The sequence below is a fragment of the Marmota monax genome, unplaced genomic scaffold, assembly GCF_021218885.2.
Source record: "Marmota monax isolate L192 unplaced genomic scaffold, Marmota_monax_Labrador192_F-V1.1 WCK01_AAM20220418_F8-fsc00046, whole genome shotgun sequence".
Taxonomy (NCBI): domain Eukaryota; kingdom Metazoa; phylum Chordata; class Mammalia; order Rodentia; family Sciuridae; genus Marmota; species Marmota monax.
The window spans coordinates 8,279,410-8,423,588 of record NW_026692486.1 but is presented as its reverse complement, the minus strand read 5'-3'; positions in this window follow the sequence as shown (position 1 = coordinate 8,423,588).

Here is a 144,179-nt window from a genome sequence, read left to right as displayed (position 1 = left end):
CTAATGTGAACACTCTCCCATCTCCACCGATTCCAAAACACCAACATTAAAGTGACAAATGAACAAATAATGTAAGCAAGCCCTCCTCTACGCCTCTTTTGCATTTCTTTACTCCCAATTCACAGCCCGACTCACAGTCTCACTTCTTCCCTCCTTTCCTGTTGCCTCCATTCTGCTTTCTCCAGGATCTCCCTCCTGGTGCCTCCTCATTACTGAGTCCAGTGGACTTGTCCCTCTCCTGCTGGCCCTTGACTTCCGGGTGCCCTTTGGTCCTCCACCTGCTCCTTGAGGTACTCCCTTTGTCTTGACTTCCATAACTGTGCTCTGGTTTCCCCACAGATGTTCCTTTCTACCTTGGGGTACTTTTTCCTTTACCCAGTTTGATGCCTGGATGTGGCTGGGTTTCTGGCCCAGAGCTTCTCTTCTCATTGCGTGTGACTCCTCTGGGAGTCTCACCTTGGGATGGAGTTTATTCAGCTACATCTTTTTCTTTCCCCTTTTGCTATTATACATTTATGTTTAGGGAGCCTAACTTTCCTAAGCATCATGTGAATTATTTCTGGATGCCTTCTTTGCAGTAGTTAGAATTAATATTCTTTGTTGATTATGAGAACAAAGGTAACGTTTACTTAGATGAGTTCTGGTTTGGAAGACTCTGTTCGGTTCTCACAACTGCTTTGATTTGTCCTTATTTCAGCTTCACTGTTCACATCTTCTGTTCCCTTAAGGCAGGGGTTAGCTCACTGATTTAGCGCTTGGCTCCTTAGTGTAACCCCTTGTAGATGACAATGACAGGTGGGTTTCCAGCCACTTGCTGCTATGCAACATGGTAAGCAACGTGCCTTGGGGGGATCTTCAGGAGCATTAGTTGAGGTTCTCTTAGGAGGTTGTACTAAGACATTTGACATAATGGCCACTGAGTTACAATATGGTCAGAGGAAATGGGATGAAGTAGGTGTATAGTTGAACTGTAGTTTGAAATGAGTTGTAACTTAACCTATACTTAAGAAAAAGGCATATATACACAAAGTGGGTCCAAATTATGAAAAACAAGTGAATTTCTTAATGAGAGTTTTTGTACTGATAGCAGCTTTGTAATACTAATACTTATTTAATAACTTTAATTGTGGCTCTCAGTATAGCCACCTATCATGAGCCACCTCAGAAGGTTCCAGTAAGTTTAGAATCACTAATTATATAGTTTCCCTTTTGAAAAACCTTGCCACAAGGGGCATATCAACAGAAAGCTACTGAAATAGAAATAAATGACCTTTTGTGCACATCGTAAACACATGGGTCAGGTCTTCCACACGGGCTTACATCTCTTACACATTGCCATATGCTCTTCGTACATTGAACACCTCTTATTCAGAATCTTGGCCACCACCCAAACCCTCTCACACCTGCCTTAAAGTACATGCATGCATGCTTTACATTGTTAGGTACAATGTATATATTTAGGTAAGCCAATATCCCCTTCCCCCCTTACAAAAAGATTTATTCACTTAGGGAGTCTACCTTCCATTCATTGTGCATACCCAACTCAAATTAGCACTAAGGTGGGTTATATTTTCACATCTTGGGAAGAATAAACCTTTTAAATGCTTTACGAGGCTTTTTATTTTGGCACTGGGTCAGGACCACCTTGTGTTCTCTGAGTCGCTATAATATGAAATCATGGATTCATTTTGGTTTCTGAAGGTGTTTTTTTTTTTTTTTTCCAACCGCCAAGAGAGGTAATCTTAGCATTGTGATGTACTACATGCACAGTATATTCAAGGTAATGAGCATGTTTGAAATGGAGGACACTGATAACAAGATGATGTTTAAATTGGGGGAAAAATGTCTAGTTCAGAACCAAAAGCTCTTGCCTTGTTAGGAGCCAACACCATCTATTGTTTCGGAAAAAAAATGTTCAAAATGGTAATATGTGAGCGAAGTCGCTGAGTTTTGTAAAAAAAATGAAGTTTAAAGTGTCTCTCTTGTGCAGCGAGTGAACCTTAGATGAAAAGGCCCACTGGGGTGGAGAGAAAGGTAAGTTTTCCACATGGCTGTACATATTTTTAATAAATAAACTGAGATCATTTATTCTTTCTGTGTCCCAGTAGCCACCTGTCTGCCACCTTGCAGTTCAATTTACAGTGACTCTGTGACATGTTATTTTTATCTTCGTAGTACAAACACATAGTAGCACAAGGCAGCAACACAAATGCAGAATCACAGCTCCTCTAATCCAGGTACTTACAGCTCAAATTCCCCAGGCCTTGCTTTTGTCTGTGTGGCACTATGCTTTTTGGCCAGCAGCAGGAGGCATTACTACACCAAAGTCAGACTGAGGTCTTCTTCTGACTTTGTAGCAGTCCCTTCCCATCTGACCAAGCAATCCCTTCTCTCTGGAGCCACCTTTCCCATCTGCACTGCCTCTCTCTGCACCAAGGGAGTGTGAGTTTCACATTAGAAGACAAATTAACTCCCCCCTTCTTTTACGTCTGCACTGAGAATAAACAGGCTCCAGATCCTTCTTTATTTTGGAAGCTGTGTTAACTGAGTGTACTAAACATCATGATAGCCTGTACCCTTGGTCAAATGGATCAAGTACGAGGATTAAAAAGAAAACAGATTCTGATTGAAGTTAACATGAAAATCCACTATTTTCAATAACCAGAACAGTCATATCTCAGGATCCGGTAATCCTATGTCAACAGATACACTGAGACTTCAACTTTGAACCGGAATCTGCCACCTCTGGAGAAAGGGCTCATGTAACATTCATACAAAGTGTAGCTTCATTACATGCAGGGACAACCCTATTTGGGTTGCCTCATTCATATCCATCTTGCACAGATAGGCAAATAGGATTTTTCACTGCATAAATATCATTATAACCCTAATCAAATTAACCCTGCAAATGTAACTGTCTCTGGATATGAAGCCTGCTTCTTATAGACTGTAGGAGATGCCCAGGGAAAATAAAGAGGAATCAGTTTTTTTTCACTTACTACAAAGATGAGAACATACTCTTTTTTTGTTGTTGTTGTTGTTAAAATTACATAAGCATTTGTGCCATGAGTCTTGATTATGCGAACATTAAATTCCTTCATAATTATGCTTTTTATGTAGTTATGCCAGGGCATAGCTCAAAATATTTGGATCCACACATGATGTATGAAGGGAGTGTTCCACACAAAGAAATACTCTAATTATATACAGTGCCTGTCTCAGATAGGTGGCATGAAAGGAGGTGGAGAGGAGCTATTGCTTGCTTTTTCAGGATTTATTGTACCCATTGGTCTATTTCATCATGAAACTTCTCTGTGCCCAGGCCATCAGGGTAAAGAAAAAATACATATTTCAATGTGTGTATGCCAGCTGGTGAAAGGGCATCCTTTACCAAATAAATCTTAGATCAGAACCTGCACCCTCTTGTTGATGCTGGGCTCACTGAACCAAGCTTTTTTTTTTTTTAATTTATTTTAGTTGTACATGGACACAATACCTTTGCTTTATTTATTTATTTTTATGTGGTGCTGAGTATCAAACCCAGGACCTTGCATGTGCTAGGCGAGTGCTCTACCACTGAGCCACAACCCCAGCCCCTGAACCAAGCTCTTCTGAAGGGCAGAGGGAGCCTGTTCCTCTAAAATGGCCCCTGACCCAAGTGTCTCTACCTGTGAAGTTAGAGTCAGACTTCCACATTCCCATGTAGCACTTGGATTACCCTTTTTTCTACCCTCCTATTGACTTTGTCCTCAGACTCAGTGAGATACTTTAGGTTCAGACTTGCCCCTGCAGAGATTTGTTGTCCTATTTTTTTCTACTCTTAAATCTTCCCTTGGCCACACCCCTAAATCCTCATTGGTTAAAGGAATTGAGTCTTGCCTATTCCATTCCCATCTCTGGCTCTTGATTTCATATTTCAGTCACATAACAAATATTTACTGAGCATATGTTATATTCAGGCATCAACTATAGAGAGTACAATGATGATCAAAATGCAGTCTCCTATTGTGTTGGTTAGTTTTTCATCACTGTGACAGATATCAGTGAAAAGTATCTTAGAAGAGAAAAGGTTTAATTTGGCTCACAGTTTCAGAGGTCCATGGTTGGCTGGCTCCATTGCTCTGGGTTTGAGGTGAGACAGAACATTATGTTGGAAGGGCATGATGGCAGAAAGCTGCTCAGATCATGGAAGCCAGGAAGGACGGCGGGGAGAGAGAGGGAGAGAGGGAGAGAAGGAGAGAGGAGGAGAGAGAGAGGAAAAGAGGTCAGGGACAAGGAAACCCTTCCAGAACACTCCCTTTGTGACCTGTTTCCTATAACTACAGTTTTCATCACCTCCCAGTAGTCCATTTAAATTATTAATCCATCAAATAGATTAATCCACAGATGAGATTAGAGACCTATGATCCAATCATTTCCCAAAAGCCTCACCTCTGGGCATTGCTACAGTAAGGTCCAAACCTTCAACACAAGAACCTTGGGAAACAAACCATAACCCCACCTTAATGGAAGTCATTGTCCTGTGAGGCACACAGACAACTAAACAGGGCGTTGTAAAACAGTGCCATAAGTACTGTGGGAGGGGACGATTTGGGTTTTATTACCAGCAGAGAAGGAAGATGACAAGTCAGGATTGGCAGGGAGAGAGTTGATTGGTGGGTAATGTAAGCAAACGAGTCTTCCTCGAGGAAGTTGCTCACTTTCCTGTCCTGGCAATAGGGCAGAGCAGGATCAGTCTAGAGCTGTCCTACAGTCCTGCAGAATGACCCTTGATGGCTTTGTGCATCCAACTTCTTGCCATTCTAGTTTCATTCTCGAAAACAATTCTCAACCCATGGACACAAAGAAGAATGTAACCATGAGGCTGGCTCCCAGTAGGGGCCAGGCAGGGATGTGGGGGAAGCACCACCAATGGTCTCCTACCATGCAGCTATGTCCTTCTCTCATATTTTCATGACATTATTGTACAATATTATAGTCATAATATTGTCTTCTCCATCTCTTTTTTGGCTTAAACTCTGACCCCAAAATTTTGTCAAGTTTGTTGTTTTCAAATAACCAGTTATGGTTTTGCTAGTTTTCTCTATATTTCTTTGTTTTTTATTTCATTTTATTAATTTTGCTCCAAACTTTATTATATCATTCATTCTATGTTTTTTTTTTAATTCTCAAAGTTAGAGCTTTAATCATTAATTTTCACTCATTTGTGATACAAATTAATGCTATAAATTTCCACAGAAGATTGCTTTCACTGTTTCACAGAAGATTTAAAGTGAAATATTTTCTGTATCCCTCAGTTCAATGTATTTTTAAATCTATTTTGATTTCTTCTTTGACCCACGTATGCCTTAGAAGTGTGTTTAAAAACATCTAAATTTATTTTGACTAATTTCTTTTATTAACTTAATGTATTGCTTCAGCAGAAAAGACTGTAATAAAAGCAGTTATTTAAATTATTTCAGAACTGTTGTATAGCTTCGTTCTTGGTCAATTTTGATAAATATTCTCTGCAAAACAAAATACGTACATTTAAAAAATTGTTGGTTGAGTGTTTTCTATATATCTATTAAGTCAGTTTTGTCCTTTTTGTATATCTTTAAAAATTTTTAAGCTTAGAGGCCTAATATTTGAGGAAGATTTATTGAAATTTTCTTCTGGGAATGTGGATTTATATATTTCTTCCTGTATGTCTATCGATTTTCACCTTTACATATTTTGTGGCTAATTTATCAAGTGAACACAGTTTATAACTCTAATGCGTTTTTAGCGATTTAAAGCCTTTATCTTATCAGTCATCTTCTGTGTCATTAATATATTCTTGTCTTCTGATTTGTCTGACATAATTATAGCTACTCCAGCTTTCTTTTGATTAGTACACATCTATATCTTTGTCTATCTAAAGATAGAACTTTGCCTTTTTGTGTCCCATGTATAACTTTTGTTAACAGTTTACATATGAATTGTTCTGTTTTTAACAATAGAAATTGATGATTTTTTCTTTTTTTTCTTATTCTTTTTTTTATTTGTTTGTTTGTTTGTTCTGATGTTTGAACTCAGGGACACTCTACCACTGAGCTACATCCCCAGTATTTTGTTCTTTATATTTTAATTTTGATATAGGTTCTCGGTCTTGATAAGTTGCTGATGCTGGTCTTCCACTTGCAATCCTCCTGCCTCCACTTTCCGAGATGCTGGGATTAAAAATGCAGTGTCTGGCATGATCTCTGTTATTAAAACTGATATTTATTTTTTATTATTTATTATCATTTTAGTTTACACATTTTTTTGTCTGCCATTTTCTGTATTCTTTTTTTTATTCTTGCCTTTTCTTTATAGATTAATTTTTGTTGGTTTTTATTGTTTTCCTTTTCTATATACTTTGAAGTTATGAGCTGTATTTCTATTATTTTGAAGCTAGATTTTGAAAAACCTCCGTGCAAATCTTTATGTGGTCTGAAGGTAATAGCTTAATATAAATGTGAACAACATGGATTTGTAACACTTCAATTTCAATCCACTGTCCCTGAATTCATATGCTAAAACTTTCTGGGACTATAAATCTTTTCCTGATACTACAAACTAGCCAATGCAGTTATAATGATTATGTAAAAACAGTGTTTTTAAAGATTTCTTACATGTTGAACAGAGTTTTTGCTCATCCCTTTCATTTTTATGTTTCTCTTAAATCATTTTTCTTCCACATGAAGCACTCTAAAATCTTTAAAGGGTCTCTTAATCAAGTTCTATTTTTTATAAACTATTAAGTTTTGTTTATAAAAAAATCTTCATTTTAATTTTGGCTCTTGTAAGATAATATTGTTGTGCACGATTCTAATTGAAAGTAATTTCTCAGCACCTTGAAAAGTTGCTACACTGGCTTTTGCTTTCCATTGTGGTTTTTAAGATACCAATTTTCTACCACCACTTCGTCTTTTATTTTCTTGTGTGTAGATCTGTCTTGTCTTTTCTTGAAGCTTTTTAAGATCTTCTCTTGTTCTTTGGTTGCATTTTGATTGAAATCTGTTGAGGAATCAGTGTTAATTTTTATTTTTCTGTTATCAGTTGAATACAGTATAGATATGGTCTAGTGGGCTTTCTCTCAATTGCCCTGGGTCAGTAGGTAAGTTTCAGGATCGTTCCCCATTTTGTGGTAGTTGGCATTTGTGCCCAGAGTAACCCTGCTTTGTCATTACTAATCGCAGTGGGTTTAAAGCTCTCTGTTTTTGGAATTTAAAAAAAAATTTTAAAAAGGCTTTTCATCCATTACATTTTTGGTTTGTTTTTTGGGTGTTTGTTTTTGGCATAGGAGATTTAGTCTAATAATGCTTTACCACTCAGCTACATCCCCAGACATTTTTACTTTTTATTTTGAGACAAGGTCTTGCTAAGTTGCTTAGGGCCTCACTAAATTGCTGAGCCTGACCACAGATTTGCAATCTTTTTGCCTCAGTCTCCCAAGCCACTGGGATTACAGGAGTATGCCACTTCACATGAGGGGTGGGGGCTAATTCATTAATTTTGTTTTGGAAATTTCCCTTTGTCAGAATTCCAGCAATGTGTTAAGATGCAAGTTTTTTTTTTCATAAATCCATGATCTGATTTCTTATATCTGAAGAGATTTGAAATAGAAGTCCTTATCTATAGCTATACCACCCTGAATGAGCCCAATCTTGTTTGAAATCGAAGTCCTTATTAATTTGCATTACATATTCTTCTTTTATAGTATCTTTCTCTTATCATTCAACCCGTTCTCTGGATCCACATACTGGTTATAGGAGAACCATAATTCCCCACTCTGTTGCTTCAATGTATTCCCTTTTCATGTTTCATAGTTCCAGCTTACAAAATAAATAAAGAATGTACTTATGTGTGTGTGTGTGTGTGTGTGCGTATTTGTGCATGTGAGAGAGAAAATTGTCACAAAAGTCTGAGCCAGTTATACCTGTATGTTTACCATTAACCAAATTTGATAAAAAATAAGATAATTTCATATTACACACCCTGAATATTATGGGTTATTACAGTTCTACTTTCTCATCCCCTAAAAAAAAACCTCAGATTTTTTTTTAATAGATACATAAGGAGCAGAGGAAGAAATTTAAAAGTCACCATAAGGAAGCATCAGCCTAAATGGGGAAAGTGGGATGTTCTGTGGAAGGAATTGATTTCTTCAACAAAACAATGGCAGTAGGAAAAAAAGGAACTGGGGTGCAGGATGGTTCTGGATCAAAAGAGATTTTTAAGAAAATCTAGAAACACAACAAATACAATGCATGAACATTGTTTGAATTGATTTAAACAAACCAACAACAAAAAGACATTTTTAGGTATCTGGGGAAATTTGAATATGAATTGGGTATTAAATGATATTAAAAGATTATTATGAATTTAGTTAAGAGCTATAATGGCATTGTGGTTATAAAAGAAATCATCCTTTGTTTAAAAAGCAATTTTACTGAAGTGTGTCAGGGCAAAATGATATCAAGCTTGAGATTTTTTAAAAAAAATACTCCAGTATAAAGGAAGTACATGGTAGTCCACATATCTTTGTGAGTGCTTGGAAGATTTTATCCAAAATTAATGAAATCTTTAAAAGTTCACTAAATGAAGTAAAAAAAAAAAGTCCACTAAAATATGTTTTTCAAATATTTTGTGAAAATTGGTAGGTTTGAATACTCTTCTAAAAATAACATGTTTAAATAGCCTACTTTGAGTCGTGTTAGGAGTTCTGAAGTCAAAATGAGTTTCCTGCATGGCAGGTTTTGAGAGTCCATGCCTTGGACTGATTACCTTCTAGGTTCCCTGCAGTTACTGTTGCCACGGGAGGAAAAGAAGTAAGGGTCTACTTGACTGGCACAACTTTGAATCCAGTCAAAGGCTTTTGCTTGCTGTACTTACTGACTTTACTTTACTTTTCTTCTGGTTTCCTTGTCTAGCATTTTATTTCTTGGACTTCCATGCTTGAGCAATTCCTTTGTATTATTTTGCCCCCATTGAATCAGTCTTTCATCAGAGGTGGACCCATTGTCAGGAGCTCAGGTTTCGGTCCTGCCTATGCCTAGCATTATGATCTTAGATTTAAATAGGATTGTATTAATTTTCTATTACAGTTATAAACATTTCCACAAAGTTAGCAGCTTTAAACAGTACACATTTGTTTTATGATTCTATAAGTCAGAAATCTGGCTTGAGTCTCATCAGGCTAAAATCAAAGAAGCAGCATGGCTGACTTCCTTTTAGAAGGTTCCAGGGGAGGATCTACCTCCATGCTCTTTTGAGTTGTGGTAGAATTCAGTTCCTCGTGATTGTAGGAATGGAATCTCGTCTTGTTGCTGGCTGTTAGCTGAAGGCCATTCCTAGCTTCTAGAAGTCATTTGGATTCTTCCTTCGACTTGTGGTACCCTTCTTCCATCTTCAATGTCAGCAACTGTGGATCTTGTCCCTCCTGTACTTCACATTTATCCTTTCTTCTTCTTCATCTCTCTAACCTTTCTTAGCTCAAACAGGCTCTGCACTTTGAAGGACTCATGTAATTACATGGGGTCCATTTTGAAAATCTAGAATACTTTACCCATCTCAAAGTCCCTAGTCTTGATCACATCTGCAGAATCCTTGTTGTCAGGTAAGATGAGATTCTAGTGTCTGGGGACTTACAGTCTGATTATCATGGGGAGCTGCATTATTGTTTCTACAATAATACCGTCTCCCCTCTGTATACCTCAGTTTCTGTACAATGGGACTAATAGCTTCTCAGTCATATTTTGTGAAGATCCACTCCCTGTCTTTCAGTGTTGATCAACTGATGAGGCATGGGTACTTTGCATACTTTGAAATAATAGGAAAATATGAGATATGAATAAATTCATCAATAAATAATATGTTTATGATATTTTCTTATTTGAATTTGGGTTTCCAACAGCTATTAAAAGACCCAATGCTCAATAAATGTGTCCTGAGTGACAGCATGAATAACTGCTATTGTCTTTTATTAGGGGCAGATCTCATTTTTGTGGGGCTCTAAGGATATATAGTTTATAGCACCCTCTTTAAGAAGTGGAATGTAAGGTTGTAAATGTAACATTAGGTACTGGCCTTGGAAGACACCAATGAAAATGCAAGGTCCTGAGAGTAAGTTCTACTACCTTCCTCCAAATCTGCCTCTATCTCTTTACTGTTTTTTGTTTGTTTATTTATTTATTTTTTATTGTTGTTTCTTCCTTTTTATTTTCTTGCCCTCACTCCCCCTTCACTTCCTCTTGTACCTCATTCCTTGCTCTGTTTGTGTGTGTGTGTGTGTGTTCTTAATACTAGAAATAAAACCCTATTTCATTGATTTCCTACAATCTCTGGCCCTGTGTGACAGTAACCATGTAAGAAATGAACACATAGTTAAAATTAAGGAATTTATTGAGTACTTACTGACTGCCCATGAGCTGCTCACTTCCTGGGCTCAGAGTGTGGACATTATGATGAGGTCATCCACTGCGTTTTACATGTCTCCTTATTCTGATTGAGTGAAGGAGAATTCCTCAGGTAGAGGGTCCTAGGTAGGAAATTAACCTGAAGTAACTTGAGGAAAACTAGCTGGAACAGAATTAGAAGTTATGCTATAAAAAGGTATGTCTCAAAACCCAACACAGAAGAAGAAAGAAATATGGGAAAGAGAAATATAACTAAATACCTAGAGAGCTGGAAGCAAGACAGGGCTTGTGCATGCAAGGCCTACATACAGAACTCAAGTGCTGAAGCCCCAGGACACAGGGTGAATCTAGGGCACGTGGAGAGCTGGGTAACACCTAAAAGGAACTTCACAGGGCAATGTGCCAGGTCTTAAATTGCTCTTTATAATTCACCTTGAAATCTTAATTTGCCATCAAAAAAATCCTTTCCAGAGATTTTTTTTCATCAATCTTTTCTTTTCTTATGTCAAGACAAACTTAGGTGATTAATCTCTCATAGACACTGTGATGTTTGACATGTATTGTATTACTAGGATAAATGGAATTATTAATAGAAATTCCAAGGAACCTGAAGGCTCCTGGGAAACATATTTAACATGAAGGAGACAGGATTATTTTATTTTCTGGAACACCGTTAATAAAGGCCCAGAAAGCACAAGCTGCATAACCTTGGCCGTATAAATCCTGCGCTTTGTGTGTTTAGTGTAAGCTAGCAAACAATCAACACTTGCTTGTTGAGGAATTGTTCGGAGGGTTACTTGTGCAAAGAATTTTCCCATGTTTACATCACTCTTTTATTTGGGAAAAGTGGTATTATTACTTATTTTGCTTGCCATTCACTTTTACTACCAGTTTCTTTTCTAAACTTCTGAAAATATCCATTTTGATTCAGAAGCTATGCAATATGCTGGGGAGGCTTAAATTAAGTAGATCATAATCTCTGCCTTTTAGAAGCTCCAAGTCCAGTGAGGGAAAAGAAAGACCATTTAAATAGAGAAATGTCACATGTATGGTGAATAAGACCAGAGAGCAGGAAGTGCCCACCACCTGAAAAGGTGAAGTAAGATTTCCCAAAGGCTGGCATTTGGTAATATGTCCTGAAAGGAGAGTGGGGATTTGTAAGACAGCTAGAATTAGTGGGAGAAAGTAATGAATTAATCAAAAGGTTCGTGGGGTTGGGGTGTGAGAAAATATAGCTAAGGATTTTCAAGTAGATTAAGTGCTTAGAAGGACAGCAGGTGGTTGTTTGTCACTAAGTTTCCAAAGCCTAAGGACATCAGATCTCCTGACACTGAACTGTGCTTCCTAACTGGTTTGCTTGGCCTTGTGCTCTGGAGCCTCAGTGTCTGGCATGTCACAGGCACTGAGAGGCTACTGTGCCAGGGGGAATAAATGAGTGGACAAAACTACATGAGTCTTATCTGAAGCTGACCAAAATTACGTTAGGGAAGGACTCTATTCATTTTTTAAAATTTTTGTGGAGTCATAAGCAGATTCATTTCTTTTCTGTTTTATTCTTTCATTATGCTGCCTCTTTCCTGCTCTCTTTATACACATCCATGCATACCAGCTATCATAGCTAAATCACTTGACCAAATTCTTCCTTCAGAAGTTTTTACCTATTGTGAGAACTTTGACTTAGAGAGTCTTACGTTTTAAAACCCTCTAATTTTCTCTAAGGATCTTGTGCTTTTCAATTAATTAATTTTGATTAGATTTGGGGCACCTAGGTTGTGTCCCCAGTTACCCAATGGTGCCCTTTCTGACTGACAAATTGCTTATATTTGTCAGATTTGAGTGCACTCAGGAACTTCAGGTCTGGGTAGTTCACACTCTCATAATGAGCTCTCAATATGTGGGCTGGAACATTTTTGAACAGAAAATCCTAAATTATAACTTCTAACAAGTTCATATCACCCGTGGAATATTTGCCTACCTTTTAACAATCATGCCTCCTTTGATTCCTCTTAAAGGAAGTCCAAGGAAGAGAACATAATCTCTCTCTTTGGTTTCCTCTTCTTAGAGCTATTTTTCTACTTGGCCAAAACAAAAATAGAAACATCTATAAATGATATGTAATAGTAGTCCATTCAATTGCATTGACTTTGTTTAAAAGCAAGAAATTTTCTACTATAATAAAGAACATAAGATTCAACACCCTCTTTCTTTGTCCTTCATCTGACTGTGACTCATTTAACTACCATGGAGTTTGGGCAAGTTGTTCTAATCACCAACAGAACTGACTAATATTTATAATATAGCTATCCTTTGTATAGAAAAGAAGCATTCTCAGTAGCACGCTAGTAAATGTTCTGAATGTAGGTTTGGACAAGTTGATGGCCATTTTCTACCTTCACAGGACTTCTTAATCTGAATTCTCTGAATAGTGCACTTTCCTTTAGATTTTTCTTCAGTCTTCCTGTAATCATGCTTCACTGTCCTGTGACCCTTTCCCTCATAGTTTTACTCCCAGTGGAGTGATAGGATTCAGTCTGAAAATCAAAGCCTGCTTGAGTGGTAGCTTGTGAACATGGGAGCCATCCATCTGGGAACCCACTCATGTCCATTACAGTGGGGATTCTCTGTGCTACTTGGGTAGAGGAGGCACACTTACTATCTGCAGAGAAAAAAACACTTGTCTACAACTAATATATACATGAGAAAAAGAGAGACTGACTGTTGCTTCAATTTTAGGGACAGATGGAGATGTGTAGGACACTTTCAGGTTGTGGAATTTGGGATTACACATTCTCTTTCTTCATCGCTAATGAGTACAAATGTATCCTCCTTTCTCACAAAGATATATTAGAACTCACAAAATCTCTGTGACCCTGGGGCATTGACATCTCTCTTATATTTTAGCTTTACAGAGCCCATCTGAAAAGATTCCTTTATGATGATCTGCTCAGCTGCTTCAGCTACACACACACACACACACACACACACACACAAACACACACACAGATGAATCACATCCCTAACAAGGGTATTTTCTTAACAGCATGTATTGAATAGGAGGGGAAGAGAAAGATGGCAATGAAAAAAGAAACTTGATTGCTTCTGTTTGAAATAACTATCTGATTAAAACAACAGCAACAATAACAACACCAGCAAAGAGGAAAATATCCTCAACCACGAAAAAAGCACAACAATTTTCACTTTGGATGGACCATTTCCTTTGAAATGAAAAGAAAAAATGAAGCAGTTACACCATGGGTGTCCCTCGAACAAGATGTATCCAACCTATAACTTCTGATTACTCAGAAATTCACAGAAAGTAAATCCAGATAGGATTAAGAAAGCCCCCAGGGACTAACAAGTGGGAGAATATTTATCTGTTTGTACCAAATAGTTGACTGAATAATGAATAACTATTAAATTAAATTGCAATAAACACAGTTATTTAACTGAAATCTAACAGTTTGCATTTTTCTTTCTTTCGTTTTATTATCCAACCAGACTCTGAACAGCATCTTCAGAGTATCTCACAAGGAGGATGACTATGTTTTCTCTCACTGAATAGCAGCATTATTTTTCAGCAATTTCCTGATCCTTTCTTTTCCTCTCTAAGATGACACTTGTTAGAATACAGGCGAAGACTCACATAGAAATATTCCCCTGCTTTGGACAAGAGTGAAGGGGTTCTGTATCTAGAAATAAATCATTTTCCATAAAGCACAGTCTCGCCTTGGTATATGCAGGGAATTCGTCCTAGGACCTCCCACAGACCACCATCTGCAGATGCTTAAGTCCCTTACATAAAATCATATTGAATTTGCATATAACCGATGTGTCCTCTATATATGTCGGATCATTTCTATATTACTTAGAGTAACTAGTACAATGTAAGTGTTATGTAAATGGTTGTTACACTAAATTATTGAAGGAACTATGCCAAGAAAAAACTGAATATATTCGATATAAATATCTACACAATTTTTTTTCGAATATTTCTAATCCATGGTCGACTGAAGCCATGAATATGGAATCTGTGGATACTGGGGGCCAACTGTAATGTAATTAGAAACAGAAGACTAGTTTCTAACTCAGAATTATTTTTTGCAATCACCAGTTATAGCCACCCTCCCCTTAGCCATATCCTTTGACAGTGAAAGCTTAACACAAGGAAGTTTTATTGGAAGTACAAGAGAATCATTAATTCTTCCTCAGGAATTAAATCTGAGTGACATTTGACCTTAGGGTGAAAGTTTGATTAGAATTCCATAGGCAACAACAATAGCAAAGAGGCAAACCCTATACAAGTAGCAGTGTGATAAGAGGTTTAAGTGATGCTGTGTACCTTATGCACTGAATGAGTCCTGCATTAATGCCCAACCATATTTCCTTGACATTCACCATTCCAGTTACATGCCTTCTATTAGAAGCACCTGTAATCCTCCCACCTACAACATTTTATCCATGCATGCAATGGGCAGGTTAGAAAGGATAGGTGGTGAATGTTCCCAGAGCAGTTCTTGGCCAGTGATAAATGGATTAAAGAATAAACACCTCACCTTCCTTGCCATGGGAAGCAGGTAGAATTGGGGATTGAATTATTGGGAAAAGCGTTTCTTATTGCCTTTCAGGATTCCCCAGGGAAATTGAACTCAGTTGCCCTACTTCTATAACCTGCTTGATAATGCACACCTTATTGACTTTCTTTCCTTCCCTTCTCCTTCCCCAGACATTTATTGCTACTTCTTGGGATGATTTCCTTAATAATAAAGCATCTGTACTCAAATCTTTGTCTCAGTTCTGCTTCTGGGGAACTAAAAACATACATTTGGTTGGAGCATAGGGCATAAGAAAAATCTAGCAAAAGCTCAGGGAGACACTGATATTTTGAGGCAGACTGTGAAGCCTCATAGTACATGCTGAGCATTTACATAATATAGAAAAGAAGGAACCATTAAAAATCTAGCAGAGGTAGACTGGGGAGAAAGAAAAGAGATATTTGGTATCCACTCTTTGGAGAGCAAACACTGCCAGATTTCTAGTGGAATGCACTGAAGAAGGTATTATATTGGAACATTGAACGGGTCTAAATTTAAACTGGGGTAACAATGAAACTCAAACTTATGTTTTAGAGAAAATTGGCAAAGAATCTGTAGGACTTGGTAATTAATTTAGTATGAATTTCAAAGGAGGAAAATATCCAGTCACTGATAAAGCCAGTATTTTTGCCTTTGACTAATGAGTGGGGCATGAAGCAATCAAAAAAGATAGGTAACAACAGGACAATGAAGTGTTGAGTCTGATGTTTGTTGAAGATTCAGAGAACAATATTTAATCTTTCAATTTAATATTTTTTGAGCTTATTTTGAACCAAGCAAAGACTAGGTGACTAGGATGGCTTAGGGTGTGACACCACAGCCTCCTCCCTTACACAACTGTATAGTGAAAGGATTATAAACATGATACAGATTGAGAAGACTATCTACATATAGGCACAAGATAATACCGCAGAAGTGTATTTCTTCATCTAGTAGAAAGTATCCAATTTCTCCAAGATACTGTCTCTAACATGGTGAAATTTCTTTCATTTTCTTGTGTAAGTTGATGTAGAACAATAAAACTCATGAAGCATTGATTGGAGACTAATTATGTATTAATGGATTTTCCCCTACTGTCTTAGGGTGTTTTCTGTTGCTATAACAAAATACTAAGATTAGGCAATTTATTAAGAAAAGGTAATTATTCGTTACAGTTCAGGAGACTGAAGATTCTAAGAACATGGCAGGTACTGGCATTTGATGAGGGCCCTCTGGCTGCATTCTAACATGGCTTAGGGCTTGACAGGATGAGACAGAGCAAGCATACAATTTGAGTCTTTCCTTTAGGCTATTTTTGGATCACTTAATCATTTTCCTGAATTCCTGGGCTTTTAATATTCCAGTTCAAGAGATGTAGGGTATCTGCCAAGTTAATTACATAATCTCATGACTTTTTTCGTTAATTTAAAAATTATTGGGGAAATAATTTATCTTAAATTATTAATTTTTTTACAAGAAATTTGACATTGTATTTAGATAAAAACAAATAGCAATTGTGTACCAAAATAATGGATTTTTTTACATTCTTCTCAGTACAGATAAGACATTCAAAATTGATCATCTCATTCAAAAGAATCTATCAAAAGTGATCATAATAAAAACTCATGTATGGTCTTTTGTTTCTTATGATAAAATGCAGTTTTTATTAACTAATTATGAAATATTTTATTCCATTTCTGTTTTGAATTTTATTTTTATTTTTTAAGTGTATATAAAATACAAGAAAAAGACTTGCCTGATAATTGAAATAATTCAGAACCGTGGCTCGCATTCTTATTCCCACTATCAATTAACTTCTTAACCTTGGTCATGCCACCTTTCTTTTTTATTATTATTAGTTGTTCAAAACATTACAAAGCTCTTGACATATCATATTTCATACATTTGATTCAAGCAGATTATGAACTCCCATTTTTACCCCATATACATATTGCAGATTCACATCAGTTACACATCTACTTTTTTACATACTGCCATACTAGTGTCTGTTGTATCCTGCTGCCTTTCCTATCCTCTACTATCCCCCCTCCCCTTCCCTCCCCTCCCCTCCCATCTTCTTTCTCTACCCCATCTACTGTAATTCATTTCTCTCTCATTTTATTTTCCCCTTTCCCCTCACTTCCTCTTATATGTAATTTTGTATAACAATGAGGGTCTCCTTCCTTTACCATGCAATCTCCCTTCTCTCTCTCTTTCCCTCCCCCCTCTCGTCCCTGTTTAATGGTGATCTTCTTCTCATGCTCTTCCCCCCTATTCTGTTCTTAGTTGCTCTCCTTATATCAAAGATGACATTTGGCATTTGTTTTTTAGGGATTGGTTAGCTTCACTTAGCATAATCTGCTCTAGTGCCATCCATTTCCCTGCAAATTCCATGATTTTGTCATTTTTTAGTGCAGAGTAATACTCCATTGTGTACAAATGCCACATTTTTTTTTATCCATTCATCTATTGAAGGGCATCTAGGTTGGTTCCACAGTCTAGCTATTGTGAATTGTGCTGCTATGAACATTGTTGTAGCAGTATCCCTATAGTATGCTCTTTTAAGGTCTTTAGGGAATAGTCCAAGAAGGGGAATAGCTGGGTCAAATGGTGGTTCCATTCCCAGCTTTCCAAGGAATCTCCATACTGCTTTCCAAATTGGCCTCACCAATTTGCAGTCCCACCAGCAATGTACAAGTGTACCCTTTTCCCCACATCCTCGCCAGCACTTGTTGTTGTTTGACTTCATAAAATAGGGAGCCTACATCCTGGGAACAAATTTTGACTCCTCACACTTCAGATAGAGCCCTAATATCCAGAGTATACAAAGAACTCAAAAAATTAAACAATAAGATAACAAACAACCCAATCAACAAATGGGCCAAGGACCTGAACAGACACTTCTTAGAGGAGGACATACAGTCAATCAACAAGTACATGAAAAAAATGCTCACCATCTCTAGCTGTCAGAGAAATGCAAATCAAAACCACCCTAAGATACCATCTCACTCTAAATTATTCATTTTTAATGTTGCATATATTCACTTATAAAATCATTTGCAGCCAAATTTTCTCTTTCAGGATATTTATCAGTTAAGACAATTAAATATGCATTTTGTTTCCGTGGTTTTTATTTTTTGTGCTTTTTTTTTTCCTTATTTGTTTACATACTCACTTAATCAATAAATATTTATAGAGCTCCTAAAGCTCTGCCTGCCAGGGGAATCCTCACAGGGTAACAAAACTTCACCTACATTTTCAATAAATCCTTCACCAGATTGCTGGGTACCTGCCTTTGGTGAGCTACAATAAAGCTTCAGAATGGTTTAGACTGGCAAAAAAGCATTTTTTTCCAAGAACTCAATGAGGCCTCACCTTGGTGACTGCCAGAATTTGTAGGAGTGAGACCCTGGAAGATTTGTCCTTCCTCTGTGGTGGCTGTTTCTTCTGTGAGGATAACATCTAAACCTTACTACATTAAAGAGCTTTGTATCTTTGGTGTCTGGTGGCGCCTGTCTCAGAATCACACCCTTATCCACCATGTGACAACAGCATGTGACCCACATTTTGGCAAAACTTTACATAAACACTGGAAGCATAATGGAAGGCTAAGCGTGGTGGAACTCACAAATCAGGGGCATGATTCTTCATCTTTGCTTCATCAACTTTGTACAGTCTTTAAAAAATCACTGAAGACCCTAAAAAGCTTCAATGGATAGAGGTGATAGCTATGGGTATATACCATGTTAAAAATAAAATTAAGAACTTTTTTTTCAAATTTTATTCATAAATTTATTTAAAATAATAGGCAAAAATCCTATTACAAATCAAGTCTTTGCAGATGAGGCATTAAAGGGAGACTGTGTTCATTTTAATTCATTTATTTTAACAAGTATTGTGTATTCTACTCTGTGTTCTGCATTGAATACACAGAAGCAATATTATGCTATTGTATGCACTGGGCATACAACAAAACTAAATGTGTGCATTAGATGTAAAACAACAGAACACTGAGAAAGGGGTACATAACAATATTACACTGTGGTATGCAGTGAGCACACAGCAGTAATACTATCCTGTTCAATACACTAAGTCTACTGCAATCATGAGACAGATGCCCTTCTGAAGTATTTACATTTGCTCCTGATAAATGGACTACTGGAGAAGTTCAGGATATGATTTCAAGAGTGAAAATACAAGGGAATCTAATTTGATCCACCCAGACCTGAAATAAAGATACTAATTTTCATAAAGTCTATGTGGTTTGAGATGGAAAAGCATCTGGTAAAGATTTGAAGAGGAGAAAAAAATATTATAAAAATTTTTGACCTTTGATTTGGGATTTGGTAGGTTGTTAGTGAATTCAAAAAATTAAATAAATAAAAGGAAAATATTTTTGTCTAATTCATCAGCTACATGAGAGTTACACAATATCTTCTTTAGAGAACTTATGTACAGTAACAGTAACTGATAATTTGAAGATTTAATTTTGTTAAAGTAGAATAAACACAGATGCTTGCAGAGACAACCTTGGCATTGAATTATTCCAGATTGTTATTATTTTTCCAAATCTCTTACAATTGCCTTTTCCACAGCAATTCAATAGCTTTTTTTTTTTTTCTTTTTTTTTGGCGGGGGAGTTGAAAGGAAGAACTTGCTTTTATTTTTACTCTTTGCAAGTCCTGTTCTATTAAACTTTTGTAGAAAACACAACTTTTTGTTTGATTTTTTTACTAGCTAAAATTTAATGTGTTTATTTATGAATATAGCAACAAACCACAGCACCTGTGTCTTTGTTCATGATGGGAATCACAGATAAATTTATATCACATTATAGTTATTGTGGATATCTTGAAATATCATTTACACTTCTGACTGCTTTAAAATTATGGTTGTAATTAGACCCTCTGCTAGATGTTGTCATTTTATGGATAACAAGGTATATGCATTACTATAAACTACAAGGAGATTTGTTTTATTAATTTAATAAGATGTAATATAATTGATCTGACTTGTATCTTATATATTTTGTTTTGTTCATTTAAAAATATTTTCTGAGAAGGGGTTTGCAGGCCTCAGCAGATTGCCAGTAGGATCCATGGCACAAAAAAAGTTATGAACCATTAATTTCTAGCTTTTTCAGAGAGCTTTGATATTACTGGGATGTCAGAGACCCATTTCTCTAGTGACCAGAAAGAATGAGTTAAATATGATTCTCACATTCATTTATCCAATAATTTGATAAATACTTAGTTCCCAATATAAGTCAGATACTGACCTAGATCGTTAGGATACACCAGTCAACCAAAGACCTCCACCTTGTGGAACTTGCATACTAACAAGGGGAGGCAAATGACCAACAGTAGACATAGTAAATGCATAGATAATGCAGTATGTTCAAAAGAACAAAGAAGGGCTGGGGTTGTGGCTGAGCAGTAGAGCACTTGCCTAGCATGTGCAAGGCCCTGGGTTTGATCCTCAGCACCACATAAAAATAAATAAATAAACTAAAGGTATTGTGTCCAACTACAACAACAAAAAAAAATTATTTAAAATTTTTAAAAAGTACAAGAAAATGGGGTTTGGAATGCCAGGAAGGGTCTTGTGGGCATTCTAAACAGAATGATCAGAGGTAGGCCTATTCTATAGCCCTCACCAAAATAATTACACACAGAAGTTTTCAGGCAAAGGAAACAACTAAAATACAATCCCAAAGGAGGAAGCATGTTTTCTATGTTCAAGAAACTGCAAGAAAGGTGACGTGGCAGTAGCAGAGTAACATCGGAAGAGAAGAAAAAGAGGAGGTCAGAGAGCTAATGCAAGGAACTTGCAGGCCATTGTAAGGACTTGGACTTTCCACCCTGCAGGAAGGTGAGGAAGAACTTACATGATTTCTGGGAAAGAAATGCCATGACGTGACCTATGTTTGAACTGGATTTCTCAGTCTTCTTTGTTGAAAATAGAACACAAGGGGGCAAGAATGGAAATAGGAAACAGTTATGGAACTATTGCTCAAATAGAGTGAGCCTGGACCACAGCAAGAGCAATGGATATGAGGAGTGACTGGATTCTGGATTTATTTTTGAATAAGCCCAAGAAGACATCCCACTGAATTGAATGTATAGGGCAAGTGACAAGGAGAGCAGTGAAAAGTGTTCCAAAGTTTGTTTCCTAAGTACTGGGGAGGGTGGAATTTTTATTCACTGAGGCAGAAAGTCAGGAGATGATCAAGAGTCACTTTTGAAAAATTTAAGTGATGTAAATGAAAACATTGAATATGGAGTTGGAGTCTCAGGTACAGGAGAAGCCAGGACTTAGAGATGTAATTTTGGCTATCATACCCATATAGACGGAGACTAGACGAGGTTCCCAAAGGAATGGGAGTAGATAGAAGAGGCCGCTATAGATTGGGGCAAGTCAGTTCACGGCTAAGGAGTATTACAGAAGATAAGCACCATGAACACCTGAGACTGAATTACCAGTGAATTAAAAGGAAAACCACCCTGTGTGGTTCCTTAGAAGCCAAAAACGTATCTAGAAGGAGTGTTGTATCTGTCAAGTGGGGTAAAATATGAGAGGATCAAATGTGGATCATGAGGTTTAGCAACATGGAGTTTATCTGTGACCTTAGTAAGAGCAGTTTTGGTGGAATGGTAGGAGTTAAGGCCTTATTGCAAAAGGTCTACAAGAGGAGGAGCGAACAACTAGAGTGGCTAAATATAGATCACCCTTTCCAGGTATTTTGCTGCAAAAGCAACAAGAAATGGAGTGACCATTGGTGGGAGGAAAGAATCCAGTAAAAGGTTTTTATTTTTGTGGTTTTGTTTTGGTTTAGCTTAAGCTTTTTAAAATGAGGGAATTGATAGCTTGGGTACTGATGAGGAAACGGTTGACAGTGTGAATGAAACAGAAGGGAATGAATACTGAGAGTGATGCCCCTAAGAGGGCAGCAAGGCTCCGGTGTAGTGTATGTTTGCAATGCTTGGCTCTGAGAAGACCTCCAGTAGCTCATCTTCAAAACAACCATGAAGGCAAAGTGAGTGCAGATGCTCCTGGGTGGGAGAGGGGGTGCACTGCTAGAAGTCTGGGGATGTTCTCTTCTAAGTGCTTCAGCTCTCTCAGTGAAAGAGAAAAGATCACGAGCTGACAGTGACATTGAGGGATCATACATTGGAGATGTAAATGAAATAAAGCACGAAAGAACCACCTCAGAGAGAAGACTGGGAATGAATTGAAACAATGGTTCACAGAAAGTGGTCCAAAGACCAGCGGTATTGGAATCACCTGGGAACTTGCTAGTAATGCAGATTCTTAGGTCTTACTTCAGAACTACTTGATCTTACCTCTGGGGAGGTCATGCAGTCTCTGTGTTTCAGCAAGCCTCCCAGAGAATTTTGATGCAATCTGAAGTTGGAGAGTACATGGGATGGATAATTAGTCTATGATTGGTGGGTGATCCTGACTACCTTGAGTGTCAAGAACATGCAATGTGAGAACAATTGTTACATTGTATGCCTTTCTCCAGCCACAATTAGGTATTTTTATGAGATAAGCAGAGAGTTGGATTTACAGGCTTTAGGACCTACAACTTATCATTGTTTTATAAAAGATAAAATGATGGGTCTGTAAAACTTGTAACAAAAAAATGTTATGAATGGAGTTGTCCCCTCTCACATGTTATGGGACTCATGTTGAAGTAATAACCCCAGCTCTTCAGAATGTGATTACATTCGGATTTGGGGCCATTGTAGAGATAAATGAGATTAAATGAGCTGATTAAGGTGTTCCCTAATCCCTGCATATTAGAAGATGAGAGAAGTGATGGGAGGGGAAGGGAGGGAAAGGGGGGAAGAGAAGGACAGCAGAATAAAATAGACATTATTATTGCTGTGTGTGTGTGTGTGTGTGTGTGTGTATATATATATATATATATATATATAATATATATATATATATATATATATAACTGTATGACCAATATGATTCTGCAACCTGTACACTCAGAAAAATGAGAAATTATACCCCATCTGATTCAAATGTATGATATGTCAAGATTATTGTACTGTCATGTGTAATTAATTAAAACAAATAAAAAAATTTAAAAAAAGAATGTTTTCCTCTGCAAAGAAAAAAAAGAAGAAGAAGATGAGATTAAGACATAGGCAGGTATGGAGGGAAGACCACATCAAGAGAGAGAAAAGATAAGCCAAGGAGAGACCTCAGATAATAGCACCTTGATCATGGATTCTACCTCCAGTACTGTGAGAAAATAAATGTCTATTGTTTAAACCACCGGTCTGTGTACTTGGTCAAGGCAGCCTGAGCACACTGACACAAGACTATCAGGAAAAGGTTTTATTTCCCAAACACTAGGCCAGGACCATAGACAACTGACTTACCATCTCTCTTTATCCCCTTCTATACTGATAATAGCATTTGCTTGAGTGAGCTATTGTGGAGATTAAATGAGATAGTGTATGTAAAATCTTAGCTCATGACTGACCCATGATAGGTTCTCAAAAAATATCAACAGGAAAAGAAAAATGGCCATCACCTCAAAAGTACTGGTCCCCATGGTTTTCCCTTCCGGAATGCACAGTTAGAGCCCAAACTGCAAGGTCCCAGGGGGAATCAAGCTATGCAGCTGGTGACTTAAGGCATGTGTTCTGAGCCTCATGGCAGTGCCCTTTTCTTCTTCTCTAGGATTGATTTCTGAAGCAGCCCTAAAGGCCACAAAGCAGGGTTGGGACTCCTGGATTGATTTTCTCTGTTGACACAGCAGGCCGAGTCCTGTCTGGTTTATAAACTGATGCTATATTATTTCCAGGTCTCTCATGAAACTGAGCCAGGAAAATCATCCTTACAGGATTGTTAGGTTTTCTCTTGTGCAGTTTGTTCTGGGGGATGGTGGAGGCGGGAGAGGGGAGGAGAGGAGACTGAGAACAATTCCTTTTCTACTCCCAATTTTGTATTTAGCCATTTCATAGTGTCATCATACTGAGAAAATGCTGGTTAATTGGCGATATGATAGTTTCTCACGTAAGACCCAATCTAGGCACGGTTGATGTTTACTGTGATTATCACTTCCAAGTATGAGCTTTGTTGTATTTTTCCTGCACAAGCAGTTATTTGTTGGTAATGGATTTCTGTAAGCCAAATTATATCCTCCCTTAAAGGATCATTTTGACTGTATATCTACAACACCCTTTCAGAAAGGGCTAATTGTTATCGACAGGGATGATAGACAGATTCTCCCTGTTCTAGGCAACTGAGTGACCTCTTGTCCCAGTTTACTTCGTGCAGATCTGCCATTAAAACAGCATCCTTAATTTGTGTTTAAACTTCAATAAAATAAATATGGGAAGTCTCAGTTTATAAAAACACTAGTACTCCCATGATCTCAAAGCATTTTCAAAATTCTATGAGTGTGTTATTTGTGGATTTCACAGAATTTATCTGTGGGTTCACTTAGTATAAAGTCACCATCTGTATTTTGTCTCATTTAGCTGAAGAATTAATCCTACATTTAAAACAATGAGCTAGGTATTGTTCCTGAAGTACATGTATGAAGACACGAATGGTGTGAAAATACTTTGTGTACAATCAGTGACTTGAAAAATTGTGCTCTATACATATAATATGAAATGAATTGCATTCTGTCATCATGTATAACAAATTAAGACTTTGGCCCATTTACTAGAGCTGTGTTTTTTCTTTGGTTGCATGAGATCTTTGTTAAATAAGGTTTTCAACCCAATGGCTTTCATATTTTGTTCAAAGTGTTTTTGAAAGAAAGCATTGGAGGATCTGGGTGCTGTGGTGCATGCCTGTAATTCCAGCAACTCAGGAGATTAAGGCAGGATTGCAAGTTCAAGGCCAGCCTCAACAACTTAGTGACACCCTATTTCAAAATAAGAACTGAAGATGTAGTTTAGTGGTAGAGTACTGGGTTTAATCCTCAGTACCAAAAACTAAATAAAATAAAGCATAGTATTGGACTTAAAATTTTCTTTGTAAAGTTTTATATGGTTTTCCCTTTTGGATGCATAATTAGAGCCCCAAATAAATGTATAATGTTTCTAACTAGAATAATGTTTCTATCTCCCCAAATCCATTTATATTTTCCTTTTTGATGTGAGATTTACATCATTTTACCCCTTTCCTCCAAAAGCATAAGAATTATTCCCACACTCTTCTATTCTTTCCTGATTCAAAATGCCTCTCTTTTTATATAATATATGCTTACATATGTTAAGTAACCTACGTGACATATTGGTCTAGTATGATTTGTAGGTCTATTTTTTATCAATATCTTTCTAATTCAATAGTCAGAATCTTAAGAGTATACTTTTATATATTGCAGGGATGGTCAGCACCTATTACTCTTCATCAAACCAGAGAAGTTTGTCATCCAATATAATTTCAAAAATTGTAATTACATATAATATTATTAACATTTAAAAAGCTGATACAATAAAAGCAATACTTAGAATAAATTTCACAATCCTCAAAACAATTAAGAACAGCATAGTTTAAAGTATTATACTCAAAATATATGAAAATAATAAGCAATATGCAAGCAAAATAGAATAATTTGTAAATAAAAAAATAGTGAACTTTTTCAATATTAATCAATTTAAAAATATTTGGTAGTTTGAAAAGATCCATTGCAATCTACTTTGCAAATTAGCTTAGAAGAAAAGAGAATATAGTTAAAATTAAGAAGAAAAATTTAATGAAAAAAAGTATATGCATATATAAATTAATACATACACTTAAAAATCTAGAATCCAGGTTAAATGCAAATTTTTTAGAAAAAAATTAAATACTAAAATTGACTCAAGTAGAGTATATAATCTTATTAGACCAATTACAAGAAAAGAAATAAAGTATAGCAAAAAAAAATTACCTTGAAAGAACGTGAAGAAACTTTTACTTTTAATATGACTGATTATAATCACATTTCTCACTATTCACTCAAATATTATGAAAATATAACCAGAAAAATAAGAAACAAAGATGCAAATTATTTTTGTTGAAAGAAAAACATCCCTTAGATATTTACAAAATAGGAAGGAGGACTGCTCAAACCAATACAGATGAAATAAGAAGGGAGAAGGACACAGGAAATCAGTGCCCATAACTCTAGAGCTCTGAAAATGTTGATGAAGTAAACTTACTTCTCTTGCAAAAGTAAAGCTTTTTTCTTTACAAAAACAGGAACAGTATCTAGGGACTATCTGTAGGAACATCCATGACTCTAGTTCTGAGGAAAAAAAGAAAAACTATGTGGATACATGAATAATGTTACAGATAGCCTGCAATTTGTAGGTGTAGGGATATCAGTGAGGCAGAGAACATAAGGAAACTGCATTGTGAGCAGCTCTACAGGATTGATTTTGGTAGAGTAGGTAGAAGGAAAGTTTCAATAGCATATATAATTATTTCTAGTCTCAAACATAAATCTGTCCCTGTTCACATATTCTGAAAAGAGCTAGCTAAGAATTTTTACTCAAATAAAAAAGATGAACTCCAAAACAAAAAGAAAACTACAACCAGGATACTACTTATTGTTTAAAATAAAAAGAAGGATGAAAATATTAAAAACATGCAGATACAGAATACTCTCTGTAAAATAAAACTTTTTTACAGAATAGTAAAAAATGCTACTAAATATAGTAATGGGATTAAAATAAAACTTGAAGCAATTGCTTTCATAAAACAAAAACATAAAGAAGACATACAAGAGTTCAGAAAAGGTATGAAAACAAAACAAAAAGAAATATGAGCTGATAGAATTGAGAAAAGAGGTAGATGATTTAATTCTATTTGAAAATGTAATTCAAAAGAAGTTCTTTATTTAAAAAAATTAAAATAGTCATGTTTAAAAAGTGCATTCTACTAAAGTTACAAGGCTTGAAAGAATGAAAGACTCTCAATCAGGCCAAAAGTTGAAATCCCTTCTAATAGAAAAAATCAGGGCAGGCTTAGCTCCACAGCAAAATAGAATGCCAGAGTTGATTGAAACAATCATCATAGCCTCTAAATAAAAGAGACTATGATCTTTAAAATTTCACCCACTTTTTTTTTTAAATGGGAAACTTCACAGAAGGTAGATAAAACTACAAGGAAATATAACTTTGCTTATCAGACTGGAAAAGATGAAAAATTTGATTACAGAGTATGTTGGTAGGAATGTGATGCTCATATATATCAAAGGTCATAGATACTTTGATATAACTTCTATGGAGAACGATATATGAAGATATGTTAAGATTGTTTATACAATTACACTTTGACTCAGTAATTCCACTTCTAGGATTTTTTTCTTTCAGAAACACAAAAATTCAAGGATATATGCACAAGTATTTTCATAAAATATTTTTATAGAAAATGAAAGCAAACTGCTTATCAACAGGGTAGTATTTAAACACATGATTAATATTTAAATACATAACAAAAATAATACTTTAAAATTTTAATAGATAAAATTTTTTATGATGAAGGAAGAAGTTCCATGTGATTTTTTATTATACAGATACCTCTGAAACTCTTCTTGGCAATCCAGGAATAAAACTACTGTAAATTCCTTTCTTTACTTCATTCTAAATGCCTTCCCTAACCCATTTCACCTTCTCTTAAATACCCTCATATTTTCTCCACCCTACAACCCATAAAACCTCTCTCTTAAGAAAGCATAAATTTATTCTTTTTAAAGCCTCTCATAAGGCTTAATTTATAAATATGAAATTTGGCTATTGAAGAGAACAAAACACTTAAGCCAAATGAATATATATTTATAGTGGAAACTGAGCTGGTCTGTGTGTGGCAGGTTGGTGTGCAGGTATAGGGTTTTGCATTGATTACCAAATCTTATTGTGCCTACTTATAATCCTGTCCTTGCTCAGAAAATACAGGTTTGCATACATTGGGAGAGAGATTTTTTTTCTTTTTCTCTTTTGAAGTTCTGCGAGGTTGTTCTTCATCTCCCATGGGTACTTGTGTAGAGGGTTGGTTTGTTTGTTTTATGTCCCCTCTACCACATTAATGTACTGCACTGCATTCTATAAATGGCTTGGGAATTCAAGATAAGATTTTTTCAAATTCAATATTTTATGTGTAAATCATATATAAGCATCCCCCTGAGTATTGTAGAGAACATTGGACATTTTGTCTGCGCTCTTTTCTCACATTAAGATTTACTGGTAAAAAAATAAAAACAAAACAACAACAAAATTTAGTGTTACCCTTCCCAACACATTCCCTCAAAGTTCCCCCTTTACTTTAGATGCCTGTTTTTTTTTTTTTACATTTGAATCAAATGGGGTATAATTTCTCATTTTTCTGAGTGTACAGGTTGCAGAATCACATTGGTCATACAGTCACCTATATACATACAGCAATAATAATGTCTATTTTATTCTGCTGCCCTTCCTATCCCGAAGCTTCCCCTCCCCTCCCCTCCCCTCCCCTCCTATCACTTCTCTCTACCCAATCTAATGTGTAGATGCCTGTTTTTTAAAAGCCCATCTAATTCTTTCCCTAGTCTGCACAGCTTTTCTTACCTCCTCAAACACAGAGATATCACCGGGAGAGGTGGCACATGCCTGTAATTCCAGTGGCTTGGAAAGCTGAGGCAGGAGGATCACAAGTTCAAAGACATTCTCCACAATTTAGTGATCCCTAAGCAACTTAGCAAGACCCTGTCTCAAAATTAAAAAAAAAAAATTAAAACAGGCTAGAGGTGTGACTCAGTGGTGAAGCACCCCTGGGATCAATCCCCAAACAACAACAACGACAACAACAAATCCACAGGGATATCTCTCTAGAAAACAATGATCTCATATAGCCCTTATTGAATGGATCTCTAATGAGACACTTACTGTACCAAAAAGTGGCATATGTTTCCTTTCTCTCTGGGCTTGCTGGCCTGAAATGTCAGTGTCAACCATTTGTGAATATGCTTCATTAATTACAGTGGTATATTCAGGGATATTTACTTCATTGAACTATGCAGTGTCTCTTCCACACGTGTATGTTTCATAAATATTGTTTGCTGAATATTATATTAACATTAATTCTTCTAAAATATAGATAATTAATATAACTCAGTGTTTGCAGATTGGAAGTTGTACTGCCCCATCATGCACACACTGGAAAATTTCTCATTTTATAAAGTTTATCAAGTTGTTTATTAAACTTGTTAATCAACTTTACCAAGTTGTGGAAGATGGTTCAAAGGGAAAATCTCATTTGCCTTGCCTTGTTTTGGGGGCAGGATTCCTGAGTTCAAGAATGGAGTCCACCTCACTTTCTGTCCTAGGTGGTGTGGGCTCTTCCTTCTTCTTCTGTGACTTTTGCCTTCCAAAGCAAGTTGGCCTCACTTTATCTGTCTCAAGATTTAGAAAACACGTTCAGAAACCTTCCAGTTTATTTGGTTGTGGAATAGAGGGTATGTTTGGCTCTTACCATTACCTTTTTCTGCATTTTCCCCTATCATAGATGTCTTTCTTCAGTGGTTTCATTGCCAGTTGCAACGTCTCTTCCAATCTTGTGTGTTGTATGGGGTATGAGTGTGTTTCTCATTCATAACTAGACCACACATCTAGTGGTACCTTCTAGAGTGCAATTTGCTGGCTACACATGCAGGGTTTCTTACATCTTGTGGTAGGTCCTCAATTTGATTCTGTGTATTATCAAGTGTCCAACACGTCTTTGTATACTCTCCTTCTTGGACCTATCACAGAGTTACTCAATGAATAGTGTATAAGCCCCTAAATAATTTTATGTGTGGGAACATGTAGTCCATGCTTTAGGGAGGGATAAGCAGGAGGCACAATGTCCAGCTTCAGGTCACATGTGAGTGGACACTTCCCTCTGATTATCCACACTTTCATATAAGTTCTGAAGGTGGCATTGATGAATGTCAGAGCTTCTGAATGGCTAGGTCACAGGGAATATTGTTTTTTTTCTACTATAAACATAGCAATTTTGAAGAGAAAACTTGTCAAGAGACAGTAAAGCATCTTCTCCCTTCTGTGCCTGGATCCCTTATAGGATGGAGCAGAGTTGTTATATTATATAATCCATCCTGGAAAGGAAGGTGACATTTGAAAACTACTTTTGCAGTGACTAAAACACAGATTGATACAGAATCCATACCATCTTTACAAATCAAATGTGCTAGTAAATCATTATCTCCTGTCTTATAAAAATAGGGCAGTTTTCAAAATTTATACTAGGCATAGTTCAGTGGGTGGGATCTATATCCTGAAAGAATTAAGCAGAGATCTATATTTAATGAAAACAAACATACAAAAATAGCACTTTTTGGAAAACATTTTTTAAAAAGATATTTCTATTGGATAGATCAGTAGGTTATAAAGAGTGAACCAATAACTATTTTTACAATATCACCCACACGTTTTTACAAAAATTTATGTAAATTTATTTCTTGGCTGTCCACTGGTTTGTAGAACACAACTGCCCTTGTGATGTGATTCTAAAGCAAGACTTTTTTTTTTTTTTTTGCTGTTGAATGATTTCATACAAAGCTCAGTTTAACTCTCTAATTTCGAGGAACAGTGGAAATCTCATTGGACTTGAAATTTATGGATATTTCTTTTACAGCCCATGAGAAATTTGGTAAAATCAGATTAAAATAAGACACACAGTATTGAATTCTGTGCACAGTCCTGGAACTTGTTTAGTGCTGCACATGAACTGCTCTCATTGCCAGAAGATAGTTTGGAAACGTAAGAAAGTGAGACCCATAAACTTCTCTTTAAAAGGACACAGTACCTAGCTTAAAATTGTATCTTCCTGAAAGATTATTTATTGAAATAATTATAGAAGTTGACAATTTTTTCCTGAGAAAGTTAGAAAAGTTTCTTTTGTGTTTTATTCATTGTAGAGGCAGTCGGAGAAAGAGGTCTCCGTTGACCTAGATTCACTGTTTTCTTCTATGCCAATAATTCAAAGAACCTAAATTTATGCACCCGACACTATCTCATCATAAATAACAATATTCCTGAATATATAGTTCAGTACTTTTCAAGAAGTGCAAATCATTCCACACACATTTTCTCATTAATCCTCCCATGCTATTATCCCCAAATTTCAGGGCTGTGGAAATTGAGATCGAGAGAAGTGGAGCTACTTATCCAAAAAATATGTAGTGTGCTAAGTAAAGAGCTTAGAAATGAATTCCCAGAGTGCTCTTTGTACTGGATGGAAGTTCTTTTCTGTCACTTAGTATCATTGGAATGTATTTCTACACAAAATACCACATGCTTTAAATAACTGAGGATATATTTTTAGGCCAATTAAACACCTATCTAATTTATTTACAGGAGCCATAAAGTCTCATTTAGAAAATCAATACCTCATCAATACTGAGCTATGAAATGTAAATTATTTTGGATAAAAGAAAACTACTTCCATATAACTTTATGGAACTTGGCTGTTAACATCATGGAGCTGCCATCTTTCTCATTGGCATAGGCTTTGATCATCTATTTTGCCAAGGGCAAGATTTATACGCACGAACCACTTTTATTCCAATAATGAATGCATTACTTTCCCTCAAGTGTACAGTGAAAAATTACTATGAAGTCATTATCCTGGCTCAGTTGATGGGACTGGGTATAAGGAAAGCTTTTTTTTTTTTTAAATTAACTGTCTTTAGGGTCTCATTCTTCTCCAGATGTGGGAAACAGAGAGGAAAGCCATTGTGAGGAGCAGCTTTACTCAGCATTCTGAGGAGAATCCTTCCCAGTCTCATTGGACCCTCCCACCAAGAGGGGTAAAAATGTTCTTCCTGACTCCTTTGCAGCTAGGTTCTGTCACTTAGATGTACTCCTATGAGATTTGGAAATCAGAAGTGTGGCAGATAACATGTTCTTAAACCTGTAGCTACTGACAGGTAAGCTTCAATAGTTGTGAGCATTCCTTGTTGCTCAACATGCAGTTTGGGGTAGTAGTCACCAGTGCCATTGGTATGAGGAGGCTCTGATGGTTGCTTTAATAGAAATTGGTAATGATGGTTACTGTCCAACCTTTGGATTTCTTGTGTACTGCTACATCCTTGAAACTAAAAGTTCAAGGGAATTCCACTAATACCCATTCTTCTAGCCCGTCCAAAGATTTTGTAAGCACTGTTTCCCCTGCATGAACTTACTTTCTATTTGATTTTTTTTGGTTGTGGGTTTGGAAACTGACTGAAGAAATGGTCAGTCGTTTTTCCACTCTCAAGTGCTGAGGAATAGATAAATAAAATTTCAGTCTACATAGCATAAAAGGCCTGACATATTTGGGCTCAAATGCTGGCTTTGACAATTAGTAACTCTGAAGTTTTGTTTCTAATTTCTCATCTTAAAAATGAATCTACTAATGCCATCCTTATAAGGAGTTTTGTGAATATTATAAATAATAATATGCATGAAGTACTGAATTAAACAGGTTGGTATTATTTGGTCTTAGTAATAGCATTTTTAAAAACCCTCTTACTAAAATTGGTTTAAATAATAAGGAAACTTATCATGTCAAATAATGAAGAGTTAGTATGCAGGATAAGCTCCAGGGATGATATAATCTAGACCTTAATGAGGTCAAATGGTTCAATGATGTAAACAGGGCAGTGACTATATTTGAAAACAATGTTTTATTGAACCATAGCCATGCCATTCTGGTGGCTTTTGCTCTGATCTCACAGTAACTATATTTAAATAGGTGATGGGGAATAGTCAGGAAAACAAATGAACAAAACACAACTCATTTTTAGATAGTGACAAAGCACTATGAAGACAATAAAGCAGGTAAATATGATGAGAAATGACTGTGAGGTTACATGATGTCAAGGGCTAGGGATAGACCTCTGTAAGAGGATCTTTTATCTGTGAAGATGTGAATGTATCAATCTGGGCAAACAGCATCCCTTTCCTTTTTCTGTCTTTTGTATGATATGGTTATAATTTTCCTAAGTCCTAAGACTTTTCTCTGTTAAGAAGCTTTTATAAGTCTTCCTCTGGGAAAATATTATAGATTGGAAGCAGGAAGGCTCTGGAAAGAGAAATTTTAAAATAATTTTGAGTTATTTCTGAATTCTATAGCTATGTTTTCTAAGGTTGTAAACTCTTATTTGACTATTTTAAAGCTCATGTTTTCTAATTTTGGAAGCATAGTTTAGGCAACAGAAGTTGAACTGTCCTGAGACCTATGGCAATATCTTTATATGCCAATCAAGATGATTGAAGAAAAACAGAATCAGCACCCTATAATTGCTCTAGCTTCAAAAAAGAGGAATAAAGGACTTCAAGAGGCAGCCATGATATCTTTCTGTTTGGAGACTTGCAGGGTGAGAGCGCTGCTTGTCATCTCCAGCCCTTGGTCCAACAGGAGCTGATGATGTTACTGCTCAAACAATCCTGTTGCCTCTGTAGGAAGTGTCTCGTGCTGCATGCTTGAACCCTTGTTCAAGCTTCTTACCCTTGCATCCTTAAAACCTTGATTCTACTTTTGAATGTAGTTTTCAAAGCAGCTTATGAGAACTGAGACATTTAAATATATTGTTAATGTGACACTTGCAAAAAAAAAAAAAAGGAAGAAAGAATTAATCTGGGAAATACAAAAGCAGTGTGGGAAAGAATAATCCTGTCTCCAGGCAAAATTGACCCAGTTAATATTTGTAATGGTGGGTTTGCTAGGATTTTATAAAAGTCAGTTTGTCTCATCTGTGGCTGGTCTACATGATAGTGAGGTAAATGATTAATTCAATTAATTTGGTGACTCCCTCCTCTGCCCCACGGGGAAAAAGTCAACCCATTTTTAGCATTGCTTCAATAGGAAAATTTTGAAAATATCATTATTAAAATTTGTTTTGGATTCACAAATGCCAAAAAAACTTTTGAAAATAAAAATATACAAGATGAAATTGATTTAGAAATAATACAAATATGCAAATAGTATAAATAAGCAATAACAAGAAGATATTTTGCATGCTTAAAATACATTAGGCTCTACCAGGTAAAGTATTAGTCTTATACATAAATTATTTTGAAATTCTGAATTCAAACCCTAAATACTACTGTTTTCTCTTGGTGGCTATAACAATCTCCACATTGAGTTGAGGAGAAAGGACAAAGAGATATTTAATAGATATTCCTTTAAAGAGTGATCATGACCATATCCATTTGGAAATTAGAAAGCTAAGAAATTTCTTTTTGTTTATAAATAAATTATTTTATGCTGGATTTCAAATTAAGGTTTTCAGAGCACCAAGCTCTCTTTACAACAGCAGGACACCTGTTCCAAAGTCCATTTTCATCTCCCATAAGGCCTAACACATTTTTGTCACCATTATTTGCTGATTGAATGAACTAATACCAATAATTATGCAACCAAATGGAATTACTGAATTGCCCTTCCATCTTCCTATCCTTGATTCATTTTATTTTAAGAGTTAAATTTAGATTATGTTAGCTAAGATTATTTAAAGAGCCAGATGGTGAATAGTTAGGATTCATAAGCTATTCCTCTCCGTCATTTTGACTCAATCTTGTCCCTAAAAGTGTATATCATTCATAGACAATATTCAACTGGTAGACATGGCTGTGTTCCAATACAACAACTTTATTCACAAAAACAAAGCCAACCTTTGGGCTTAGTTTGATGATCATTGACAGAGATGGCAAAAATATTCCACCTTCTATGAATTGAGTAATTTCTCTGGATTATAGTTCCTGTGACTTGTAGCACTTGCTTTCTGCACCTGTGTAGGTGGTGGTCTCTTTGATTTGAATTGTCCTTGTGTGCAACGTACTCTCCTTGGCATTTGTGACTATTTGTTTCATGGACTCTTAGCTGAAATTATGGGCAGTAGTTGCAAATTACAAACTAGAAAGCATTGCAGCTTGCTTTTAGGACCATGTACTTAGTATTCTTTTTAACAAGACACTGATTAGGATAAGTACCTACCCTCACTTTAAAGTAATGCTTTTTTATTAAAATTTTAATTCTCCAAGCAGTTCTAACCTGTTGTTCCACAACAGTGCCTTCATCAGAATCTCCTCCACTGCATCCTGCATCCAAGCTAGGATGATTTGTATTATTGGTCTTTTATATTTCTCTGCATGACTTCCTTAAAGCAGTACCTAGTAAGTGTTACCAGGCAACCAGTCCACTTAAGTCACCTTCCCTTCTGCCCTGTGCCTGTCCTCAGAAGAAAGGATGTACACCCAAAAACCTCAGCTGAAGCTTTCAGACAGAAAGCCAAGCATTTGGGGAGTCTCTTTGCACTGCTTTAAACCCAATAGAGGATAAAAGCCTTACAAATATAAGCAAGAAAGATAAAGTAACATATTGGTTGGAATAACTGTTTTGTTTGCATTTTTATAACACATAAAGTATTTTTAGTAATATCTCATTTTATTTGTTCTATATAACTCTGTGAAGTTTGAAAGCCTTTGATATTTTGAAAACATGAAGACTCAAAGAAGAAAAGTGACATGTCAGCATTCTTGGTAAATGGTGGCTTCTGGACTCCTTTCATATAAAAATCCATGGTCTTTTCTATAATTTCCCATGGGAGAATTTCATCTAAAGTTTAAATATTAAGACTGAAATCATCATAAAGCCTATTACTAAAACCAAATATGTACATATCTAATTTTGAGATATATACTCTGTTTATTTTATATATATATCTGTACTCACCAGAGTGTACTTACACAAATATGCTTATATATAATTATCATGCATCATCTTATTTCTATGGAAAAAGTGATTTTCATATAAACTCTGGGTATTACATATGTTTTGTTCTACCAGTGGAGGCAGCAACTTCCTTGGTGATATTGGAACAATTGTCACAGTGGACAGAGGGAGGCAAGTAGCATGAACACACAAGGAAAGAAATCCCGCATCTCTGAGTAGCAGCATCTTTTAACAATTCTCAGGGTTGACTATGATGGCAAATGAAAAGCACTCATATTGTGTTGTACCTTTCCTGGCTATGAAAGGGATTCTACTTGCTACCTTCCTGGACAGAGGAGATGGTGCAACACAAACACCATTTACTTGCTCTAAAATTCTAATTCTAGAGGAGTTCTGGGTTAGATGTTTGCAAAGTGTGTTGTGTTGTTAGCATTCTTTGTCACTCATCATACACGTGACTTCAGATTCCTTAGCAAGCCACTCTGGGCTGCCAATGGGGATGAATAAAATGTGTCATCATAGTTGAAAACGGTTGGCCAACCCTTTTGTGAACCCTGAGTTGTGAACCAAGTCAGTTGTCTCCTTAGTAGGACATAAAATCATAGAAGTCATTCATTCTTGCAGCACGTGATAAGTGTTAGTTGGGGCCATTTTCTTATGGTGAAAAATTTTGTTTCACAGAGAGGACATTCCATTTATATTAACTGTGAGTCATACTAGGAACTTCACTTAATTCATTTTGACTTCATTTGGTCATCCCCATTCTATATTGTAGTCCAGTTCTCTTAACCACAGTAAAAGAAAAACAGCAACAATGAAGCCCAGTCTAATTTATTTGGTTGGGTATGACATCTAGAGATAAAGAGGGAGTGAAATTTTCCCATTAATCTTATTAATGGTTCTTTCAAATTATTCTTTTCTTTTTTTACAACTGACAATCTCTTAAGCAGTCTTTCTGTGAAAATATATTTCCACATTTATTTATAAGCTATAAAGCACTTCTCCAACATTTTCTGTTTGCTCCTTATTTCACATTTGTGTTTTAGTTTTCGTTTTTGCCTTCAGATGGGACTATTTTGGTATCATCATTAGTGATAACTTGAATGTGAAGAGTAGCCTGGAAAAATATGAAGTATTTTGGTACTGGGTTTGAATTTAAAGGCTGAATTTGATATCTGGGATTTAATGACATTATATATAAGTCCCTGAATTAGAAATTAGTTATTTTCTAAAAGTTTTCTAGTGAAGTAGTTGTTTGAACATTGTAATTAGATATTTAATTTAACTTTCTAAGTCTAATTAACACAATATAGTTTAAGAGTTCATATGTAATGAGGAAAGAAGCAATTACTATGGTCTGAATGATTATTCCCCCTAAAATTCATATGTTGAATTTCTAACCCCCAAGGTAACAAAATTAGGAGAAAGCATCTTTGGGAGGTGATTAGATATAGGGGCAAACTCCTATGCGTGGGATCAGTGCCCTTAAGAGGGGTAAGGGAGACCCCACCCCTCTTCACCAGGTGAGAACGTGAGGAAGCACCTCCTGAGAGCCAGGAAGTGGGCCCTCACCAGATATCACAGATGCTGGTGCCTTGGTCTTGAGTTTCCCCATCTCCAGAACTGTGAGAAATAAATTTCTGTTGTCTGCAGGCTGTCTGTAATATTTGGTTATAGCAGCCCCCATTGACCAAGACAGCAACATGATCACATAGTGTTTTAATTATTTAGAATGTGTACGGCTTAATAAAGTGCTTGTTCACTTTAAGGAGAAGGAAGGGATATATGAGACTTTTTGTAGGACTTCTGAAATGGAATTTGGATATTTCTAGGAAAGTTTAAGCATGAATTAATTTTTAAGTGACTATAATTACATTTAAAAACATGGCTATAATTTTGTTAGCATTATGTTACATTTTTTTTTTGTTCAAATTAGGGCCATTTCTGGGATCCGTAGAAAACAGGGGAGATGGAAGACAGGTATGTAACTCTGGAAGGAGGAAAAGAGGGAAGGAATTGGGAAAGATGGTTAAATACATTTGTGAGTTTGCTTCAGGTGAAATCAACAAAGTTTTAAATGATCAAAGTCAGAAAAAAAAGCAGTCTTCTATGCATGATAACCTTGGTTGAGAGGAGAGATGTCAAGAAGAAGATCCTGTTTGATAGCCTTGACCTAAGATGAGATGCTGATGTTTTGGGTGAGTGAAGAAGATGGCCTAGAGGGCAAGGGAAATGGCCTCATTTAACTGTTCCCACTAAGAATGTCTAGCCGTCAAGCTTTTATAACACGCTGCACAGTCTGCATTTGTGGAAAAAAAATGAATAGACCAGTTAGCACTTTTGTACATCTGTGGAGGAGCTGGGGAGTGAATCAGCTTCACTACTGATGGAGCCTTACTGGTACCTGGAAAAACTCAGTTTGATACAAAGTGCATTTCTAGGTTAGATTGATTTTGCTGCAATGTTCTTTGTATTGGTATCTTCTTAAAAATTGTTACTTGGCCAGTTTCCTAGGTGATGACCACTGTTGTTCAAAAGCTTTCATCTTTTTCTCAATATTGAAAATCTGGTTTTTGTCCGTGAATTTATTATCCTTGGTCCAGTGAAAATTTACTGAAGTGCCCCTGGGTTTGGCCCTGTGTTTCTTAGGGGAACCAGATGGTTGTCGATCATGAATGGTTACATCTCTCATGTGTGATTAACAGGCCTATCTCCCCTGAGATTTCAGAGACCTACCCACATCTCCATACTGACATCCTTCTCTATTGATTTTTACTACCTCCAGTGAGCTATTTAAGAGTAATCTGATAATTCAGGGAAATTAAACTGCGATAGACTACATTTATTTCCCTTCATATACTCTACACTCAAGCTATATATATGCCCATATATGTATATATATGCATATACTTACAGGTATGAGTGTGTATATATGTATATATATACATATATGTACATATGTGTATACATATATATGTATACATGTGTGTATATATGTATATATGTGTGTATATATGTACACATATATATGTATATATGTGTACATATATATGTATATATATGTTACACAAATGTATAAACATATATATATCGTTTAGGTGCAAAAAATTCTTAAAAAGAGAGTGTCTATTCTCTGAATTACTTTTTAAAATAATCTATATCTGCTATCTGGGTATAGTACTCATTGTACTTTTTAATGATCATCTCTTCCTTAGAGGAAAACTAGTGGATAAAGAGGTTTTGTTCAGGTCTAATTACTTGAGCCTGTTTTCTTGCCATGAAGGCTCAACAGAAAAATCGTCTTGACATGCAGAACACAGCTTCCATATTATATTTTATTTAAAGAATTTTTGAATAGTTAAGAACACCAAGGTCTTGAAACAGATTATTTTTTCCACATTTTCTGAGCAGAAGCTTCATTTAGAAAGTGACAAACAGATGCAATGAAGTAAACTTAGGGAAATTATGCCTTCTTATCTCAACTAAAAATTTGCTAACAAGAAGTAATTGTATTTCTAGGATGTTTTAAATAAGTGTTCTAAAATGCTGTGGTAAAGGGAATATTTTCCCAAGTGTAGTGAGAAGATGTAGGACTTATTTCTATTATGCTAAATAAATAAATATTATTGGTTGCCAGTAACTGTGTGTGAAAACTAAAATATGGAATGACCTAATTAGACTCATGTTAAGAGATACTGGAATTTGCAGAATTTCTGTGGGCTAGGCTGGAGGTTTTGTGTGCTAACTTTGTGTTCCTGATACTTGTATCAAGGCAAAATTATAGAATTCTCTCTGAATAACATTTAGACAAGAAAGAGTTGAAAAAGAGAGGTGAAGCCTATTGGGAGTGGAATCCAGCCCTAGATGCTGTGGCTTGTTTGGCAGCTAGAGAGGGCCAACGATGTGGTGAGGATTGGCATGCTTTCTCTAAATTCTTCCAGATGGGGTTAGACCCATTTTGTGAACTGCAGAACAGACCATCTGCTTGAAGACTCCAGAGATTCTCCACCTTCTTACTTAGGAAACAATTGGAAAAAATTAACACATCTTTAAAAATACCTGGTAGAGTTTGGTTTAATAGCTCTTAAACAGTAGCAATGATTTATTTAATGAAGAAGATGGTGTATTTGTTGTTTTTATTCCATGCTTTACCTAGCAACCCAGAGAACCATATTGTTGCCACAGGAATAATTTTAAAGGCCCACAATGTGGATACTTTGGAGCCAGTGAACTTTCTCTGTGGTAATATGAATGTCATTAAGTAAAGAATACAAATACTTGGAGTATGTAGTCCACTACCCCACATGATTTGAAAGATGATAGAACATTTTCCTTACTTCTCCTAAGTCCTTTTCCTATCCCCTGAGTAAACAAAAAACAAAAACAAAAACAAACAAAAAAACAAAAAAACTCCTACTATTAAAGGAAAACATGTTTAGTTTAAAATTTTGTTTTTCATTAAAATTCTCCCTTCATGATGTTGGGGAGAAATGATTACTTCAGATAATTACATTTATGTTTTAATGGAAGTAATGATAAGGAAAAAACATTAGAATCACTTATTGAATGTTTGTCATGAATGTCACCAAACCCAGCTGTCCATGTCCTTTTGTTCTCAGTGAGGTGGCTGGGAAGAAGGTGGAGGAATGCCTCTTATCCGCATTGCATAGTACTCCCAATCCAGGCCACTCCATTAGTGATTGGAAGAAGAATATTCAATTCCCAGAGTCTCTTTTCTTGGTCACTGTGTACTTTATTACTGTGCAACCTTTTTTAAAAAAAAAAAATTTAAGTTTTGTAAAGATAATGTCCTATCTACAAAATGGGAGAAAATATTTACCACAAGCACATCAGATAGAGCACTAACCTCTAGTACATATAAAGAATTCAAAAAACTTAACACCAAAAAACAAATAACCCAATCAATAAATGGGCCAAGGACCTGAACAGACACTTCTCAGAAGATGATATACAATCAATCAACAAATACATGAAAAAATGTTCAACATCTTTAGCAATTAAAGAAATGCAAATCAAAACTAAGATTTTATCTCACTCCAGTCAAAATGGCATCTTTTAAGAATACAAACAACAAGTGTTGACAAGGAAGTGGGGAAAAAGGCAGACTCATACATTGCGGGTAAAACTGCAAACTGGTGCAAACAATATGAAAAGCAACATGGAGATTTCTTGGAAAATTGGGAATGGAACCACCATTTACCTGCTATCCCTCTCCTTGGTCTATACCCAAAGGACTTAAAAACAGCATACTACAGGGACACAGCCACATCAATGTTTATAGCAGCACAATTCACAATAGCTAAACTGTAGAATCAACCTAGATGCCCTTTAGTAAATGAATGGATAAAGAAACTGTGGTATATATACATAATGGAATATTGCTCAGCATTAAAAGAGAACAAAATTATGGCATTTACAGGTAAATGGATGGAGTTGGAGAATATAATGCTAAGTGAAATAAGCCAATCTCTAAAAACCAAAGACTGAATGTTTTCTCTGATATGAGGATGCTGATCTATAATGGGGGTGGAGGGGATTATGGGAGGAATTGAAGAATTTAACATAGGGCAAAGGACAGGGAGAGAAAGGGAGGGAGCATAAAGATAGGAAAGACATAGAACGAGATGGACATCATTACTCTAAGTACATGTAAGAAGACACGAATGGTGTGACTCTACTTTGTGTAAAACCAGAAACATGAAAAATTATGTTCTATATGTGTACTATGAATTGAAATGCATCCTGCTGTCATGTATAACAAATTAGAATAAATAAATAAATTTAAAAAGATAATGTCCTAATAGAGTATAAGAAGTTAAAAGTATAATTAGAATGTAAGAATGTTCCTATGCTGGCTCATGTAGTATCCTTCATCTTGGTTTTCTCAGTCTATTGAAATCCAGTGTAATCACTGCAAATGCTACAGGCAAAAGAAATTCAGCCCAGCTCCTCCCATCCATTCTCCTTCCAGTTGTAGGACTTATTTCTTTCTTGGTGAACTAAGAACATCTTATATATGACTAGATAACAGTGCCCCTCATTGAACTTATGTGATCCTATTTCATCCCTGCGCTTACCAATTTTCTTAGAAGCATAAATTCTGTTTGCTATAGTTAATTCTCAGCCTCTAGATCATCTATACATTGCAGGTACAAAATAAATGACTGTAGAACAGATGTGAGTTTATTCCACAATGCTGGGTGGGGGTGCGTAGAAGGACATTTTCTTCATTTTCTCTGTGCTACACTCACCCATAAGTGGAAAATTAACTCATTTGGGAGTTCAGGGTAGAAACAAACACAGACAAGGAATCTGTCAACAAGTACTCTAGATTCTGATCACTTTATATTTTTACTCAGGGACAAGCCAGTCTTGTTCTGATGGGTAAGCAACATACCAGAGAGATTAAATGATGAGCTCTGTTGACTTTGGGCAGGGGAGAGAGCCTCTCTAATCTCAGTACTCTGATTTGTTCTAGGAGTTTGAATAGAAGAAATATATCTGTAATAGTCATTGGTGTACTTTTTTCTGCAAAGATGACTATGGGTAAGAATTTTAATTTTTTCGAAGCCTGTTTCTTTCCTCATGTCTGATCTCCTCTGGCAGATTCTAGTATTTAGTTTTGGGGTACACTTTTTTTTTTAAAGAGAGAGAGATAGAGAGAGAGAGAGAAAGAGAGAATTTTTTAATATTTATTTTTTAGTTTTCGGCGGACACAACATCTTTGTTTGTATGTGGTGCTGAGGATCGAACCCGGGCCGCACGCATGCCAGGCGAGCGCGCTACCGCTTGAGCCACATCCCCAGCCCATGGGGTACACTTTTTATCACAAACATAGAATATGTGCTGCTTGATTGACCCTCATCCCATCTTTCTCTTGTCCTTAATGAATATCCCACTAACTATTCTGAGCAGAAATCAAATTATATCAGTCAAAATTTGCCCTTCTTAAGGTAGTAACATCCTACAACGCACTAGATCAATTGGACAAAGTTCTATAGAACTGGTCTGTCCCTTAGTAAAAATGTAAAGTGATCAGAATGTAGTATACTGTTGCCAGATTCCTGTTACAATTTGGTTCATTTGCATGTTCCCTTAATGACAGCTGAATTAATTGTATTCTAGAAAAAAAAAGAAAAGAAAATACATTGTCTCTGTTACTGTTTTTAGGACCAATGAGACTTGTCTGCATTATACTATGAAATATGGGCCCTTTAGCCATAAAATGCTTCCACTCATGAACTCACACTCTGTAGCCTCCTTTCAAGAAAAATTCAGTTTCAGTTTTAGCAATATTCTTCCAAGTACTAAGCAGTAAATTTTGCAGACAACTTGTTATGTAAAGACATAATCCAAAGTGATCATTTTCTTTAACAAATAAAGGCAAAAATAAATAGAGACTAGAGAGTTCATCATTTTCAGACATAATCGTTTACACATTCTTGCTTAAGTCTTTGTGAACTTACTTTTTGGTGTGTGATAATGGTTCTTTCATCTGTGGAATCTAAAGATTAAATGATTGATATTTGGCACATCATCAAGGTTTGAAACAGAATGGGCATGATTTGCTCACCGAATCTTGAGTATGTGAAAGTTTATACAAGTGTATGAATCCTTAACATGTTTGTAGTGGAAACAAATGAGGATTGATGTACATACCTGACCTTTTGAAGTCAATACAAAGATAAATTCTGTCCTCCCACCAAACATTCCAGAATGGCCCTGTCAAAGTTAAAAGTGCACAGGGTAGACTGTCTATCTCTGAAAACAAAACAAAACAAAACAAAACAGCAAAACAAACCAAAACAAAACCCCACAATTATTTCTTAATAGAAAATAAACAGTTTTTAAAAAGTAAAAGCAGTTGTAATGATTTATTTCACATTACTGTTTTACATGTATATATTAGAATTCTTAAAGGAAGGAATGAAAATCTGAAGCAGAATAGACTTTTAGTGGAGACTTGTTGAATAAAAGAATAAATGAAAGGAAGAATTAAATGAAAGCAAACTTCCAGTATAGGGAAAGCAAGGCGATCTTGTGGATTTCTCTGTAATGTTTGTACTGATAAATCTTAACTAGGATGGCGACTCTAATTTGCAGATCTTTTAAGTGCAAACTAGAGTGAGAGTAAATGAGGTCATGAGGTAAACATCTTCCCTATGTTTCTTAGAAAATAAAACTTGGACTCAGAGAGCTTAAAAGCCAACAAGTTTTGCTAGCATGTGGCGAATTCCAAATTCTGGGCTTTTAGCCACCCTTCTATAAACCTCCAGATAATTAATGTAAGTGAATGTATGAATAAGTGTGCCATCATTTCCTAAGTTTTACTATGTGCGGGGTTCTGCATTGAAAGCTTCAAGTACATTATCCACTAAATTCTTAACAAAAAGTTATTTGAGGTATATAATTTGAATAGGGAATTGATGCGTCGTTGCCATTACCATTTGCCCTTACTTTTAATTAATTTATTTTACCTACTAATTTTGATAATTTTGTTTACTTTATTCAGTATTAACTTCACTCATGTTTTCCTTGTCGTACGTGGCAGGATCTGTTGACATCAGGTGAAGCCCCCTGTGGCATGGCCAATCCATCCACTGGCAGTGTTGATTGTAGTGCCATCACTAGACTGCAGGGGGCAGCAGCTTCTAGAAGAGCCAGGGGACTTTTCACCTGGGGCAAGGCTGTTTGTTTTGCTCAAATGGACACTGCTGCTTCTCTTCCACTGTCTTTTGCTTAAAAAAAAAAAAAAAAAAAAAAAATATATATATATATATATATATGTGTGTGTGTGTGTGTGTGTGTGTGTGTGTGTATTTGCCCTAAAAGTTGAGTTTTAAAAAGATTGGAAAGGCTATCCATACATGACCTTAAGATTTGGTGGTGGCCTATGATACACGGAAAGAAGTACTGCTTAATTATGAAGTAATTCCAAAGTAGCAGGTGGGCCCTCTTCCCTGAAAGGGAAATTTAAATAAATGTCAAAAGGCCATCAATTATTGAATGTAAATTCAATGAATAAATCTCTCTGTGTGATAGTCAATAAAAATAAAATTTAAAAGAAGATCATCTTTGATGCAGTGGGCTTAGAAGGTCTCCCTTTACTTTCTTTTTAGTTTACCATATCTTTTAGATTCATTCCCAAGTTTCCTTTGCTACATGTATTTATTTATTTTTTGTAACATAATCATTAGTGCTTTCAGACATAGGCATGGGGTTTGCGTTTACAATGTACTAATGCCTTTTTTTGGGATCCCAATCTCTTTCTGACCTGCATATCTGCTGATAAAGAGAAAGTCCAAATCTTTAAACAATTGCATTCTAGACAAACATCTGTCTCCCTTCAGAAGTGTTTCTTCATAGGCCAGATAGCCAGCAGGCCATCAAACACCCAATCCAGGGTTATTCTCCAGCACAAAGGGTGAAGCCAGAGTCTTCAGTCCATAGTGTGTTCTCACGGTCAAACAGACAGGGTTTTCTTTGAAATGAGGCTAGCACCTCCTACAAATTTCAGTTAAGAAGTAATTGCACCTATGAATGAAAAACAGACTAGTCAGCAAGTAAATATTGAATTTTTCATAGGCTCTAGGAGATTGTTATTATAACGGACATTAAAAGACAGATGCATCTATCAGCCTGTTACAATTAATGTTGTTATCCAAATGAATCTACAAACATTAAATACATTTTTCCATAAAACATAAATAAAATGCCCTTGCTCTGACCTTTTTGAAGTCCTTTGTAAAACGGAGGAAATATTCATTAATGTTTCTGGCCCTATCTACCCTTTAGCCAAAAAAAGTTGGCTTATTTATAAACAAAAGTCCCAATAACTTGCCTTTCCAGGATTATAAATTCCTACCATGAATCATTCTGTATTGTCTGATGTATTTTCTAAATTTAGGATGCAATTTATTATCTAAATTCTTACGTGTTTCCAGACTTTTGCCCTTTGCTCTTCAATGTTTAAAAGTAAAATAAAAAGTCCCTGAATCCACAGCAAAATTTAACACAATAAAAACTTCTTTGTTTTAGAAAATTACATGTCAGTACTGTGTAATCTATGGTACCAATTAACCAACAATGATAATTATAAGTTTTTGAAAGCTAGCAAATTTGTTGTTTTATCTTAGAGATGATGTTGATTTTTTTTAATGTTCTTTCAAGAGATTTTCCCCCTTACCTCATTTTACAAGGCCCACTTTTTTTTTAAGGGCACAAAACTATTTATAACAATAGATGTTTTAGGAATTGGCAAACTGTGAAATCCTAGATGGAATGGCAGAATAGCCCCTCAAGGAAGGAATGGACTTTATTTATTCTCGTTGAGTTCCAAATGCACAAAAATAAAGGGCTTGCCAGTTGCCAGTGGGAAGTGAACATAATTATGACTTCACAGCTGCTTCTCCTAAAGAAAAAGGAGAGAGAGAAAAAAGGAAGAGTCATGCTTTTTTTTTTTTTTTGCACTGCATCTAAAAAGAATATGCACAAAGGGAATATATTTATGCCAGATATAAGAAGCCATAATCAAAGTAATACTGTAGTACCAAACTCATGCCAAGAAATTCAGAAATCTTGGCTTGGAAGACTGTAAATCAGAGCAGTGCATCTACAGTACTCTAGTAATTAGGGCAAAGTATAAAAAAAAATTGAGGTCCTCAAATATGTTCTCACTAGCTTATTTTACCTGATACAAGTGCAGTGGTTTTTCAGCAAAATTGTCATCATCTGCCTTACTGAGTTGACATTTGCTTTGGGATTCTGTTCAGAGAATAATTCAAAACTTGATGGGTCTGACTCCAAAGTGTGTGACTCAAGGAAGGACCTCTGGTAATTTTTGCCTGGAGGCTTGGAAATTAACTTTATAAGTGCTACAAGATAGTCAAGGTTAACATTCTCATTTTCCAGGGCCGATATATCATTTAATCTGCAACTGTAGTTGGAAATTTTTCTGTAAATGGTTTAATTGTAAATATTTTAGACTTTGCAAGCCATATGATCGCTTCCCCATCTACTAGATTCTGCTATTGTCATATAAAAACAATCATATCACATAAAAACATGCAAATGAATGAGTCTACGGTCTAGCAAAGTTTTGTTTATTAAAAACAGGCAGTAGTTGGATTTGGTCCTAGGCCATAGATGTAGAACCAAAGACTATTTGGAGGACCTTGATGGAGAAAGCTTCAGTTCTTAAAGCTGGAATTGTAATAGCTAAATTGTTAGGTGACTATCTATCAATAGTGGCCATTAGGATTTTGAGAATGATTTTAGATATGGGTAATAATTTTTGCCAAGTAGAAATTGAGAGATGGGCATTAGTAAAGAGCAGTCCTTATCAAAAATACTAAAACACTCTGGTTGCTTTCTTCATTGAAAAAAAGCATGGTAACAAACAACTGCATATAGGAACTTATAATGAAGCCAAAACTCCAAATATGTTTTATCCTCATTGGTTCCTAGAAGATATAACAAATAGGAAGAAAAGATGAGCAGTAACTTTATTTCCATATAGATATTTTTAGGATAGGGAGAAAGGAGATAATAGTTGAATCAGACTTAATTGTGAATCTGTTTGAGAAAGCCTTATAAAAAAATCCCTTTAGTCTGCCTCCTGTATTCACAGACTACCTGGATCTGCAGAGGAAATGTTAAATGATCTGAGTGATAACTACAAGTGCATCCAAGGCAATGCCTTTCCTGGTTCTTCCAGTAATCTACATCGACCTCTGTATGCCACTTAACTTCTATTTGATCTATTTCCCAATTTATAAAATAAAAGAGAATAAAGAGATGTCTGTAAAGTGGTTTGAAAGCCCCAGTGAAAGGCCCTCTGAAATACAGGATGTCTGAGTTTCAAAGAGTCAGGAGGACACTTTGGCTATTGAGAATACATTTTAAATCATGTAAGTGGACACAATGGTATTCTGTGAATGCCATGTTACTCAGCAGTATTCCAGAGGGTCAAATAGATAAGGAGGACATGAAAGTTTAATATTCAAGTTAAATCTTTTAATTAAAACAGATATGAGAGAAATATATAGAGGAAATGAGTTTTGAATTGAAAGTGGTCATTTTTGTGATGTCAACATAGATACATAGACACAAATTCACCTAGACATTTTTCAAAGACCCTTTTATATATAATCAAGGCACTCCAGTTGTGACTTTTTATGTGTTTTAGTTACTTTTTTCCTTACTCTATTTTCTTTCATAATGTTCTCTTTCTATTGTCATAGACCCCACCTTGAACATTTTTAGTAGTTCATCTAATGCCATAAAATCAATATAAAGGAAGCAGCATAAAAGAGAGTTGTGCTGGACTCTTTATCTGAATATGAATGTGTATCATTTGCTTCCTTTGACCTTTAGTTTCTCCATCAGTAAGGGAGATAATAAGAAGCTTGCAGTTTGTTCAGGAGGCTGCGCGAGATATTGAATGGGAAAGTGGTTAGGAAGAATAGGTGTTCACTAGTCAAGACTCCACTTGGAGTTGGAAGGAAGGATGCTGATTGAGATACTTGTATTTGCTAAATTTCTCTAAGAAAGTGAAAGTACCAATAATTGCGGTTTTCTGCACAAAGGAAGCAGTGACATGACAGCTTTCATTGTCATAATGTCCTCATTGCAAGATATTTAACATCTCTTGAACCCATCCAGAAATGTCAGTTGCACCCTGCCAGGGTCACCATGAAGGTCAAGAACACTCTTTTGTGTTCTTAAAACCTCCTAAAGGGTTTGTACTAGATCTGAATGATATGTTAGAGCATTTGTAAATCCAAATGGCAATGGAATCGCTTTTATTTTGGAATTAAGTTAGAGATATATTCATGAATATGCCAGCAGACCTGGAGCCCTTCTTGATGACCTGCATTCCGCTTCAAGAGTAGAGCAGAGGAATGAGTGGGAAATTTTTATGAATTAAATATCGAAAAGTAACTGCAATGATCAAATGGAGTCATGCCTGATCCTTCTCTTTTCCCTTTGTTTGAACAATGTAGAGCCAAGGCAAAACAGTTATGATTTCCTGTACCATCCGACAGCAGACGCAGAGGTAACATGGCAGTTGAGGATAGTCAGGGTTAGTGACAAGCCATCTTAGTTGGGGGCCCATCATCTGTTGATTGACTTTAGGAGAGCTATAAAAGTTAGATGTAACAGGTAGAATAAAAAAGAAGTTTCTATGTTACCTGCCATAAAGGTATGTTGTTTATGAAAGGAGAGGAAGGAGGAAGAGGAAATCAGACTTATGAATTTACTTAATTGTAGGCTACAAAAATTGGAGAATATAGTTGCTGACACACTGAGATTTTGTTCCCATTTAATAGATAGTAAAATGTTTTAGTGAAGACTCCTTCAGGACAACACAAAGGAAGTTTAGAGTTAAAGAATTTATGAGTACATTTTTCTTTCATCTAATTATTTTGATTGAGTCTACTGTGAGTAAGTTAAGAATTACTCTGAGAGTCTATGCAGACTGCCTTGAAATTCAAACGCAAGGGTTGACTGGTCTGGGGATAAATATTTCCACACTAACAGTACCGCTTCATTGGACTCTTAACTGTGCACAGCTATTTTCCAAATAATTTTATGTACTTAGTTTTCCTTTTCATAAATAAATATATAATGCTGGCATTATCATTGTCTGCATTCAAGTGAAGACTGACAAGTTAGAAAGTTGAATACCTTACTTGAGGTCACATAATCAGTAAGAGAAAGAACCTAGCATCAGAGTCAAGGCTAACTATGTAGGGGGCTCTTACCTGGTCTGGTGGGCATGAAAGGCAGAAGTGAGGAATGGGAAATGCTAGGACAGGAGAGGAAGAGATAGCAGGACAGATCAAGGGGGCCCCATGGTGCTCCTTAGAAGGCTGAATGCTGAGAACTTGAGAAACCCACAATTCTTAGACTGTAGATGCCAGGCACAGTGGATATCTATTTAGTGTAATTAAAACCCTTCTTTCTCCAGAAAGGGAATGTGAGTCTGGATCACTTACAAGAAGACAAACTAAATCAACAGATGAGAAGATTTATCTGCATGACCCTTAAAAGAAACTTCTCCATCTTGCCCCACCCTGTCATACTCTATCTACAAGAGGAGACCTTCAAAGAAAGATCTCAGTGCATGCTGGGTGGCCATGAATTTCCCCTTGACTCACAGACAGATAAAAGCAATTTGACTTCTAGTCAGCAGGAAACAGGAAGTCTCTCCATGGTCTTTTGATCTTTTGTTGCTCCAAGGAGGCCCACATATCATTGCTTTGCCACTTTGGGCCATTAAACCCATTTTGCTCCTTTATATATCTGCTAAACATAGACACCGAAATGAAGAAATACAGCCTAAATAAAGACACCAATAACAGCTTGCAGGAAGTATTGAAAACAGTTCTGTATGTTAGGAGCTGATGCCTTTTCCACTGTGGGCTTTAAAGGTGCTCTCTTTGATCAGACACAAGGTCATTTCACCACAGGTACAAAATTAGAAATTTCGAGGACTACTGAGCACTGGAGTTTCGCAGTGGATCAGTTAGAGGTTATTAAATACAGAGAATGTCGAAGTCGTAATATACTGTCAAGACAGAGGAAGCTCACAGGTGTTCCTGCTTCATGTTCTGCAGACCAGCCACAACTGTAGCTGCTGGTGGGGACACCTCTGATTCTTAGTTCTGTGGGCTGTGCCTGAGCCACAGGAAGAGGACCTAGAGAAAAGCCATGAATGAGGAGGCAGACTGAGCCAAGATGTCTAGACAGTATCCCAGAGCACCGGAGGTTCCCCTTCCAGGGACAGGTGATGATGGGCACTGACACCTTGTCAAATTACCCATTCATCAGGTTTCAGGCAGGCAGTATTATACGGTGGGTAAGACTGAGTTGGGGTTTGGGAGATAAACAGAATTGATTTTGATTGCTGACAATACCCGATCTAATGTGACTATTGGAAAAATAGATTTACTCTCAAATGGACAGTCTCCTAGCCTACAAACTGAAATTAACATTGGTGCTTCCTATCTAGGGTTGCTATGAAGACTAAATTCTTAATTCAGTGTCTGGCCCACAGTAAGTGCTTCATTCATGGAGGTTCTTGTCACCCACCAGCTTACAGTGTACCATCACAAGACACATGGATGGTTTAAGTGTCCTCTGGGTTTCTCCCCCTCTCACTGGTCCTTGTTGCCCACTTCTTCTTATATGGTAATTAGAGAAAGGAAGAGGCTAGACAGAGATTTTAGGTCACAGCAGATAAAATTCAAAAAGACAAACCCAGGTCTTTTGCATATGATATTGAGTATAGAGAATGCTTTGGGGGAACTCTCAGAAAGTTAAAGTCCTTTTCCTCTAGAAATCACAAAGAGGTCAGTGATTTATAATCTAGAAGAACAATAGACAGGGAAGGTTCTCTACCTGCTGGTGAACACCTTCTAATGTAGTCAGAGCTTCAAAGAGCACCGGAGCCCTTTTTCCCTAACTGCCTGCTATGCATGATCCCAGAGGCACTTCTGCTCTTCTCTGATTCTTTTTGGCTTAAAAAATTATTTTTTCCCCCACCATTCTAGTTTCTCTTCTCCAATCCTCTTTTTATTTATCTTTCTCTTAGTGTTCTGGCTTTGTGGCTGACCTCCATGTACCCTCTCAAGGGCACTTAGCAAAGCTGTTGTCTCAGGCTCGGGTTTTCTCCCCCGTCCTCTGACCAGTAATAGAACAAAGGACAAAAGGCCACCTCTCCAAGTAACAATATCTCTTTATTAAAGCTTTGTTCTGCTGCGTTGGACTTTTTTTCCTCCAATTCGCAGGCACTGCTGGCTTTGCCTCTGAGCAACTTACCCAGTTTCTCCTTTCTGTTACCTCCCAGCCTCTACAAGAAGTCGGCTAGACTTACTGTTTCTGGTTTCTAAGGTCCAATAAGTCCTTCTACACACTCCTAAATGTGGGGGCAATATGAAAAGATGGGAAAATCAAACCAATGCTAATTGCTAGGCCCCCTCTGCTTTGTCTGTTGCAGGGGCAGAGTCCAAGGATCTTCATTTCCCCTCTCAAACCACACCCAAGGTTGTCCCCAGAGCAATTGTGACTACACTGGCTGGAGGAGGGACTGGTGCTCTATAAGAATAATCTTTCTTCTTGACAGGAACCACCAAAATGTTCTAATGGGATCTGGGGCAGGTTTGTAGGGCTGTGGAGAGGGGCCATCAACATTCAAGAGTAGACCCTGCTTAAGACATTCCCTGTGGCTCCTTCGCTCTGTTCCTAGTTCTTCCTGATTCCCTGGTCCAATTCCATGTTCAGCCCCACCCCACTGCATGCCTCCTCCTTGCCATCTGTAAGGCCGCTACCTGAACCCAGGTTTTTACTGTTTCCTGGCTGAAGTGTTCTGCTAATACTTATATTCATTTATTGGGGCTGCCATTTAAAGAGTCTCACAAACTTAGTGGCTTAGATCACCAGAAGCATATTCTGTCACAGTTTTGGAAGCTACAGGTCAGAAATTGAGGTGTTGACAGGGCCATGCATCTGAAGGCTCTAGGGAAGAATGTGCTCTGTGCCCTTCTCTCAGCTCTGGTGTTGCTGGCTGTCCATGGTGACCCTTGACTCACAGCTGCTTAACTCCAACTGTTTTCTCCCTGTCTGACAAGGAGGGTGGTCAAATTGGATTAGGGTGCACCCTTATGACCCCATCTTAACTACATTATATCTAGAAAGCCCCTATCTCTACAGAAAGTGATTCACAGATAGAAAAGTGAAGGGCTTCACCATACCTTTTGGGAGGATACAACACAACCCATAACAATACTCTAAAGGATCAACTGGCCTCTGAGGTTTTTCCTTCATCCATCCTCTTTGTACCATCTATGTGGGCTTTCTAAAATACTCATCGGATCATTTATACTTACATCAGAAAAATATCTGTCAATTCTCCATTTCTTCCAGATGAAAGTCTTTAGCTTGCATTTTAGGTCCCTCTCCTTTTAGGTACTTTCTGTTCCTTTCTAGCACGTTCTACCGCCCTCTCTCAGGGACACTGCAGGCTGTGACTTGCTCACTCTGTTAGAACAGTCTACATCCTGTATATTTTCTTGCTATTTTTTTTTCACCTAAGCCTCATTTTCTCCTTAAAATGAACCCACCCACCCTAGATTTTTCTATAACCCTTTGTTTATATTGCTATTATGGGATTTCTCACATTGTGCCATTATCTTATTTATCCTGAATTTCCCAATGCCTGATGCCTATTATTAGCAAATAAAATATTTCAAATAAGCAATTCTAGAGAGGAATAAGCTATTTGGTAGTTAATCTTTCAAATATTTGCATGTGTGTGTGTGTGTGTGTGTGCATGCGTTCTTCATAAGTTCTGGAAACTTGATTTTCATTTGTCAATATAAATATCTTACTCAAGTGTGTACAGAATAGTAGCTAAGGTGTCCGGCTGTGGAACCACGTGGCTTCACTTGGGAGTTACGTGACTTTGAGTCCTTTATTGAACCTCCCTGTGCTCTAACGTCTTCATCTGTCAGACAGGAACGTGAGTTCTCAAATTTATGTAGATATTGTGAAGATAAAATTAGAAAAACCCTCAGAGCAGGGACTGATACAAATTCAATGGGTAATATTTATCTGTTATTATCTTTAAAACTACCGTTTTATTATTATTTTTATTAGTTGTCACTTGTTGAACTACAATTATATAATGTGTGACTGGGGGTTAGTAACTCCCTTTCCCATCCAGACTTCAGAACGAAAAATAGACAGAGATTGATAGACAGAAGTTAAAATTTAAGTCTCATTTCTGACAACATTGTTGGAGAATGTGTTTGGCATTAAAGGGCCTCCTGATACCAGCATGGAGCCAGATTTTTCACCCAGTCCCAGACACAGCTGAGAAAACTGGCCTTTCCACCAACATCTAGCTCCAAAGGAAAGGAACTGTGTATGTCTAATTTCTTCCAAATCCCAGTCAGATATATCACCACTCATGTGTTCCCTCTATCACTTTCTCAAAGAATGAGAAAGAAGTTCAGGAAATGACTCCACATGGAAGAAAGAGGACAGAGGACAGGGGGTAAGAGTTCCTTCAACATAAAGCAAATCTGCTTGCTGCCTGTGTTTCACATGTAGTTGTTCTAACAAATCTGTGACTTATGTACAGCTATCACCCTCCTTCTGAAGATAAAGATCCTGAGGCTCTGAGACGTGAACTAGCTTATCTAACAACACACAGCAGTAAATAGAAAAGGCACAAGCTGAACCCAGATATTTTTGCCACCAAAGTCCTCTATGATGATATATTAACCACCAAAAAAACAAACAACCCCCAAATTGTAACAACTGCAAGCCATATCTATATCTACATACAAGAGATTTTCTTTTCTTTGGTTTTTAAATGTGAATCTTTCTATTGACAGCAAAGGTATTGCTTCCACATGATTAACCTACATTCTACGCAGGCCTTTGGTGGGCACACATAAATACTTGCATTGACCCATTCCAGACCACAGGTGATGGACCATGTGACCTTTTTAGTTTCCATCTCATTAGAGTACATTCAAAGAGCCATTGATCCTTTGTGGCTAAGGGAAATGGTCTTCTTCTGAATCCTCTTTCACCAACCTGTTTTTTGTTTTTTTTGGTATTGATTCTTACTCTGTTTAATAATGTTTTTTTTCTATTCCATTGCAGTTCCTATTAGATTATTTCCCTGCAGAAAAATTCTTTAGTTGAGTCATTTTCTCAGTTTCTATGTTCCAAATATACTTTATGGGATCCTGGTCCTGATGCTTTTATTCCAAACTCTGTTCTTGGGTCTGTTAGTGACTGCTGCTCCAAGAGTCACATCTGACTCCTACCCTGTCCTCTTGCACTCCTCCCCCTGGTATTGCCTTCACCTTTATCTCTCCTTGCTGAGGTACAATTTGTTACATGGATGTTAGGTTCACCCATTTTGTTCAGCAGTGTGTCTTTGGTGCTTGAACCAAAGGCCTGGCACAAGGCATTTATCAATAAGTATGTATTGAGGTAAGATAATGATGATGATAGTGAAGTAATGAAATTATTTGCTGGCTTTCTGGTAAGATTAGAACAACTTCCAGCCCGAAAAAACAAAACAAAACAAACAAACAAACAAACAAAAAAACACAACTGTGTTTGTGTCACGTGATCAAACATTCTCTCAGTTCTAGTAGCCAAGGGTTTTCTCTTTATTTTTCTAGTTACTTCTCTATCGATGGTGATTACATTTTATATCATCATTCTTAACTATAAAGAGGAATATGTCATTGCCATTGTCTAAAAACTCCCAAATTAAGTGTTTTATTTAGCTTACAACCCAGGTAAGCACAACGGGACAGAAATAAATTTGGCTTAAAGTGTGACATCGAGTATAGGAATGGCAGCTCTAATTTGCTTGTTTTCCCAATGCTACTTGGTAGTTCTTTTTTGATGAGAAAGAGGTGATAATGACCCATATCACATCACTCAGAAATACCCTGTATGCATTTGTACACAACAGAACACATTCTTGGCATGTGCTCTTATGTGGCTGTAAACTTTCACTCATGGTACCATTTAAATACTTGGCATAGACTGGATTTTCAACAAGTGGGGAGTCTATATACTAATAATCCTGAAAACAACAGCACAACTGCAATAACAATGGATGATGTTGCTCCTCTCCTAAATAAGTGTATGTACCTTTTGAGGCTCTAGATATAATTTATAAATTGTACAAAAACATCCTTTGGAAAAAAAATTGCAGAACCAATTTGTGTTGTGCTGAAGGTTACATTCTTAGGAGGAAGAAACTATATTCATATTGAAAATAAGATTCTGTATTCAATTTCATCAGCATTTAACATGGGGCTCATTTCGGTTTTCTGGAAGAAAGAGGAGGAAGGGACTGAAAATTTGGTCTTACATAGTCCTCTCTCCTTTTCTTCTTCCTTTGATGTACATTAGTTCCCATGGAAACTACATTGGGATGGCTGGAGAGTGACATCTACAAATGCAGTGTAAGGTCATTTTTATCTCATGCTTTGAAATTTAAACCATGATTTGTGATATACAGTGACACCTCCTTAACATATTCTGAAGGACTATGAAAAGACAATATTCTGAATGCAGAAACAAGACATGTGACTGAATTATGACAGGTCTCAAAAAGTTCAGCTTTGCTCTGTGCATGAAAAAACAGAAAGAGTCTCATTTCCCCAGTTTGCCTTCATGAGAATCCTGGCAATACATCTGGCCTCCTTAACATAGAGGGGAGGAAATCTTCTCCTTCTGCCCCCTTCCTTGTTGCTGGTAGCCTGTGAGGCCACTAAGTAAAGAACAAGTGTTCAAAGCTTTAAGTGCAGCAATAAGTAACTACATGTGGGCAGTGATAAAGCTGCAGGAGTTTTCTTGCTTCCACTGCTTTCTACCACCACCCCTGGCCTTTCCTTCTTAGGGCACTAAAGTGATTTTCTTTATTAATTTGCAAGTGCTTCACATATAAGTTCCAGGTGCATTTAAAGGGAGATATGTTTCTAAAGAGAGAAACTGGAGCCTTGGGATAAAAGTGACTTGAGGTTTGGTGGAACATGATCAATTTAGGTTTCTACTGTGCTCTTCAGAGAAGAAACGCCTAGCTTCTAAGTTACACAGTCTGAGTTCAGATCTTGATTCATTTCCTTTCTAGTTATATACCTTGGGCAAGCAAGACTGTCCTGAGCCTTAGTCTAGTGATCAGAAGAGTACTGTAAAGTTGGAAATGGATGCATATGTTAAGAGGAGCTAATGCATTCAAAAAGTGCTTAGTACTAGCTACATACTAGGTACTCAACACTTTTGTGCTGCAAAAATGAAGTACTTATCACTATAAAATTTTGTTTATACCTATCTTTGCTTTCATTGTAGTGCTTTATGTAGAGAATTGTGCAAGCGTCCATCTCTCTTCTCAGGCCATCGTTAATGTGGGTCAAATGGATAGCTCCACTGTACAGTCACCATCTGGAACATGTGCCCTGTAAAGCTCCTTTTGGCAGCTTGAGAGAAGGATGGGAAGGCACCTGGGCTCCCAGCTGTCTTCATCCAGCAGTTCCATGTGTCACCTCCACTCTGGATACATTGACCCGACCTAACTGCAGAGTTAGGCTGGGAGATGTCAGTGAGCATGTCCATGACTTGGTGTGCACTAAATGTCTCTTTCATGCTTTGAAAAGTGCTTATTAAATCTCACTGTTTAAAACTGTAATAAAAAAGAGAACAATGAAACATTTTTGGAAAAAAAAATACTGTGTTCCTGATGACATTTGTGTGTGATCTGCTGTTCCAACACTGCTAATTTTATCTACGTGAAGGAAAAGAACAATACATTCTTCATTGATAGAGTAAGTCACATTGCCTCATGTCTCCTGCCCACAGACTTAAACTTTAAGAGGCATATAAATAAGCAACTTAGCATATGTGACCTCCTGACCGTGAAGTGTTAAATTCCAGGAACTATATTACTCCACCACTTTTATTTGTCTGTGGGAAATCACTTGATTTATGCCTGATCCCAGGATACAATAAAAATGTGGAGGTATGCCAAACTAGAACTATCAGAACCTGTCAAATAAAAATTTTAGTTGCCCTTAAAGTCTACAAATAAAAGTAACCTTTGATTAAGGATAATACAGTTTATATCATACTTTTATCAGTATTCAGCCACAAAACATATCCAAACAATTTAATTTCAATACAGTACAATGCATCACAGTCCTTGGAGAGAAAGATCCCCTGCAAGATGAAAAGGAAAGTTTCTTCTTTGCAAACGAGTTGCAGCAGAATGGCAGTTCTAGCCAAAAGGAACCAAACCAGCATAGACAAGGTAGATTAACAGAAACATCCAGCCAAGTGGGGTCTGAAGTTTCTCAAATTTGGCTTATTTATATTGACCATTCATTCTTATTTTATGGGTTTTAGAACTTCAGATGGGGTCCAGCTAGGATTATAAACCAAAGTGCCAAAATAACCTACAAGACTATTGGAAAGGAATTCCTAGCTCAGTTTTCAGTCTGCAGAGTTTGGGATCCTTCCAAAAAGATTCTCAGCTTTTAGATACTTTAGGCAGGTCTACATTGATGCAGAGTGAGTCTCAAAGGCAAACTGGAGAATTTCCATCTCATTAGCACCTCATTTATATTATACCTATGTCAAGCCTTAGCTTTAGCTGAAATGAGGCAAATGAGAATTTTCTCTATTCAATGCTGAGCTGAGTGGATACTGTTCTACACAGTCATGGTTAAAGCGTGCTCATATTGCCTTTGAACTCAGATCACTCTGAGTGCTCATCACATGATGGCATATTTCCTTTAAAATTTGTGTGCATTTATATTTTTCTTTGTTATTAAATGTTGCATATTTGTATTCTGGTTTATTTTTCAAAGAGGAATTTTGGTGAAAATTATTAAACAAAATCATTTGAGTTTTAAGTCATCGTGCATCTTTTTGAAACACGTACAACTTCATTCTGAAAAAATCCTTGTACAAGTGGGAGTTTAAGAAGATGTCACCATGGAAAAAAAACAGCAGCAATGAGACAGGGATTGTGCTCTCTCACCCCTGTGCTTTAATGCAGTACCTGTCAAGCTGCAGATGCCCAGTGTTTGGAAGCAAGAAAAGAAATGAGTGAATGAAATGAATTTCCTGAATGTACCCACAGTTTATTACAGATAGACTGTGTTTAATGCTACTCTGTGAATGCTCCTCTCCTCTGTGAGCAAGACCTCAGTCAAACTGTGGACAGCATAAGATGGTTCAGGTAGGATGGGACAGCAGGAAAGAATCAGGCAGCCACCAGGGTCATCATGCAGATTGTATTGGAAGTTGATTTTAGCTGGCTTCTGGGGTGAGGTCCTGTGGTGCAGGAATGCACAGGTTTATTATAACTTGCAAGTACCTGGGGTTGTGATCCAGCAGTGAAAAGTAGATGGAGGTCTTCAAAATCATCTTCATTAGTTTGGCGTTTTATGTAATCAAATTTATACTTTTAATTGTGACTCTCATAGGTGAAAACTAACATCAGTTATTCTTATTGTTTTAACACACTTTCACTAAAGCTTACTGGTGTTGTTAACATTTTAAGGTCAAATGACTATATACATACGTAGTGTGTATATATACATATGTGTATACAAAAACATATTATACACTTCTGTCTGAGTACATCCGCATTCACATAACAGCAGCACCCATATAATTTCAGATTTATACATATACACACTCATATACATACACCCAATAGTATTTGGTAGAATAAAGAATGTTGTCACTACAAAAAAATGCATAGTCATATGATGAAGAACAATGCTTTGGTAAGTGAAGTATCACATATACAATAGTAGTTCCATGGGATTATAATGGATCTGAAAATTCCTATCATCTAGTGACAGTATAGCTGATATAACATCAAATCCCACTGTATTACACGTAAGTTGGTGGTGATGATGTTACAAACTACCTACTGTGCTGGCAATCATAGAAAAGTATAGCACATTAATTTATATGTATCACTTGATAATGATAATCATAGCTAGCTACTGGCTTATGAACTTAATACACTATAATTTTGATCATTATTTTAGAGCAAATTCCTTCTATTTATATGGAAAGTATACTATGAAACAGTATGCCTTGTTGTAACAAAAATGCCTCATATATCTTGTGTTTATTGTGTCTCTTGATTGCATCAAGAGTCCATGTTCAGTGATTGACCTAGCCCTTCTAGGTTTGCAAAGTATTTTTATGATAGTTGAGCAACGGTGAAATCACCTAACAAAGCATTTCTTAGAACATGTCCCTATTGTTAAGCAATGCTTGACCATATATAAACATGCACATACACACATACTCATATAATAGCAACAGCTATGAAATATCACATTGTAAATATGGAAAAATGTTTATACATATAAATATAAACTATATGTAGAATTCATACCACATATGGAATTATATGGGTGCTGTCATTATGTGAATATATATCTGTCTATTTTGTTTTGTGATGATACCCTGTCCTTATTCACTAAATATTTTGAACCCTTACAGCAACTCCCCTGTGGTATAAACAGTGAATATCCCAGTACCTGCCTTCAAGAATATTATGGTGTAATGGGGAAGGCAGACTCCTAATCCCACACTTACAGTTAACAGTGATGTATGCCAATACTTCACAGAAGGGCTTAAGAAAAGAATGTTCCAAATATTCACCAATGCCTTTCACTTACCACATGCAGCTCTTTCCTCTTTTTACTAATCTTATCCATTTTCCAAGTAATGACTTTGCAGATAATTTTTTACCTTAATAAAACTTGAAAATAGTTGCAAGTGTTGGTGGGAAGGTTTTGATTTATGCCTCTAAGAGCTATAAAACATTTTGCTTTCCCCAACATCACATGAAAATTTGTTGCCTGAGCTTTGGAGAAGATTCTTCCCTTTTGAATTTCTTCCCTTTCATCATGTTGCAATTTTTGAAATGGAATGATTCATTAGTGGGTTTCTTGTGATTTTTAAAGTAATCATATTTATATTTATGTGGTTCAGCAACAGAGAGTGGGCAACACTTGTGTATGCCTTGGAAGCAAATATACACACATGCATATGCATGTTCATAAAGATGGCACTGCTGTCTGTACCATGATCTATGAGCACACGGATGATGGAAAATATGACATACTTGTGAGCATTCTGTCTCAGGATTTTCATCGGTAAAATGTGACTAACAATAACTTCCCTCCTGCTACACAGGATTGCCATGAATTTCAAATAAGATAATATGAGAAAGTGGTTTATGAGGTAAAATATACTGCACAAATACATGTCTGGCCAAGGTGTGAGGGCCATTTGGCTGCATGCCAGACTCTCACAGGTTCCCAAACTACTAGGATGGCTTCTTCAAGTACTATAGGGTACATTTTATATTCATAGTTATTTTCCAAACTGCTTTCCTACCTCTGTCCAATTCTGTTCTATTCCCTGGCCTGGTATGTGCCCTAGCTTCTATTCTTGCTTTTGTCTTTGAATTTGATCCTTTCTCTGGTAAGGGTATCTGTTCTCTCTAAGCAACATTCTGATGTGGGGCCCAGTTCAAATTGCGTCACCACCTTTCTGCACTTGATGCATGTTTTAGTAGCTTTTCACTGTTGTGACTTGGCAAGACAATTAGACCTGACAAGAAAAATTAGATGAGAAAAAGTTTATTTGTGGGCAGGGGGGTGGAAATGGCTCATGGTTTTATAGTTCTCAGTCATAAATGCCCAACTCCTTCCCTTGAGGCCTGAGGTGAGGCAGGACATCATGTCAGAAGTTTGTGGTGGAGGAAAGCAGCTAAGATCATGGCAATCATGAAGCAGAGAGAGAGCTCTCTAGACACAAAATATATACCCCAAAGGCATGCCCCGATTACCTGCCTCCTCCAGTCCCACCCTACCAGGCAATGGTTACTGCCCAGTTATTCCCTTCAACTGGATTAACTCAATGATTAGGTGAAGGCTCTCATAACTCAATAATTTCACTTCTAAACTTTCTTTCATTGTCTCATACTTGAACTTTGGGTGGGGGGACACCTCATATTTAAACCATAACAATGGTGAATTCTTCTGCCCTAACTCTGGTCTCTCCTTTCAGGCTCAAGCCTTTGTGATCACATGATGTTTTCATTGGATTTGCCGGAGCATTTCTACAAGGCAGCAGATAGTAGAAATATTTAGATTTATCCAGCTCTATTTAATAATAGCAAAAATGCTGAGAATTTACTTTCCAAAATGGCTTAGACCTCTGAGAATCGCGGAGATTTCTTAGGCATATTCACCTAAAAAAAAATAGGAAAATAAATTTTTTGTACTTTAGATTCATTTAGGGTAGGGAATTTGTGATTCATTTGATAATGATAATGTTGCTTCCAGTGCTCCACTGAAATCAAAAGGAAAACAGCTGGGTATGACTAGAGTTATTAGACACCTAAAATATGAACCTTTGGAGAAAAGATCACACAGGGAACACGGTACTGTGATGTTTAAGACAATAGGCTTTTATTTCAGAAAAACCTGAACCTAAGTTTTGTTCATGGCATTCAATAGATCTGTGATGTAGGGCAAGTTAACTCCTGGTTAGCTCTTTTTACTAAGGAGTAGAAAGGTACAAGAGAAGGCCATTTTATCCTAACAGCAAGAAAAAAAGAAATCTACAAACCAAAACTCTCTTTAAGACAATTGGCGAGATGAGGTTTCTAATCACATGAATTCATTTTCAGACCCAGAAACTTCCCCCAAAGAGAGATGAGATAAATAGATGGTTTCACCTTTGGAAGATTATGGAAAAAAGAGGTAACTGCACGTAATGTCAGGTAGGAAAAAATAAACACATTTTTTTAACACACTTTTAAAGGCTAAGAATAAGTTAATATAACAAAGTAGAATTCCCAGGATTTCGGAATTGGTGAAGTCTGCATTTTCTCAGGCAATTGGGTTTTCTTTTCTTTCTTCTTTTTTTTTTCAGGACCCACTTGTTCTCACAAGAAGTATTCAGGGGAGGGGAAGAGAACTAAGGGAACCCTGATCAGCAGTGCACCTTCACATTTCTAATAGAGTAGGGCAGATCATCCCGTCTTAGCACCCAGGTAAAGAGCCACAGCCCTGGGGAGAAGGTCAAAGAAAAGCAGTTTGATTTGAGGAAAAGGGTAAAAAAAACAACAACAACAACAAAAAAAAAAAACAACCTCTTCAACAATCCACCTGCCTCAACTCCAAGGCAAAGGCAAGGAGGAAGGAATAGAAGAGCTGTCTGTTCACATCAGAAAACAAACATAACACTGAGCGTGGCTGAAATGCCAGGAAAACCCCAGTAGCTAGAATAGATGGGTCAGCTGTAACTGCAGCATTGTAAACAAAGGGCATATACTCCGACAGAGAGTAAGGCAAGGTCTAGAAATGTAGAAATGACACCTGCCAAAAGTGGAATGACACAATGTTCCTTTCCACCCAGTCCCTGTTATGGCTTGGGTCTAAAATGTCCTGTCCCCCAAAAGCTTCTGTGTTGAAAACACGGTCCGCAGGGCAGCAAGGGTCAGAGGTAGGGCTTTTCAGCAATACTTAGATCACAAGGGCTCTCGTGAATTTATTGACAACTGGAGGATCCTGGAAGGTGAGAGACAGCTGTAGAAAAAGATCATGGGGGCACACCCTAGAAGGTTTTATCTTGTCTCCAGCCCCCCACATCTCTCTCTCTCTCTCTTTCCTGGCTGCTGCCATAAATCTGCCTCAGAGTAAGCTGAACATGGACTGAATCCTCTGAAACCATGAGTCAAAATAAAATTTTCCTCCTTAAGGTTGTTTTTGTCAGGTATTTGAGTCAAAGTTACTAAAAACTGACTAACACATTCTCTTGCCAACCTGCAAAAATAAAGGTACATTTGACTATCATGAGAGTGGGCAGGAACACTGAACTCCATTCCCAAGACCTGGACACACAAGGGTTATATAAACATGAGGCTAGATCAAGAGAATAGCCAAACACTTACTTTACCTATTATGAACTGTGCATGAAATAACACTTAGAAAGGGATAATAGTATGAAGAGTGACCTCCTATAGTGACTTAAGAATATGAGGACTTGAAAGCTGAAGGTATAGCAAGAAAACTGAAAAAAAAAATCTTCTTACAACAAAATGCAAATAACACACAACGTACCAGTAAGGAACTGCTAGAGTAATTTGAAGTCATAGTTGGAATGAAGGTAGGTAACCATAGCAATAACAAAACAGAAATCAAACTCAATGATGGACTAGAATGACTAAACCTTCCCAATTCAACATACACATGAATGGTAAGAGCGAAGAGAAAGCATGCTCATTTTCAGAATAAATACTCTTTACTGTGGTCTTATTGTCTTAAATATAATGTTCAGCAGTTAACAAAAAATTACAAGGCATATATATGTGTGTGTGAATATATGTGTGTGTGAATATATGTGTGTGTGTGTATATATATATATATATATATATATATATATATATATATATATATATATATATATATATATCTCCAGTGTCAAAGTATAAAGCAGCCAGCAAAACCAAGTTTAAAGTTGGATTATCAGATTGAAATTATAATTAATATATTAAACACTTAATGGAATACACATTCACCATGAAAAAACAGATGGACATTTTCCAAGAATTAAATACAAAGAGTAGAAATTTTTAAAATGTATATTAAAAAATATGTAATTGGAGAAGAATTCAATGAGCATATGAACAATCTGGATACAGCAGAGAATAGATTCAGTTAACTTCATTAGAGGTCAATAGAAACATTAAGAGAAGGAAACAACAGAGCACCCAACTGCTGTGGGATGATATCAAATGATGTAATATATGTGTAATCAAAGTTTTGAAGAAAGAGAAAGAAGCTTGACAGAATAAAATTTGCAGAGAATGGAGAAAAATTCTCCCAAATATTTAAAGTTAACAAATCCTCATTTCCAGAAGCTCAAAGGACCCCAGCAGCATAAGTACAGAGAGAGAGAGAGAGAGAGAGAGAGAGAGAGAGAGAGAGAGAGAGAAGAAGAAGAAGAAGAAGAAGAAGAAGAAGAAGAAGAGGAGGAGGAGGAGGAGGAGGGAGAAGGAGGAAGGAGGAGGAGAGGAGGAGGAGGGGGCAGGAAGAGGGGGAGGAGGAGGAGGAGGAGGGGGAGGAGGAGGAGGAGGGGGGGAGGAGGAGGGAAAGGTAGCAAAGTGAAGCAAGAGAGTAGGAGGGAGGGAGAATGAATATACCTAATCACATCATACTTCAACTATTGGAAACTGAAATACAGAAAGAAATATTATGGAAGTCAAAGGAAAAAAAATAACAAAACACATACTATGTTGGGTAACAAAACTATGAATGTGAGCGAATGTTTCGGCAGAAATTATACACACTAAAATACAATGGAGTTACAATTTTAGGTATGTAAAGGAGAAAACCCAGTCAATTCAGAATTTGAAATTCAGCAAAAATATGTGAATATGTGAAAAAAGATTAAAAAGATAAAGACTTCAATAAAACAAATATAAGAGGACTCATTGCAATAGATCTGCACAAAAGCAATGTCCAAGTGACGTTTTCAAGCAAAAGTGAATTACTGGCTGAAACTCTTTCTATTTAATACATGAAGAGTTTTATAAGTGGCAACAAATGAAGGTGCAGAAAAAGATATTTGCTCTGATTTTAAACTGTTTAAAGGAAAAAAAAGCAATAGAGTAAGCTGGGGTTCATAGCATCAGTTGATACAAAATGCATGACAACCCTTTCATAAAAGAAGGCCTGGTGGAAAAGTATGGCTTTTAGGATTTGTATATGATATGTGAAGTGGTGGAATTTTATTTAGAGATACACTGGACGTATTTTAAACTCTAGTTTAGCCACTGAAATTAAAAAAAAAAATGTCTAGTAAACCAATAGTGGGGAGAAGATGGAATAAAAATATGCTTAATCCATTAGAAGGAATGAAAGAGTCAAAAAGTAACAAAGAACAGATCAGTACATGAAAAAAAAATGGTAGCAATATAGTAAAGGGTCTGAGTAGTCCAATTGAAAAAAAATGTAGATTTTAAAGACTAAATCATAAAACAATAATTATTGTCTACAAAATAAAACAAAACTGTGGAATATAACAACACAGTTGAGTTTTTAAGCAAAAGAGTGGAAAAGATACACAATGTAAATATTAATTAAAAATAATTAAAGAGATAAAAAGAAACTTTACATAGTAGGAAGAGAGGAATTTACCCATAATAATAATAATTATTCATTTCAATTGACTTGAAAGCAAAAACTAGATAAAATAGAAAAGAGAAATATATCTACAATTATATTTGGATATTTCAACATTTCATCTGATTGATTAAAAGAACCAGTAGACAATATTCAGTAAGGATACATATGGATAATGCTATCTTACAACTCTATAATGCCTGATAACACTAATCTAATTGACATTTATAAAGCACTCCATCTACTAGCAACAGACAACATATAGTTTTTAGGTATACTTGAAATACTAACCAATATAGACCACATTCTGATAAAAATAATTAGTTGTAAGCTATCACAAATAGTTGATTTTCAGCTATAAAACTCTCAGCAAATTAGAACTAGACATATACTCTCTCAATCTGATATAGAATGTCTATGAGAAGCCTAAAGCCAATATTAGATTTAACAGTAAAAGAGTAAGAGAGCCTTCTGTCTAAAATCAGATGCAAGCAAGGTAGGAAGTTAATTCTCACTACTTCTTTTTAATATTGCTCTGGAGGTTCTCTAAGTGCAATACAGAAGGAGAAAGAAAGAATAGTACGCAGGTCAGAAAGGAAACAATATAAATGTCTCTATCCAAAAACAGAATAATTGTCTACAGAGAAAAGTATCATGGAATTTACAAAAAAAGTCTATTAGAACCAATAAGCTTAGCAAATTAACAATCAATATAGAAATCAATTGTTGTATTAGCAGTGATCAATTGCAAACTGATATTTATAAAAGCAATATCATTTAAAGAGCATCAAAATCATGAAATATTTAGGGATACATCTAAGAATGTATAAATCTTACAGATTTATATGCTAAAAATGACAAAATTGGGGCTGGGGTTGTGGCTCAGCGGTAGAGCACTTGCCTGACATGTGTGAGGCACTGGGTTTGATTCTCAGTGCCACATATAAATAAATAAAATAAAGGTCCACCAACAACTAAAAAAATTTTTTTAAATGACAAATTTTTGCTCAGAGAAAATGAAAAAGACAAAATAAATGAGGACATATACTATATTCATGATCCAGAAGACTCAATATTTTCAAGATATCAGGTTTTTCTTAAATTATCTACAGAATCAGTGAAAAATCACAATCAAAATCTCAGAAGATTTTCATGAATTTGTCATGATGATGTAAAATTTTACATGGAAAATCCAAAGGCCAACACAAGTGAAGCAATTTTGAAGAAGTACAAAGTTAGCATGGTCATCCTATCTGAATCCAAGGCCTGCAATAAAAAGGACAAATAAGTTGTACCTTAAAAAATCTGACTTATACTCATGGATATAAAAAAGTACTCACCACAAATAACTGTATTAAGAATTGAATGAGGTGATAGTACCAGCCCAGGAGACATGCTCAGTAAATGATAGCTGTTTTCATTGGCATTTGTTATTGTTAAAGACTCATTAAAAAAAAAAAAATTCCTACTTTTCCCCAGTCTTCTCACTCTGTTTCCTGCAGCTGCCACCAACCGAATATTTAGAAATTAAAATGAGTGTTTTTATGTGGGACTTTAAGAGCTCTTTTTTCGCCCCTGCACGCTCTCTACAGATTCAAGTCATTAGTAGGTCTTGTAACTTATTTCAATACACAAACTTCCAAAGTGGGCATGTTTCATTTTACCTATGGAAGGTACCCATGGAATCTGGAGTGGAGGCATTGTTCTCCCTGGTGAGGGGAGAATGGCCACTCCCCAAGTTAACAAGAGGTGTCCTGTTAACGTGCAGGCATGTTGAGGGTTGAAGCAGATTTATTGTAAAGAAGCCTCAGCTTCTGTTTGCTTCCACTGGTTTCTTTCAAGGTTTCTAGAAAGGTTTGAAGTAATATGTTCACCTGATAATAGACTGCTATAAAATTTATAAAAGTAAAATATTTTAACCATAATTCCATATCACTGTCACTTTCTGCTCTGCCTTCCCCTCTGATATACTTACCTTCCTGTCAGGTAAGATTAGAGAGGCAACAGAATTTCCTACTCCCTTCTACTCTCTCCACCCCTCTTTTCTCCTTTCTTTCTTTTATTAATATTTTTATTTTTTGCATTTTGTTAAGGTAAATTTGATTTGCATACATAGTTTGGATTTGGGGGGAACTTCCAAGTATATTGCAGTTATGGCTGATTTGAGTTTGAACCGCTTTCGGGAATATTCCTACTACCCATTGTGTTGATGTGCACCATGTCATGTAGGTGTGGGGATGGAGTTATGTTCTGAATGTGAACTACAGAGCTTGGCAGTCAAATATTTGGGTAGTAGCAGAGAATCAAAGTTTTGAACTATCTAGAGCTAAAAGCTAGTCTGTGGAAAATGCTTCCAAACATCAGACAATTAAATTGTAAAGGGGTGGGAGTGGAAATAAGTTTTCATAGTTGCCTAGTCAAAGTGGAGAATCTCTCCTATTAGAAACATGCTTGAAGTGTATATAATTATAATCCCAGCAAATATATTCTAATGGGAATTGTGTAAAATAGAATTTATCAAAATTATTGTGTTTATAGGCACAAACCTGGAGAAGAATTAGAAACTGCAGGTCCACCCCGAGTGAAAAGCATCCCACTGTATCTGATCATATTGAATGTATCTGACACATCTTATCCTGAGGAGGCCTGGCAGTTTCTGAAAGAACTGTTGCAAAATTGCTGCAGACATGGATAAACAGCCTGAAGAAACAAGTGTCCAAGTGACAAAGCATCTACACACATTCATCAATGAGTCCATGTAGGTAGTATATGAGAACGTTTATTTACATAGCTATCTAGCTTCGCGTGACACAGAAGTTTTAAAATGAGCTTCATTTGCTTCTATGTATCCCATAATTTCAGTTAATTTTATATGTTTTCAGAATGATGGATTATATTATTAAAGAATACAAAGATTAAAGAGAATGTGTACTGTATCACCTCTTGATAGGCACAGAGGTACTGCATGGAATGCATCTGCTAATTATTATTTCAATGCTATCAGTTTTGTGAAATAATATGTCATTGACAAATAGCAACTGTTTATATCTTATAGTGCTGCTTTGTTGCTTACTAAAGATTCTGTGGAGGCTTTTCCTTTGAGAGATTGCATGCAGTGATTTGGGGCCTTCAAGCAACACACTTTTATTTTGTGAATTCTTGTTCCACTCATGGCAGGGTTTTTGATCTTAGGCTTGTCCCACTCCAAGTTTAGTCTATAAACAGCCCATCATCCTCTCATCATTGTGGGCTAGGGAAACCTGTCTGCTCTTGTCACCTTTCTAGGAGGATTTCCAAATGTTTAGTAACAGCAAGTGTTTCTTATTATTTATTTGGAATGTAGATGAAATCCCAGGTGCCACTGATATTGGTGGGAACAAAATATCAATCTCTCTGTTATCTTTTGCTAGTTAAGACATTAGATCAACAAATGGAGGTTGTTTAACTGTGCATTCTTGGAACTCCAAATATTTTGGCATGGCAATGTAATATAGAGATTATGAAAGTTAATAGCTACTAGATGTGTTATACAAATAGTTTTCTTTTTTATATTTAATAACTCTTCAAATTCCCTTATGGCTTGACTTTGAAATACCTTATCAGTGCTTTCCACCCTCTACACATCTTTTTCTGAAAATAAAATAATTCTTATTAAAATACATCAATAATACAGATGATGATAAAAGGTATTAAGCTACTAGTTATCTCATGTATGTTTTGTGACATTTTTCTTACACAATTCTGCATTTGACTACGTGCAGCTATGTGGTCATACAGAAGACTTAACAATGACATGTATGAGGACATAAGAAGCTACATCCGAGATTCATATAGTGGCTCCACAATGGCATTAGAAATTCAGTCTCCTACAAACTGTCCTCTCAACTATTTATCCTAAACATGTGGCTTCATTCTCATGGTTACAATATGGCTCTTCACTTCCATTATCTCATTTTTTTCCAGGAAAGAAGAGAGGAAATATATTGTTCATGCTAGTCTGTCCCTTTCTTACAATATTTTTTTTCTTAAAAAATTAAAGATCTAATGTTCTGTTCACATCTCAGCTGTCAGTGTATCACCTATGGCTTACTTACCAGCTTACTAGCTGCAAAGAGTGGGAGTGAGGGCTGGTGAAGTTGTATGTAGCTCTGTGGGAGTGTATCATATGCATGCATGTATTTTTTAAAAAAAAATTATTTTTTCTTTTTAGTTACACATGACAGTAGAATGTATTTTGACATACAAACATGGAGTATATCTTCCCATTCTTGTGGTTGCACATGATATGCTGTTACACTGGTCGTGTATTCATATATGAACAAATGTTATGAAAAAGTTATGTTGGATTCACTCTACTGTCTTTCCTTTTTGCATGCATGTATTTTTAAGAATGTGTTGCTGCTACAGACAAAAATCATGATTCTTTTAGAAGGAAGAGAAACAGAATCTTTAGTAGGAAACAAGTAGGGTCTGCCATATGTGACAGTTTTTATGAAAGTTCTGTAAAGTGTGTGCTATTGTTCCTCTGAAGCATGCCAAAGGAAAAGTTAAATGGCCTCTCAAATTAGTTGCACAAATTACATTTGCACTCAAGAAGTTATATTTGGTGGGAAAATATTACAAAGAACTTGTCATCAATATGCTTCAAAGAAACACGAAAAAAATCATCAGGAACTCTCATAGGTTTAGAACTGTTTGGCTTTGCAGTCCTCTTCAGTTTATGAGCACCTGAACATGCTCACCCAAGTAGGCTCCTCCTGGTAGTTCTGGCAGACACTGGGGGGCTTTGTTCTTGCTTTCTCTGTTTTGAAAAACTTTTCATCAGGTTTTTAGACTGTTGAGGTTTTTTTCTTTGTTCTCGTTCCTTGAGGTTTCAGTTCCAATGCCATCTGCCCAGAAAGGTCTTCCATGAGCTTCCTGAATGGTGTCTCCCAACCCAAGTCACTCCTTATCATGTTATCCTGGGAATTCTTTCCTACACAGCTGATTACTCTCTAAAATTATTTATTCATTTTTTTTTCATTTATTTATCTTCTGTTTTTGTCTCCACCAGAATGTAAGTTCCTTGGACTTAGTCTTTCTTCTTATCCACTCATGTTTGCCTGGTATCAACTCCAATGCTTTAGACACAGTAGAGTTTGAATTAACTTTTGAGTAAGCGGATGGCCTCTGCAGGGAAGAATAAGAGATGGGGTGCATGCACATGTCCTCTGCTCTCACAGTATATCTGTTCCTGTATGAAACACATGATGGTCAGTGGTTGGGTTTTGGTCCCAGACAGATGGTTCTGCCTAGCATAGTAAAGGCAGGGAGTAAGCATGAACAACTCACAGACTAAAATCAAGCCGTTGGAACTTTTGGCATAAGAGCAGGCTGGTTACTAATGGTGTTTACATGAAATGGTGGGAAGAAAAAGCACAGAATGCTCTGTGTCTCTTTGAAGTTTCAGAGCTCTTATTGCATAGACATCCGGCATGTCTGGAAAAAATGCACGGCTGAGCAGAAGGCACTGGTTCTAAGACATGTGGGTGACATGAAGTATAGTTCTGAGAAAAGCCTAATTCAACCCAGAGAGCTCAGTAATGAACCCTTCAGAAATATTTAATTCCATGGTTATGAACATTTACTTGCATTGAATAACAACTAAAGTGTTTTCCCCTTGCACAAGAAAGGGAAAGACCTTCATGTTCTTAAGCAACATTTTCTTGCCAAGCCATGAATTGTGACCCAGCATGTTATGTTTTGCCTACAGATGTTACAAAGAACAGAAGAAACTGGTGGAGCTTCTGAAATTACTTAAAAGGTTAAATTTTTTTTACTTAAAAATTAAGTTGGTAAATTGTGCTTTTGTCACTGATAAATATTTTCTTTTTCTCAAATTTTGGACAGAAAGTATTGTTGGAAAATGGTCTCTTTGTTCTTAATACAGGAGATTATTTTAGAGATATTATATGATTGTCTGCAGTGAGATTTTTTTTTTAGATGACAAATCCACCTACTATATTCTGTATGGAGATTTCCCTCTGGCTTGTGTTGACAGTAATCTCAAGGTAATCTTTTGAAATAAAAACCCATAAAAAAGGTTGTGACAGGACAAAGAGATAATGTGTGGCAGAAGAAATGAAACTAAAGTGTTTATTTTTCTGATAAAATAGGAGTGCTTCTTCTTTCCCAGTTGTAGCATAGTGACTCAGTTCAGTGAACTATATAATTCTCTCCGGAGCTTAATTAGAAACCTTGTAAACTGAGAGCAAGAGGCCAGAGTATATGTTGGATGAACACAGAAAAGGCTTTTTATGAAAATAGGAATTTCCCCCGAATCACCTTACAAGGGGGTCTAATGGCTTCATAATTGGATTGCCCCACAGGGTTCAGAGACAGGAATCCTCTATTCCCCTATAGAAGGGTGATACAAAATTTGGATTTTATACATTCCTAACAAAATCCTTCCTTTGCTTACCCAATTTCAGGAGTCTAAAACCATTGATTCAGTTTCTCCCAGTAGCTGACTTGGGAACTGTAACTAAATGATGCCCTGATCCTGATGAGCTGAAAGACTTAACTCCAGCATCTCTCAGGGTATAGAGACCCTGATTTGATTAACACACACACACACACACACACACACACACACACACCAGGCTATCAAGAATGGATCAAAACTCAGTGTTTCCTGCATCCAGCAGACCCTCTGCTGAGAAGGGCACTGAAAGGGACTCTCTTCAAATAAGTCAGTTAATTTCACATCTCTTGAAAAGAGTCATTTTAATTGTTTACTTGTACACTCAAATGATAAGCTGGGGACTTCTAAGCATCTCTTTCTAAATACCTCCTTTTCCCCTTCTCTTCCTTTGCCTTGTGTCTCACATCTCACTTTTCCTCTTCTGCTAGGCCTCTGCTTTTGCCTTTGACCTGTCCTGTTGTAATGTGAGCCTTCTCTGTTATGACTTTTAATTCATCAGTTTCCATCTTGGGTGCTATAAGGTTAAATGGGTGGTGACCTCCGTTTTGAAACCTAGTTGGATCCACTCAAAACCTAGATGGGGGAGACTCTTGTCAGTCATCAGGCTTGGAAATAAGTATACACTGGTGAATAAACAGCTATGTGCCTTGACCTGCAGTTTGCATTACGTTGAAGGGAATGTAACATTGTCAGGGAGCTTGGAATGACTGTTCTGCAGTTTTGGAAGTTATAAGCAACTGTGAGCATATATTTTGATATTCATGTGACAAGAAAAAAATTCAGTAAGAAATATTTTACAACTGTCTTTTTTATCTGTTTCATCTGATACCAACATTTGTTTAATTATTTGACATGAATAATAATATATAAGTGGATGTAAGTTTTATGCAAGTGGCAGTTGGTGACCATAAAAATGCAGAATTGATACTCATTTATAATCCTTCAGTAAACTCATCTTTTCAATCACCATATCGTTCATTTTCTGAAATATGATTGAAGATACTCATAGTACATCTAAATAAATATACTTAGAAAACACTCTTCTGTTTTTTTCAACCTTTTACATCATTACCCAATGGTGACAAAAATAATTCTGTGTGTTTTTCAGGGATGGTTTGTTGATCTTTTCTTTTTTTCCTTCTTTGCTTCTTTCCATGTTAGTAATTAGGCCTGGGGAGTAAAAGAGGAGATTCATGCCTGTCACAATTGCAACATGCCATATGACATTTCACAATTCAGCCACCTTTTGCTAAAAAAGCATAAATTCACAGATGGTTTCAGGTGGGCAAAAAAGAAATTTTATCCCAAATAAGCTCTCATGGACTTCCAAGTTGCTTCAAGTTTATTCTAGATGATACTTTTTCCTGTTATACTTTAAGGTATTCACTTAGTATTTTTTCCTTAGTTCCTTCTGCCTGTAAAGGAACTCTGCTAAAGGTTAAGACATGATTCTTGCCATTGATAAACAACAATCTGAGACATGAAATGAAATAAGTGTAAAAATTACCATAGCACAAAAGTCAACTATGATGCAGCATGCCTTCAGAAAAGAGTGAATGAACCAATATTTGAAGTGGCTAGAATATAATTCAGCAGAGGGCATGCAGTAGGTGCTGACTTTTTTTCAAAACCACCTCTGTAGGACATGCTGCATTTGGTTGGAAGAATAAATAAAGATCTTATGGAAAAGGTGACATTTTGGTCTGTATAACATAAGGAACATGTCTGTGGAATGTAAAACAACTGGGCTTGAAAGTAGTCTAAGGAAGTAAGTTGAAATGAATTTATAAAAGTGAGCAAAAATAGTAGCCTGATATGCAGGTCCTTGCATGTTAGAGGGAGAAATTTTAACATAAAATGATGTCAGAAAGCCTCTGAGGGTATTTAATATAAAGAGAATCATATGGGAAAGCTAGGACATCTGTCACCCCATTGCTCACCAAAATTGATTCAGCTGACCAAGCTGGCTAGGTGGGTGTCCTCTTCCTCCTCTTTGTTCCCTGTGCATCCTCTTAAAGCTGGGCACTCCATGGAAGATAACATTCTTTTCTGATAAAAGAGGACCCACCTTCAGTTAAGAGGATGCAAGTAGCTTTGGTTCTCTGAATAAGCTCTGAAGATCCAGTTGTGGCAGAATGTACAGTAGTCAAGCTTCTAAGATTGCAGACACATCCAAATGAGGTGCTTCACACATCCATTTGCCTTTTTGTCAGAGGTGGGGGGGTAGCAAGGCTTGGGAGTGTTGCCTAGCAGCCTAGACGTGCAAAGTCTGTGGTGTCTATCCCCAGCACAACAACAAAGACAATTCTGTAAGATTTATCATGATGAATCAGAAAGGGCAGTGCTATGATTGGAATGTGTCCACTTCAAAGTTTGTGTTGGACACTTACTCCTTAATCCACACTATTGGGAGGTGGAGCTTAATGAGAGGTAGTTAGACTGTGAGGGCTGCTCCACCCTCCTGGAAGAATTATAGCTGCTATTTTGTTCAGTATCACAGGAGTGGGTTTGGTTTACTACAAAGGGTACATTCCATCCTCTTTGTATTTTGCCTTCTTCTCCTCTCTCACCTTCTTCCATAAATTGATACAGCAAGAAGGCCATTGCCAGATGCCAGCACCAGGATCTTGGACTTCCCAGCCTCCAGAGTGAAAAATAAATTTCTTTTAAAATTATCTAGTCTCTGGCAGTCCATTAGGGCAGCACTGACTAAGAGCAGCTGGAAGATTGTTTTAGTTTGCATAAAAATACTAATAATTATAATCTTTGCCATCACTGAATGCCTATTTGGGGCCAGATAAACTTGTATTTATGTATTTTTTCATCTTCTTAGCCATCCTAGAAATTGATATCTCCATTTTACTGGTTAATAATATGAAGCTGAGTGACTTAGCCATGGCATAGCTAGGTAGTAAGTACATTGATTTACACAAGGAATAGTCACTAAGTAGTTTATCTAGTTTGTAAAGTTATATTTCTCTGACCTCACAGTCAATAATATAAAGTAGGACCCACATTGTCTTTAATGAAATGTGTGACCTTGGATGGGTCCCTCACTTCTCCCGGGACTCAGTTTCTTCAATGAGGAGACAAATCAAACTTAAGTTCTACAATCAATCTGTGCCATACATGTGATTTTCACAGTGACCAGTGCCATGCATCTGTATGCTAAGTGGCCAAAGAATCAAATTGAGGACAATAGGGAATTTTATCAAGACTTATTTTCTAACTGAACTAACTGCCTAGGCTGAAGCAAAATGAGTCTGAGGAATTTTTAATGATACAATTTTTATAACTAAAATGCTATTATAGTGAATTTACATTTACAAGTCATACAAATTCTGTAGGAGTAAGATAATATTTAACCATAATTTTATAAGAGGTACATTTAAAAAGATCCAATCAATGATATTTTACTTGCAGATATTCTAAGTTAAAAAGAAAAAGTTTGAGGAAGAATATAAAGGCCCTAAACCCCTTATTACTTCAGTTCAACAAGGAATCAAGAGTAGAATTCGTCAAAGAAATAATTGAAGACACCCTGGGAAGAGGGGACTGAGGTTTTCAAGTTTATCATAAATCATTCAATGCCTTTGGCAAAGCCTTGCTGGAACTTATGATATTATAATGAATATTATAATGTAATTTAAGTTTTCACTAAGGACTTAATTCTGATTCTGATGGGAATTTTACCCAAGAAAGAACTGCAGGACTGAATCCCAAGAGACAGATTCTGTTGATCATGATAATGTTTTGCCTGTAGCAGAAAGGTAAGCTGATGTTTTTTGGACCCAAATGAGAAGCATTTTTAGAAGCACCCTGTCTCTCTCTTTTATACTGGGCAGAGGTAAACCAAGAGAGGACATGAAATCTATGTCTCTTCTGGAAAAAGGATAAATGATAGTACCTGTATTTGTATAGGACTGAACTCAGAAATCGCCTCTGAAATCTATCCAGTGTTTTTTAAATGGTATAGGCGTGAACATCAGGGATGGCTCAGTAGATCTAAACCTGTCTGAAAATCAGAGCAATTGGAAAATATTTGTGCTCACTCACCTCCTGACAAAGGAAACAATAACTAACACAGTAGGAAGCTGCAGCTATCTTCTGACACATTACGTTTCCAGCCCCAAAATGTCACCTGAAACCCACAGAATGGAGATGAATGAAAACCAGCAGTGGGCCTGAAACACGCCAAAGGAGAAAGAGCCCAGCTGCAAAAGGAGCCAAGGTTCTTCAAAGCCCAACAAGCTGTTGACTCAGACCTTTGCAAAGTAAAGAGCTTGTATTCTTTGGTAAGGCTGAGGGTCTTATAATTGACCAGGCAGGGAAACTTAAATCTCTAATTTGAGATTTGTAACTGCAATATGCGAATTCTTTGCAAGAAGCCCTTAGAGAGAGAAGCTATGGTAAACCTTAAAATGCTTTTCTTTCTCTCTGTCATTTGAAAATGTAAAGACTCCAGAGTGTATAATGTTTGAAGCAAAGGAGACCTAGGAGCTGCCAGAATTGAAACTTATTCTGCTAAGGCTGATTCTACAAATTTTACATTGAGTACCCCGTGGCACTAACGAAAGAATTCTTTTGAAGGCGTGCAAGTTGAAGACAGCTGATGAGTGAAAGTGCATTATTAACTTTATAGTGATATCCTTCTGGGGGCTTTACATATTACTATTTTTGGAGTGTACATGCCCTTTTTAAAACACAAACATTTCTTAATGAGTTATGTTAGATATGCATGCTCATTAGAAACTAAAGAAGGAAATGAGAAAATGGTAGTTATCTCTCATAACTTAAAAAAAAAAATCTTGGGTTATTTGAACCAGTAGCATATTTGGGACTTCTCTGAGCAAGTTGCTACAATCTTGCAAAAAATGTAACCTAGTTGAACATATGTGCTGGATATTAAAACCTTCCATTTTTCCTAGTCTCTTTCCTGTTTCCTTTGTTTGCTTTGGATTGACCTGGGTTGAAAACTTGGCTAACTTCCAGTCTGATGCTCTGAATAACAATAGTGTTTTGCATGATCTGAGAGAGATTGATCCTTGCCATTTTCATGAGATTAGCGTGGCACTGAGCTAACATAAAACACCAAGTTTTTTAACTGTTTTCCTGTTTCAGGAAGGGGATGTTAATGCTTTAAATTATTTCTTGAATATTTTTATTACTATTGTTTCAAACTATTATTGTCTTTTCAATAATATTATCAACAAACCCATGATTAAATTGAAGTCACCTTTTGAAAATGTTGTGGATAACTTCAGTAATTGGGCCAACTCTACTTGAGTCTAGATAAAGGTGAGAGGTCTACATGACAGAAGCAAACGGGCTTCAATCCCCTGCTAGCTGGATTGTCCATGTTGCTCATTTGAATAGGAACATTGCATTTCAAACGTAGAGAAAATTGAAAAAAAAACAATGAAACAAGTTTTAGGAATTTCTTATAGTTGTGATAAGATAGGCCATTTTTACATTTATGCATGAATTTTCAGATCTTTCTCTTCCAAGGAGCTAACATTTTATTTTAAAACATTTTAACCCCATAGTGGAATTTAGATGCTGGTGAAATATGTTCATAGACCAATATGTTGACATTTTAGCAGAAATGAGGCACCAACATTAGGTTAGGTAAATAGAGTCCATTACCTTTCTTTGCCAATGTACAATTCATAATTAGACCACAAATGCATTTTTCTCAGCATTTTAAAACTGTCAGAGCTCAATAATTGTTCCATGATTAATAATAAAGTGACTCCTCTCTAAGACAAAGTTACACTGACTTTATTTTCCCAAGCACATGAAATCCCTCTGGCAGGAAACCCAACATGATATATCAAGCTCTCATGAAATGTGTATAAAACATTACACATGCACATTTTCTCCCTTAATTCTGCAAAACTTCATTTTAGTCCTGTAGGCATTATTTTCTTATATTTTAGTAGTAGTAGGCAAAATAAATTATGGGAGAAATATGCTAAAAAATGAAAAAAAGAGCAAGGTTTTGGACTATTAAGTCATATTAACATCATTCTCTAGCTTTATTTAAAAAATTGATGCAATAAATGCCATTTTAAATATTTTATCATACATTTAATCTGGTAGAATAGTCTTTGACAATTTATTATTGAACATAATGCTTCTTAATAAGGTTTTATTGCATGAAATTCATTAGTGTTTAGGACAAAGAAAATTAAGTGCATTTGTACCCCCCCATGCCAAGTTTATGATTTGTTGGTTTACTAAGGTAAATAAATATGGTTTATACATGTGAATTTTAATTCTACATACATTTTGAAACTGTAAATTGTTCAATTTTCATAATCTTATTTTTTCCTAGTATGTGCCAATTATATTTATATCTAAGAAACTATCTCTCAAATTTTAATCCTGTGAGGTACTAGTTTATAGTGCATTTCATTCTTTGTGTTTTGGGATTTTAAAATGCTTTAAGATAATGTAAAATGATTGATTGATTGATTGATTCATTCATTCATTCATTTATAGATATTAATTGAATGCCTAACGTGTGTCAGGTACTAATCTATGTCCTGTGGAAACAATGGTAAAAGTCATAGTTCTTACCCTTCACGGGTGGAGCTACCTCAAAAATGATTGAAAAGCAAATTAGAGGCCTGGCTAAGGTGCAAAGGTAGGACCTGGTAGGGTTGGAATGCTCTTATGGATGTGTGTATAAAACAAAATAATGGCCGTATGTGGTGCTGTGATGGCCCTGCCCCATGCCAGGATACAGAGTCAGGAGTCAAAAGTAGAAGGTTTGGTCCCATTGCTGTCATTTGGACTGACTCACTTTGGAGCTTGTCTTTCTAACCCCTTCAGGTGGGCTCTACCAAATTAGGAGTTTTGGTTTCTATTTGGGGAAACATGCACTTACAGAAAATACTGTAAATGTTTTATACCCTTGCAGCTTGGACTACAGCTTGGTTATTTCCAAAGAAGGAAGTCATTTAGCTAGTGGGCATACCTGAATCTGATTATCCTGAGGAGCATAGTTTCTGCATCATAGTGTTGCCTTTGAATACCATGTTTAGAGCCAAGGAGCTTCCCTGGGGCTCTCCTAGTGATACCAGAAAATGGAATACTGTAAAGTCGATGGTAGGACCTGACATAGTAATTATGCTCTGAGTCATCTCATCAAACAAGTGAATTTAGACCAACTGGTATGGTGAATAAGAGGGTGGGAGAGGCTGAGTGAGTGTGGGTGGAGGAAAAGATACTGCCAGTCATGGCCTGGAGAACAGTTACAACAGAAAGGACTCTATCTAGCTTTTTTTCATTAAAATTTCTATGAGTCTATTGTAGAAACCACTGCTAGCCTCAATCTTGAATGTTCTTTGAAAGGTCTTAGTGATGCAAAAGATGGCTGAATCAGAAACCTCTTGTGTCCCACCCCATGTCCTCTCCACTGATGTTTTTATTTCAGCCATTGCTACCCCTACTATCTGATTTCAGGAATAACTGGCTAGGACCTTGCCCCCCACCCCAACTTTATTCACAGGACTACTCTGTGTGTAACACTGTGGGAACCTACTCAGCTAATCTGAACCTGGACTGACCACACCGTGGAGCTGGAGTGGGAGACAGAGCCTGTGACTTGGGTGGAGAATTCTGAAGTGTATTATACAAGGTTCCTCATAGATGCCTTATCATAGGAGCCCCAATTACCCACATGGCCCATGAATTTGACAGTGCATGGCAAAGCAGCTTCATTTCTTTCCCTTTTCATTCTTCTCATCTTATTCCTTGGCATATTTCTAAAAATAAATTGCTCACATGGAAGTTCATTTATCAGGCTCTTCTTTGGCAGGGGCCATGGAATGAGATTGAGAGATGTGAGAAATGATGGTGAGAGATGTTTTAAAGAAAGGTCAAGGAATGGAGTAAAAGACCATCAGGAAGGAGGGAGGAATTGGTGACATTTGAGTGGAGACCTAAGGAAAAAGAGCGAAGCATGTAGATATTCCGTGGGAAAACATTGCAGGCAGATGGAACTATAAGTTTAAAGACGTTGTGAAAGTTTGCCTAACACAATTGAGAAACAGCAGGGTGGCCAGTATGGCTGGAGCTGAATGAATGAGGAAGAGAGTAATAGGAAGTAAGTTTACAGAGGCAATTGGGCCAGATGATATAGAGGCTTTTAGTGTCTATGTCAAGACATTTAGCATCCCTGGGCTCTCGTTTGTAAATGAGGCTAATAATGCTAATCTCACATGGTTTTGGAAAGTAGTCAAGAGAATGCAGTGCCTGGGAAGAATAAGCCTGATATATATATATATATATATATATATATATATATATATATATATATACACACACACACACACACACATACATATGTATATATATATATAACACACACACACACACACACACATACATATGTATATATATATACATATGTATATATATGTATATACATATGAGTGGGACCCTTACAGCACTGTATATGCCATATCATGCCATTTGCCCTCTTTTTCCTTTCCCGTGACTCTCTGTAGTCTGTGAAGCTCTGTCACCAATTTGCCTAAAATCATTGTGCTGCCAGGAAAACTCACATCCTGGTCACTTAAAGGGGTGCAGCTTTGATGATGCCTTTCCTCTAAAGGAGCCTATAAAACTTGTGGAGACTTTGACCTGATTGTATGATATTAGTAGCAGGAAAGTCCTGAGTTTATTGTATCTTTTTTTTTTATGTTATTCTTTTCATTCAGTCTGTGAAAAAGAGTGTGAATTACCACTATTAAAAGAAAAACGGGTAACTGAGGATAAGTTGGCTCTCATGAGACTGTGACACTTTCTGGAGTACTGACTTTATAATCTATTATGTTGCTACTTTTATGGCACACTTAGGCCAATCAAGCATCAGCTCATTTTGTATCTGATGACATTATTCTGCTCAGTACTATGGATTCTACTGCTAGCATACTATGTAAAATCCACTCCTGAACTTATTTGCCAGGTAATCTTTAATTTTGTAGAGTTACAATTGTAACATGGAAGGTATTCAAGCCTTGTCATCCCTCTCCATGAATTTTTGATGATGTTTTAAATTCTTTTTTTACTTAACTAGTCGCTCATTTTTTATTTCAACACGTATCTGAGAATGCCAGGTATGGTATCCCATACCATTATCAAATAGCATACCGTACTTGAGTTTTTATGGAACTTAGAGTCATAGGGCGAAGATATTGAGAGGTAGGTATGAATGTGTTTTTCCAACAAAGGCGAAGTATGAGGATAGAGGATCCAATATTGGAGGGGCTAGGTGGGCATGAGCTGTTCTATGGACTTCTGTGTGTGCTAGTTCTCTACCTACCTGTCTTGACACTTAAAGTCTACTACAAATAATCAGAAGGAGTCAGAATCTTAAACTGGGATAAGACATCTCCTTTCTGACATAAGGCAACATGGTCACAGGGCAGCTGGGAAGGAGGTACATTAGAGGGCTTCTCTATGGTTTTCTATGGGAAAACCCAGAGCCTCTTTAAGATGGGATGTCCAAAAGTTAAACTTGGGTTCTAAGTATGTAGTTAGCTTTACTCAGAAAATAAAATAATGGGATAGTTGTCAAATTATTATTTTTTTACTTAATTTTTCTGATCTCTCTATATTCCCTCCCAAATCCAAACCTGATAAAATAGAAACACCTTCTCATATAAAACTAGCCTCCTATTGTAGTGATACTTCAAGTTGTAAGACTACTGAAAAAACTCCAAAATTGATGCATAAAATCACAAGTAGTAAATAAAGTCCAACTTGTAATTAAATGGTTCTTGTGGTCTAAGTATTTCAAAGTCTGGATTTTCAAAACTATACCAAGAATAGGAATTCCAAAGGTGAAACTTTCAGCATCAGAAAATCTAAAAAACCAAAGCAGATATTGAACAGGAATTCTCAATTTGGAGAGTTTTAGAGTATTAAGACTTAAAAGCTGGATGGTACCCCAAAGTAAGCACATGTACATGTTCTTGTATTTGATTGATGTTACATACGTATGACCTTTTAAAAGATGAAAAGAATTTGACAATGACTTGTGAAATCTCAGCAAAATTGGCTCAAACTGCTTGAATAATCCTGACATTATAAAAGACAATGAAATATAGATTTGACTACCATTTCTTGAGTGCTTTACATAATGATTATACTACTGTCTTAGTCTATTGTCGGTTGATAATAACACAATACAACAGACTAAGTTATAAAGAAATGAGGTTTATTTCGGCTGGCAGTTCTGGTCCAAGGTTGAGAGGCCACACCTGGTGGTGGTCCTCTTGCTGAGGGAATAGAAGAGGTGCAGGCCATCTCATGGGTAGACTCAGTGCTCACGTGTTCATAGCTACTCTGATCTCTCTCTCTCTCTCTCTCATATTATTGAATCACCAATGTTCAATCATGAAGCCCTACCCTAATGACTCCATCTAATCTTAATCACTTCTGAAGTTTCCCACTTCTAAACAGCATAGTTGAATTAAATTTCCACCCTCTTAACTCTTAATTACTCACTGTGGAGATTAAGCCTCAACATGAGTTTTAAAGGGACAAACCAAATTTAAATCATATCAACCATTGACATAGTTTAGATTCCAGAGTGGAATTTTTGTTTAAATACATTTAAGTATATTCCATGATATTGCCGCAGTCTGGCTGGGCACAAATCAGGAGCCACTGAAGCAGGAACAAACTTTATTTTTAAACTGCAGGAAAACACTTCACACAGCTCCCAGGGAATCCTCCTGAACGCGCCAGGAGGCTTGTCCAGGAACCCCCAGCCGGAAATATCTCTCCCGGAAATCCCTCCTCCTGCACTTCCCCAACCAATGGGAACTCTCGGGGAATCCCCGGAAATCCCCATGAGAACTCCAAAATAGTGCGAGAACTCAAAAGTTGCGGCAGAGGCGGATAGTAATGCCTCGCCTGTCAATCAATACTGTTGGCAAAATGCCAGGGGCCATACAGACTCGGCCGTGGCTCTCAGCAGATATATTAAATGCTATGGTGTTTTTGAATGGATAACTGATTTTTATTTCAAAAATGTCTTTTACCATCTCCATTTCTTTAATTCCTTTCTTCATTTGGCTTCTAGGGCATAGCACTTACCTGGTTTGTCTCTTCCCTCATTGATTAGTTCTTCCCAGACTCCTTTCTGAGATCTCCTCATCTCTCAGTATTCTAAATATTTAATGCCAAACAACTTGGTTTTAGGTTTTTTTTTTCCTCTCCTCTTCTCTGTTGGTGCTCATGGCCTCAAAAATCCCCAAGCTACAGATATCTCTAATGAGGATATCCCAAACTGAAACAGTTCTATGTGCAATTATTTACTCAACCCTTCCTCTTAGGGGTCTGAGGTCCAAACTCCTGATTCATCTTCCTCTACCAACCTCACTTCTTGCAGTCTTCTCTCTATTTAGAAAATGGCAACTCTATCCTTCTGTGTGCTCAGATTTAAAGTTTGAAATCATCCTTGACTTTCTATCACACATATAAATCCAGTTTGTTGGTAGATATTGTCTTCTGTAACTACTAACTACATCAGAAACTAACTGCTTCATTCTACTTCTGTCAATGATACAAGCCCCCATCTTCTCTCATCTGGATTATTTCAGTCATTCCTTTAAGAGTCTGTTTGCTTCCATTAGTCTCTTTACTTCCCAAAGTTTATTCTCCAGTTAGCTTGGGTGCTATCTTCTAAGACACAAGGCTCATCCTATCACTTTTCTGCTTAGCATACTTTGGCAGTGGCACATCTGACACAGGATGAAAGCCATCCCAGAGACCCTGACCTCCCTCTACACCCTACTACCATAATCTCTGACCTCCTCCATTACAGTCCTCTTTTCCTTGCTTTCTCAGTCTCAGGCACTTGGCCTCTCTGGTGTTCTTCAAACTATGCAGAGAGGCTCCTCCTGTCTGGGGGGCCTTTTGCAATTGCTCTCTTCTTTGCCTGAAAAACTCTTTCTAGTCTCCAGATGCATGATTTGCTTCCTCCCTTCTTTCCCTGCCTTTGTCCATCTGTTACCTTTTCAAAGAGGCTTCCCCTAATCCCTCTTTTTCTGCTTCATTTTCCTCTATAACACTTACCATCAGCCAACAGTCTATATGTACATGTACTGTGTCTTCCCATTATAATGTCAATATCACTGGGACACAGATTTTTGGCAGATTTTTTTCTTCAATGTGAAACTGTAATTTTAAAGGAAAAAAAATAACCATATGCGCATACTAAGAAGTACGAAAGTACAACATCACTAACTGTGTGAGGCATGTGGCCTAGTGAGGACCCCCTGTGAATTCAGTTTGAACACACCATAGACAGTTAAAGTTCGTAAGATGATTGAAAGACCCTGGCTTTTGCTTAGATATAGTTATTAAAGAGTTTATAGGCATAATATGTAAATAGTCATGAAAAAAGCTACATAAATTATTCCTCTTGAAAATATAATTTAAGTTTAAAATCTAAGTTACCTATGTTAACATGATTATCAATAGATTTTAATGTGTTCACAAACCATCAAAAATCTCAAGCAAATGGCAAAAGAAGTTTTGTTTCAGATAGAGTGGATACTGATGATTACAGAAGACGATTCTATAACTCACAGTCCAAGGCGATTTCTCACAAGCGTTAAAAATCTCTATAGAACCCAAGGGACCCAGATGGAAGCAGCCAGACATCTTGGCATCCATGCAAAATTAGGTATGACAATTTATTAGAAGTGTCTTTTTGAGAGAACTGATGTTTCCATTAAATTTGGGGTAACGAAACAAAATAAAAAGCTGAATCCTAATATCAGGTTTAACTGACTGATATTTCTTTTATTTTAATTAAAGGGAGGATTTCAAGTGTCACAACACAATATTCATTGTCAAACACAAGAACAGTATGTATGAATAGGAAATAAGTAGAGATGAACACAGTGTCCAGATCTATCTCATGAAGTTGTATGCATTAGCAAATTCTTCTGGCCCTGCACTTTGTCTTCCTGGTAATAATAATCTCTGGAATTTAGGACTGTTTGTTTATAATTTAGGAATATAGTGTTTCGTTTTTCCTGAAACGAATGGGACTTATTAGTAATGGCATCATCTTATTGTGAACACACGCATTTCTCAATAAATTCACAGCTTGGTGCTTTGGATAAAAGAAAATACCACTTAAAGGACAGAGCTGGCAAACCGAAATATGAGGCAGAGAAACAGCAGTGAGGAAATTATTGAAAATGAAACTCATCCCACCCCGAGTTGAGTGGAGCAGTATTATTGAACCAATCAAGATGGCAATTTGGGGGCTAATTTCACCTGCTAATGAGGCTCCTTCTCATAGGCACCAAGGTTTTGAACTCAGATTTCCTCTGTTTTAGAAAGTTACAAGATAAAGTGAAGAGTTGTCTGCTCTTCCCCACTCCTTTCTGCATCCTTAATTTATGCAAAACCTTTGTTAGGCAGACCAGGCGGCAGTCTTAAGTATTTTAGCTCTCCACTGCTTAGATACAGTCAAATTGCCATGAAGTGATAATTGCTCAGAAATTGAACTATAGGCAGCTCTGTCCGTACTGTGTATCATCAGACAAATATTTCAAAGAGAATATTGAAACTTAGAGAAGCAAAAATGATCTTGGCTGTGGAAGTCTTAGGATTTCAACTTCAATCAAAGGGAATAGGACTTGCTTTAAAAATAGTCATCTACACACACATGCAGCCTGAAGTTAGAGTGGCATAATCATAGACAGTCCCTGTCAAGACCATGGAAGGCTCCCCTTAAAGCAGGAATGCACACATGGCCAGCGAGGCAGCACGTTTGCATGATTTGTGGCAAGGATCAGAAATCACTTCAACTTGTTTGAAAGGAAAGAGCAACATACTTTAGAAAAGAACACAAAATCCCATGTGATCTTAGTTCTCGGAAACACCTATTTTCTTAGTAAATGTAAAGTATGGAGGAGTGCATCTTGTATTATTTATTCCTGACCAGGAGTAGATGTCAGAGTGGAAGGGCTGTTTGTCCTGGCATACAGGATTGGAATGAGACAAATGGAGCAACACAAATATTCCATTGTCTGCCTCTGTAGATGGAGGGGCCCAGAAACAAAGGCGCTAGAATGCTGGAAAAGCATTTTTGTAGAAATAGTGGTGAGAAGCACCAAATAATCCCCTCCCTCCTCCCCAGCTTGATTTCGTTTCTCTGGAGCTGAGACAAAGTAATACAAATTACAAAAAAAAAAAAAAATACAAAATACGGTTTTGTATTACAAAGTAATACAAAGGTGATATGCTCAGTTACAGATATTAAACCAAAAGACCATTGTTATAACAGTTGCAAAAATGAGAACCTACTTGGGTCCCCCCTCATCACCATGTATACACCCTCAATTAAAACAATGCCCCTGATAGCAGGCAGTATAATCTGCATTTTATTTCACTCATGAGCAAAATAACAAGTTACTCAGGCCTGCGGCACTCATGAGTGATATGGGGCGTGTAATATCCTTTCCATTGAGTTTCCTATTATTAAGCTTGAAATAAGGAGTTCAGAATTAACTGTGACAATGATTTTATCTAGTGTTGGCATCACCATTAGCTTTTGCAGTTTACTGCTAATAAAACTTTAAATTTGCTATTACTTCTAATAACCTTCTTGCCACCTTAGCTGTAGAAATTAGACAAAGAACCCTGCTGACATGTGGCTAGTGACATTTTCTGGAAGTGTGGAAAACTCTGATGACAACAGTGACTGTTATTTACCAAAGTATAATAAAGCCAGGCCCTGCTGGCCTTGGGCAGCCTAATCTAAAGCACCTGTTCCTGGAGGTTTGAAGAGACCCATAAAAGAACAAAGCATAAAATGTTGCTTTCTGTTACTGTTGTTCCAAGCATCGGAATTGTATTTCATAGCAGTCCAGTAGATTCTAAAGTAGAAGACATAATTTGTGACAAGGCCTAGAAGACTGAAATCTCTAAGTCAGTCATTATCTGGTTAGCATAGAAACTCATACTCACTTAAGGCATTAAAAAAAAATGCCTTGATTGACACAACTGTGGACTTTTGTCACTCACTTTCTATTGTATTGCTCGTGCTGTTCACCCCTTCCTCTGTGCATGTCCCTAGTTATGAGGATATGAGTGCTCTCAGTTTCCCATACCATGAGCAGAATTAATGTATAAGTGAACATAAAGACTTCTGGTGATAGAGCAAATCTATCTGGTAACCTTGTACGGACAAAATTTCCCTAAATAATAAATATAAATGAGACAATAAGCTTCAGAACACAAAGAAATACAAAAGTGAGTCATAAAGTATTTTTAAAGTATTTGCTTTTAATTCACAGAGAAAAGAATTAGTCAGTCCCCAGACTTTGATTTGGGGAACTGTGTCACATCCTGTCAAGATTATGTCTGGCTTGTCAAGTCCTCGCTGCACCGCACATGTTTTCATCTCAGTACCTGCTGTGGCACTGAAAGTTTCACTGTTTCCTCCCTCTCATTGGGCAGGGTGGTTGTTTGCAGAGAAAGCTCGAATGTGGGGATCCAGGTGAAATTTGTCAGCCAGTTACCCACACATTTTGCAATGATTTACTCAACTCTCTTCTCATTTTGCATAATTCACTTTTATTAAGAAATTTGCAGCAAAGACAGAAAGAAGTCCCTTTACCCCTACCTGCTAGCCATTTCAACCAGGGTGTTCTCTTTGCCAGCAAGTAAGATGTCAGCACTTCTAACAATGCTCTGAACAAGACTGACTTCATGTGGCCATAGAGAATCTTAACAAACTCTTGAGGATTTCAGATCTGTGAATGAGTTGTTTATAGTTGGGAGGAACAAGCTTGAACCTTTTGAACTCTTCCAGCATTGATAATGGCTGCCGCATAGTGTCGCATTTTCTTATGTAAGTGCAGGGTTATTCTGTACCCCTGGAGTACTATAATCCTGGGGCACATACCCATTTCCCCTTCCTCTTCATTGTTCATTCTTCTGAATTCAACACGCACTAAAAACTCGAGATTCTGCTACTGCTATAACTGGACCAGATATTTTGGACCAGATAAAGGGCACATGGGTGCCAACAATGGGTATATCTAGGCGTCTGGAAAGGGGGGCTGGTGGAGATGACTAGGAGGGTGAGTGTAAGGAAGCACATGGAACTGGACAGGAATCAAATGGTAATTTCTTGTTATGACTTTCTTGGTGACCCAGGAAGTATTCCTTATGGCTTTTGTTAAATTTTTCAACTCCCTCTCAACCCTAGGAAATGCTCTCTCGGCATTCTGAGCCAGAAAAGAATGATATCTTTCCTTTAATGAACCAGGACTTCATTCTCTGTGAATGTGAACTATTCTTCTCACATCTGGGATTCATCTGTTCAACCACAAAATGTCAGTTAAGAAAGAAGGAATTCAATAGAGAAAGTGATATTCAAGACCAGCCCATCTGAGTTGGCTGGGAAATTGGTTAGAAGAGATAGAAAATGACTGAAGATCAGATTAAAGCTACTGAGGGCTATATAATGAAAAAGGAAGCACATAACTCCTGACCCTCATTGCTCACTGTCTTAGTGAGTTCTTTCCCTGTTGTGACCAAAAGACCTGAGGAGAACAATTTAGAGGTGGAAAAGTTTATTTGGGGGGCTCACAGTTGTAGAGGTCTCAGCTCACAGATGGTGGACTCCTTTCCTTGGGGCCTGAGATGAGGCAGCACATCATGGCAGAAGAGTGTGGTGGAGAAAAGTGGCTCAGGACATGATGATCATGAAGCAGAGAGAGACAGAGCTTTCCTCACCAGGACAAAGCCATGGCCCTAGAGACCCATCTCCTCCAGTCATACCCTACCAGCCTACAGTTACCACCCAGTTAATCCCTATCAGGTGATTAATTCACTGATTAGGTTAAAGCTCTCATAACCCAATCATTTTACCTGTAAACTTTCTTACATTGTTTCACACATGAGCTTTTGGGGAACATCTAATCTAAACTATAACACTTAGCCTCACTTGCATTTGATTCTTCCTCCTTCTACAGCCCCATTCCAAGTTCCTGCTTTGGTCCAAGTACCACATCCCAGGAAACTTCATTTCAGTCCTGTATTTATTGATTATTATTATTATTATTATTATTTGTGTGTGTGTGTGTGTGTGTGTGTGTGTGTGTGTGTGTGGTCCTGGGGATTGAACCTAGGGCCTTGTACATGCTATGCCCATTTCAATCCTTTAAGATTTAGACATGAGATATGGGAAAGAAGGAGGGAAGAGGATTGTTTGATCCTGCTGGATGCTTGCTCCTGACATCCACCCACTGAGAAGTGTAAAGGGATGATTGTAATTTCCCAAAGGATCCTTGTTTGAAAGTTGTGCTAATTTCTAGTCAGAAGTATTAAAAGTTAAGTTGTCTTTAGATACAGTATTGTTGATATAAAATATTCCATTTTGTGTTTTGAAAGTGCCTGCTTTCCACAGAGCTTTGGAAAATCAATTGATTCATAAATTGTTTTTGTAAAAATCCTGGTTGTGCTAATTTTCATAGATAGTCTTGGATTTTATTACCTTTGGATTACTATGAATGTTCTGTGTTTGTTGAAATTCTTCTTCCTTTTTATTACATTTTTAAAAAGTTTTCCAAAGTCATTATTTGCTACATAAAACAGTACTAAAATTGTTTGAACTTGTTCTCCAAACTGTTTTCTGTTTCAGTATTTACTGTCCACTTAAACTATTCATCTCAACTGCTGAACCAAAACAGCAAAACAAAAGGTATTTTTTTTGTTGTTGTTATATACAATCAGCCTTCAATCTGCTAATTGGGGCTAATGAGAGGGCAATTGAACTTGACTCTTCCTGTGTTGTTCTGTCTTTGAACTGTAGTCTGATGGTATTTTGCAGACTAATGGAATGAGCAGCCTTCCTGAGCCTCGTGCTCTTTCCACTGTGTGACTAGCACTGCACATTTCTTGTCAGTGTTGGTGTATAGAAACTCTAGGAGTGCTTCCTATGCCTTGGAGGGGAGACTAATTTAAGGTGACCTGCTGGATGGGAGCTGACTGGTTCTAAAGAAAAATCTTCAGTGTAGGGCGGGAAAACAGATGATATTAGGTAATTCTTTAGGATTCACTTGTTCACTGTTAGAGATTTTCTTTTTCTCCTAAAAATAAAGATACTAGACTTTTCTATTACTGTGTCGTATAACTAACATGGTTTCTCTTGCTCCTTTTATCAACCCTGTGGGATAGACAATTTTCTAGATCCATTTCTCTGAGAAACAGTGGCCTGGAGAATTACATAAAGAAGGAACACAGGAAAGAAGGGAAAGCAGGGTTGGACAGGGTTGGATGTTGGACAGCCATAATTAAACGGACTAAAGGGAGGTGGTAGAAACCTTAGAAGGCAGGACCTGGTGGGAGGAAGTAGGTCACTGGGGGCATGCCCTGGAGGGTTTGCTTTGTTCCCACCCCCTTTCTTGCTCTCTATGCTTAATGGTCAGTGTGAGGTGTATGGCTCTCCTTTTCCATACCCTCTCTGCCATGATACTCTGCCTCATCATTGACCCATAGCAATGGAGCCAGTTGACCATGGACTGAAACTTCTGAAACTGTGAGTCAAAATAAATCATTCATTGTATAAGCCCCCCCCCCCCCAGGTATTTTGGTCACAGCAATGAAAATCTCCCTAACAATGTAACAGAAAATCACAAGACCATGGAATAGCACTGTTCTAGAGGTGATCTGTATGGAGACGATAGGAGGACAGGAGTTGCCAGACTCAGCTCTGAGGAAGCAATCCTGGAGAAAGTGACAATGTCTCTGAGACTTGAAAGAAGGGACCAGTTAATAAAATCAAATGATTGGTGAAGTCAGGGCCACAACGCTCAGGAAGCAAACGGAGTAGGTGTCTGTAAAGAGAATTCAGGGAATTATATAAGTTTTGGGTGAGAACACAGGATTCCTAGTAGTAGCTAGAGAAGTGGTAGGGTAAAGGGTAAATAAAGGTTGATAGGGTAAATGTTAGGGTGTGTTTAAGATCATAAGAGTGAAAGGGCTGGGGTGGTGGCTTAATGGTAGAGTGTTTGCCTAGCCTGTGTGAGGCACTGGGTTCAAGTCTCAGCACTGCATATAAATAAATAAAATAAAGGTCCATTGACAAATATATTAAGAAAAGATTTAAATAATGATTTCCTGATGTCAAATGTTATCGTTTGTCATTAGAATCTTATCCCAGCTTTGCACATGTGCACACGCATGCATGAGTTTGTATATGTGTGTCTGTATACTCACATGCTGAAATGAGTCCTTTACAAATATATTTGTCACTTTAAAGCTGGGTCTTTTCTTTACAACCAACATGTGTACATACATTATCAGATGGTTCTAAGTGAATTGAAAGGTCAACATATTTTGAGAGGTCTTCAGTCATATTTTACCTACGATTATTGGTACTTTAGTAAGAAAAAAAAACAGAACACTTTAAGTCATTGGAAGCTGTTTGGGAAATACTCAAGCTTTGAAAAGTTGTCTTTGGAAAAATATAGTATAAGCAAAGAAGGAAGACAAACCACACTTGGGAAGCATATGGTTATCATTTTATTTGAAGTGAGAACCAACCATCTTAATGGACTTGAAGAACTGTAAATATTTCTCCAGTGACTGGCAATTTGTAGAGAGAATTCTGCATGTAAGCTATTTTATTTTCACTTGAGTTGTTGTAAATTTATCTTCAGGAATAAAATGATAATGCATAGATACACAATTTAACTATTTACAGAAGAAGTTGCTAGTTTTTTTTTTTTTTTTAATCACAATCAATATGTGTAATGTAAGACCTGGATTATGTGTAGAATGTAAATATTCTGGCCAAAAGCATTACTTTCTTAATGAAAACAGGGAAATTTGTATATTTTAAGTGAGATCTGGTGGTATTCTAATTCCTCAATACAAACCATTTGATTGCAGAAGCCACAATGAAACATTTATAAATAAAAAAAATAAAAACACAAAATAAATATAATGTAACCCATACCTAATACCTAACAGATTTAAATGTTTACAATAAATGACCTTCTTATAAGGGTGTGATTTAGAAAAAAATAGCCCAGAGTCCATAAACTTTTTAATCTTGTTCTGGAAAACACATGACTCTGATATTTCTCTCTTTATGGATATAATGGTTTATTTTAAACTACAGTTTATGATCAAATGTCTTTAAAGCAAATCCTAGTTTCCTAGTTTCCCATTGTTTTTCTTATAAATTACAGGACGTATTTCCGCAGTCTGAACTAAAAGACATTTTTTTTTTTTTTTGCAGGAGGGAAAGGAAATGGAGGAGGTAAGGGGAATGTTATCACAGTATTTGCCATTGCTGTAATGTTGTATTTGCTAAAAGTAGAAGACAGAGTTTAAAAGATTCCCATCTCTTTTGTAAGGCTTTGTTTAATCTTGCTTAACTTCTGTTCGTCAAGATCTTGACAATTTCTGTGACGTGTACAGATAGTCTTATTTTATATCCATACTTCCCTTAACTTGGTCAAGGTATGTTATATGTTGAGCAGAAATTTGTATTTTCTGTTTATCATTTTCTTGCTGTAGTTGGAAAACTGCAGCCTGGTAGGAAAGTGAAGGATATGAGGAAAGAAAAGTTGGGGTATTGATTACTGTGACCCCTTCAGTCCTCCTGGTTCATGAGTGGGTGGTGTCTGAGTTCATGAAGGGCCATAGCTCTTGGGTGGCTCACCCTTCAGAGTAGACCCCCTGGGCTTTCTAAACATTCCCTTGCTTGTGGCCTCAGACTTGATGGGGATCTCAGAAATACTTGCTTTATCCTGCTTGGTTGGTTTCCCTTAACCCTGCCTACCCTTCGTGCCTTGGCTAAAATGCTTTTTAATCATTTCTTTTGAATGTGCCATCTATTTCTTGCCAGAACACTGACATAACTTCTTAAAGCCAAAAATGAAGAAAACAGTGAAAACAAATACCAAATTTGGGCACAGAATAAGCTGAAATTTGTTTTCTTGCATCTCAGCACACTGCATTAAACAAATGTGTGTGAATATAGAGCACAGGATCTCAGTAAAAAGAGTTCCAGTTAGGAATCATGAATTATTAGTATCATGCCATTGTTAGCACTTACTACATATTGATAATCCACAAATAAATACACAAATAACACCAATTTGCACTGGAAAGTAAACTGCTTTTCTTCTGACCTGAAAACATCACTTAAAAAAAAAAAGATCAATTCTTTTTTCATGCAAAGAGATGTAGAAAAGATGGAATTTCAGAAGCCAAACAGGTAGAATCCAAATCATTGTATGGAGCATTTTATAGTTTCTTCAAATCTCCTCCTAGTGGTAAGACCCTGCCCATGAATGGGCCTGAGCTTACTGAATGAGACAAACTTTGTCATGTAATGACTAACCACTAACTCCATTAATGCAATTTGGGAGGTTTTGTTTTGTTTCATTTCGTGGCCCATTTCTTGCTCCACACTTCTTTGGTCTCCAGTGCTGCTTTCCACCATAAGTTAGAAATGAATTTTTTAAAATAAGCACTTGTACTTTGAACCATAAAACAAAATCTGAAGCTGAAATCAAAGGAAGAAGGTAAATTACTTTTAGTGTTCTGCAAAGAAACTTTCACTCGGCTATTTCCTGTTGTTTTGAAACTCTGAAAATCAATACAGAAACATATCATATTCTGAAGGCAGGTCATCTGTGCACTAGGTGTTTTTAACAGTTGGCTTTGAAGGGGATACTTATGCCCCCTTGACATGAATCTACAGTTCTTTGCACTAAGTGTCCCCATGAAACTACATTTTTGCTCGGGCTATCCATCTCGATGGTTATTACTTTTTACTGTTCCAGGCTCCCATCTTCTATTATAGATTCACTGATAGATCAATATGACAGAGGCAAGATAAAAGTCAGTTAGCTGTACATGTCTGTTATGAGCCTGAAAATTCAGACACACATTTCTCCTGACAGAAGCCAGGCACGTAACTGAGCCGTTATGTGTCTGGGTGGTTTTCTAGTCCTTTCTGTACAAACTCACATATCTGGACATCTTTCTTAATTTTGAGGTCCTCATGGCCTGTCAGGGAGTTAGGAGTGAGTGTTTCCCTAGGGGAGAGAGTGATTTTCAAATACAATCTTCACTTTTGAAAGGAGAGAACAAAACACATTTGCTGCTACACTGAGGCAGTAAAAAGGAATGCTGACATGCTCAGTTTCTAAACCACAGGCAAGTGGACTGTAAAACCAAGTGATGGTTCAAAGTCAAGGGAAAAATCTCTGCAGTGCTCTAGTGGGTAATGGGAATGAGGAAACTGGCTTTGGGTTGGTTGGAAAAACTCAGGTTCCCACTGGGGTTGATCACTTTAGCTATTAATCAGCAACCACTTTAAGAAAGAAGTAAAAATCTATCAAACGTTTAAGTTGTTGTCCACTAGATGGTCTGCAATATCTAGAATCAGTAGAAAAAGAATTCTTGAGGGATGCTTTGGGGAAGGAAGAAATGCATAGTGAAAAAGGTTGAGATTGAAATGTTCATGTTTTATAAGATTTTCACCGTTATTGCAAGTGCTCATCTTTAGAGTCAAGAGATATGACACTTGAAAAGTTTACCAGAGGTCATGACAAAGTAAACTACAATTTAGCAGTTTTCCTTTGCCATTTTATTGCTTTATGCATGGATTTAATAAATATTTATTGAGTTAGTACTATGTATCAGATGCTGTTCAAGGTGTTAAGGTTGGAAAAAAGGCTAAGTTCTTGCTGTGTTAGTCAGATGGCTGTTGCTGTGACAAAATACCTGATATAAATAGCTTGATAAGATAAATAACTTATTTTAATTCATGGTTTCAGAGGTTTCAGTCCTTGATTGTTTGGCCCCAGCTCTTTGTCCTGTGACAAGGCGGAACATCATGATGGGAAACATGTAGTGAAGAAAAGCTGTTCACCCCAAGGTATCTGGGAGGCAAACAGAGAGAGAGAAAGAGAGAGAGAAAGCGGCTAATGTCACAATATTCCCTTCAATGGTATGCCCCCAACAACTTAATTTCCTCCCATTATGCCCTAAAAGATTCTACCAATTCCCAATAGTCCAATCAGCTGAGGACCTAACCTTCAATACATGAGTCTTTGGGGGTCACTTAAGATCCAAACCATAACAGCTGCTCTCACATAACTTTATGATCCAGTGGCAGAAAAAGCCAGATGACCAGGCAATTATGTAGAAAATATGTACAGACATGACAATGAAATTTCACAAAGATTTATCACAAATCAAGAATGTATACATATTTAAGAGTAAACAAGTCTATAGATCTGATCAGGACTATAGGTTTAAAAAAATTTTACTGTATTTGAGATTTATACTAAATGAGTAGATTTTAGGTGCTCTTGCCACAAAGCATAACAAAAAATGGATAACTATGTAATATGATGGATAATTTATTTTACTGTTGTAAACTTTTTACTATCTATAGAACCCAGATCATCATGTTGTATTTCTTAAATACACACAATAACATTATTTTTTAAAAGAATGTTATAGAGTGGATGCTATATATCAGAGGGAATAAGGATGAATGAATGAATGAATGAATGAATGAATGACAGAATGGGAATAAGGATGAATGAATGAATGAGTGAATGAATGAATGAATGACAGGATGGGAATAAGGATGAATGAATGAATGAATGACAGGAATAAACAAAAGGCATGCTGGGGACTGATCATAATCTATTATAAGTTAAGGTTAGAAAGTAGAAAACAAAACCTAGAAATTAAAATGCTGTGTGATGTGTGCATACTGTGCTGCAGGCAACACAGAGGAGTGGGTTTTGGAGTTGAGGAAATGTAGCTTCTGATCTAGTATTTTCTGATCTCATATATTACAATATGAGACCATTTGAATCTCAGGTATTAAAAAGGCCTCCTTCCAGCAAAGTAGGCACACAATTTTCAGAGGACAAAAGGGGCATGCCAAGTGAAGTCTGTGAAGGTGAATCCATATCTATATGAATATTCATGGAAAATTTATTCCTTTTTCATTTTGGTAAGAGATCTACCCTCCTAACAAATTTTTAGGTGGAAACTACAGAATTTGGACTCTAAGCACATTGTTGTACAGCAGGTCTGTGGAGCTTTTTCATCACAAATGACTGATACTTTTTATGCATTGAGTAGCAGCTCTCCATTTCACCCTCTGGTGTGTTTAATGTATTTTTAATTTTAATCTTTCCCCCTCCACCACCTACAAAGACAAGGGAGCATTTACTGAAGGCCCTTTGGAGAACATCAAATTGTTTATTGCATCAAAAGGGCAAGGGGTTGTGAGATTCATGTGGTCATCTGATCACAAAATTCCAATAACACTGAGGAATTTTGATTTTATCTGGAGTGACAAGAAGTCAATGGAAGTTCTGTGCACAAGGGTATGAAATAATCAACATATCTATTTCATAACCACACCATGGGGCAATTAAGAGTGGTGACATCAGAAACAAGTGACCCAGCCTGGAACAAGTAGTAATTTAGACAAAAAAAAAAAAAAAATCATGAGACTCTAAACAGAAAGTATGGTGAGAGATAGAGGTGGGATGGACAAAGGGGAGGGACACCAGAAGAGGCAGGGCAGGTGACAATTGAAGATTGTCCCTTTACTCAGTTTCATGTGACAAGGCAAGTTCAACTTCAAACCTGCAGCTTGAGAAGAGGCAGTGAAAGTTAAATCACGGGCTGCTCCAAGTGCCCCTCATGCAGCTGTCAACACACTGAAGCTGGCATCCATGTGCGTACTGAAGAAATGGTAAGTGCTGCCCTTTCCTTTAAACAGATCAATTTCAAGAGCAAGCAGAGCATGAGTGAGTATCACAGAAAGCAAGATAAGGAAAGACAGCTGGAGCCCTGTGAAAAATCAGTGCCTGGGACTGGATGCCAAAAATTCTCCATCGTTTCACGTTTTAATGTGTCAAATACTGTAAATAAGCATGTGGTTCCAAAGAAATAATAGCAAGAGTTTAGTTTTCTCTATAAAGCTCTCCAAATCAATACTCACATTTCTGTGAGATAAATAAAGAAAAACCAAGGTCCAGAAATTTGAAAGAGAAGAATAAAAAGGAGACTAAAATAAAGACCAAGCCGTAATTTGGTTAGAAGATGAAGCATAAGTATCTATGTATTTTTAACAGATTATTGAGATATAATTCATATATATATATATATGTGTGTGTGTGTGTGTGTGTGTGTGTGTGTGTGTGTGTGTATGTGTGTGTGTGTGTGTGTATATATATATATATATATATATATATATATATATATATATTCCTAATGGAAAAATTAGCACAAAAATTAACCATTTGATGTTGACAGTCAAATGAGTTTTAGTATATTTAGGGAGTTGTGCTGCCTACCTCATGATCTAATTTTATTTTTTTTATTATCAACAAAGAAACCTTTTGACTCATTAACAGTTATTTGCCATACCCTCCTCCTTCCTCTCCCCAGCTCCAGGCAATGATCAGTCTATTTCCTTTCTGTATTAGTGTGTCTATTCTGATCATCTTATATAAACATAATCATGCAGCATAAGGTCTTTCATGACTGATTTACTTTGCTTACTACAATGTTTTCAAGATTCAAATGTTGTCATGCACATTTTTTTTTACTGTTGAATATTTCATTGTTTGGATGTGCCAGGTTTTGTTTATTCACTCATCAGTTAATAGATAATGGAACTGTTTTTTTTTTTTTTTCTTTTTATTGGCTGTTTGGGTAACAGTCATTTGAACAGTCTTGTACAAGTTTTTGCATGGACTTTGGTTTTCACTTCTTTTGGGCACATGCCCAGGAGTAGAATTGCTGTGTTTAACATTTTGAGGGTCTGTTAAACTGTTTTCCAAAGTGGTTGCATCATTTTCCATTCCCATCAGCAATGCACAGGCGCTCTAGTTTCTCCACAGCCTTGCTAACATCTGCCATCGTCTGTGTTTGATTATAGTCATTCTAGTGGTTATGAAGTATTATCTCATCGTGGTTTGTTTTGTGCATTCTGATATGTTCACATTTTAAGTCTGGTGAATTAATGAATAAACATTTTTCGTTATTATGGAGTATATTTCCTTTGCATATTTTAATCTCATAATAAAACTTTGTAAAAACTCTTCAGTCATCTGTTAACATAGCAAAACTCAGGGGGTTAAAACACGTAGCGTCTATTAACTCTTGAATCTGTGAGATGGTGATCTGGGCTGGGCTCAACTAGGTGGTTCTAACCTGAGGTCACTCAGCTGTCTGGGGGTTGGCTGTTTGTGGACTGACCTATCTTCACCTTGATAAAACAACCCAGGTCTCTTCCAAGTGACTCCTGCCATCAGAGTGCAAAGCCAGACATATTTTTACCCAGAAAGTGTTTGAGTAGCATACTCAGGTGTGGCTGAATGTTCTTCAGACACAATACCTTATGTCCCATCTGCTACAGCAAATCAAGTGACCAAACTCAGACTAAGGGGCAACGAATATATTCCATGGTGTGAAGAACAGCAAAGTCTCATGACAAAGGACATGTATACCAGGGGGTGTGAAGCATCAGGATCATACATGGTATCAACCCACCACATAGGATATACTGTCATTCATAGGAGAGATGGATTAGGCTGGTGGGTTTGCAGCCATTAATTTGTTGACTTCCTTCACTAAGGACACATTTGCTCTCAGGTTTGCCCATGTGAAAAACAGGTCTATTAGGTACTATCTAGGATAGAATATTCTCCTAGAAATAACTCTTCTATTTTTTTTTTTAAAGAGGAAAGGTACTTGGGTGGCAAATGAGCATTCTATTGTTTGAAAATCTCTCCAGCGCCATAATGAGAAAGCAGGACAAATCTGATCAAACAGCAGCAGGTGTTCTGAAATTTTCTGGAAAGTGTTTAAACCTGGGATATGCGACATTATTTAAGTATTTATAAATGTCATCTCATCTGTTTTAGGAAAAGCTAATAGAAAGTCTTTCAGACATTTCAGGTCCAAAAAATTGCTTCTGTAATCTCTTTCTGTACAATCGGCAAATGTGGAAGCAGACGTATTATGGGTCAATACCAGTGAAAGGACGCTCTGCACAGACATAGGATTCACAGTCCATTAAGCTTCAGGTCTGCCCTGATGTGGATTCCTCTGATGTATTACTATTATATCCTATTTTTGTTGACTCAGTTACTATGTCAGCAAAACCAAACATTTTGGCTTGTGGCCCAGCCTCGAGCTGTCTGTGGAGGATATGTTTTTGCCTTTACCATCATGACAGTAATGAGCAACTGGCATTAGTTTGATTTGCATAATTGTGTGCTTCCAACTTAGACTCTGTGTCAGTAGGAGACAACTTATTGTGATGATACCCACAGCATATTATCTGTTTTGTGCTATCAGCATTTATTTATGTAAATTCCATCATTACAAGGGGTCATTTTCCAACCTTCTACCATGAAATCACATTCTCTGCCAATAAGAAGGGAGGGAAAACATGATAGGAGAAGAGCTGGGCATATTTTGTCATTCACAGCTATTGGTCAAGGAGTTGGAAAGGGTGTTCGTGGCGGTTGCTTGCTTGTTTGCTTTTTGAGGTGAGTTTGCTTTAAGAACTGACAGGCAAGATGACAGTCTGGTAGTCTGTCTTTCTGATTTAAAACTAATGCCATCAAGCAGACACACTCCCTTTGTCTCTCACAAACACATATGCATATACCACAAAGGGTGCCCGACTCATCTAAGATTTTCTTTAAGAATAATTTATGGTGTAAAAAAATATTTTGTGTTCCCTAGATGATGAGTGAATGTTTTCTTTGATAAGAAGCAGAGCTCTGTAATTTATTCATACAGGAGATAAAAAGATAGAATACCTAACTAGGATATTCCACTTGTAAAATACCTGAAAAAGCAGGCAAGAACCATGTGGAACCTGAGATTTCACTGACCAAACTTCACAACTGTTAAGAAAAATATAGCCCAGGTCGATTGTACCTCTATCTTGTCATTAAAGGCAGATGAGCCTGTTGAGCTTAGTGTAACTGGAGCTGTAATTTATGCATTTCTTTGATAGTTATCTCTAGTTAAGCACAAAGGGATGTCAGCATTTAACCCTACTTCAAGACATGACAATGTGGAAAAAAGCAAAAGAAAGAAAAAAACCCCAGCAGCCAACCACTTAAATCTAGTTGACACCTGTCAAGAAGAACCCTTAGTAAGAGGCAAATAATTAGGATATTATTCTGTGGCCAGCTTGCAGCTCTCAGTCTGGTCTATATTACTCTTCTGGCTGGTGGGAGAAGAGAGACACGAGAAAAAGAAAAATGAATAAAAAAAAAGAAGCCATAAGGAATCCCATTTCTTGTTGTGATCAAACTTGAGCAAAGGCATGCTTATGAGTTGTCTTTCCAGAGGCTCTTTGCAGAAACCTCCACTGGTCATTCATCTCAAAAGGAACCTAGAAATGCTCATCTTAGGGCTAAACTACCCTTGGAGAAAGTTTGTATAGAAGAAAACACATGGCCTTTCCCTAGACACCTTTTCAATCATGAGTGCTAAATCAGAATACAGCAGAAAGGTATCCCTGGAACCCAAAACTCTTTAGTGCAATAATCCTTTGAAAGAACACCTTGTTAGGTGTGCAGATTTTGTGCTCGTTTCTTTTTAAAAATCCCATTGAGTTTTTGACACTTTGGCATGTGGGGTGGCACGGATTCACAGGTATACAATAGATAACAAAAGCATGGACATGCTTTCCTTTGAGAGCTTCAACTCAGAACTGAAATGTGTTTCTCACAATTTTTTTCCATTATCTCTTTTTCAAATGCCTTTCTCAATAATATTATCATTGGGTTTGTGTTTTATGAATGAAACGTCTCTCTATAAAACATATGCAATTCGCTGCCACTTTTACTTCTATTTAGAACACTTAATGGCATATGAAACTGGGTCAGGAAGCAGTGCTCAAATGAGAGACACTGTGGTGTGCTGTACAAAGCATGTGATTTAGGAGTTAGCGGACAAATTGAATTCCCAGCTGCTTTTCTCGTACATATGTAACATAGGCCAGCCTTTTAACATGTTGAGTCCTCAGTTTCCTCACTCATCAAATGCAATCAAGAGCTATGATGGCCTTGCTAAAACAATCTTTGAAACAGCACTGTGTTCTGTTACCATTCACTCACCTGTTTGCATTTGGAATAGAAGTAGAAATGGTAAAGTTAGGTCTACTGATGTTATTCCTCATACAGGACAAGTTCTCAAAGGGAGAGAAGGAAGTGCTCAAAGAAACACAAAGCCAGGCAATCAGAGCACACATTCCCTTAGGATACCCACTAACAAAGAGTTCAAATGAGTGACAGAGGAAAAAGGAAGCGCTGGCTATGGAAGAAAGGCTAGGAGAAGCAAAGGTCTGGCCACAGCTTCATCTACAGTGGGGGAGTTACACCACACACATATGTCAAAGGGAAAAAGCAGCATTTCTGAAGAGCCCACTGTGTATTTAGAGAAGTACAAGGTTGAAAGCCAATGTGAAATGTTACCTAAAAAGCCAGAGGGGCAGAACCGTAATGCTGGGAAAAAGAATACCCACCCCCAAACGGGGGCAAGACAACTGAAGGCTGTAGTTTAAGGAACTGAGGGAGACCCATGTGAGGCAGCCAAGGAAGAAGGACTGAAGGAATTGACAGTAGCAGTCAGAAGAAAGTTAATAAGTTTGGCCACAGGGACTGACAAAGGCATCTGGAAACAATGAAAGGCAGAATTTATTTTTTCTTGAGAAGTTTTCTTTGACTATAACTCTCCAGTGAAACAAAAAACATAATAACAATATCCTGAACATTTCACTTTTTTATATTTTAAAAACTGATCTAAGAAACAAACACAAAACTCTGGCTTTGTTCATTAAGGGAAATTATGAGTTACAAAACAATCCTTTGTAGTCCCTCTGATTTCATGAGGTCTGACTTCTCTTACAAGAAGGCTGAGGCATAAGAGGGTAACTTAATGAAGGCTTTTCCTATGTTCCCTGTAGCCACCCTTGACTCTGATCACACCCTCTTTTGGACATATGGAAACATAAGGCAAGAAAGGAACAAAAGACTCAAGGATGTCTTTTCTTGGCTAATGACAAAGAAAAAACCCATGCTGATCATTGATAATATGTAATGTACTCATATCAAAGATAACATAATCAGAGGAGAGCGGGTTACAAACTACCCAATTGACTCAGCAGGTATCACCAAAATATTTGCAGGTTGCTTGGTAACCCAATTAAAAGTCTCTATTTAAATCCCAGATCATTAGTGACTGAAAATCACTATCATTTGATGGCTCATCTCAGTCCAGTTCTTAGGGGAGATTTTCCTACATCAAAAAACCACCAACATATTTGGCACTAATTGGCTCCCTTGGTGGCAATCTCAGCCTATAGGCCAGGAATTGAGTGGACCTGGGAGGATAGACTATTCCCCAGCCTGAGAGTTGGTGCTTCTCAGCACAGGCTGAAGGACACTGGTGGGTTAAGATGAGATTTTTACACAGATATTACCTGTCTTTGGATAAATTGAGATGTTCTATTTTTAAGAATATTACATTGGTGGCAAGTACTTTTAAAAAAAATATTATGTTCTACGTAGGACTTTCTTATTAAAGCATCTCTCTTTTCCCTCTCTTTTCTCCTTCTCAAGACTTCCTCCCCACACTTCCAATGTTTATCAGGAATAATATTACATTCTGTCATCTTAAAATTAGGAATCTTAATTAAAGACATGTGATGTGATAAGCCTAGAGTAAAAAAGAAATTGTTTTGCACTTAAATTAGCTGATTGATAGACTTGCTACTTTATTGGATATGAGAAGAACTCCTGTAGAGATGGATAGATTTATATAGCATTCATGTAAATTTATAGAATGCTTAGTATTATTTGAGCACTTTTCTGTTAAAAATTGGTCTGAGGTTGATCTTGGAGGTAACAAATCTTCTATATATATGGCACTGAAAATAATAGTCAAATTCAAAGTTATCAATGAGAAGACACAAACATGGAAAATATGTGATTAGAAAACTCTAAGTTTGCATCTAGAAATGATATTTGAACAAAATGATTTTGGACATTTGACCACTTGATATTTGTAGTGTGTTAGTATTATTATAAAAAAACATTATATTTATAGTACAGTATTTCACATGCACACAGAAGATAATGAGGACTGTAGATAATAAAATAAAGTTATGAACAATGAAATCTAAAACAAGAGAACTGGAATAAGAGAAGGGCTCCAGTCACATCACTGCTACCATTTTGACTTTTTTTCCCCCTGTAAAGCTGGAAATGAGGATATAGAAGTTCTCTTTTTAGCTCAGTAATTGTGAGATTCCTTTGGAAGAGATTTCTGTATAATATTTTTTTCTACTGATGTCTACTTTTGGTGTACTAGGGATATGAAGAGTCAATTATATTTTATCTTCAAGCTTTTTAATAAAAATTCTAAATGACAAAACCTGCTGAATTTATTGGACTGCAGCATTTTCTAAAATGAACCTCAGGATCTATATGAGAAAAATTTTAATCATATAAAGATAGTTTTAGTTTCATTTGGCTACAGGGTCATATAAGAAGACAGACCTATTGATTTGCATTCAAAGAAACAATAAGGAAAGCCTCTGATACTGTTATGAAAATTAACTTCTCAACACAGAAGTCAAGATAACACTACAGATGCAGAGTCTGAGTTGATAGATTTTACTAGGTTCCAATCACATAAGAATCAGAAAGATGGAGATTATTTCCTGAATTATTAACTAAGACTAACAGATTACAATATATACATATATATTTAATTTTCTTCTTCTATTGCTAACAGTTTTTGTTGGATTTGGGACTAGTATTTTGCAATGCATTTAATAATGACAATCATTTATTCAATTATTTGTACTTCAAGGAGGCAAGGTCCTGAGCACTCTTCTCTGACTTATTTCTATGTGAATGAATATGATCCACTTAAGTCTCATAAGCCTTCAAATAGACAATGCTCATTTTCTAAGGCTTTTGTGTACATGCTCAGCTCATATTGGCTAAGATAATCCAGTTCTAGGAAAGCACCCAAATGTGTCCTGAAATCATGAAAGAGATTGTATTGGTTATCTCAACCATTCTCTGATGTATGAATTCCCCATAAAACACAGCGGTTTACCCAGTAAAACTGGTAAAACACCAGTCACAAGGGTGTCTAAATGAAAAAAAGTTTAGCGTTCAATTAATTTAGAAAATTTTGCATGCGGTAACCCTGCATTAGAAAGCACAGAATCATAATAAAATCTCCAAGAAATCTTGCCGTGGGAGGAAAGCACTGTTAAATTACTTAACCTAGTGTTTCTTACACAAATTCAATCATAAATTAATTTTATATTTAATTCTTATTTCCTTGTATTCTAAAGAATAAAGTCTCTAATAAAGTGGTTAGGTACCCATGGTATGAAAACCCAGAGATTTTACAGAATTTTATTTTAGGGAGTTCTTCCATGTATTTTAATTGTGTCTTCACCTATTCATTGTTACCATAAGTCCTAAAACCACACAGTGAATATTGACTTTGTGGAGAAAATATTGACCAAGTGGAGAAAATAACTAATTTCTTTCCAACGACTCCTCTACTGCACATTAAATAACCACAGATTTTTTTCAGACATTCCTTCTGTGCCCCAGTTTCAAGAACATTCTGTCTCTGAATATGCTCCAATTTGTTGCTGCCTCTCTTAACAGCACCTGGAGAGTGACACTGTGCTCCCAGGAGCTAGGACAGCGCAGATCACAGAGAGACTCACTTCCCTATGGACCCATCTGTGGTTTATCACTTCATCGGGAATCACTTTCTCTGCATATGTCACAAACAACTTGTGACAATGTCCACTGTAGTAGGCAGCATTCTAAGATGGCCTCTGATAGTTCCCACCCCACTGTGTTTATTATAGGTGCAGTCCCTGGAGTATGAATATGACAAATTTTACTACCACAACTAGGTTATGGCACAGTTTTTCTTAAGACAGGGTGGGCCTTATATAATCACAAAGGCATATTAAAAGTAGAATTTTCTCTACCTGTTCACAGACAAGTAAATCAAAGATTCAAAGCAAGAAACAGAATCAAAGTGCAGTTGCTAGGTTGAAGATGGAGGAGGTCACATGACTTGAGATGCAGATGACTTTTAGGAGCTGAGAGAAGCCACTGGCTGATAGCAGGGAAAGAGGGACCTCAGACCTCAGGCCTAAGATCACAGATTTTGAGTTTGGCCAAAATTTTGAATGATTTTTGGAGATTCTTTCTCTGTGTGTTCAGATGAATATCCAGTCTAAGACCTTGATTTTGACATTGTGAGATCTTGAGCAATTAACCTAGCAACACATGTGAAATTTCTAAGCTCTAGAACTCTAAACAAATAGGTGGTGTGTGTGTGTGTGTGTGTGTGTGTGTGTATTTGGAGGTGGATAATTCATTGTTGGTGGTAATTCATTACACAGCAATAGAAAACTAATAAATCTAGATAACCAAAGCTTACCATCTTACCATATTTTGTTTTTATATGTGTTTTGTGATATATGTCAGTAATGCATTTTCCATTTTCTCTGGCTGAACAGCTTTAAGTATCTCATATAAATAAATATTACTTGCATGCCTTCTTTTCTTTGCTTCCAATAAGATGCTGCCAGTTTGCAGCCATTCTCTGAATCATGAATTTCCCTACAAATTTATATTTCATGGACGTACAAATCTATCTCACTTTATATACTTGCTGTGGACTTTTTAAAAAAATCTATAACCTTTCACTTCTGGATTCTAAACTTGAGTTGCTCTATACAACTGACTAATATTCATAATAAATATTTACCTTTTTCTACTAAGATTGTAAGTTTGCTCTGTTGATTTCCCAAACACTAGAATTATTATGTTGATTGACCTCAAGGATTGATTGTGATACCTTCTCTTTTCGCTTTGCTTTATAAATTACCAGGCATAGACTTTCTGACTCATATTCTTTGCACTTTATAGTAACTGGTATTAGAAATGTCTTACATTTATTCTCTTGCTTTTTAATCTGCAGCTTAAATATTTCTTGAACTACTCATTCTTTGGCCAACTATCCTAGTCCATCATTGCAATATCTTGAGCCAAGTGCCAAGACACCTCTGGGATATAGATAGCTATTCACAGCATATAACCTCATTTCTCTTCCAGAATTCCAGCCTTAAAATTAAAACTCAAAAATAAGGTGAAGTTTTTTAATTGCCTGGGGGTCCAAATCCTTCTGTATTGTACCTGTGAAGATGTTTGCTAGTCCCTTTCTGTCATTTACCTTAAACTGCTGCAGATTCATGAAACTTGGAAGAGTGAAGAATTTGTCTGATTCTCTAGAAAATGAACTTCAGAGTAAGTTTTTTCTTTGCTCTTGCTATCCCAGAGTTCAAGAGAATCCAATGGTATCTACCTCTTTTCACTACTATTATTTTAATTGTTCGTTTACTTTACTTCTGAAAACATGATTAATTGGTGGGTGGATGTGGTGCATGCAAATGTGTACCAGGTGGTTCTTTTTGGTAATCATGTTTTCTCAAGTATTTGTCTAAGCTTTCTAGTTTAAGCATTTATTCTGAAACTTATAATAATGATTTTGCTTTTCCCCTCCCTTACAAAATAGTAAATGCACTTGATTTTGTCTCAGAAATTTCCCAATTAATCACAGTCTCCCTAATTAGTTTAGCATTTGCTAATGCTTACTCTTATTGTCTGTCTTTTAATTTCAATTCCAAAACACAAGATTTGAAAATATTTCTTTAAACAACAAAAATTTGATAATCCATTAGCAAAAATTTCTTTTCAATAACAATAAGCCAAAATTATCTGAATATATATACACATAAACATAGTGTATATATACTGTTTTACTTTCCTGTATGCTCCTTAACAATAACATAATAGAATAATAATATAAATTCTATTATATACTGAAATTTTAATGCAATATAGTGTCAAATTAAATATGAATTAAACCCTAAAATCAGAGAAGAAAATTATATTTACATTTTATGTATATTGTGTTCATATAATATATGAGCATATATATGTGAGTATATATGTATATGTGTGTGTGTGTGTGTGTGTATTATTTTTCAGACAACAATCTCTCAGAGAAAGATCGTGGTGAAGACTTGAAACTCAATCCTTTCCTTCAGCATTGGAACAGATTGTTGTTTCCTTATTAGTGTGTCAAATGAAATAGTTGACAAGAATTTAAGTATAATATTGTTTCAAAAAGAAATATCATTAGATGATAGAATTGTGCTCTACTTGGTGATAAGCAATGGCTGAATGGAGAGCCAAGTCATGTGTTCCACCTCTTGCCTGGTGAGGTTTTCATGCTCCACTAGTGGAATGGTGGGAAGAATCTTCTGGAATTACCAAATTGTCCTATCTCATTTTCTTTGGCTTGCTCAACTCTTTTTTTTTTTTCAAAGACAGTTGAATTTACCAAGTTCTATGTGTAAGTCAAGTGGACAAATAATTCTATCTGATATATTATTATGTTAACTCTTTGGTTTTTAGTTGACTAACCTTAGATTGATGAGACAAACTAAATTACCCTCTATTTTATTTTCATAGTATAGTCTAAATTTTTTCAGTTTGGTTTTACTATGTTTGGAAATGAATGAACAAAGGTAATAGGAAGAAGAAAGAGTAGCAAATTGAAATTTATTGAACAGATATTATATGTCCACAAAAATTCTGCATGTATCATGTCATCAAATCCTTAATTTCATGTAGATGCATTATTTTACCCATTTCATGGATAAGAAAATAGGGCCATGGATAAGAAAATAGGTCCAATATTCTCTCATGGATAAGATAATAGGTCCAGACAGAATTGTTTACCAGACTATACATCTATTATGCACAGATGCTGCTCTTATAGGAGATTTAGTAGTAAGAGTCAAGGGCACATCTAGCTCTAGAAAGCCACTCATCCACCTGTCATCTGTTTTTATTACCACAATAAGACAAAGGGATTTGGGGAGCAGGTTGAGGTTGCTTGGGCCTTGCTAACTGACCCTATGGTTTAAATACAGCAGTTTTTATCCCATTTGCAACAAACAGGAAATTTACTCCTTAGGATTCTGATTAATTTATACTCTGCTCACAGAGAGGTCTAGTGTTTTAGTGAGAGTTATTTGATCTGCAAGCCAAAGGACTTTTTTTTAGAAGTTGCTGGAAGTAAAATGTGGTTGATATAAACAAAATGGAAGCACCTCAAATGGGAGGATTAAAAGCAAAAACTTAAATCCCTAAGTTTATGCCCACAATGATGTGCTGTAAACTTAGCAAAACATTTTATTGTTTAAACTTTTGATTGTCTAAACTTGTCATCATAAACACAAAGTGTGTTTTTTCCCCCTTAGTTCTTATCAGATGTGAGTGTTTATGCATATCTGGACCTCCTATTTCCTCTTGAACATTGGTAGAGTGTCTTCTGTTAAAGACTACCAACCTTTCTATGTGTGTTTCCTATGCAAATCAGTGTTGTACAAAGGCCTAGAATTGAAGCTGTACTGGAATAAATAAAGCCAATGATTGCATGCAAATTTAGAGATGCTAGTTTTTTAAATCATAAGAAGTCTGGTAGTTCAAAAAACATTAAAAGTGAACTTCTTAATCTCCTTAAAAATAGTTGAGATTGTGGAGAAACAAAAATGGGTTGTAACTTAGTGAACTGAGGAAATAAATCCCACTCTGTAGATTGACTTCCTAATGTCACAAGTCAATTTAAAAATTATGCACAAGATAAATCTCTTTCCTCTCATTGCACCAATGAATTTAGCTTAATCATGGGCATCGCTGGAGACAGATTGAAAAATAAATTGTTCACTGTCTCCAAGACAAACCCCAAATAGGAAACTTGATATTCTGCATAAACTCCCTCTCTGAAATATGCTTTTGAAATGGCATGGTATAATTATGTGTAGTATTATAGAGATTCTTGTGTTTATAAATATTTTCAAAAGGCTTTGAGATTGTTTGTAAATCCAAAGTTTATAAATGACTTATGAAATCCACAAATTTGCTAAATATGTTTCTGCGTTTTTGTATTATGCTCTGTGATTTTTCTTTCTATGTGGTGTAAGTCAAAGAAAATGATATACAATAGGGCTAGATGGGACTAAAATTTCTAAACAAAAGAAGCATCTGTTTTTCTAATTTAGTTGTTGAATCTATGTTGTTTCACAATTGGTTACACTGCAAACAATGTGGTTCAAATGACAAAGACATTGATTACAATTCCGCTTTGCACTAAGAGCGCTTTTTATCCAAGATTGTCAACTCCCTTAACTAACAATAACTAAGCCTTTCAGCACCTCCGTACCTTGGGTATTGTTTTACCCAATGTGAGGCATATTGAACAGTAACTGCAGAAGGCTGATATGGTTTTCATGAAGCCAGAGATGCCTAGAATGTTAAAGTCACTGGGATGGAACATCTTATATTTTCATGTTCATTTAAAAATTTTGGAGCAAGTTAGCTTATGAGTATGATTCCTGCACTATGTTCTTTTTCCAGTACTTTGAAATGATTAGAACATCAGGGACCATGGGGGCAGGTGAGCTTCCCTTCACAATAATTTTTGTTTTCTTCCTATTTTTATGTAGTGTCTCTACTTCCTCTCTTTGCCAATCTCATCCTGCCCTACAGAACTTTGATTCCTGAAGAAATTCCATCAATTTTTCCAGTTCAAAGTTTCACATTGAAGATCATTTAAGTATTCATGTCTGCACATTGATTTCTTAAAAGTCTGTTTAGACTATACTCTGTCCAAAAAGCCTTGGAGAAATTTTCATCCCCTGACTCTTCATTCATTCATTTGCTTCTTCAGGAAACATTTATTGAGCACCTGCCATTTGAAAGACAATATGCCAGATGTGCAGGGATACTGCATGTTTTCCTTAAGACAGTGATTGTTTCCATGAGACAGGAACCCTATTAGAGATTGTGTTGACCGATATGTTCTTCTGACATGTTTTCATTATATGGTTATTGCCTATAATGTTATACCCAAAGTATAATATTGGAAGATCCACACGTTAATTTTTATAGTTTCAATGCCCCTTCTGAAGACTATGATTTCTTGTTTTCTCTGTCAAGTGGGAATCTTATTCTCCTGTGAACTGGAAATGGAAAATTCTGAATCATCTTCCAAATATTTCACTTTTGCTACAGTACCTCCAGTGATTTCAGTGATGGCTAGTTGAGCATTAAATACCAATTTTTGTCTTATAAGTAAGATAAATTTAATTTTAAGGGATATGAATAAGATATTTTAATAAGGCTTTAAATGGAGATTATTTCTCAATAGTGAAACCAAAGTAGGTTTAATATCTGCTTTATCAAAGGGTATCATGAAGAGAAATTTTCTGCTGAAATACTTAACTATGACTTCACTGAGAGAACCAAAAATAGCTTATTACCTGATAACTTATCATACCATTTTTTTTTCACATTAACCAGCCATGTAAACTTTGCTTGAACATCCTTATAATGTGGTAAATAAGTAACCTGTTTCCAGAATCAGGCAAACATAAGTATAAAACTTGCTTTTAGTTCTAAAAACTATATAGTCATTGGGAAATAATATTGGTACATGTAAAACTCAGTGTTTCCATCTGTTAAATGAAATAATATAAGTAATTTCATATCAAACTTATTCGAAAAAGTAAAGTTATTGGAACAGATGAATCAAATCACCCAACACCACTGATAAATTAAAAAGTTACTATTAATTGGTTAGGAAGCAATTGGTCATTTTGGTGATTCTTTACTTATTTTTTTTTTCTTGAAAATTTTTATTAGGTATAGATATTGGATTACTTTGCTTCTATTGATTTTTTTAAATTTTGTTATTGTTGGTTGTTCAAAACATTACACATTTCTGGATATATCATATTTCACACTTTGATTCAAGTGGGTTATGAACTCCCATTTTTACCCCATATACAGATTGCAGAATCACATCAGTTGTGTTTCTAATGAAATCTTAGGGTAGGAAAAGGACCTTAGTGGAAGAACTGGGGCAGCTCCAGGGCTGTCTCTGTGCTAGTCAATGGTACTGCACCAAAGTTCCCACCTTGGTCTGCTCACTGCAGTAGCTGTGTAAGATGCCACCCTTGGAGCAGTGGGCTGAGGGACATATGGATGCCCTTCAGTATGCTTGCACCTTCTCTGCAAGTGCACACTGAGGCCAAGATGAAAAGGTCAAAGACAAATACATTAAAGTACAACGAAGTTTGTCAGGCCTTGACATTTTGCCATATTTGATTCATTACTTTCTAAAATGAAAATATTATAGCCAGGCACTGTAGCACACAACTGTCTCCTAACACCTCAGGAGGCTGAGGCAGGAAGATCTTAAAATTCAGATCCAGCCTTAGCAAAAGTGAGGTGCTAAGCAATTCGGTAAGACCTTGTCTCTAAATAAAATACCAAACTAGGACCGGGGAGCTGTTTCAGTAGTCAAGTGTCCCTGAATTCAATCCATGGTCTCCCTCGAAAGAGAATGTATTATAGATAAAACTTAGGCCCCCTGATCTACACCTTGCTGTTCATGTGTTTCCTACTTCCCACAAGAGCACCAATCTTAACTTGATGTTTACAATGTGCTTGTTTAAATGTCATTTCATATTCATATATTGCTTTAATTGGGGGAGAAAATATATGTGGGTAGGAACATACTCAATACATTGGAATTGTACATCCAAAAGTGGTTAAACTGGTAAGCTTCATATGTATGTTAACAATTAAAAAAAACAACAAGAAAACAAACCAATGTAAATGGATTTTCTGTGATACTTTTTGTGACAACTTTCACTTTCAGCCTTCTCAGCATGAATTATTCTTTCTTTAGTACCCTTTGTTTACCTGCTACAGACTACTCTCACAAACCACCCTTGATGGTCATATGTTACACATGGCTTGAAGCCTTGAATAAGGAGCCCCTTGACCACAAAAATCCAGACAGCTTTTTTTGGAATATTAAGCTAGTGAGGATAATATGTGCTCAAGTTTTGGAAGGAAGGAAGGAAGGAAGGAAGGATGGAAGGAACTAAGGAAGGAAGGAAGGGAGGGAATAAGGTGGGTGAATTTGAGGAAAAAGAAGTCATTTAAAACAAAACACTCATTGGCTCTTCAAAATGTGAGCAATGAAGGTCACACAGGGTGGTAGTAAAAGAAGGAGGAGAAGCACCTTTGAGGGAACCTGCGGATGAGTGAGGAGGAGGATGGTGGCCCTGGAGGTGAACTGGCAACATAGGAAGTATCAGTAAGAAGGATGAGTCCAGCCAGCCTCAAAGAAGTTGAGCTGTAGGGACAGTTTTAATGACACTTGCAAAGGAATTTCAGGGAACAAAGTGCAGTGGCTTGAGAGGATTTTTTTTTAAGTCAAAAACTGCACAACACTTTTTAAATTTTGGTAAAATAGTTTCAGTGCTGGAAAGTGCTCCATGAGAATCGACTCCAAGTCACTCTCTCAGATATGCCTTGAATGTGTCAGGGGAGGATCCTCAGGAACCTGGCCACCCTCACCAGCCACAGTCCTTATCAAGGGCTTGCTTTACCTCATTCATTCTGGAACAACCCTGTGAGGTCTGTAATAACATCTCCCAGAACTTATGAAGACATTCAGGCTCAGTGTGGTTAAGTGGCATGCCCAGCCTTCACCTTCCCCTCCACATTGCCCCTTATGCCAGCCGACTTGCTAGAACCAGCCACCATGCCAGGACATTTTAGAATAACATGCTAGAACCACCTGGTCCCCAGGGTCATGAGAACAGCTCTCTGTCTAACACTACTGACTGACATGGCTTTCCCAGTGACTCACTGCCCTCTGCCACTCACTCCAGACCCACAAGTTCCCCCCAAACCATCCTGCCACGTGGGAGTCACAGGGGTCCTGCTGCCTCTGACACTGCAGGTAGGAGTTAATGAAAAAAGATGTTGAAATGCATTAAATAAGAAATAGGGGAAATACAGTAAGACGGGGCCTAGGGAGAGAGAAATGAAGGCCTTCTCTTTAGGAGGCAGGATACTCCCTGTGGTGTCCTCAGGGTCAACCTCAGTCTTCTGGTCAACATACCTACTTTCAACCTGGGCCCAGAAGTTATGATGGAAGAGGAGGAAGACATGGAAAACAAGAACTTTATTAGGAAAACACAAAACCATGCTAACTCTACAACACGGGCTGGGGAATCAATTAAAATTCTGGGTGCATAGGGTTCCTAACTGGAGGGATTCTTGAGGTAGGATTCTGTGGCCTCCAGGTAAAAGTCCTCTCTTTAGCGCCAGCAGGATGAGACCTTCTTGGCCTTCTCACGGCGCTTTCTCCCTGGCAGGGAGGACACCAATCGCTTCCTGAGCCAGTGAAAGAGGCCCCGGAAATTCATACAGGAAGTGTATACATATCCCGCTCCTCTGACTGCAATGCTGAGACTGGAGAGCTCTTTGCAGTGCCAGGCTCCTGGCTTTCCAACTGCCAAGACAAAGAGGAGGAGTTAGAGACATTCAGGGTCAGCAGCAATGGGGCCAATATCACTCATTTATGGATTTCCAATTTATGTTTTTAACCTAAATGAGCCAACTGTCAATGCAAAGTTTCAGGACTCACTCACATTAAAGCCACACACAGGCACACACACTGGTCTGTACAGTGCTTCTCTCTGTCCTCCCCTCTCTCTCTCTCTCAGTGCTCCCTGGCATTTCCCCAACACCTCTTCCCTGACCCCTTTCCTGGCTGTGGACCTTCTCCCATTGCTCATCTGCCCAGACACTGGGGTCCTCCTCTGCTTCACAGCAGGTACAAGGACTCCATGCTGTCCCACCTGGCACCCCCACTGGGCCTGTCCCTTCCTCTGCAGGGGGGCAGCTCTGTGCTCACCTCAACAATTTCATCCTCCTCAAGCCCAGGAGGCATTTCTAGGAACTGCTTGATATCTCCATTTTCTGCTCCTTGACACTTGGGCAAGTCCTGACAAGCCTCCTGCTCTTCAGGACTGACCTGATCCATATGGGAAGAGACACTTCTGGATGGCTGGACATCCTCCTCCTCTTGAGGAGACTCAGGGGGTACAGAGTAAGCTACATCCTCCTCCGGAGGCAAATCAGGGTGCACAGTGTCGTCATCTTCGACATTCTTCGGCTGGACATCCTCCTGCTGAGAAGAATTAGGGAGCACAGATTCACCTACATTCTCCTCCTGTGGAGACGGAGGGAGCACAGTGTCATCTTCTTCATCATATTCGGGGTTGTCCAGAAACTCCTTAATATTTTCATTTTTCTTGATATCCTCCAGCTCACAGAATGACTGGGTGATCGTCTCCTGTTGGTGCTTGTCCATCCTCTGGTAGTCGTCACTTTGCGACCATTTAGCTACTGAGTCTTCACAGATGAGGTTCAGATAGGCATACAAGATCTCCATGATGGCTTTTTCATCAAGGTCTTCTGGCTTGTCCTTAATTCTATTTCTTCTGCCCATGGGTCCCCTTACACTGCTGGTTCCACATGCCCCTTGGACAGGAGGGAGGGAGGATGTACCCTCAGAGGTCAAGTCTTCACAGGGTATGATACCCTCACAGTCAGGGCTGGCCTCAGAGGGGAAATGGCCTACTGAGAGGTTCTGGTTGGTTTTAGATTCTAAAATGCTGCGCTGCATGTCGGGGAAGCTGTTGCCAGAGGACGAGTCGTCCATGGGGTCCAAGGGCTCAAATCCCCAGGCTCCCTGGACACTGGAAACTTCAAAAGAAAAACATTAATGGTGATAGGGGGGAAGGGACTCATGTACTTTTCCAAATGATGCCCATTTCTTTATCTATTCCCAGCTATCCCACTCAGGCAGAAGTGCATCCTGTATTTGCACTCTCTAGTCAAGGGCCCAAGAGGCAGTTCTTTCTCTTTAAAAACTCATTTTATTGAATAATGACCCTCTGCCCTGAGCATCTTCCACCTGATACCTCTCATGCTTTGTCTTATCACTACAGTTGGAAGAACTGCCTGCCATAAAAGATAGTTGTATAAATTTGAAAATTTTAGGAAACTCAATGATGTAAATAAATACCATATATCCCACCACCCAGGGGGAATGACAATCCTCAGGGAAAGAGTTTGATGCCTTATTTTATTGTCTTCTTTTCCCTCCCATCTACATACATGTATGGATTTGTACATGTGTGCACATATGTGGATGTCACATCAAAGACAGTGAGATTATTAAATTTTGTGGCACAACCTACAGGAAACACATATGTGGCTATTCTGTGATCCTTCAGCACTTTCTCATTAACTCTCTTTGGTGATCACCTGTTAACAACCGTCAACATAGGTGATCAATGAACCTTAGATAATTAAGACCAAAAACAATTAATGATAGTAAACCCCCTTCTCCACACATTTTCACCTTTTTTTTTTACATATTCTTATAGGTTGCATTATTATTGAATCAGAGATCAAAAATATTTTTAAATTATGATAATTGACACTAAATTACTTTCTAGAGAGAATACAGCTACTTAAACACCCATTCTGACATCATCTGATGGCATCTTTAGACCATCATTTCTACTGAAGCTCCAGAAAGTCTTTGAGGAGAAGAACATATACACATTGGCTTTCCCTTGATCTCTCTCTCTCTCTCTCTCTCTCTCTCTCTCTCTCTCTCCCTCTCTCTCTCTCTCTCTCTCTCTCTCTCTCCTGTTCTCTCTCTTCTATTCTCTTTCACACACACTCTCTTACCTTGTAGACTCTGTCACACCTGACTCTATTTACTTTCTTCGGGAAAACATGCTGCCAACTCCTGAGGCAGACACGGGCTACCTGAAGTCCTTCAGGTACTGAATCCAGTAACTGAGAAGTTCAACTGTCAGAAGCCTGGGTTCTGAGAACCTTAGCTGCTGTGGCAACAGAGGAACACGGGAGAGCCACTATTGTGGAAGGAAAATGGGGATAGAAAACCAAAGGGCACATCCCTTTGCTTTAGTCATTTTATCCGTCAGTGTCACCAAAGTATATGGCAAGAAAAAACTTAGAGGAGGGAAAGTATTTTTAAGCCTCACATTGTCAGAAGTCATAGAGCACTGGCTCCCTTGCTCTGGGTCCTCACAGCAGCACATAATGGGGGGAGGGGCCAGTGGAGGAAATGTATCAAGAGATGGGGGTCAGTAAGCAGAGACAGGAAAGGGCCACAGGAAGAACACTTCCAGGGCCAAACCCCAGTGACACACCTCCTCCAAACATGTCCCACATTCCTACAATTACTACCCAGCGGTTCATTCAAACTAGGATGAATTCATTAGGTTTCAGCTCTCACAATCTACTTCTTTAACCACTGAATATTTTTGCATTAACAAAAGAGCTTATGTTGGACACCTCACATAAAAAATATAATATTCTGTCCTTGTCTTCTAAATAGCTCCTATCCTTCTCACAGAGCAAGATTCAGTCCGTTTGTCTCCCAAGAGTCTCATAATTATGACAACAGCTCTGGCACTGCCCAAAACTCTAGGCCAAGTCCAAGTCTCCTCTAAGACCTCTAACCAACACTGGTTTGGGATGCCCTGGAAAAGTCAAAGAGAAGTTTCCTATATTGTAAATATAGTCACACACAATAATCATTCCCATTTCAAATGAGGGACTAGGACACAGCAGAAGGACTGAGGCCAAAATAAGACCAAGACCCAGCTGGGCAGAGAGGCTCCATGAGGCCACCTAGAGTGGACAAGACACTTGACTGTGAGCTGTTATTTCCTCAGGGCTTGGCTGCAGTGCTCATGGGCTCTTTTATTCGGGCAGTCTTTACAGCCACCAGGTTGGCTCAGACGACACTCCATGTTACTGGCATCTCCTGGGGTCTCTGTCACAGCTTCTCTTTACATTTATAACTTCAAGCATGGGTCTCTCAGCGCCAGCCCATGGGGACTGGGCCCGGCAACACTTTGCCTGGCTCCAGGTCTTCTGTTGAAATCTGGGTGGGAGCTCTCATGACCCCTTATGTATTTGTCAACAAAGAGACATGAGTTCAAGCATCCATGAAAAAAAAAATTAAAAAAGCACACATGAATGAGCACACACGAGCACAGACACACTTTATTTTTTTTTTCTTTCAGTGTACACACTGAGATTCATTAATTCTTTGACAATTAAACACAAAAAGGTTGTTAAAGTTTTGAACCTTTGTTATATATATATATATATATATATATATATATATATATATATATATACTGTCTTTTTTTTAAATTTTTTTATTGTTGGTTATTCAAAACATTACATAGTTCTTGATATATCATATTTCACCCTTTGATTCAAGTGGGTTATGAGCTCCCATTTTTACCCTATATACAGATTGAAGAATCACATCAGTTACACATCCATTGATTTACATATTGCCATACTAGTGTCTGTTGTGTTCTGCTGCCTTTCCTATCCTCTACTATCCCCCCTCCCCTCCCCTCCCCTCCCCTCTTCTCTCTCTGCCCCCTCTACTGTCATTCATTTGTCCCCCTTGTATTATTTTTCCCTTTCCCCTCACTTCCTCTTGTATGTACTTTTGTATAACCCTGAGGGTCTCCTTCCATTTCCGTGCAATTTCCCTTCTCTCTACCTTTCCCTCCCACCTCTCATCCCTGTTTAATGTTAATCTTCTTCTCATGCTCTTCGACCCTACTCTGTTCTTAGTTACTCTCCTTATATCAAAGAAGACATTTGACATTTGTTTTTTAGGGATTGGCTAGCTTCACTTAGCATAATCTGCTCTAATGCCATCCATTTCCCTGTAAATTCTATGATTTTGTCATTTTTTAATGCAGAGTAATACTCCATTGTGTATAAATGCCCACACTTATTTTTATCCATTCGTCTATTGAAGGGCATCTAGGTTGGTTCCACAGTCTTGCTATTGTGAATTGTGCTGCTATGAACATCGATGTAGCAGTGTCCCTGTAGCATGCTCTTTTTAGGTCTTTAGGGAATAGACCGAGAAGGGGAATAGCTGGGTCAAATGGTGGCTCCATTCCCAGCTTTCCAAGAAATCTCCATACTGCTTTCCAAATTGGCTGCACCAATTTGCAGTCCCATCAGCAATGTACAAGTGTACCCTTTTCCCCACATCCTCGCCAGCACTTGTTGTTGTTTGACTTCATAATGGCTGCCAATCTTACTGGAGTGAGATGGTATCTTAGGGTGGTTTTGATTTGCAATTCTCTGACTGCTAGAGATGGTGAGCATTTTTTCATGTACTTGTTGATTGATTGTATGTCCTCCTCTGAGAAGTGTCTGTTCAGGTCCTTGGCCCATTTGTTGATTGGGTTGTTATTTTATTGTCTAATTTTTTGAGTTCTTTGTATACTCTGGATATTAGGGCTCTATCTGAAGTGTGAGGAGTAAAGATTTGTTCCCAGGATGTAGGCTCCCTATTTACCTCTCTTATTGTTTCTTTTGCTGAGAAAAAACTTTTTAGTTTGAGTAAGTCCCATTTGTTGATTATAGTTATTAACTTTTGTGCTTTGGGTGTCCTATTGAGGAATTTGGAGCCCGACCCCACCGAATGTAGATCGTAGCCAACTTTTTTTTCTATCAGATGGCGTGTCTCTGATTTGATATCAAGCTCCTTGATCCATTTTGAATTAACTTTTGTGCATGGCGAGAGAAAGGGATTCAGTTTCATTTTGTTGCATATGGATTTCCAGTTTTCCCAGCACCATTTGTTGAAGATGCTATCCTTCCTCCATTGCATGCTTTTAGCCCCTTTATCAAATATAAGATAGCGTAGTTTTGTGGATTGGTTTCTGTGTCCTCTATTCTGTACCATTGGTCCACCCGCCTGTTTTGGTACCAGTACCATGCTGTTTTTGTTACTATTGCTCTGTAGTATAGTTTGAAGTCTGGTATCGCTATACCGCCTGATTCACACTTCCTGCTTAGCATTGTTTTTGCTATTCTGGGTCTTTTATTTTTCCATATGAATTTCATGATTGCTTTCTCTATTTCTACAAGAAATGCTGTTGGGATTTTGATTGGCATTGCATTAAACCTATAGAGAACTTTTGGTAATATCGCCATTTTGATGATATTAGTTCTGCCTATCCATGAACAGGGTATATTTTTCCATCTTCTAAGATCTTCTTCTATTTCTCTCTTTAGGGTTCTGTAGTTTTCATTGTATAAGTCTTTCACCTCTTTTGTTAGGTTGATTCTCAAGTATTTTATTTTTTTTTGAAGATATTGTGAATGGAGTGGTTGTCCTCATTTCCATTTCAGAGGGTTTGTCGCTGATATACAGGAATGCCTTTGATTTATGCGTGTTGATTTTATATCCTGCCACTTTGCTGAATTCATTTATTAGCTCTAATAGTTTCTTTTCTTTCCCTTTTGGATCTGCTAGGTATAGAATCATGTCACCTGCAAATAGTGATAATTTAAGTTCTTCTTTTCCTATTTTTGTGCCTTTAATTTCTTTCGTCTGTCTAATTGCTCTGGCCAGTGTTTCGAGAACTATGTTGAACAGAAGTGGAGAGAGAGGGCATCCCTGTCTTGTTCCAGATTTTAGAGGGAATGCCTTCAGTTTTTCTCCATTCAGAATGATGCTAGCCTGAGGCTTAGCATAGATTGCTTTTACAATATTGAGGTATGTTCCTGTTATCCCTAGTTTTTCTAGAGTTTTGAACATAAAGGGATGCTATACTTTGTCGAATGCTTTTTCCGCATCTATCGAGATGATCATATGGTTCTTATTTTTAAGTCTATTGATGTGGTGAATAACATTTATTGATTTCCGTATATTGAACCAGCCTTGCATCCCAGGGATGAATCCTACTTGATCATGGTGTACAATTTTTTTGATATGTTTTTGTATCCGATTCGCCAGAATTTTATTGAGGATTTTTGCATCTAGGTTCATTAGAGATATTGGTCTGTAGTTTTCTTTCTTTGAAGTGTCTTTGTCTGGTTTAGGTATCAGGGTGATGTTGGCCTCATAGAATTAATTTGGAAGTTCTCCCTCTTTTTCTATTTCCTGAAGTAGCTTGAAAAATATTGGTATTAGTTCTTCTTTAAAGGTTTTGTAAAATTCTGCTGTATACCCATCCGGTCCTGGGCTTTTCTTATTTGGTAGTCTTTTTATGGTTTCATCTATTTCCTCAATTGATATTGGTCTGTTTAGGTTGTCTATATCCTCCTGACTCAATCTGGGCAGATCATATGACTTAAGAAATTTATCTATGCCTTCACTATCTTCTAATTTATAGGAGTATAAGCATTCAAAATAGTTTTTGATTATCTTCTGTATTTCTGAAGTGTCTGTTGTGATATTGCCTTTTTCATCCCGTATGGGAAGATGGCGGCGAGGGGAGTGCATTGCCCCCGTGTGCTGCTTCACTGTGTGGGAGTATGACAAGTCAGGACAGCTAAAGGATATCTTGTTAGGAATTTGCAGCAATAGTGGGGTGCTCCGGAACCTGGAGGAAGGATTTCCATCGCACGAGGATCGGCTACGGGGACTCAAACGCGAGAGGTTTGTCGCACGGAGGGTAACACTGCTTATTCAGCAAATCGCCCCGCGGCTAGAGTCTGCAGCGCGCGCTGGGAAACGAGGAGATAGCGACACAGGGATACAGCGCTGCAGTTTCTGCCAGCCGTGCAAGCACCGTACTCAGGGCTGAATTCTGGGTTTGAGACAGGGGAAGGAAGCGGTCCATCTCGGTTCTCCACACCGGTCAGACCACAGAGGAGGCCAGGAGCCACCATGTTGGAAAGCTGACATCACCATCCCTGTTTTCGACTGATGGCAGCTCATTCAGCCATAGAACAGGTAATTTCAGGCTGCCATTCGCCTGCGGCTTGCAGACAGATTGCTAGGGTTCAGTGCCTGGGGGCTTCTTAGAACCTGATCTTATCGGAGCGAACACCGAGCGCGGGGTGGCCAAGTTCCTGCTCCTGGAACCGCCCTGGCCCAGGGCTGGGGAGCCTGCGGAGGCTGCTTCTTGGACCCTGCTCCTATCAGAGCATGGCTAAGGGTCTGTCGATTTTGTTTATTGTTTCAAAGAACCATCTTTTAGTTTTGTCAATTTTTTCAATTGTTTCTTTTGTTTCTATTTCATTAATTTCAGCTCTGATTTTAATTATTTCTTGCCTTCTACTTCTTTTGCTGTTGTTTTGCTCTTCTTTTTCAAGGATTTTGAGATGAAGTATGAGATCATTTATTTGTTGGTTTTTTCTTTTTTTAAGGAATGAACTCCAAGCAATGAATTTTCCTCTTAGAACTGCTTTCAATGTGTCCCATAGATTCCGATATGTTGTGTCTGTGTTTTCATTTATCTCTAAGAATTTTTTAATTTCCTCCTTGATGTCTTCTATAACCCATTGATCATTCAGTAACCTATTGTTCATTCTCCAAGTGATGTATGCTTTTTCCTTCCTTCTTTTATCATTGATTTTCAGTTTCATTCCATTATGATCAGATAAGATGCATGGTATTATCTCTACTCCTTTATATTGTCTAAGAGTTGCCCTGTGACATAATATGTGATCTATTTTTGAGAAGGATCCATGTGCTGCTGAGAAAAAAGTGTAACTGCTTGATGTTGGGTGGTATATTCTATATATGTCAATTAAGTCTAGGTTATTTATTGTGTTATTGAGTTCTATAGTTTCTTATTCAACTTTTTTTGGAAGATCTGTCCAGTGGTGAGAGAGGTGTGTTGAAGTCTCCCATGATTATTGTATGGTGGTCTATTAGACTCTTGAACTTGAGAAGAGTTTGTTTGATGAACATAGCTGCACCATTGTTTGGGGCATATATATTTATGATTGTTATGTCTTGTTGGTGTATGGTTCCCTTAAGCAGTATGTAGTGTCCCTCTTTATCCCTTTTGATTAACTTTGGCTTGAAATCTATTTTATTTGATATGAGTATGGACACTCCTACTTGTTTCCGAAGTCCATATGAGTGATATGATTTTTCCCAACCTTTCACCTTCAGCCTATGTATGTCTTTTCCTATCAAATGCGTCTCCTGTAGGCAGCATATTGTTGGGTCTTGTTTTGTGATCCATTCTACTAGCCTGTGTCTCTTAATTGGTGAGTTTAAGCCATTAACATTTAGGGTTATTATTGAGATATGGGTTGTTCTTCCAGCCATATTTGTTTATTTATGTTACTAAACATGGTTTGTTTTCCTCTTTGATTATTTTCGCCCCCTTTACTGTCCTACTTCCCACTGTTGGTTTTCATTGTTATTTTCCATTTCCTCTTCCTGTAATGTTTTGCCGAGGATGTTTTGAAGAGATTGTTTTCTAGCTGCAAATTCTTTTAACTTTTGTTTATCGTGGAAGGTTTTAATTTCATCTTCCAACCTGAAGCTTAATTTCGCTGGAAACACAATTCTTGGTTGGAACCCATTTTCTTTCAGTGTTTGAAATATGTTATTCCAGGATCTTCTAGCTTTCAGAGTCTGTGTTGAAAGATCAGCTGTTATCCTGATTGGCTTACCCCTAAATGTGATCTGCTTCCTTTCTCTTGTAGCTTTTAAAATTCTCTCCTTATTCTGTATGTTGGGCATCTTCATTATAATGTGTCTAGGTGTGGATCTCTTATGATTTTGCACATTCGGTGTCCTGTAGGCTTCTAGGATTTGGGATTCTGTCTCATTCTTCAAGTCTGGGAAGTTTTCTCGTATTATTTCATTGAATAGATTGCTCATTCCTTTGGTTTGAAACTCTATCCCTTCCTGTATCCCAATGACTCTTAAATTTGGTCTCTTGATGTTATCCCATATTTCTTGGATGTTCTGCTCATGGTTTCTTAACAGTCTTGCTGAGCTGTCTTTGTTCTTTTCAAGTTGAAATACTTTGTCTTCATTGTCTGATGTTCTATCTTCTAAGTGTTCTACTCTGCTGGTAGTATTCTCCACTGAGTTTTTAGTTGGTTTATTGCTTCCTGCATTTCTAGGATTTCTGTTTGTTTGTTTTTTATAACCTCTATCTCCCTGTATAGTTGATCCTTTGCTTCCTGGATTTGTTTGTGTAATTCATTGTCAAAGTGATCTTTCATTGTCTGATTTGCTGTCTAATGTCTTCCTTGATACTCCAGATCATCTGAAGTATGTATATCCTGAATTCTTTATCTGACATTCCATCTGTTGCAGCTGTTACCTCTTCTAAAGTTGAGTTGACCTGCATTGCTTGTGGTCCTTTCTTTCCTTGTCTTTTCATACTGCTTGCGTTTCTTTCTGCTTGGTGAAACTGTTGTGTTTTTGAAATGTTTTTTTTCCCCTATATATTTATATTGCTCTTGTATAGTTGAAAAGTCTCCCTTGCAGGGTCGGGCGGCAGTCTGCCTATCTTGCAGGCGCGGGCGGCGGCTCTGCTCTGCCCTAACTCCAATTGGGGTGTCGTGCCTACCACCCTGGCGGGTCGCTGGGCTTATTCCGGGCGCCGGAGGCGGCTCTGCTCTGCCCCTACTCCAGTTGGGGTGACGAGTGTACCACACTGGCAGGCCACCAGGCCTGATCCGCTGATCGGTTGCAAGTCTGCCTACCCTGCAGGCGCGGGTGGCGGCTCTGCTTTGCCCTCCCTCCAATTGGTGTGAGTTGTCTACCACACCCGCGGACCACTGGGCCTGTTCCGGGCGCGGGCGAAGGCTCTGTTCTGCTCCTACTCCAATTGGGGTGACATGCCTACCACCCTAGCCGGCCGCTGGGCCTGTTTCACCGGTTGGTCGCAGGTCTGCCTACCTTGCGGGCACGGGCGGTGGCTCTGCTCTGCCCCTACTCCAAATGGGGTGACGTGTCTGTCGCACCGGCAGGCCACTGGGCCTGTCCCGCTGGTCGGTCTCAGGTCTGCCCACCTTTCGGGCACGGGTGGCAGCTCTGCTCTGCCCCTACTCCAATTGGGGTGTCGTGACTACCCCGCCTGCAGGTCGCTGGGCCTGTTCCTGGCACGGGCGGCGACTCTGCTCTGCCCCTACCCCAATTGGGGTGACGTGTGTACCATGCCGGCAGGCTGCTGGGCCTGATCCGCTGGTTTGTCGCAGGTCTGCCTACCTTGCAGTCATGGGCAGCGGCTCTGCCCTGCCCCTCCTATCACGCCCGCGGACTGCTGGGCCTGATCTGCAGGTTGGTCGCAGGTCTGCCCACCCTGCGGGCACGGGTGGCGGTTCCGCTCCGCCCCCACTCCAATTGGGGTCACGTGACCACCACACCGGAGGGGCCTGATCTGGGCGCAGGCGAAGGCTCTGCTCTGCCCCTACTCCAGTTGGGGTGACATGTGTACCCCGCTGGCAGGCCGCTGGGCCTGACCCGCCAGTCTGTCACAGGTCTGCTTACTTTGCAGGCGCGGGCGGCGGCTCTGCCCTGCCCCTCCTACCACGCCCATGTACCACTGGGTCGCAGGTCTGCCCACCTTGCGGGCGCGGGTGGCGGCTTCATTCCGCCCCCTCTCCAATTGGGGTCACGCGACCACCACGCCGGCAAGCCGCTGGGCCTGCTCCGGGCGCGGGCGGTGGCCCGGCTCCTCCCCTCTGGCTCGACGACAAAGTGAGAGAGACTCGGGTGTCTGTGACTCACCCTCCCTACCAGGAGACCAACTGTTTCTTCGCCGCTGGTATTGATGAAGTTCTCTCCTCCGCCGCTTTCTGATGACATCAGATCTCTGCCATGTTGGTCTCCTATGCGAATGGCAGCATTTTGTTCCCTTTGCCGGGCAACCAAAGCAACGGGTGAGTCCTGACCGGCCCTCACAGGCCCCATATCAGTCTTGTTGCCACTGCCCACGAAGGCTAGGTTGGTATTTACCTCCACAGTACTCAGCAGGACCCGGACCGAGAAGCAGTTTCCCTAGGCTCCTTAGCCCTGGGCCAGAGCAGTTCAGGGAGCCGGAACTCGGCCGCTCCGTGCTCGGTGTATGCTCTGATAAGAGCAGGCTCCAAGAAGCAGTTTCTGCGGGCTCCTTAGCCCTGGGCCAGAGCAGTTCTGGGAGCCGGAACTCGGCCGCTCCGTGCTCGGTGTATGCTCTGATAAGAGCAGGCTCCAAGAAGCAGTTTCCGCGGGTTACTTAGCACTGAGCCTGAGTAATCTGTCTGCAAGCTGCAGGCGAATGGCAGCCTGAAATTACCTGTTCTATGGCTGAATGAGCTGCGGTCAGTCGAAAACAGGGATGGTGACGTCAGCTCTCCAAGATGGTGGCCGCTGGCCTCCTCTGTGGTCTGACCGGTGTGGAGAATCGAATTGGACTGCTTCCTTCCCCCGTCTCGAACCCAGAATTCAGCACTGAGTACGGTGCTTGCACGGCTGGCAGAAACTGCAGCACTGTATCCCTGCGTCGCTATCTCCTCGTTTCCCAGCGCGCGCTGCAGACTCTAGCCGCGGGACAATTTGCTGAATAAGCAGTGTTACCCTCCATGCGACAAATCTCTTGCATTTGAGTCCCCGTAGCCGATCCTCGTGCGATAGAAATCCTTCCTCCAGGTTCCGGAGCACCCCACTATTGCTGGAAATTCCTAACAAGATAGCCTTTAGCCGTCCTGACTCGTCATACTCCCACACAGTGACGCGGCACATGGGGGCCATGCACTCCCCTCGCCGCCATCTTTTCCCTGCCGGTGTCCTTTGCTTATTCTTATTAGCCAAACTTTGACACATTTTTTTAAGTGATTACAGGATTAGTCACTAACTTTAACAGATGTTTTGTTATCACAACATCACTATAGCACTAAAAGGTAGGTAATGTACCCAATTTACAAGTTTGAAAACTAGGATCAGTAAGAGAAAAACATTTTTCAGGGTTAGTTGCAAAGAGGGCAGGACTTCACTACAGCTACCTTAACTACCATGTGTTGTGCTTTCCAATAAGCTGTGTCATTCTAATTATCATTGCTTAGATGTAAGTAGCAATTATTTCTGTCAAGATATTCAAATCATCAGTGATGATTTAATAATATTAAATGTCTACTATATGCCAAATATTATGCAACATGCTTTAATAAACATTTTTATGGCATAGTCCTTTAGTTATTAGTTGAATGTACTTACTGGGCAGAAACTCTGCCACTGTATAAAAGAAGACACATTACAGAACTCAAAAGTTTTCTATTTTATTTTTTATAGAAGACTCTATTTTTTTAGACTACTATTAGGTGCACAGCAAAAATAAGAGGGTGGTTCAGATTTCCCATGTATCCCATTCCTTTATATATGTATAGCCTTACACATTATTGATTACACCCATCACATTGGTACTCTTGTTATACTGTAGTCAAAATCCACAGTTTACTCCACGGTTTACTCTTGGTGTTGTACATTTGGATAAATGTATAATGATATGTATCTACCATTACAGAACCAGGCAGAGTACTTTCACTGTCCTAAAAGTCCTCTGTTCTACTTTTCAACCCTCTGCCATCCCTTACCCCAAACTCTGAGAACCACTGATAGATTTAGTGTTTTTATAATGTTGCTTTTTCCAGAATGTCATAAAGTCGGAGTCATATAGCATGTATCCTTTACAAAATGGCTTCTTTCACTTAGCAACATGCCTTTAAGGATTTCTTCGGTCATTTCTTTTTTGCACTGAATAATATTCCATTATCTGGGTGTACTACAGTTTATCCATTCACCTATGGAAGGTCAGCTTGATTGCTTCCAAGTTTGATCAATTATGAAAAAAAAAGATCAGACATCCAAATACAGAGGAGTTTGGGGAGACATGAAGTTTCAGCTCCTTTGATTAAATACAAAGGAGAGATATTACTGGAATCATCTGGCAAGAGTGTGTTCAGTTTACTGAGAAAGTGCCAAATTGTATTCCAAAGTGGCTGTATCACTTTTCATTCCTAATAGCCATGAATGGGAGTTCCAGTTGCTCCATGTGGTGTTGTTAGTGTTCTGAATTTGGTCATTTTAATAGACTTGTAGTGGCTTCCTGTGTTATTTCAACTTGAACTTTCCTGGTGACATATGTTGTGGAGCATATTTCCAATTGCTTATTCTTCACCTTTATATTTTCTTTGATGAAATCTCTGCTAAAGTCTCTCTTTGTCACATTTATAAAAGGAGTCATTTTATTTCTTACTGCTGAACTCTGAGTTATTCTTTGCATAGAAATCCTTTATTAGAATCCTATTTTGCCCATTTTTTTTTCTGTCAGCCTGTGGCTCATCTTTTAGTTCCCTTGATGTTATCTTTTGCAGAGCAGAAGTTTTTAACTTAAATAAAGTCAGTTTATCAATTTCTTTCTTGGATTAGTTTGTATCTAAGAAATTATTACCAAATCCACAGTCATCTTGATTTTCTTCTCTCAACTTGTATCAGTTTAATAGTTTTGTGTTTTATGTTTAGATCTGTGATTCATTTGAATTAATTATGTGAGGGTATATAGGGTCGATGACTATATTTGTTTTTTGTTTTGTTTTGTTGCAAACGGTTGTCCAATTTTTGTAGTACCATTTATTGAAAAGACAATATTTTCTCCATTGTATTGCCTTTGATCCTTTATCAATGATCAATTGGTATATATATATATATATATATATATATATATATATATCCATTTCTTATCTCTTCATTCTGTTCCACTGATCTATTTGTCTGTTCTTTTGTACATCCCATTCTATTCTGGTTACTGCCCCTTAATAGTAAATTGTAAAGTTGAGTACTGTCAGTGCTCCAAGTTTGTCCTTCACCTTCAATATTGTGTTGGCTCTTCAGGGGTTTTTGCTTCTTTATATATAAACTTTGGAAATGGTTTGTTGATATCCAAAAAACAACTTGCAGGGATTTGGATTGATATTACATTAAATCTATAGATCAAGGTGAAAGAACTGTCTTGTTAACAATATTGAATCTTCCTATCTATGAATATGAAACATATCTTCATTTATTAGCTCATTGATTTATTTTATCAAAATTTCATGGCTACTTTATATAGATCTTGTACCTTTATTTATTTTAATTGTATACCTATACATTTTGTTTTAGGGGGATGCTAATGTATATGTGTTACAATTTTAATTTCAATTTCAAATTCCACTGTTTATTGCTGACATATATGAAATAAGTTGACTTTTATGTATTAATTTTGCATATTGTAACATTGATATAGTGGCTTATTAGTTTAAAGAAAAAAAAATTTGATGGTTCTGGGGATTTAACCCAGGACCTTCCACATGCTAGGCAAACATTCTACTGCTGACCTACACCCCAAACCTTGTAAAATGTTTTAATTGATTTTGGATTTTATTTGTATACAATCCTATTATCTGCAAAGAAAGAGTTTTATTTCTTATAATTCGATCTGTACATTCTTTATTTCTAATTCTTATCATATTGCATTAGCTAGAATTTTCAATGTGAAAAGGAGTGGTAAGAGTGGGTGTCTTTATTTTGTTCCCGATTTTAGAGAGACTATTTCTCACCATAAAGTATATTTTCACTCTATAAAGTGTAGGGTCATTTTGTGAATATTATTCATAAAGTTAAGGAAGTTTCCTTCTTAATTCCTAGTTTACTGAGAGTTTGTATCATGACTGGTGTTAATCATAATGGAGTTTGTCAAATTCTTTTCCCATACCTTTATGTGATTTTTCTTAAAATCCTGTTGACGGGATGGATTACATTAAATGATTTTCAAATGTTGAGCCAGTCTTTCACACATGGGATAGGAACTACTTGATCATGGTGTATACTTCTTTATATATGTATGTGTGTGTGTGTGTGTGTGTGTGTCAGAGAGAGATATCTAAAGAAGAGTATATATGTATGTGAATATAAATATACATACATATATGTATATATGTGTGTGTATATCTATATATATATATATATATATATCCCACCTTTTTTAACTTCTATTTATATATTATTTGATTCAATTTGCGAATATATTGTTTTTGCATCTATGTTTATGAGAGAACTTGATCTGTACTTTTCTTTTAATACAACATCTTTGGTTTTGGTATTAGAGTAATATTGGTCCCATAGGAATGAGTTAGCAAGTATTTCTTTAGCAATTCTCTGGAGATTGTAGAGAATTGGTATAATTTCTTCCTTAAGTGTTTTGTCGAAATCTTCATTGAATCCATCTGGCCCTGATTCTTCTTGTTTTGAAAGATTATTAATTATTGAATCAATTTATTGTATAAATATAGGCCTATTTGAATGGTTTTCTTTTCCCATAAGTTTTGGCTAATGTGTGTTTTAAGGAAGTATTTCTTTTCTTTCTAGGAAATATGTAGGCATAGAAAAAAATTGTTCATAGATAGTATTTCTTTATTATCTTTCAAATATCCATTGTATCATTGTATCTGAAGTAATGTCCCCTCTTTCAGTTCTGATATTAGTAAATTGTGTTGTGTCACTGTGTGATATTTCTGTTAACTTTCTGCGGTCTGAGTTCTTTATGAAATGAATTAAAATTAAAGCTTAGTGGTGTTAGCTGGTATAGCTTTCTCCATGCATTTTCTTTTAATCTTTATCTATAGTAATATTTATAGTGGGTTTTTTGAGGAAACATATAGTTGAGCCTCTTTTGTTGTTGTTGTTGAGGCCATTAGTGCTCAAAGTGATTATTGATATTGGATTAATAGCTACATATTTGTTATTGTTTTTTATTTGCTAAAATTTGTGATTATGCTTCATTTTCATTTTTATCTTCCACACTCTGCTTTTTTTGAGGGAGGGGTCAGTTAATTGAGCTTTTTATATGGTTGTATTTTTTCTTCTGATAATTCCATAATTATTCTTTTTTTTTTTTTACTTTTTAAATGTTTTCCCTAGAGTTTGCAATGTACATTTACAGATAATTCCAGTCTACTTTCAAATAACACTTTGCATTTTGCAGGCAATGTATGTTCTTTATTATAACAAAGTGTTCCTAGATCCTCCTTCCCTTTCTTTGAGTCATTGCTGTCTTTAATTTTACTTACAGAAGCCCTTCTTGTCCATTGGGGATATGTCCTAAACCCCTCTCAGTGGACTCCTGAAACTTCAGATAGTACCAAACCCTACATAGGCTACTGTGGATTTTTCTATTTATGTGGCTATTATAAATTTATAAACTAGGCCCAGGACGAAGTTAAAAACAATGACCGATAATAAGATGGAGCAAGTTTAACAATATACTGGGATAAAAGTTACGTAAATGTGATTTTTCCTTGAAATATTTAATTTTACTGTAGATCTTAGCAATCTCAGCATACAATTATCTTTCTTTCCTTATTAAGTCAAGAACTTCTACCTTTTCACTTAAAGGAAGCACCTTACAATTTCTCTTTGGCTTACCCAAATTGCCAGGATCACTACTCTTGAATTTGGGGGTCATTATTAAATAAAATGAAGGTTACTTGAACACAAGTGCTATTATACTGTGACAGCCCATCTGATAACTGAGACAGCTATTATGTGACTAAGGGGTGGGAGATATACATAAATGGATACACCATACAAAGGAACAATTCATGTCCAGGGCATGATGAATCAAATCACCATCAAAGCAGGATGGTGAAAGATTCCATTACTCTACTCAAGCGGTACACAATTTAAAATTTGTAATGTTTGCTTCTGGAATTTTCCAGTCAATATTTTTGGATCAGCATTGACTATGGGTAATTGAAACCATAGAATGTGTACCTGAGTATAAAGGGGGACAACTATATGCATAAGCATGCATAAACATATATGTAGTCAAAGATACAGACATAAGCAAGTGTAATTGAATATATTTTTGGCATTGTGATTTTGAACAAACTGTTACTTTAGATTAATTGATTTTAAAAAGTGTGTTTTTAAAACTTTACTTATTTTTTCATTGTATTCTTTCTTTCTTTGTGTAGATCCCCATTTCTAGTCAAAATCATTTTTTTCTCTCTCTCTAAATAACTTCTTTTAACATTCCTTGCAAAATTTGTCTACTAGCAACAAATTTCCTTAATTTTTATTTGAGAAAGTCTTCAGTGCACCTTTATTTTTGGAAGGTAATATCTTAGGAAATAAAATTCTAGATTGTTTTTTATTTCCCTTCACATTTTAAATATTTCATTCCACTCTTTCTTTCTTGCATGGTTTCCAAAAAACACATATATGGTTTTTATCTTTATTCCTTTATAAGTAAGGTGGTTTTATCCTTTCTCTTCCTATAGGGCACTTTTCTTTATCTTTGGTTTTACAAAGTTTGAAATGGTATTCCTAGATACAGATTTTTTTTCTGTTTTGATTTGCATTTATCCTGCTTAGAGTTCTCTGAGACTCCTTAATCCAACATTAATAGAGGAAAAATTGTTAGTCATTATATTCAAATGTATCTTTTCTTCTGTTTTTCTTTCTCCTCCTTTCAGAATTCTTGTTATATATATGTAGTTGTACTTTTTGTAGTTGTCTTATAATCCTGGATTTTTTGAAGGTTTTGTTCCCTTTGCTTTTCAATTTTGGTGGTTTCTACTGAGGTGTTCTCAAAGTAAGAGATCCTTCCTTCAGCTACTCTAGCCTACAAATAAGTCTGTTAAAGTCATTCTTCATTTCTGTTGCAATGATTTTGTAGTTTTATTTTTTTCTTAGAATTTCCATTTCTTGTCCACATCACCTATTTTCTCTTTCTTTCTCACTCCTTTATCCATCATAGCCCTTAGTGTGTTAATCACTGTTTCAAATTCCCTGCCTGATAATTCTAACCTCCTTTCCATGTCTGGTTCTGATGTCTTCTCTGTTTTCTCAAGTAGTACTTTTGCCCTTGTAACATGTCCTGTAAAAGTTTTCTTGACAGACAGACATGATATATTGGGCAGAAGAACTGCTGTAAATAAGCCCATAATCATATGGTGTTGAGTGTGGGAGGAGGAGAAGTGTTCTGTAGTTCCTGGGGCTGATCTTTTAGTGCATTTCCGTATCTAGATGGAACTTCACATGTGCTTCTCAGCTTCTTTCTCATCTTCTACATGGGACGAGATGGCTAGAGTGGGTTGGACTTTGTTATTTCCCTTCTCCCATACGGAAGGTTAGAGGTGACCAACGTTGAATATTTACCTTATTTCCCTTCTCCCATACGGAAGGTTAGAGGTGACCAACGTTGAATATTTACCTTCCTTCAGTCTAGTCTCTGATAACATACCATTAAATTAAGCTCTGTAACTAGTTTCTCCTCAGGGAAGGTCTTCTAAGAATAGAGTATTCTTGTATTTGCAAAATGATTCATTTTTTTCCTTACCCCTGCTGGAGGCATGAGGGAATTTTTCTTCAATATTTACTGCAAGAACCTTGTCAAGCTCCTAGGCAAATATGACAAAAGTGTTGGAGGAATATAACTGGGTTCTCCTGGAGTTTTGAATTCTCAGACTATTCACGATGAGCCTCCAGCAATTCATCAATTATATCTCAGGTTTTTCTACCCCAGAAGTGGTTCCTGTAATATTTTACACTGACAGATCTCTACTGAGTTAAGTGGTGACTCCTTGTGTTTTTCTGTCTCTCCAATCTTGGGGCTATGGTTTGCTTTGTCTCTTCACCTCTCTTACAAATCCAAGAAGAGCTGTTGATTTTTCCGATCTCTGATGTTTTACTTATGGTTAGAATACAGTAGTAACTTTTGACTTTCTAATATGTAGAACCAAGCCATGGAAGTCCAAAGAGCTTAACATGGTTATAAAGGAAAAGCAAAAATAACTATCAGATGATTGCAGAAAAATATTATGTTGCCACAAAGTATTTTTATCTCATTATTTTCATCTTCTAGGTGAAGAAAGTGAAGCTTAATGAGAAATATAAGTGATCATAACAAATAACAAATAAGAAGAATTGCCTGAATTCAAACTCAAATCAACCTATTACTTTTCTTTTTGAAGGTTTTTTTTAATATGCCATCTATCTATCTATCTATCTATATCTATATCTATATCTATCTATATCTATATCTATATCTATATATATCTATATCTATCTATCTATCTATATATATATATATATATATATATATATATATATATATATATATATATATATAATCAGTGATGGATACAAGATGTTTAGAGACACAATTCTTTGCATCTTGAATGTGTGTAGTCCTAGACTCGATTGGTTCTGACCTGAGGGAGTGCTTAATGATGTAGAATAAAGACAGAATATAATAAATGGTGTTGTTTCTTATTACTAATATTTCCTTCTTTCTTATGCATTAACAAAAGCACCATTTCTTTCAGATATATTATATACATGAATTTCTGGATCTTCTCTAACTCTAAGAAATAAATTGTGTGATGGGACAATAGAAACAGGAAAAGCCAATTCTCCTTAGCAATCTGGCTTGGTCCTGCCATACAATTCTGGCAAATATACTAAGAAGAGACATTTGTAAAGTGCCAGTGTTGTGCTAAGAGCTTTATCTGAATAAAGTCCAATAAAGAAACACACAGAATGAGAGACTTCATTTTATGTTTTTCTACATTTGTAACCAACTTGGATCCATAAAAGGAAAAACACTTTCATTGAGAATGATAGATTATAAAGATAGAAAAAAAACTCAGGTCACTGGTGATGTCATTTTGCCACTGAAATATTCCACTCTTAAATCATCTCTACCTCCAAACCTCTAAATTTGTGAAATAATAAAATTTATTTGTTGGCTGTTCTGATCCCTTTAGGAGAAAGGTATAATTTGTTCTTGGGAGAATTTCTCACACAAAAGCTTAAAAGATGCTTAATTTTTCTTCTTTGATTTTTCTCATGTTTTTCTCCTTCCTAATCCCACAATATATTAGTGGCATATATCTTGTTTAGTCATATTGTATGCTAGTCAGCTTTCCGTTACTGTACCAAACACCTGAGACGATGAACTTAAAAAGCAAATTGATTTATTTTGGTACATAATTGTGAAGAATATAGCCAATAATTGGTTGGCCCCATTGTTTTTGGTTTTGTGGTAAAGGCAGCACATGAAGACCAAAACAGTGGAGCAAAATCATTCACCTCATGGTCAGGATGTGAAAAGACAAAAAGTGAAAACATTTGAGGTCTTACTATCCTCTCTAAGGGTATGCCATGGTGACCACATGACCTCACACCAGACCTTACCTCTTAATGTTTTCACCACCTACCAAGCTCCAAATTGGGAGCTTTTTGATGCATGGGCATTGGAAGGACATTGAAGATCCAAACTATAGCATATTGGAAGGCCTACAGTGGAGTTTAAATTTTCTTATTGTGTCCAACATTAAGTATATGACATTAACTTGTGAAAAAAATTAGAGTTACTAGGCACAGGCAAAGTGCTCAGAGACAGATTATTTAGCTCCAAAGACAACTTATCCAGAAATATATCTGATAATCAAAGCACAGAAGAGGAACAGAGGAAGATTCAATGATAATAAAATCATTTGCAATATACATAATTCTTTTACTCAATTGTTTTGTATTTAGGCAAAGAATGAAAATGGAAATAAACTAGGAAGAAATAAACAGCAAAGGGAAAGAATAGTTGGCTATGCAGATGTGCTAAGCTGCATTGTTATAATATTTAGTCAGCATTTATCAGTACAGTAGAAGAGGTTATTAAAAAAACACCCAGATATTTTGTTATTATCCCTTGCATAGCACTATGATGGATGCTTAATATATAAGAAAAGGATTGCAATATAATCTTGTCCACTGTGGCTACCACATGGAGATGACAATTGGCAGACAAGTAGCTGAATAGCGATAATATACAGTCATAAGTGCTACCTAGAGATGTGCCAGGCCATACGTCAAGGGATGCCTTAACTGTCTGAAAACTGATGGTAGTGGATTTTGAGTGGGTTAAAGCACAGAAGTTCCACAGAGGAGACACTTGATCTGAATCGTAAAGAAGGTACTCAAGTCACTGCAAATAGCTTAGAGTAGCTGGAATTCACTCTCCTTGTGGAAGTGTGGCAGTATTTTTGCTTTCTGACTCATGGAAATGTACTAATCCAAACTGGAATAATTATTTAAATCAAAGAGATGATTATGGGTAAACTAGGATGCAGAGTCACTCTAATCAAGTTAGAATAATTCAGGAACTCTGTATTTGATAAAATTAATAGCATTTAGGAGGTGGTTAATATCTTATGAGCTGGTAAGTGAGGATAAAGAGCCTAGGAACATTCTCAGTCTTCAGATGCAAGCAAGATTGACAGTTATCACTTTCACTGTAATAGTAAACATGGGGAAAAGAACAGAATTACATGGAGATAAAATGAGTTATATTCGAAATATAGTGAGTCTGAGACGCTTGTAGGAAATCCAAGTTCTGATGTCTAGAGATAGCTGAAATGTAGATTAGGAAATTAAGGATAAGGTGCTCAGTACTAAAACAAAAATTTGGAAATCATTAAAGTAAATGGGAGTTGCAGCTAGAGGGAGGGTTATATTCTTTTTTATCTCACTATACATGGAGAAGAAAATAACAAAAAAAAAATAACAACAACAACTACTACACGTCATATTAAAATAAGAGAAATACATAGAGGAATTTGGGAAAAAGTCATTAAAGATAGAAAATGAAAGTAGATTTTAAAGAAAGAAAGATGAGAATTAAAAGATGAATGCTGGATGGTTTTGCTGGTCTACTGGAGGCCCCCTTCCTGTAAAAAACTTAGCCCCACCACCAACACATACATAAAGCCCATGCAAAGTTTAATGGCTGCCAAGAATATGGTTAAAAGAAACCTTGGCCTAGAAGCACTCTTCATCTGAAATAACTAAAACTATTCTTGGTTTATGACCATGTTGTGGGTAAAATATTATTATCCCTTTTTTTCAAGGTTATTTTGGTTGGAATGATAAATTATATTGTCACCTAACTTAACTGCTGTTCATGTGTTGACTTCTTGGCTATATACATGTATAAAGCCACAATTCTCACAGTTCCCCCACCCACCTAGTACCTTCCATTTTAGCCAAAATCAGTTTTCTTCCACTTCATCACATGTATTACAGCTTCTCTCATATATCGTGGCTTTCTAGATTATATTCTTTCTGTAGCTATTTTTTTTCATTTTCCTTTCCAAGACAATCCTGTGCATTTTTTTAATCTCCAGCATATGAGTGATCTTTCCGGAGTCTAACCCTATTATCCCAACCTCCTACCAGCTCATGTCTGTCTCTGTGCTCCTGCTGCAGCCAGTACATCTGTGTATTTCCATAGCTTTAGGTTTATTGATTTGTTATGCAATCCCGTTCCCTATTATGAAACTTTGCATTTAAGTTTCATTTGTTTTCCCAGCACTGAGACCATCTGCCTTCAAAATTTTAAATATCATAGTGTTCAATAAATGCTTTCTGAATAAATGAAAATTTCAGTTAGTATAGAATCTTTACCCAAGAAAATCTGATATGAAAGGAATGCATGTACATTGAGAATATAATAATTTGTGTTAGCATTAATTAAGCTCCTATTATGTCTGAGGTACTTTTTAATGAAGATTCATTGAATCTTCAAGACAATCACTTAATGTGATTACAGTGATTTTTCCCAGGTGACCGATGAGGAAACTAAAGAACAGGAAAATTAAGTAACTTACCCTGACACTACAATTAATAAGTGCCAAAGCAGATTTTAGTTCCAGGTAAAGTGTCATCTAACCCATTATTTTGTACTTGCTTTCTTGAACATGAGAGGTGTAAAGTTCACTTAAAAAAATCATTCAAATGTCTATTGCTATAAAAAAAAAAGGTTGTTTGAACTTTTTTTCCAGTTCGTTGTTCTTTCTTTCTTTCTTTTTGTATGTGTGCTATCTAAATATCTTATTTGTACTTTAGTAAGCTTAGATTTTAAGCTGTTGATTATATTTTTAAAACCAAAAGCACCTTTTGTACTATGCCTGACATATAAGAAAATGCCAAGATTAATGAGCTTAAAAGTCAGGCAAATATTGCCATAAATACCGGTATAAATATAGTGATTTTTAAAAATAGGTCATATAAACATATTTTGGGGGGATACATAGACATTTTTGGGGATTGTAGCACTAGTGCTTCCTCAGACATGAGTCACCTTAGCTACATTAACTGGTTAATGGCTCCTTTGGCTGAACTTTGGATTAGATAGCAACAATAACAAGCTGAAAGTTTTATTCTGATTAGGATGTTCATGTCCCCCAACTTTATAGGCTGAAATCCTAACCCCAAAGTCGATGATATCAAGAGATGGGGTCTTTGAAAAACAATTGGGCAATGAGGGTAATACTCTCATGAAGGGGATTAATTCCCTTATGAAAAGGTCCTGAGGAATCTACTGCATCTATTCACCACAGGAGGACACAGTGAGAAGGTGCTGTCTAGGAATCTGAAAGCAGGTCTCACCACACTGAATCTGCCAGTCTTGCTCTTGGATTTCTCAGCCTCCAGAACTGTGAGAAACAAATTCCAGTTGTTTATAAACTACCCACTTTATTGTTTTGTGTTGTAGTAGCCTGAACTGACTAGAGAGTCCACATAATTTTAAATTAAACCAAACTGATGAGCAGAAAATTAATTTGAATGTACTGACTGGGTTAAACTGATGAGTTAGTTGCTGTCCTGTGGAAAACCTTAATTTACTTTCTAAATTTTAAATCCTTCAAAAATCTATCTAATTTTAAGATTGCTTTTAACAACATTTTGAACTATTCTTTTTGTAATAAAATATCCCTCAAATTGCAAAAGAAATATATATTTATTGTCTAGAGCTATTGAAATAAATAAAAAATTGACATTTTCAAATATTTTACTCCAACTTTTAATTTTGTAAACTTTAAGATTACAGATACATTGATAGATGAACATACTTAGACCAGACATAGATGGAGTGAACGAATATATTTTTAGATATGTTCATTTTTTACTTAAAACAAAATTTTTTTTTCATATTATTAAACACTTTTTAAAAACTAGAACATTTCATGGTACATCTCAATTAATTAAACTCTTCCTCTCTTGCTGTACATTTAGATCATTTTCAGGATTTATAGTTAGAACCAGAAAATGATAAAATCACTGAGCATAAATCTTTGTCTATATTTCTGATTATTTCCTGGAGATTATTTTCATAAATAGAACTGTGGGGTCAGAAGAGGTATAGGGATTTAAGCTTTATTGATACACATTTATAATTGATTTTCAGAATTACTTTTTCACTAGAAGTTTCAAGAATGTTCTTTTTATACTCCTGTCCATGATGAGAAATACAAGAATAAATAACTTGCTAATTTGGAGAATAAAATTTTTTATTACACTTGGAATTTAATTTTCATTTCTTCATTTGTGAGTTTAATTTTTCATCCATTTATTGCATATATTTTATTCTATAATTGTGTAAATGCTTATGCCACTTGTATTTGCTCTATTGATGTATTATTTATAACTTTTAACACTTTGTTCACTATTTTTGACTACTTTTTATGAAGTTACTTTAATTCCATGTATGTATTTTGTGTGTTTTTTTAAATTCCCTCATGCCAAAATTTTAACTATCACAATATTCGATAAAATTACATACCTGAGTCATATTACCAAAATTGTGCTGATAATATGCCAAATAATCTTGAAACATTGACAAATAACTTGATAAGTGAATGGATAATATTTAATTTCTTATTTGCAACATCAGTGTGTAAACCCTCACTTTAATGTCTAAAATTGCATAGCATGTTTGAGGCACTGGGTTCGATCCTCAGCACCTCATAAAAAGTAACAAATCAAATAAAGGCCTTCTGTCCATCTACAACTACAAAAAATATATATATATTTTAAAATGTATGTATTTTTAAACTTAAATAATGAGAAAATATTGATATGAAGTTAAAGAATTGAACAAGGGCCTCCTTTATTCATTATGTATTGAAAACAGTCTATAGAGTATTCCAGAAAGGCTAGAAGAGAAAACAGCATCTGGTCTTCAGTTTCCTGTTCTTATTATTCATTTTCTCAAAGAAACTTCTAAGCAGTTAAGATGTTATCAGTTGCAGGAAGCATATCAGCAAAGCTTGTGGCCAGTTTATTTTGATTTCTTTTATTGGTTTTATTTTAAAACACATGACGTGGAATGCATCACAATTCTTATTACACATATAGAACAATGTTTCATATCTGTGTTTGTATATAAAGTATGTTCACACCAATTCATGTCTTCATACATGTACTTTGGATAATGATCTCTATCATATTCCACTTTCCTTGCTAATCCCTTACCCCTTCCCTTTCCCTCGCACCCCTCTTCTTTAAGGACATAGTCTGTTTTCAAAGAGACTCACACTTGCTGGAATATTGGCAAAGTTCTTATCTTGAGCCTATAGAGATAATTTTCAAATGTGAGAAATATAGATTTTTCAAAACATTTTGGAGGGAATTAATTTTGGTTGTATAAGCTATTAAAATTGCATTCTAAACTGGGCAATAATTTAATTAGTCTGTTAAGAAAGATAATTTAATAAAATAAATGACAAAAGTTGACTGACAGCTGGGTATTATAAAATTTCTTCCATTGAATTTCTTTGAGGGTGAGCCTGGAGAGGTGCTTGAAAAGATATTGTATAGAGCAATTTTTTTCTCCCTATTATGATGAAAAAAAGAACATTTCATTATTTCAGGATCTACTGGCACAAAATTGCCGCCAATAATTACGTGATCAAGTAGGGTAATTGTAACATTTATTTCTCAAACAGAGGCACTTTTGATAGAAAAGGTAGATGATTGCATAATTTAAATGGTAGAATTTAAAAATAGTAGTAGTTGGTAGCACATCCCTAGAATCCCAACTGCTTGGGAGGCTGAGGCAGGAGAAAGACAGGTTAGAAGCCAGCCTCAGCAATTAGCAAGACTCTAAGCAACTTAGAAAGCCCTGCCTCAAAATAAAAAAAAAAAAGGACTGGCTATGTGGCTCAGTGATTAAGTACCCTTGGGTTCAATCCCTGGTACCAAAAAATAAAATTAAAATTAAAAAAATTAATAGTAGTATAACTAGAGTTATGTTGCTGAGCTTATTAAATTAGTTCACATAAAATTATTATTTTACTATTACTAACATTATGCACAGCTCATTGTTATTATATCACAGAATTCATTTTATTTTATGTAATATAAATAAGTTAAAAATATAAAATAAGTTAAAAATCTCAAAATTCTTACTGAATGTTTAGATATTTCAATGTTTTTACAGATATTCAAATTGTTTTCCATACCACTTCCTTTCATCATCTGATCAATTTCTTCTTTGCTTATTAAGTGATTTTAATATCTTGATGCATTTAGGCTTATGTTCAGTAAATGTAATTTGCATAAAGCTTCAATAGTTGAGAATGGATGAGGATCCTAAACATTGTAATTACAAACTTCCAACAATGTTAAAAAACATGATCAGAATTGTGAGGCTCATTTACAAAATATTTAGTACTTTGACAGGATAAGTAAATTTACAAAGAAGTTTTTCAAAGGTTTAAATAGTTCTAAGATCTAATTGATCATGGGCAGCTAAAAGACCACGTATATATTGCCATGCTAAATTAATTTTAATAATTAATTTAACTTTACCTTACAAAAATCTCTAATTTAGCTACAAATGCACATAGAAAAATGTGTATGTTTGTGTATATTTTCATAAATGTGCAAAAATATTTAAAATTTTGATAACTAAAGCTTTTATTTCTTTTGGAAAAATTCGTGGAGTATTGAGATCCTCTTTTCACCAAATGCACCTTGATGTGCACCTCACATTTCAAATATATGTGTTCCATCCTAGCTTCTTGGGAAGTTAAGGAAAGGTAATCACAAGTTCTAGTTTATCCTGAATAAATTAGGGAGACTCTATGTTAAAATTCAAAAAATAAAAAAGACTGGGGAGATAATTTAAAAAAAGAGAGAGAGATTGTCCAGCACGTTTGAGGCCCTTGCTTAAGTTCTTTCTACTAAAAACAGACAAAAAAAAAAAAAAAAAAAAAAAAACAAGATAATTGTTTGCCACAGATTATTTTAATAACAAACACAAATTAAGGCTGGGGATATAGCTCAGTTAGCAGAGAATTTGCCTTGCATGCACAAGGCCATGGGTTCAATCCCCAGCAGCACAATAAATAAATAGATAAGATTTACAATGTTTCTATGCTGTCAAACTATGTATTCATGTTACAACAAAAATAATGAATAATTTTATCTTCAATTCATTAATCCCAAATTGTAACCTCCCACACTTTTCACTAGCCCAGTTACCACCCCCAAGACTCTAATGAATTGACTTTTATAAGCTCACTTCATTTTGTAAGTAAGTTCCATGTGAGTTATCCTTCAAAGAGAGGTATTGGTTGCATTGAATTTGAAGTGGAAAGAAGCAGGTAACTACTTAAGATTAATGATATTTAAAGTTAGAATTTTATTTCCTTCACTTGTCTCACATAATACTAGACAAGATCATGCAAGAACAGAGTATGAACTATAGGGTTATCAAATCCATCCTCACTTATTTTCATTAATAACAACAACAATATCAACATTGCTTTGTTAAAAGGTAAGGCAGTCAAGAACAGAATGGGTCATTAGGACATTTATTAAAGTACATTATTCCAGAAAACGATACTGTGAGGTCACCCTATTTAATATGTGTTGGTTTATTTTGGTGAATTATTTTGTTCATTTATTTTTTTATTATATAATTTTATTGATATTTTTCCCTCCCATTCACATAAAGTCAAATAATTGGAAGTTATATAATTTTTAGAAAATTTGAGATTATTTAAGATTGCTATTAGTGGCAGTTGTAGCAGTTAGAAGGGATGTTTTGAAATATCTGTAATTTGTAAGTTGTTAGAAAGAAGTATTTCAAAGATCAGAGAACTCATTTGATTATTCATTATAATATGTGAATTTAGATTAGTAGTACAAATAATTTGTTTATTATTCCAAGGCCAAACATATAATCCAATTAATTACAGCCTAACTTCTTCTAATATCCCATATTTGTTGTTCTCACATGTTTTCTTAGTTACATACTTTATGAATCATGTCATTGTACAATGTCAGAATTAACTTTTTTTTACTTAGTCTTAAGTAGCAGATATTTTTTGCTAAACTGCTCATTTTCCATTTCAAAAGATATTTTGAACCCAAGCACGTATTGTCCTTATCATCTCATCTTCATTTAGACTCATATTACAACAATCTTTTGTGTCTATTTGGAAAAAAACACTGGAAATGTCTGTTGGTAAGGCTTAAGGATACTGTCAATTTTTTTACTGAAATAATAATTTACTATATTCTAACATAATAATAATAGGCTATGAATATCAGATTCAGGTCACATAATATAAATCTGCATGTGCTCACAACACAAGCAATATAATCTTAACAGGTAGAGTTTATAAACACTGTATTTATGTACTTATAATAGCACAATAATATTCTTACAATTATTTTTAGAACTAAATATACATAATCTCTAAAATAGGAAGAATGGCAATAGCACGTGTAGTACTGCACTCACCATGCAGTTGGTTAGCCAGTATAAAATGGCACAGTGATTGTGTGAGTGTTGTTGGAAAGTGTAGCATATATTTATGCTCATAGCAGATGCATTTGTTAAGACTGGACATTTCAGAAGTAAGAATGACAAGTTTGTATCCCCAAAACTTGTTTTTCTTAGGTAATTTGGCTGACTGGGAAGGTAGCCCCTGTACCTTCAAACCTCTGTGAGTCACATTCCCAAAGTTACATACCTGATGGAAGCAAATGACCTTTCCTCATTCAGTAACTTTGTTCTGCCTCTAAGATACATTTTTCTCCTTTGCAGTCCCTACTACTTGTCTAGTTTGAAATCTTAGTAACTCTCACCTAGATTACTGCAACAACTTTCTAAATGGCCTTGTTATTTCATCTCATATCCAATAGTTACCAGGCTGATTTATTTAAATCTCAAATCTAGCCATATGATACCTCTAACTGAAACTCTTCACGAAAAAGTAGAACCCTAAGACATCTTTGGTGGGAAATGGTGTAGCTACTTTGGAAAATGATATGGCAGTTTTGTAACCGTTAAGCATAAATTTACTATATGACACAAGAATTCTATCCCCAAGTATATACCCAATACAAATGAAACATATGTCTATATAAAAGCTTTTATATTTATGCTCATAGCAACATTATTCATTATAAAAGTGGAAACAACCAAAATTTCCACTATGAATATATACTTCAGCTATATACTCAGAAACCTTGTGCTGAATGGAAGAAGTCAGATGCAAATGACCATATAACATGATCCATTTATGTGCAATGTCCAGAAAAGGCAGAGCTATGTATACCAAAAGTGGACTCTATACTTTTGCTCATTCTACTCCCACTATCTACCTGCCCCATTTTTTTTTTACCAAGCATACTTCTTATTCATCCTTAAAGTCTTAGCTCATGCCCCATCTCCAAAGAAATGTTTCTTGTTATTCCCTCTCACTTATAAGCTCAGAATGAAGCACTCTTCCTAATGCTGCATAATACCTCCAAATAAAACTATCCACATTTTATATCTTTCTATTTGAGTATGATTCTTTCTTGATCCACAATTCATCAATAATATTAATTTTTGTATCTCTAAAACCAAGTACAGCGCTTGGCATGACTATATGTTCAAAATATTTGTGGAATAATAAATTAATAAGCTGGGTGTGGTGGCACAATCCTGTTATTAATTAGTTAATCCTGTAATCCTAGTGACTTGGGAGGGTCAGCAATTTAGCAACGCCCTAAGCAACTCGACAAGACCCTGTCTCAAAATATATTTTTTAAAAGGGGAGGGGGGCTGGGGATGTGGCTCAATACTAAAACACCCCTGAGTCCACTCTCTGGTTTATAATAATAATAATAATAATAATAATGAATTAAGATCTGGATTGACTGAAGGAGATTCAGAAACAGTATATGTGAGCTGTTTTCATTTAACCTGACATGAACTATCTCTTCAACATTTTTTTTCGGCAATAGAATTTCAGGAGTGATGACATAATGACATCTGCATGAGATCACAGGTTAAAATCTTTCACTTGTGAATTCATATCAGTTCATGTTTCTCAGAATGTGAAATGGCAATCTTTTGACCAAATCTATCATTTACAAGTAGATGGATCAAGTGTGTGGGTGCTGTGACTGGTGGCTCTGCCAATGATGATAGATCACACTG